This window comes from Sander lucioperca, chromosome 14 (genome assembly GCF_008315115.2).
Source record: "Sander lucioperca isolate FBNREF2018 chromosome 14, SLUC_FBN_1.2, whole genome shotgun sequence".
NCBI classification, from domain to species: Eukaryota; Metazoa; Chordata; class Actinopteri; order Perciformes; family Percidae; genus Sander; species Sander lucioperca.
This window is the reverse complement of record NC_050186.1, coordinates 32,356,456-32,494,252: the sequence shown is the minus strand read 5'-3', so window position 1 is coordinate 32,494,252 and position 137,797 is coordinate 32,356,456. Positions and strand designations below refer to the sequence as shown.

Sequence of the window (137,797 nt, the reverse complement as noted above, 5' to 3'; positions counted from 1 at the left end):
CGGCTCGTTTAAAGGCACAGTTTCGAATACGGGCTGTCGGCATCTCTCTGTGGGTGGATTGAGCGTTTTGATACTTTCGCCATATTAATGTAGCACCTCAACCTGCTTTATAATAAAAACATACTTTTTACAATAAGGGACCTCTAAGTTGTAAAGAGAAACAGTGGTTGATGATGAACATTCATGCAGCATGGGTTATTGTCTCCAGGCGGTCCCTGGGGCTCTCTGTGCGGCTGATGGAGCTCCAGGCAGGTGGGCGGGTGTCAGATCTGTGTAGAGCAGCAGAACAAAAACACCCACACGTCGCAGACAGTATGACAATAACATCCAAAACACAAGATTTACTCTCAGTGCTTTCTGTGACATGCGAAATACTAATGTTTTAAAATACAAAAATGGCAAAAATACACAGAGCTACCTATAGCTCAGACGTTGTGGACAAAGCCAGTGAATGAGTCTGCTTACAGTGGAGTAGGCAGTCCTTAATGTGGCCCAGGACACATTCCCGTACACACTGCTGCAATAATGTGGTCATATGCCCCCCAGGCCGCCTCCGAATGTAGTCTGAGAGATCATATCTCAATGGCTACGTTCTAGTCTCGCATTGCCAGACCTTCCTCCCCAGCGCTGCAGAGGAGGGTCTGGCTAGTCCACACAACATTCCTGGCTAGGAGAAAAACGTCTCTTGGGCGGTGTTAAGCGCCAGACGGAGCAACAGTGCCTCTGGAACTTGTTTTGGTGGAACATGTGTATGTTAAAAGTAGTTTTAGTCGTGTGAGAGAAAACTCAGATAGGACAGATAGTCTAGCTAGCTGTCTGGATTTACCCTGCAGAGATCTGAGGAGCAGTTAACCATAGTCCTCACAAATCCACCAGAGGTTAGAACGCCAACACAGAGACAGAGGAAGGAGACGAACATCCGCCCTGAAAAGAGGGACATCCAGCGGAATTTCCGGCGGCATCTGAAGAATCCCGGAAGTGGAACGTCGTGGATATAGAATAGTTACGTTCAGACTGCAGGCTTTAATGCTCAATTCCTTTTTATTGCCAGATCCTGTTTTTTTGACTGACTAATATTTTTTTCATGAGGAAAAGTGACCCAGAGACAGAGACGTTAATAACGTTACATCCACGTTACAGGCTTTACAGCATACAGCCCTCGGATGGATTATAAGATAATACAAATGATGAATTACAGCCGTTATATTGATTATTACAGCTACAGAAACTCAGGCATTATGGCTAGTTAAATAACTCTGGATTAGGCTATTAGTGCATGCCACAACTTTTAAAACATAATGATTTAAGTAAGGACTATTTAAGTGTTCAGAATGGTAAGTTAATGTACCTTAAAAACATTTATTCGCTGATATATAGAGTATAGGGTATTTTTCACCATGTAAGGTCTATGGAAAAAGTGTTTCTGGGCCAGAGGGCATCCCGTAACGTTGCTATTCCACCGTTGGCTGCTAAGCCTGTTCCTGGGGTCTTGCTGTTCTCGGCGCAGTATTGTGAATGACGATGGTCACTCTAGAGCAGGGTTTCTCAAAGTCCGGACCAAAGTCCGCTTCCGGACCAAATGGCGAGTCAATCTGGTGTCAGGATGGTAGAGAAGTTTAGGACCCAAATGCAGTTCAAACTGATTTATTAAGACCTGGAATTACACCACAGGCTGCACACAACACGGAAAACACGAACAGAAGCCACACTAACAGAAAGTAAGAATCCAACAAACGACAAGGGAAACAGAGAGACTAAATACACAGGGTAACGAGGAAACAAGAGGCAGGTGACACAAGGGCTGGGAAACAGGTGGAAAACATCAGGTAATCACAAGAGCGGGAAAACAGATAGTAAAACAAGACAAGACAAGACAGAGAACAGATTATCAAAGTAAAACAGGAAACAAGCAAAATACAGAACAGAAACAGACTACCAAAATAAGACACACCAAAAACCCTGACATCTGGACCGAGTCGATAAACCTTGTGTGATGAGTACAATACCTTATGAAGTGTAACGTTTGCTATTTCGAAATAGTTTTTCTATTTTTTTCAAATTTTTCTATCTAAATTGTTAGTGATGTTGAATTTTGCACAAAGAAATCGGAAAAAACATTGAAAAAAAACACAAAAATGCCGAAAAACATGTTAAAAAAAACCTAATTTTACTGCATGAAGCTAGAAAAAAGCTACCGTTGGGTACCGGTAGCGAATTCCATGTAACGGTACCCAAATCGGTCCAAAAGTTGAGCAGGAAAACTGAGTATTCAACTTGAATATACTGTATGTTGCTTAAAATTAAAAAGTGAGTTGATTAAATGTTGTTTTGTTATGGCCAATGGTTCCGGACCTCTGAGCTGGATTAAAAATCTGATGCGGACCTTTGAGTAACAGGTTTGGGAACCGCTGCTAGAGTGACGTCAGAGTCACATGAATTCCAACTGTCCAGACTGAGGTCGCATTTTAAAAAGAAGTGAAAGTGGCCCGAATCAGAACTTGAAAAGATCAGATGCCATGTGACTTGGGCTGTTCACACTGTCACATATGAAAAAAAAAAAAAAAAAAAGATTTGGGTTACTTTGGCCTACAGTCTGGATGTAGCCAATGTGTTCTCAATGCAGCCTTGGTGCATTCACACTTGTACTTAGAGCTGTCCCCTTTAGTTTCCACTGTCCACTGATTGGATCACCCAAGACACATGTTAATACCACGTCTGGGCCACAGACAGAGCCATCGAAGTGTAACTCCGGATTTCCACTGAATGCAGAACGTCTGCGGACCGGCTCCACTGCAGAACGGCTGCGTAATCCGCCGTCCGTCAATACCCACCAGGTCCGGATTTGTTGCGGCACGGCTGCGGCCATGACTGACAGCTGTAGTCACGAGGAGCACGGTGCATTTTATTTTGAAAATGAACCGGATGTTTATTTTGTTTCTGTGCAAATCATATGTTTCGTGATTTTTTTTATACACCCTCCTTTGACACATCTATCACTGGTGTATATATACTGTAATAATAGTAATATAATTATAGTCACACATAAGGATATATTTCAGTTCCTTCCCTAAAGCTTTGAATAAATGCTAATGCATATTTCCAACCTCACATCTACCTGCAGGTGCCACTCACACAGCCAGAGTTTTCCTTAGTCTCGCAATAGTCCACACAGCATTCCTGGATGGGAGTAAAACATGCTCCGTTGTATTGGCATTTCTTTAAACCAATCACAATCGTCTTGGGCGGTGCTAAGCGCTGGACGGAGCCCTGGTGCCTCTGTAAAATAGCCTCAGGAAGGAACTTGCTTTGGTGGAACATGTGCTCGTTCAAATGGACTATCTGTCCAATCTGAGTTTTCTGTTGCATGACTAAAACAACTTTTGAACGTACACATGTTCCACCAAAACAAAGTTCCTTCCCGAGGCTATTTAGCAGAGGCACCGTGGCTTTTCCCGTGTTAGCACCGCCCAAGACGATTGTGATTGGTTTAAAGAAATGCCAATAAACCAGAGCACGTTGTTCTCCCATCCCGGAATGCTGTGTGGACTAGCCAGACCCTCCTCCGCAGCGCTGTGGAGGAGGGTCTGGCAATGCCAGACTATATGTATATGAACTAAAAAAAGACACTTCCTCAATGTAGCGGCGCCTGAACACAGCCGAGAAAACCGACGAAAGGCAAAAAACTAAAAAAGCAGCGACCGGAAAATCAAAATATCGATTATGGTCTGTCACTGCATCGATGCAGAATCGTCCACATCCGCATTATAATGCATCAGTGCAATGATTAATTTCAACACCCCTAGTCCTCACATTGTCCAATATGACACTGTAACAAAGTGAGACAACTGTTGTCCGTTCAAAGATCGTCTCACACCCCTACATCACAGCTGCTTTTCCTTCTCTATTTGCTGAGTCAACAGAAGACTCTCAGGTCTGCCTGCATTTGTATTAGATGATCTGTAAACCATGTTTCTTTATGTGATAGCCGTGGGAACAGATCAACGCATCGCTACATTTGCAGTGTCAGGTACATACTGTGAGTAACAAACATACTGAGAAACCTTTATATTAATACATGATGTGTTTGATGGCTAGTATTCGGTTGGATTTGCTATAGTCTCTATACAACTATACATAAGTCTCAGTGTAAAACAAACTACTGAACATGGACACACTGTCATGACACTATGCATAGGCTTGGCTTGACTTGCTTCAATCAGTGACAAAGGCTGATTGCTTTGTGACAGTGATGCTTTAATTCATTTCATTTTCAAACAAGTTTTGTAGTTTTTAAGTTGGTTTTGCAGGTGGAAACGGTTTTGTGTTGCACAGTACAAATAGATGTGGTGGCTTCAGTTCCTTTATTTAGAATTACTGGAAAAACAGTCTTTTAGAAAATGAGCTAAAACAACTGAGAAATACAGGTAACACTTTATTTTATAGTTGATAATATACTCATAAGTTCCTGGAATAAACTATGTATTTAATCTGGTACTAATTAAAGGCAATTATAATGCCCAGTGTAACTGCCTGAATTGAAGTGCGTAGCACAAAATTCTGGTCCCTGTAGAAAGGCATTTTCTATGGGCCCCTCCCCACATCCACAGCTATTCATTCTAGCATCTTTTTGGGCCCTCCTCACATGAGGGCCCTGGGTACTCAGTCCCTTTTTTCCCCCCAGTCCGACGCCCCTGGACGGTGGCTCTGCTAAATAGTCTCAGGATGTATGTATGAACTTACATACATACAATACATACACATATTAAATGAAGTTGAACACAAGTTTGACACAATCCAGTAACGTGAGCTATTTAAATTAGCTGATACATGGTTAAACCTCATTAGCTCTTACCAGTGTCTCTCTGTGTGTATTTTGTCCACAGCAATCCCACCAATCAGTCCCAAAACCTCCCAGGTAGAGAGGAAATTACCTAAACATATTCTTTATAAATCTTTGGCAGACCTGCCTTATTGCCAATCCAAAGTTTCTTAAAAACTTGCCATTTTCAGCACATGGCTTGCTTGTTGAAAGTTGTTGTTTCCTGTTGCAAAGGGATTTTAAGAACGGCAACACACAGAGAGCGGAAGGTGAGGGGCAAAGGACATCAGGATGTCGGGCTTTAACCTGGAAAATGTGCTTCCGTTGATCCAGACTAGTCCCAGTATGATCAGTACCAAAAGACATTGGGTTTTTTTTCCAGGAAACTTCAGAGTAAATTATTAGAAAATTATAGTTTTGTAAAATAAAGTGTCATTGAAAAATGTAGTGTAATGTTAAAGCAGGTTTGCGATGTTCTCCAGCAGCATTTCATTCTTCTCTTTTAAACCTCTGAAACTGGCGGATTGAGCTTCTCGTCTGTCTTTTTAGCACACCCTTTTATGGTAAGACAGAGTAAAGGAGCGCTTCTTTTTGGTGGTGGTTGAAAAAAGTCTCACAAGGTGCTCTTTGGTGCGGTGGTAACCCAATAGTATCAGAACAGCATGACAACCAAGGCACTCTTGTTGAAAAAAATATTAAAAAGCCTTTATTGATCAGGGTTCAACGTTAATGTTTTTTTCTCACTTGTCCGGTCGGGCAAGTAAAAACAAATTCTACTTGCCCAAAGTCTATTTTTACTGACATTTTTCCCCGGAAAAAAAACGTCAAAAATAGCATTAAAAAAAACAGGTGAAATGTGTAAAAAAAAAAACAATGCAGAAAATAGCATCAAAAACGTCAAAAAAGCATTAAACAATTGGGGGGGAAAACCGTCCAAAGTGGCAACTGCAAACTCATTCTTGATTGGCCAACGGCACATTCAAATCAAATCATTAACAAGCGTTCAACGACGTGGGGTGCAAGAAAACAATGACATAATTTATGATACGATGAAGCCCAAACGGGCAAGTGGGTTGTTTGATTTACTTGCCCGACCTTGCGTTTTACTTGCCCCGGGCCATCGGGCAACCCTTATTGTTGAACCCTGATTGATGCAGCTAGTGCATAGCAAAAGGTACAAAATGCGTATTTTTTTTCTCTTTTGCTGTGCATTAGCTGCATCAATAAAGGACTTTTTAAATATTTTCTTCAACAAGAGTGCCTTGGTTTTAATGCTGCCCTTTTATGGTAAGACTGTGTAGAATTTGAGGGCCTCTGGATTTTCTTCATCTCCAGTTCCAGACAGGAAATGTATTTAAATACTCACCCTTGTGACTTTGTTTCCTCCCCCAGAGAAACTGGCCCAAGCCAAAGAGGAGAACCTGGACATGCACCAGGTGTTGGACCAAACCCTTTTGGAGCTCAACAACCTATAGAGACCACCTCAGAGCTTTAATCAACGCTTTAATCCCCCAACCCAACCCAAGCTCCCAGCGCAGACCTGTACAGATGGAGTCTGAATGTAACATCAACAGGTGTTTACACACGCGTCATGTGAGGACGGTTCAGACGTCAGTCTGGAGCCCCTTGCAAGAATGTGTCTATGGCTAACTCAAAGATATTTAGTGTGCACTACAAACTGTTGCAAGTCTCTTTAATCAGAAAATGATCTTATCTTCAATACAAGGTTCCTTGGGCCTCATTTATCAACAGTGCGTAGAAAATGTTCTAAATTCTGTCTTGCGAATGAAATTTAGTATGTGCTTAAGAATAAAAAAATCTGTATTTATCAAACGTGCGCCAGCCAATCGTACGCACATCAGTAAGTAATCAATCTTGATAAATCCCACCTGTTCTTAACCACCATGCTCGTTCAAGCTTAGGCCAATGCATTCAGAAACGCCTCTAATGAACCATAAATGGTAACAACAGATCCCTTTATCAACCATGTGAATGTGTTAGTCCCTTACCGCAATAATGACAAAGAAGAGGCACTTCTCAAACACTGAAATGGAGCTACTGGTAGATGAGTTTGAATCCAACCAACAAATATTGTTTGGTTCACTCAGTGCAGGAGGAATTACAAACAAAAGACGCAACGTTTGCCAAGTCTTCCAATAACGCAGGATACGCCACAGCACTACATTTCAAACATTTGTCACAGCGGTCTTTTATAGGGTTTGACACCAATTGGACAACTTGTCCGTTTAAAACTAGAAAAATGGGGGCGGCCTCTAGCTCACCGATTAAGAGCGTTCGCCCCATGTTGGCTGAGTCCTGCAGCGGCGCAGGGTTCGAGTCCGACCTGCTGCCCTTTGCTGCGTGTCATCCCCCATCTCTCTCCCACCTTTCCTGTCTATCCACTGTCACTATCTAATAAAGGGAAAAATGCCCCAAAAAATTATGGGAAAAAAATGGATGTTGATTGCGTGATGCATACTGTGACACTCCTAAATGCTTTTTATTTGTAGTATCGCTCTTCTACCACTAGATTCTGTTCGTAAGCATGGCCAGAGCTGTGCTTATATTCACACACATTCCTAAGTGTAAGTGCACGTTGGTAAATTCAACACTTTGCGTGGCAATGTTCTTTACGTACGCACACACCTGTGCGTACGTTGATAAATGAGGCCCCTTGCGTTCACATGTGACTATCTTGTTTGCACGTAAAAAGTCACTATGGGCACAACTGTCTCAAGAGCCAATGTTTCCGCTGGAACAGTTTCTCTTGTTTGACCAAACATGACAAAGCATTTCTCATTGGACATAGTCAGGAATGTAGCAAAGCTCACTTATGTATTGTCATCTTTTCAGAGCAATGATCAGAAACTGAAACTCATACAAGACAGTTGCTGCTGCACACAAGGAAACCTTTCTCCTTCACACAACATGGTTTCTAGTACAGGAAATAGCAAAGGTGTAAAAAAAAAAAAAGGAAGCACTGCTTTAGTACATTTGCAAATTTGATAACATGACAAATGACAAAAAGTGAATAAATCCTAATATAACATATGAAACTAGAAAAAGTAGTCAAAAAAGTAGGGCCTAAACTCAAGGGAAGTCAACTAAGCAGTAAAGAAACTACAGTAATGCCAAAACCAAAGGGGACGCCCCCCCCCCCCCAGAGATAGAGTGTAACTATACATTTTAAGACAGGATGTGAACAACTTGTGTGCACCTACATTAGAAACCAAACTGTCATAAATTGAATAAAGTGTGTCACATGTGAACACAAAAGACTATGTGTGGCGTCATTTTTGATAATATCTGGGTGTTAAAATGGGAGCAAATGTAACTTTTTGTTAGTCTTACTGACATGGACCATGTAAATTAAGCCTTATTAATACCAAGTTTTTTTGCATAACTGTAGTGGGGACAAATCAGAAATTGGGGTATCAGATCAGAACACACTCATTTTGGAAGGCAATGACAAACAGTATATATTCATTTTAAGTTTTCAAAAGCACACCCAGTGTATGTTGTAGTGTGTACTTCCTAGTAAAATGAACCACTTCTAGATTGGCTACTTTTTATTTATTTTTTTTAGGTACTCTCGCATTTGTTGAAGAAGTCCCGCACACTGTCCATTACGCATGCAAATATTTAATTTCACACCGTTTCGGTCACACAGACCTTCCTCGGGTGAATTTACACTTCACATTGAATTGTGCGCTCAAATAGTTTGGTCCAATCAGAATCTGTTCACAGGTGACGTCATTTGTTTTTTTGTTTTCATCACCATCTGTGAGTAACAAACATAGAGGTAATGTCAGCTCTCTTTTAACAGTCAGAACATTAACATTCTACATTGCCAGATATTAAAAATCTGACAGGAAATATACAATCTGATCAGTTCAAATACATAATTACATGATGAAGAAGACAAAATAAGAAAATACATGAAACTAAAAGGAAAAGTAAAAGAAATATTACAACATGATATATTTAGGTTGAACTCATCATTCAGGCCTTTGGGAGATAGTGATTCTAATGTGAAAATCCATTATGCTTCACGTCTTTTTAATAATAAATCATGGTTACCACCTCTCTGTGGCAACTTCACATGTTCAATACCACAAAAGCGTAGTGGTTTTACCTACATAGACTAGACCACATGGGCACGTCAAGGTGTACACTGTGTAGAGGAACAACTTGTGACACTTTTTATTGGGAATGACTTGTTATTGTGTGGGTGGCAGAATGTGCGGGTCTTGCGAGTGTGGCAATGGACTCAGAATCCTTTGTGAGGCTCTTCTCGACTTGTATCTGGAGAAGTCTGCATGTACCAGCAGATGGCGTTTTTTTCGCGCTTATGGACGAATAGCGGCATGTCTTTCATTATCTCGGAAAGATCAGGATCTGATTTTAAGATGTGCCAATACTTTTTAAAGATCAGACGTAGTATATGTGAGTGTGGAGAATATGATGTAATGCATGTGACAGAGAATTTCTTTTCTGTTACTTTTTTAAGTAAATCTGATCGAGGCTTTTTTAGGGCTGTGTATAGGCTTTTTCCAGCCATTCTGCTGGATAGCCTCGCTGCATGAATCTCTCCTTCATGTCCTGTGCTTTCTCCAAGTAGTCGTCGCAAATTCTCCTTAATCTGAAAAATTGACTTTTGGGAAGGCCTCTCTTAAGCATGGTGGGATGAAAACTACTGGCAAGGAGGAGGGTGTTTTTGTCTGTCTCTTTGCGATACAGTGTAGTAGTTAAAATACCCTTTTCTTTATAACCCACATATCCAAGAAATGGACCTTGTCTTGGCTGTACTCCAATTCCAGTAGGTCTTCCTCTGAGCCATGAAAAAGGCAAAACACCTCATCTATGTATCTATACCATTTTAATATTCTAGGCAGATGTATGTTTTTATCAGCATTCATAACATAACTTCTTTAAAAAACTCCAACAAATAAATTGGCTTGGTTATGTGCACATATCGACTCCATACTACCTGTAGATAATAGTCACCACTGAACGTAAAATAATTATTTTTCATGACCAGAGCTGCCAACTCAATCAGTAGTTCATTAGGTGGAATGGCGGTATTGTCCCGATCTCTTAAATAGAAATCCAAACCGCGATGTCCAAAGTTACTAAAAAGACTTTGTGGGGAAGATCCGTAAGAGACGAGATCTTACTTATGAAATCCATGGGGTCTTTTTATATATGCTGGTAAAGTTTGTACATGGGTTTTTATGAGGAAGTCCACAAACTCAGACAAAGGCGCCAGTAAAGAGTCGTTTTGAGCCACTATTGGACGGCCGGGTGGATCAGTCAAAGACTTATGTACTTTTGGTAATGTATAAAAAAAACAGGGCGGACTGGATACTGGCAATATAGAAAATCAAACTGAGATTTTGAAATCCCAATTGTTTTCTTTGGCCCTCTTCAAATAGATTCACACTTCTGTCTGGTAAGTGCTAGTCGGGTCAGATTTTAATCGTTTGTAGAACTTTTTATTGGAGAGTTGGGATATAATTTCTGCTTTGTATTTAGTTGTGTCTTGGATACATATTCCCCCAACTTTATCAGAAAGCTTAATTACCACTTCTTTGTCATTGATTCATTCTGTAAGTGCCTTCTTTTCGTTTTCAGTCAGATTATTTCTAACGTGGTATGGTAGTTCAATGCTTTTAAAAATGTCTTGTTCGACAAGTCTACAAAAAGTATTGATGGAGGCGTTAGTTGTGTTTGGACAGAACATGCTCTTAGGTTTAAAGGCGGCAGTGGTGGTAGAGGGTGTATTGGCAGTGTCCTTATTTCTGGAAAAGAAATGTCTCAGCCGAATTTGTCTAAAACATTTAAATAGATCAACTTTTAGTCCAAAAACATTAACACCGCTAGTCGGTACAAAAGACTCCTCTCTGGAACTTTTTCCGCTCCCCTAAAAAAGGCCCGGATTGAGCTGGGCCACTGGAATCACTGTCGAACGTGAAGTCACTCTCTCGGGATGAGTATCCTCCGCCAGGCTGTTGTTTGCGTTGGTGTAGTGGCCCTGTTGTGGATCGACCTTCTCTCGACCTGGGTGGCCTCGTGTGCAATGGCGCACTCGCTGACTGTGGTGGTGGTTGCTGTTCTTTCTTCTCCCAATTGTTCAGTTCAGTTCAATTTTATTTATATAGCATGTTTATATAGCATGTTTATATAGCATGTTTAAAAACAACCATAGTTGGCTTAACAAGCTCCAAAAATCAAAGAGATAATATACACAAACAATACACAATATACAATACAAAATAACCAACAGTAGAAAAAGGTCAAGATATCAAAGCTCAAGTTGAATTGAAAGCCAATGCATAGTAATGCATGTCATTCATGCTTTTATTTCGTCACGGTTAGATTACTGTAATTCTCTTTTTACTTGTTTTAATAAATCTTCGTTGAGCCGCCTTCAATTGGTGCAAAATGCAGCAGCCAGGCTTTTAACAGGAACAAACAGAAGGGCACACATCACCCCGATTTTGTTTACTCTCCACTGGCTTCCAGTAAAATACAAAATTGACTATAAAATTCTAGTGTTAACTTTTAGAGCACTACATGGACAGACGCCGAAATACATCGCTGATTTGTTGACCCCTTACTCCTCTTTCCGCACGCTTCGTTCCTCAGGTCAAAATCTCCTGATGGTCCCAAAAACCCGCCTTAAAACTCGGGGAGACCGCTCCTTTCGGGCAGTTGCTCCCAAACTGTGGAATGCCCTGCCCCTTTCGCTGCGTGTGACCGATTCTATCGTTTATTTTACAAAACAGCTAAAGACACTCCTATTCCGACAAGCTTTCACTTGAATGAGATATCATTGTTTTTATGTTTGTATGTTTATTTTATATTATTTTTTTTTTAAATTGTTAATCTTGCTGCATGTAAAGCACTTTGTGACTCTGTCTGTGATAGGTGCTATATAAATAAAGTTTACTTACTTACTTACTTAATGGGTCTTAAGCAAGGACTTGAATGTTTCAGTGGTCCGAGCTGTTCTTATATGAATCCGTAAACTATTCCAGAGGTTTAGAGCAGCCACTGAAAAGGCTCGGTCACCTTTGTTTTTTAACCTAGATGTGGGCACATCAAGGAGCATCTGATTGGAAGACCTCAGTGCTTTGACAGGTGTGTGGACATGTAAGAGCTCCGATAAATAAGAAGGCGACAACCCATTTAAGATCTTGAAAACAATTAAAACAATTTTAAATTCAATCCTGAAACAAACAGGAAGCCAGTGGAGCGTGGCCAAAACCGGTGTAATGTGGTCGCACTTTTTGGTCCCGGTTAAAAGACGAGCTGCTGCGTTCTGGACCAACTGTAACCGACGAAGGGATGACTGATCCAATCCAACATACAAAGAGTTACAGTAATCTAAACGGGACGTAATCAATGCATGTATGACTCTTTCGAAGTCTTTGTGTAGCAGGTAGGGCTTAACCTTAGCCAATAGTCTCAGCTGAAAGAAACTGGTTTTAACAACAGAGCTAATCTGTTTGTCAAATTTAAAAGCACTGTCAAAAATCACACCCAGATTCTTGGTAAAAAGACGAATATGAGAACCTAAAGTACCAAGAGCATCTACACAGGAGCTAAAATGTACAGCACCAAACACAACAATGTGGAACCAGCTTCTGGTCTGGGTTTGGGAGGCAGACACCGTCACCACATTTAAAGGCATACGATGTAACTTTTCCCTCTTAACTCCACAGGAGAGGAGCCTGGTATCTGAAGGCTCTGCCTCCCATTCTACTTTTAGAGACTCTAGGAATCACAGGTAACTCTGCATTCTGGGAGCGCAGTGCTCTAGTGGGACAATAAGGTACTAAGAGCTCTTCAAGATATGATGGTGCCTGACCATTTAGAGCTTTGTAGGTCAGAAGAAGGATTTTAAATTCAATCCTGGATTTTACAGGAAGCCAATGTAGAGAAGCTAATACAGGAGAAATATGATCTCTTTTCTTAGTTATTGTCAGATAACGCGCTGCAGCACAATACCCGCACATTGTGCCACGCACCCACACAATAACAAGTAATTCCCAATAAGTGTCACAACTTGTTCCTCTACACACAGTGTAAACCTTGACGTGCCCATGTGGTCTAGTCTATGTAGGTAAAACCACTAGACAGTTAAAACAGTGTATAAGTGAACACAAAAGCCCAATCTGCAGAAATGACCGGGATTACCCAGTAGAGGTACACTTCAACGATTTTAAACATGATATCTCATCTCTACGCTTTTGTGGTATTGAACATGTGAAGTTGCCACAGAGAGGTGGTAACCATGATTTATTATTAAAAAGACGTGAAGCATAATGGATTTTCACATTAGAATCACTATCTCCCAAAGGCCTGAATGATGAGTTCAACCTAAATATATCATGTTGTAATATTTCTTTTCCTTTTCCTTTTAGTTTCATGTATTTTCTTATTTTGTCTTCTTCATCATGTAATTATGTATTTGAACTGATCAGATTGTATATTTCCTGTCAGATTTTTAATATCTGGTAATGTAGAATGTTGTCAATGTTCTGACTGTTAAAAGAGAGCTGACATTACCTCTATGTTTGTTACTCACAGATGGTGATAAAAACAAAAAAACAAATGACGTCACCTGTGAACAGATTCTGATTGGACCAAACTATTTGAGCGCACAATTCAGTGTGAAGTGTAAATTCACCTGAGGAAGGTCTGTGTGACTGAAACGGTGTGAAATTAAATATTTGCATGCGTAATGGACAGTGTGCGGGACTTCTTCAACAAATGTTACTGGTAACCTTTACCTTCTCCGACGCACCTGCCCCAAAAAAGAAGTGTGCAAAAGCGCTTTGCCAGCTCTATCTCCACAGCGCTGTGGAGTAAGGTCTGGCTACACCACAGATGTATTCTGGGATAGGAGAAAAAAACTCTTGCATTTCTTGCAGGGTTGTTTGTATTTCTTTAAACCAATCACAATGGTCTTGGGCGGCGCTAAGCTCCGGACGCAGCGAAACTGGTGGAACATTTGCACCCCGCAAAAGAAAACTCCTCATACAATATTAAATGAAGTTAACTGTTGACACAATCCAGTAACATGAGCTATTTAAATGAGCTGATACATGGTTAAACCTCATTAGCTCTTACCAGTGTATCTCTGTGTGTACTTGGTCCACACCAATCAGTCCCAAAATGTCCCAGTTAGAGAGGAAATGCCATGAACATATTCTTAGTAAATCTTTACATTACATTACATGTCATGTAGCTGACGCTTTTATCCAAGGCGACTTCATTACATACATTACAAGGTAATGGAGCCTTTTATACATTGTCGTGTTTCTTTAGAAATAAACAATGGACAAATAGAGTCTTTAAACGCTTCAGATGTAGGCTCCATTACCTTGTACCTCACGTTATGGCTCCGTAGCAGAGGTTTTTGTAAAAATAGGCTAACGATTGGGTCATAACCACGAGACTTACTGTCTCATAGTAGAGGAATTACCGTATAGTACAGGAGAAGCTCTCAGGCAGTTTGGACTTCCATTAGCTGTTTAAGTTTAATTACTAATGTTAACTATCATTTTAGTGATCAATAATTAGCCTGTGTCTATGTTATCTCCTTACATATACCTACGCTCTCCGTCTCTGCTAGATTGGGAATGATTGAGATTTCTCTTGGCACAGCTACCAGAAGACTTCCAACTTTCAGACAGGTTGCTCACGTCACATCTACGTCTTCAAGCTCAGTTGGAGGCTGCTCAGTAACGCTCAGCCATCACTGGAAAGTGACTTCACTGGTCTCCGTCCAGAGACACGGGACCTGTTGGTACATTCTTATATATGTCTATGGTCTCATGCTCAGTTAGTTTCCTTCCATTCTTGCTAAAAAGGGAGCCACATTTGAAACTTCCTTTTAGGTTGTTTTTGAGGTAAAAAAAATTACTTTTCTTTCTCAACGGGACGGTTGTTGTTAGGAAAAGAAGAACTGGGAAAGGAACCGTCACACGCAGGACATGCCGACAATAACAGGACGGTTGTGGTTAGGAAGAGAATAATGCGGAAAGGAACTGCAACATGCCGGATGCGATCCCCGGTCTCCGGGGTGAAAGTCCTGTGCTGTTTGGATTTTCGCCTTATCAATATTGCTACTGTAATCATTCTGTGATCACGAAATATGCTTCCCATTGAAATACATTACTTTAAAATCCATGCTCACCACACAAAAATAACAACATTAACGTGTTCACTACACAAATCGATAGATTCAATAACGTGACCATTTCACCAACTGCCGTGAGACTGGGCTGGATGAAAACATGGTTGGTGATACTGGGACTGGGTAATAAATGTTTCATTTATATTTTTAAAACTAGCTAAGGTTAGGGATAGAGTTACAGATATTGGTATTAAAGGGTTTTGGCAATTTCTTTGCTGTTTTCTCGCTGGGACGGCCACCATTCACCCCAGAAAAAGTCATATAACCATTCCAATGACTACGAAGCTGTTAAAGGGGAAATCCATCAATCTTGTGGTTGAGGGTCATACTTAACATATCTAAAACCCATTTAACACCGGATTTCCCCTTGAAGTTAAGGTAAGTTAAGCTAAAAAAACTGCCAAGTTTTAGCCTGACAAGCCAGACCCACATCCAGATGTTGGGTCTGGAAACTCACCATTGGCAGGGCTCAATCCGAGGGGCGGGATAAACGGTTGTCTTTCAAATTCCCTCTGCACTCATAGCCAACCAGAGCAACGCTAGTTAATAGATTAAACTTTAAACTCTGAACACATCTTCCTTTTTTAAGAATGACTTCAGTGCCATTCTTTGTTCTTTTCTCAAAGAAAAGCTGAACTCCAAGTCTTCCAGAGTCGCGGCCAAAGCCGACTCCAAAGACCGCTGTTCTCCAGCAGCAGCAGCCATCTTCTTTGTTTTCAAGTAGCAGGGAATTCACGCGGAACCGTCGCAACTCTGGCCTCATTATGTTAAGCCCCGCCCACCGACTCTATACACAATGTGATTGGCCTGACCAGAATTTGGTTTTTCCAGCTCGCAAGCCAACGGAGAGTTGCTAGACGACCCTGGCTGCAAATTACATTTGCTGCCGCTAGGGGGGTCTAGATTTCTAGGCTAGCATAATTTCCCTTTAATGTGCAAATTGAATATTTAATTTAATATAATTAATGTGACTCGGACTAGGCCTACCGAGCCCCCACCCCCTCTCTCTCTGGTGTTGAGAGTGTTTGAGTTCATGTTTAAACTTTTTTTGAGGTGTTCTACCCATTAAATCATTTTCTTGCATTATAATTTGACGGCTTCACCTCTTTTTTGTCATGTAGTATGAAAAAAAAGGTAATCATTACTTCAAAACATGAAATGAATAGTCACAATAACATGACTGATACATCATATTTTCCATTTTGAGTATATGATTGATTTGTTGATGATGATGAGCCTAATAATGATGTATATTTTAGACATGTTACAACCGTCCCTGACATGTGTTACAACCGTCCCTGTACACTGAGACGGTTGTAACAGTGGAGACACTGTATTAAAATCAATTTTGCAACCTGTACATATTTCATAAAACCACTTAAATACATTGTTTCAGCAGTTGACAGATTGAAGTTTAGAATATAACAAATTGGTTATTCCAGTGTAAATGGTTTTTGATGTATTGCTAAAAATTGCAAAAAGTGGTACAACTGTCCCTGGTCTCCCCTTCTGACTTTAAACTCAGAACTCAATACATGTTTTCCACATGTGGCCCCAATCCTCTTCCGTACAACATTCTATATTTTGTTGAATGTTTTTAGTACCTACCGTTTGAGAATAAATACTAAAAAGCACTGCTTGCTTAGTTGGCAGTGGCACATATAATGGCCTGTTACTGGCAATAATCTAATTTTGGACATTAAACTCTTTTCGAAACATCGACTGTCTGGTTTTTAAAGGTAAAACAACCACAGTCCAAAGTTCTCCGTCCCAGTTATGTGTGTGGTCTCGTTTTGAGAAGTCAAGGAGTTCGTGAACCTTTATGGGCACGTGCACGTGCTTTGTGAACGCGAGGGGGCGGAGACATACTGGAAAACAACAGTGAGGGACGTGCACGTCCGAGACAGCCACCGGAAACCCCCGATTCGTCAGGAATGTTTGACAGACAACTTATCTGACAAATCACCAAAGAACAAAATGTTGCGACATAGGTTTTCTCTAAATACATGACGGGAAGTGGGCGGTCCTAGCCCAGAACCAGCGCAGTGGCACGGACGTGACACAAATGCCAGATGAAATTCTTGTTTTAGCGATTGTTAGCTAGGTTTTAGCAATACATAGCTAAATATGGTATTAATCTAACAGAGATTACACAGGGACCAGCACTGAAGCCAGTTAGGTAAGTAAAGACCTCTTGCTTTTGAGGCGGAAATAATATGGCGTTATCAGGGATGGCAATGTGTGCTCTCAATGCTATTAGCTACCTAAATGTTGAATACGCAACACTTAACGGGCGTTGTTAGCCACACGCTACCATCGTCTGCTTTATTTAACAACGCAACGCTACGTTATCCACTGTTAGCTAACACCGTGATAGATTCTTATCTAGCGTTAACCTTAGTATCTTAGCGCAAGTGTTAACGTACGGACCGGGGACACACGAGATGGTAAGGTGGTCAGATAAGATAAACAACTAGCTAACCTCGGCGTCACGCCACGACTTGTAACTAAGACTAACGTTACATTTTAAAGTTTGTAAGCAGGGTTCAAAATGTACCTTTTCGTCAAAATGCTAATTTTGAACCCTGTTTGTTAAGTTTGCAACGTGAATGTATCAGATAGAACTACCCTTTCCAGTTTTACAAGTGAACTGGAAATGAAAAAAAACTTTCATTTACAGAGCAAGGTCTTTGTGGAATAATATCCCAAGTAACATTCGTTTTATCACAGGAAAGGTACATTTGAAAAAGAAAGTCAAGTCTTACCTTCACTTAAATTATTTATCATGAGGCTTCTTATTGTGTGGTTAAAATATTTGAATTTCTTCTCTGTCTATGTGAGATACCTTAATGTAAGCCATGTAATACACTGTAATATATAACCTTGTTTTCAAGATATTTATCTATTTGCTTGATTTGTTAGTTTTTATTTAATTTAAATTTTTAATTTAAATTTTTTTAAGTCTTTTTTGGTATTTAGTTCTGTAAACAGATATTGTTGTATTCATTTTCTTTTCTTTTCTGTATATGTCATGAAATGTTTTAATATTGTCTGATTTAAATGTTGCTTTGGACCCCAGGAAGACTAACTGGTCGTCTAGGCGTCAGCTAATGGGGATCCTTATAATAAATATAAAATAAATACAAAATACATCATGTTCTTTTTTTTTTTTTTTTTTTAATGTTCCTAGTTAGTCGTCGTCATGGTGTCTGCCAGAGTGCTTCAGCTGTTGGCGTTAGCTTTCCTTGGCTCTGCTCTACCAGCCAGAGTTGGTCAGTACCCTTTTTACACATTTAACATGCAGTAGATCTTTCAGTAGCAGTTAGATTTTTAAGTGGCATGTGGCAGCCGGAAGTGGCATGTCCGGGCATGTGCCACTTTCCTAAAGCCAAGTGGTGTGTTATCGCGATGCTACGTGTTATCGCGAGGCTATGTCACGCGCGGGTTGGGTTCAGGAAAAGAAGAAACGGTTGGGATTACGAAAAGAAGAACGGGGTTGGGTTTAGGAAAAAACAAACGTGGAAAGGAAACATCACTCGCGGGACACAAAGTCACAGGCGGGACTCGAACCCCGCTCTCCTGGGTGAAAGTCCTGTGTTTTACCCATCCTCTACCCCTGACCGACACGGTCGGATTTTTGCCCTTTCATACTACTCGCTACGGCGTCAATTCACACGCAATCGCAAGGTCATGTAAGTCAATGGAGGCTAAACGGCGTTGATAAACACACTAAAAAGCGAGTACGCGTTTTGATAACACGGCAATAATGGCATAGGAATTGGCATACATACGCCACTTCATGACATCAGTCTGATATGGCATATGGCACATAATATTGGAATATGGAAGTACATGCCACTGGCACGTATCACATGCCACTTAAAAATCGAACTCCCTCTCAGATCTTTCCCACGGTCATTTTTACTAGTCACAGCAGGAAAACACAGGTGGTACTAATAACATGAGCAACGGCTGCATTCCATTTAGATGCGCCAATTCAAGGGGCTCTTGTATTGTACATATGTAGGCTCACTGACACAGAACAGAAGCTGCTCCCTGGGCGCGTTATAGCAGCCCACTGCTCCTATTGCTTAGAACGGGTTTAAAGAAGAGGTTAGTGCTGGACGATAAGAATAAAATCAAATATCACGATATTTTTTGACCAAATACCTCGATGTCGATATTGCGACGATATTGTAGTGTTGACTATTGGTGCTCTCCCAAAATATTTACACAATGAGATTTGTGATAAATAATGATAGGTAATGTGGATATAATGACTAAGTGGGTAAAGGCAAATAATAGAACAGCTAGAACGGTCTGGTAAGTTCAGAAAATTACATCGCTTTACTGTAATGCAGCCTTTAAAACCAGGAAAAGACACCACTTATGTCACGATATTACGATATTCAAAATCCATTGTTTTCCATGGCTTTGTGGAAGACTTAGGTGCGCATATTTGGCGGGTGATTTAGGGGTCCTCCCTCAAGAAAATGTGATGTTTTTTTTAATTAAAAAAAAAAAAAAAAAAAAAAAAGCAATTTCCCCCAAACATTTTGTGTCTCTTTGTCGCTCTGTGGGTTTTTGCGTGCGTCTCTTTGTAGTCATGTTGTGTCTCTTTTTGGTCGTTTTTTTGTCTTATTTTCACATCATTTTGGACCGTTATCACCATATCTGTGTCTAAAACTTTGGAAAAGCTAGAGCAAATCATAAATAAATAACACTCAAAAAGCTTAAAGACAAAACTTGCTTCCAAATCCATTAGGGACAAACTGCAATTATTAGATCTTAAAAAAGTCATTTAGTCACATTCATTTGGCTAAGGTGCTGCCCAAAACGGCTCGGGTGCTGCACCCAAACCTTATAATGGCCGGGAAAACCCTGAAATCTAAGAGGATATCTAGTCCCATATTACAGTATTGATATACTGTAATATTGATATGTTGCCCAGCCCTAGCAGAGGTCAAATTGTACTATGTTGTGCTGTAATTGGTCACATATAACAACAAACAATAAAGTTTACAGTTGTGCCACTAGGTTGAGCTTGATTCTGAAAATTGACGTTTCTTGTTTTGTTGGTCTTCAGAAGATGACTACTATTTGATGGTAGTCCCGCAGTCTCCAGTGCTAGAGATGGGGACTAACTTCACGGCTACATGCGTGATCATCAACACGTCGGAAGTTACAGCAGATGACCTTTACTGGACTCTCTCCGGGACAACTATACCCAAAGAACAGTACACCAAGATCAACGGATCAGCTCTCAACGTCACTGTCCCCATCACCAGTGAAAAGACTGAATGGTTATTTTGCAGATGCCAAAAGAAAAACACCCTCTTTTATATCCGAAACGAAGGCAAATTAATTCACGGGATCGACCTTAAAAAAGGCTGTAAGTGTTTTTTGTTGTTTGCTTTGAACCACGTGTATTTAAAGGGGACTTATAATGAACAACTCACTTTTTCAGTGCTTTTGCACATAGCCTCTGGGTATCCTGGGAAGTAAGACAACCCAGTCAGTTTTTTTGTGGGCTCACTAGTAGGGTTGCCACGATGAAGAAAAATGTTCCATCCTCTATCCTCACTCATAGCTCTTCAGAGATCCATCCTCTATCCTCACTCATAGCTCCTCAGAGATCCATCCTCTATCCTCACTCATAGCTCCTCAGAGATCCATCCTCTATCCTCACTCATAGCTCCTCAGAGATCCATCCTCTATCCTCACTCATAGCTCCTCAGAGATCCATCCTCCATCCTCACTCATAGCTCTCATTGAGTTCTGCCTCCACAGACCTTCTCCAGAATGGTCATATCAAGAGTGTCAAAAATACGTTGTAAGGCTTAAACTAATTGGGGGTCGCAATAGAGCCAACGTGCCACACTCAAGCCTAATTGCAATTTCAGTCGAAAAATGTACTAGTTGGAACATGGGTGCAAAATTGTTGTGCATCCTAAAGTCCTTAAACATGTTTTTGTAAAATGCAAATGAATGCATGGTATATAAGATGCCTCACATCCTGTCAGGTGAAACAAAAAATAAACGAATAAAGATGAGAACAATTTCGTGAACATCAAAGGAACTTTATCCCAACCTGGCGTGCGTTTTGTGGCGCTATGTAGCCCGCAGGCAACACCAAAGCCCGTTCACTCAAGCAGAGCTTTGAAATTTTCGCCAGGTCTGACATTTTTTTTTGACAGTTTTTAGTGAGTTGCCGAGCATTCCAAGCATCTCAAATGTCTGATTGCCCAGCAGAAAAATTATATTCACGAAAACAATAGGTTCTTCACACTTTCAGTGCTCTTTGTGCTTGGGCCCTAATAAGATCTGTGTGTGTTGTTTGTCTCAATGTCAGATGTTCCGGGGAAGCCTGAGAATCTGTCCTGTATGGCAGTTCAGCAGGGACTGTACATCTCTCCAACTTTCAACTGTTCGTGGCAACCAGTAGGACAACAGACTGATACAGTCCCTACATTATACACTCTGTATACTGCAGTCCTCCCATCGAGGTGAGTATACACCTCCATGTTTTTGCATCACAGCATCGTCTGTTTGAAAGTTTTATCATCAGAAAATTCTGGAAACATTTTTGTTTTAGTACATTCCAGCATGTTGGAATCAAGTCAAGCTGCTAAAGTACTTGAAATAATGTTTTGTTAATGTCAGGTTGTTTTGCTGCTGGTGTCGAGGACTTGATGAGTTCATTTGTCATGGCTTATCATTTGTAGTTTCTGACTCTGAATGAATACGTTTCTGTGCAGCCCCTTTCAGACACACCCTTCACTCTGTAAACTGCCGGGCAATTCTATATGTAAGAATCCCCTGAGGCACACCTAAAGCCACACTAGTCTCGCATTGCCAGACCTTCCTCCACAGCGCCGTAAATCTTTACAATCATTCCCCTAGAGAACCAAGCAGGCCTGCCTTGTTGCACCATCCACATTTTCCTTAAAACTTGCCGTTGTCAGCCTGTAATGTTGCTCAGAGGTTCCAGTTGATGTTGCTCCATCTGACCGGAGTTTAAAGGGAACACAAAGAAAGCAGAATGTGGGGAAAAATGAGACATCTGGCGGAACCTCCGGCGGCATCGGAACTATCCCGTCATCCATTTAGAATAACGCCACACCAGCAATCGGACTACAAAAGGCATTGTCACTAGGGTTGCACGGTATTAACAAAATGTGATGTTGTGATATCGATATTAATTTCAATATTTTTAAACATATGTAAAATTACAAAAGTTACGGAAAAAAGCATCAAAATATATTCATAACAAATTAAACAAGTTTTCTTACAACACAAGGTTTATTTCAAATGACTGTCATATTGGACTAGTCCAACATGAATATATAAATAAGGACCATGTCTACAGAACAGGACATGTTTTACTGGTTGGACAGTATAAAATATATAAATAAATAAATATATAAATAAAGAGAACAGGACATGTATAAAATATATAAATAAATAAATATATAAATAAAGAGAACAGGACATGTTTTACTGGTTGGACAGTATAAAATATATAAATAAAGAGAACAGAACACAACTTTTCTTTCGCTTCTCTGATTTGTTCCGTTTTGTTGTCTCTATCTATTTCTTCACTCACACTGTCACTCTGTTAAAATATGCACACACGTGGTCCGCTCCATAGGGTTTGTCACGTAGTGGCCCTGTGCACTGACGTGCACTAACATGCAAGTGGCACGGTAACTGGCCAATGAAACATGATCATTATAGCATTTCAAGAGGGCTCGAAATCAAACACAACTAAGACACACAGCCAACGGACGGGACACAGCGCTCCACAAAATAAACTAAATGTTGCATACTTATTGCGACACTTTCGATATATTGCGATAACGATATTGAGTCGATATATCTTGCACCTCTAATTGTTGCATTTCCGTAACACTTTCTTAGTGGATTCAAATTGTAGTTAGTATATGTATATATCAGTGATATATAAGTAGTGCTTATTCAATTAGTTGTTTGGTCTATAAAATGTCAGAAAAGCCCAAGATGGCGTCCTCAAATGGCTTGTTTTGTCCACAACTCAAAGATATTCAGGTTACTGTCACAGAGGAGAGAAGAAACTAGAACATATTCACATTTAACAAGCTGACAGCAGATCATTTTTTCTAAAAGAATTACTCAAACTTTTTCAACAGACTAATCAATTATCAAAATAGTTAGCGATTAATTTAATAATTGACAACTAATCGATTAATCTTTGCAGCTCAGGAAAAACACATGTGCAGGTGCAATGCAGGTGTAAAAACATTCTGATTGGATCAGCCAGACCAGCATCTGCCAATCAGAGCACATCTGGAGGTGGTTTACAAGAAAAACTTCATTCAGCAGTTTTAAAAAGTAACATAACCCAGTATGTTATTCCTGCTTGCCCTGCCAGCTAGTGGTGACAACCAGTGGCTGAATTGGACCAGAAAAGCTGCCAGTACCCTAATTCAGCAGTTGCATGACGTGATCAACGCATGTGTCTTGGATATATTTATATTCATTCACACCTACATCTTGTAAGGGTGACCCTGACCAGTCGAAGATTCAATCTAAGGAGCCTGATTCAACTGTTGAATCGTCGCAGTGTCTGAAAATGTGGTTGTCCAACAAAGGATCATTCCGTTCAGGCTATATAGGGGTGCTGAATGTGTTTTTGCCAATAAATCATGATATATACAGTACCAGTCAAAAGTTTCTCATTCACTTGAATGCGAAACCGTGTCCAAACTTTTGACTGGTACTGTAGCCTATTTTGGTATAAATATCAGCTGATTAATAATACCTGTAATAACAATTAGAAGTAAGGGTACTCACGTGGACAAAAATCTGAAGTGCCGGTACTCGGTACTGGTGAGTACTGGCCCATTTCAGGCACCGGTGACTAGAGCTGTAACAATTCCAAGTTCTGCTGTATAATTAATCTCAGAAATAATTGCGATTAACAATATAATTGTCTCTTTGTCAAATTTTAAAAATATTTATTTTTTTTTATTTATTTTTTTTAACAAATTCCAGGATACATCATTTGGTTACATTACTGTCATGTGACCCAGATAATGACACAAATACACAGCCTATGAAGTAGAGATGTTCTGATACCAATACCAGTATTGGTATCGGCTCCGATACTGCCTAAAACGCTGGTATCGGTATCGGGAAGTACTGGAGTTCATGCACCGATCCGATACCACGTAATAAAACCCTAAAGAAAATCTACGTTAAAGTAGTTTATGTTCTTTTTCCGTTATAGTTGACTGTCAAACTGCAGAATAAAAGAAAGTTCTGTGGCATTCATTGTTTGTGTTTGTTCATGTTTCACAAAGAGTTTATCCTGAGCCAGGCCGACAACAAAGATAGAAATCATATCACATCCATACAGGGATAGTAGTATACAGTTGTTAAAACATAATAAAATATATGACACACAGGTATCAGAATCGGTATCGGGAAGCAAAAAATGGTATCGGACCATCTCTACTATGAAGTAAACATGTTTTCTAACTATCCCTGTAACCCTTGTCATATTGGTTCATTGTTGCTATGCACATGTATAGGGTGAAGTGCCAAAAATTAACAATTGAAATAATAATAAAAATATATAGTCTGACCAATAATCACTTATATAATTACAATTTGGCATATTTAAACAAAATCAACAATTACCAGTAATACTCCTTAAGACCTTAGCTCATGTTAGCAGTTAATTACGGTTTAACAAAGAAACGGCGATTATGAAAAGAAATTGACAATTCTGTAATAATTGTTACAGGCCTACCGGTGACAACATACACCCTGTGCAGCAGTGATGTACCGAATCACTATTGTACCATACTACATTGTAGCTCAACCCATAGAGGCCAGTGTAGCTGTCAATGACAACGCCCCGCACCCAGCTACGAGAATGGACGTGACGCGTCATAAATCATCAAACTGTGATGATAATTGTCAGTACAGCCACAGAGATATAACGTGTCATTCAACTATAATCGCTGCTGCAGCCAGTGAGAGAAGTGACACGCCTCTCTTCTTTGGTATTAGTTTAAGTCACTGTTGCTCTTCATCAATGGACAGATGAAGATTCCATGTCTGAGAGGGGCTCATGTTTTTGTGATATTCATGCCTTTCCCTAGGTCAAAGCATTGGTTTAAAGGTCATTCTTATAGCATATAGTGGAAGGGTTGTAAAGTTGGACTATATCAAAAAAGGTGAATTTTGTTTTCAAATGGAAAGAGTTTCCGTTTGTATCGTTGTGTAGGCCTTGTTGTTAATGTTCCCCTAAAGAGTATTATGATCTTTTGTCAACAGCGGGCAGCCCTCTCATGAGACAAAAGACAACAGTATCCAAGTGAAGTTAGGGGACATTTTCCCCCATCATATGACACTGGAGGTCTGGGTGGAGGCACACAATAAACTGGGAAAAATAGAATCTGAGCATCTGAAAGAAGATTCCGGATGGTTTGGTAAGTTAAATGTTGTAATGTTAATATGATAAAGGTTTGCACACATGCAGTTTAAAAAAACGATTATATTCAGGTTAAGGTAATACCCCGATTTTTCAAACGCCATGTTAACACCTTACCCCGGTTAAAATCAGAGTTCTCATAACCCGGTTAACAGACCTAGAGAACTCCTTCAGTAACTGGGGGATTCCTGCATGTTTACACCTTAAATGGAGCATGGTCTGGTTAAGTGTATGCACGTTTCAACTGCCCCTCCCTTCTCGTAGTTGTAGTAGTCGTAGTCATTGCTATGATACTATAAAACAAAAGTATCAGCGGGCCGTCTGTTTTACTCCCCGCCGAGGCAGCAGCGGAAACCGGGAGATGGCTAAACAGATTGTCCATCTCTGGGGCTGTCTACACCATGTCTTCACAAAAAAAGTGGAGGGTTACAGATATAATGAGCCAAACAAGTTGTCAGTCGTCCTGCGAGAGCACTGTGCTTTCCTATGCTGTGACAAGAGTGTGTGTGAATGAAACATTAAGTTGTTACATTTTACTAATTGAGATGCCGTTCGGTGTAATTTTGACATAAGTCAACCGGCAGAAAAAGCCAGTTGTGCGTTGGCAGAACGCCACCTACTGTACCGGAGGTAGAGTTACTCCTGTTGTTCTTCCCATTCTTCCCCGCTCATGTATACGGGGAGAACTGTCAGAACCCTGTCATTCAAATACCCCGGTTACTGCTGTGCATGTAAACGCACTCAGTGCTGCCATCTTTTTGTCTGCTAGTCTGATATAGTCTGGTCTAAAACATGTACTCACCTTAGTCACAATGCTGGCTCGGCTGAAATGTGACCGTGTACAGTGTAGCTGTTTTCCCTTCTCTAAAATCTAGTGTGCACCGGTCGTGTGAAGGTATGGTCACATTACGTTTCCGTTCAATGACATGACCACGTGACATGTTCAATAAACACTATCTCGCATAGTCTTGACCGCTTGTTGTGTCTGTTGTTGCAGTGAAAACAGACCCTCCATCGGACGTCAAAGTCTTTTCAGAGAGGAGTTTTCCCACTTCCCTTCTGATAAACTGGACTCATCGTATTATCAAAGAACGTGTGAAATTAACCTATCAAATAAGATACCGCCAGAATGGGACTCAAAATTGGACTTATGTAAGTATGTTTTTCTCATTCTACCACTCAGTCATTTATCATATTGTGTTTTGTTTGATTTATTTGAAGAAGAAAAAAACATAACACTGCACAGCAGTGATTACCTAGGCAGACATTGTAAACCACACAGGATAAAAACACAAAGTCTGAAGGCTTTTTAACATTGCAGTGTTTCCTCTATGTTGATTTTGTAGTGGCGGCCCACCACGACAAAATTTCTGCCACCATGGTATCAGAGATAGGGCTGTACAAAAAATGTAGTCGCGGTTGCCTTTTAAATGATCCTGCCAACATAATGCACCCCCGTTGGCTGCCGCTCACATTGCAATTTAACAACAAGTAGAACTACTCAGAGGTTATTGGACCCGTCCAGTTTAACAACAAGTAGAACTATTCAGAGGTTATTGGGCCCGTCCAGTTTAACTCCACATACTGTTGTGTTGATGTACTTTATTGTCAAAACGTTCACTTTCTTCCGAGTCGACTATTAAATGAACAGCTCCACCAAAAACGTCACCGCGGTGGGTCCGTTCTAAGTGTAGACCTGTTGTAGATGTTAAGTTATAGTTCCTCAGAAAATACAGTTCAATCACAACTGAAAATATGCCTCATTGTGTGTGAATAGAGGTGAATAAATATATTAGTTTGTGTTGCAGCGAAGTGTCAGCTCCGTTTCATACGTAGAACATTTGGCGGCGGGGCGCGCGGGAGTTGGGGGTGAGGGGGTTCGGACAGACCTGTCCCCACTGCTAAAAAAATCCTAAAGGAAACACTGCATTGTGGTCCTCTAGTAAAACACTTACTACACCACAACATCATACAGCACAACAAGACAACAAGTGCAGACAATACAGTTAACATGTAATACAGCGGGGTAGCTATGTCAACATGCTCTTTGCCTTCTTGGTCATAAATAGTAAAAAAAAAAAATAGAATTGAAAATGCTACATGGTACTTAGTAACTGTTTCTTTAAAGCCACTTTAAACATGCTCAGTTAAATACAGATTATTCAACTGCTGCACTGTAGACAAATGTGTTTTTGCCCATTAGGCTATTGATTCGAAAAGGAAAGGGAATCAAAAGGAAACCAAATCTGTCAAGCTACCTCTTATAAATAGGGTTGGGTACCAGTTATTTTTTCCCAATAACGGTGCCTGAACCGATACTTACTTAAAAGAAAAAGAAGTGCACAAAACCACAGTCGGTGACATCTTGTTTATTGCTAGGGCCATATGGTTGAATTGAATTGATTTATTTAAAATGTAATAACAACTTATACCAATACGTTATTTCACCAGTCAATTGCTGTTAAACGACAAAAAGAAGAACGACTAGCTAATGTTACCATGCTAACAAGCGAAAGTAAGACACTTTGAGAATTTAGCTTAAAGTACAGGCTCGACGAGCCCCGGCATCGCTGTAGAACCCGTTCCTCCTCTGCACTGGGTTGCACCAGCTATGTGTAAGTTCAAACGTAGACTAGTTTGAACGTTAGTTCTGATTTAGGTCGTAGTTTACGCGCTACTAACATTTTAACAGTTGCACCAGCTGAAGTAGTTCTAACGTAGGCATAAGTTACAAATTCAGTCTTACACCTAGCCCTTAGTAGGTGTAAAGTTCCCATCCTGTTTTGACAGGTGGCATAATTTAGGATGACACCCCTTCAGATATCTAATATGATTTATATTGATACTTATGCTTTTGTTTTCCACGAGCGGAGATACAGAGGATTACTGACCATTATTGAGCTGCAGGCAGCAGATTTAGGTTAACGTTAAGGCTGTTTTATGCTTCTGCGTCGAATCGACGGCATACCCCCGCAGACCCCTCTGCATCGCCGCGATCCCCCCTCTGAGCCCTCCGCCGTAGCTTGACGTGCACCTCCAGAAATGTGTAACTTTGCATCGAGGCGACGCAGACTGCAAGGACTGTGATTGGTCAACTGGTCCTGTGTGTTGATAGTGGGTATTGGCTAGTTCACTAACATAAGCTTTGCAAATAAACTCAGACATATTTTGGTAACAATGACGGGGTTATCAGTTTGTAAAGTGTCTATATGTCAGTAACGTTTTGAAATTAGCACTTCGCCAACAAGCAGTACTTTGTGGGCAGTTTGCTTGCTAACATAACATAAACTGGCTGGCAGACACCTCGCAAATAACCTCAGACTTATTTTCTGGTTACAATAACTAGGTCAGTGGATTTTACTGTGTCTATTTCTCGATACTTTTCACAAAATCTAAGCAAGAAAAGGCCAAACAAATAAGATTAATATTTTAGCAGACAGTCTATGGGGTTTGCCATTCTTTACCGTTTTCGGTGGTGAGCGACACAGACACAGGCGACACCCCCTAGCGGTATGGCGGTGAAATGCACCGCAATGCAAAGCAACCCCAACGCGGAACTCCGAAAGGGTCACGACGCCGTAGGAGCGACGCCGTAGCTATGGCGTGGAGTTGACACAGAAGCATGAAACAGCCTTTAGGTTCTACTCATTTATAACAGTTTGCCAGTGTAGGCGATTATTATGTTTGTACTAACGTTTAATAATAGATCTTTAACCTTATAATTAATAATAATAGGGTACCGTTACCCTTATATTACCCCATGTTGTAGTCAACGTTTTACCACTCGATGTTAGCTGTAGGTTAAGGTTGTATATTATCAATCCTAATGCTTTGTCCTAGTTTAGGTACATGTCTGTCATTGTTTTGGTGATTAACATTACCAACGTTAGCTATTTTTAGCCTCTTCGCTATTGCGGAACAAACTGTTCAAAGACAATTGGGCACGAGAGACAACATGGTAATAATGATATCATAATGATAATAAACACTGCGCCAAGAATAGGGCTTTTCACTGATTGGCCACGGGAAGTGAAATGTCTTCTGGTCAGTGTGGACTTTACGCCAGTGTAACTAAGATTAACCTTGCGTCGCCGTGGTGCAACCCAACATCGACACAACAGTATCAAACTACGTAGTTTCAACGTATCGTTTTGTGTGGACTTTAAACCCTAACTTAAGAGAGAACTTACACAGCTGAGGCAACAGGCTGCTGTTCTATTTCTGAAGGAGTAGCTGCTCAGGGTGCATTCAGGGACCTGTATTATTAGCACCAGTAACCACAGGTGTCCCCACATCAACCAAGAACTTTAACTTTAATGTCTTTATCTTCATTTGTGTGTCTGGTACATATTGTGGTGTAGTGTGGCTGCCTGTTCAACCGACAAGTCTGCTGCTTTTCTTTTCGAATTGTTAGTTGACAAAATCAATAAGAGATGTGTTTAATGTCCTTTAGGTACCTCTCGGGGACACTGCATCGGACATAAAGTCATTCAGACTCCAGGACCTTCAGCCATACCAAGTGTATGAAACCCAGGTGTCCTGCAAAAATGCCAAGGAGGGCCATGGTTACTGGAGCAACTGGAGTAACATCGTTACCAAGAAAACACCAGAGGACCGTGAGTTTCAAGGCTGCCAGTTCAGACTTTCACTAAATAAAAGTCTTTGACCACCAAATACACTTGTTCAAGTTGTTCAAAGACAATTAAAGAAAGAAATCTCTGTTCTACCTGATGGACACAATATGATCCATTGAGATCTTCCTCACACTCAGTCAGTACATACAGGTGGAGTCTGTATTTTTGGAGAAAGAGTGTTGATATTGCAGCAGCTTTTGTAAAAAATTGCGATGCAAGTTGCAATTCAAATCTGTGTTTGTGTTGCGATGAAGTTGCCTTTTTTGGGAGGGGGGAGTATAATTCTTTAAAAATAAAAGCAAAAAGTTTTCCAAGGAAATTTACTGTGTGTGTGTGTGTGTGTGTGTGTGTGTGTGTTTTGACAGGATTGAAACAGCAGCGACTTTTGAGTGACAAATCAAAATTCGCTGTACGTTTTGTTGGTAAATGTGAGATGTGACACGCCTTATCTTCATACTAGAAACAAGCAGGGTTTCCCGCAGCACTTTGCAGCTCGGGCGGCCGCCTAAGCTGGGGAACCCTACCGCCTTAACTAGGTCGTCAAAAAAAAACAATAGCGCGGATGTGCTTCACACCGCGAGCGTGCACACGCGCCACACGGCCGAAATGAGAGAAAGAAAAAGAGACGTGGTCCGTCGCTGTCTGGAGGATAACTAGCCAGTTGATATCGCCGTGTCCGTGAGAACAATCGCCATTTCACCGTCGCGTGTGCGTCGGAGTTTGTCAACCAATGTGCGGCCAGCTGGGGCATGCCCGGGCAGAGACGGGGTGATGGACTTACCAGAGTGTTGGCATACGGTGGGCAGAGAACATTTCTATATGTTTCTCTGTCCTGTTCTTCACATCAGTGAGGCTTTCTTCTCTTGTTTCAACGAAGTGAATACATGACGAAGTGACTGGAACTATCATCACCTCTTGAGCGTGGATTCTCAATGTCCCGGCTGTTGTCTGGTCTTTGAGACACTGTTGTCCATTTTCTTTTTATCACTACACGCGGTTCACAATACACGGTTACACAGAGTGAAATTGCGTTTCCTGTTTTTATTTCACGCATACTATCTGCTGGAGTGTGTGAAGCTATGGGCTGAGCTCTGTTATCTCAGAGCTGTTTGTTTTGGAGAAGAGTTGTCAGGCAAAGTGGAAGAGAGCGTGCCACGGAGGATGATGGGAGCAATGCCAGTAAAATTGTTATAGCACTTTTTTTGAAAATAGTTTAATGAGCTTAAAGTTGTACATTGCAACTGTTATTTTGAAAAGCTGGTTATTTATTAATTATTTATTATTATTTAAATATAATATTTAGTGTAGTGTAGTGTGTAGTACAGAGTCTGCACTGCAGAGATATTGTAGATAAAACCCCCCCCTCGGTCAGATGGCAAACTACCACCTTAACTAACACATCTTCTGCGGGAAACCCTGACAAGGAAATTAATTTGGGGATGTACTTGTTATGTTGGCACGGTGGACTGCGGTGGAAGTTGCGGGGAGCTCCGGTGATTGGTCAAATTTGCGGTGAAGTTGCGGTGATTGGACAAAATTCCGAGGTCTCACTGAATTCACAGAGATTGGTTTGATTTGCGTGAATGGTTGCAATCGCGACATCGACAATTCCTGAAGGGGCTGCTCTACTCCCACTGCCTTTGTCTTTACCATCTGTGGCCTTTCCCCTGTCCTGTGCACAAACGGAGTAGTGTTGTGTGGTTCCTTTTGTCCTTTTGGTAAACTAAAATATTTAGTTTCCTTTTTTCTCTCTCTTGTCTTAGGACCAACAAGTAAACCAGATCTATGGAGAATCATTGCAGAGGGTGACGGCATACAACAAGTGCAGTTTATTTGTAAGGTAGGTTATTGCATCACATTCAGTTTAACACAACAAACTGTTAGACCTAGTGATACTAATACTAGAAACTGAATTTAAATCATTTTATATTTAAATTTGCAGTGTTTAATTTGAATATACTGTAAATTGAAAAACTCAATGTGAGCAGCATATTTCGAAATCAAATTTTTTAGTTTGGAATTGAATTCTTTTTTTAAACACTTGAAACTGAATGTTATATTATGAAATTGAAACTGTATTTGAATCTTACTGAAAATCCAACCCTCTCTATAATTCCACGGTCAGTTCTCACAATTCAGGTTCAGTTCTTGCAATTCAAATTCACGGAGACACACATCCCGAGTTCAGCAGAAGCTCCGTCCACTGTGTTGATGGAATGTGTTTTTAATTCGGAGGACAATAAATTCCTGTCGAACAAAGGAAGGAGCAATTTCTGACTGTGGGCCAGCCTTATCCTATGAATACGTTTTTATCATCATTCCAAGGGCTGAATACACACGCGCACAACAGCATACAATTGATTGCATCCCAGTTTCTTAAGTAAAGGATGTTTTTGCACTCTAGCAGGGTTTTTTCTGCCATTATAAGATTTGGGTGCAGCTCCCGAGCAGTTTTGGGCAGGCACCTAAGCCGAATGAATGTAGAAGACTTTTCTTAGATCCAATGACTATATGGACTTCTTTAGCAATTTTTAGCTTTAAGCTTTTTGAATGTTATTTATTTACTATCTGCTTTAGCTTTTCCAACGTTTTAGACACAGATATGGTGATAACGATCCAAAATGATGTGGAAAAAAAGACTCAAAACTACCACAAAGGGACACAAACCGACTACAAAGAGACGCCAAATGACCACAGAGACCCAAAACAACTCCATAAATCCCCCCAAAATGAGAAACACAAACCGGTTCCAAAGAGATGCAAAAACCCACCAAGAGACATAAAATGTATGGGGATATTGCATTTTTTTAAATTGAAAAACGTAACATTTTCTTGAGGAAGCACGCCTAAACCCCCCCGCCAAATACACACACCTAAGTCTTCACAAAGCCAGGGAAAACACTGCACTCTAGTCGTTTGTTTTTCTGACTTGATGCTGAAGTGTAACTTGCAGTGTGTGACTTTGTCCTGCTAGGATCCTGTGCTTGCCAACGGGAGGATAATAAGGTTCAACATAAAGATTCAAGACCCAAAGGATAAAGTCAAGAACGGAAGTTTGGAGTGGAAGAATATTACCAGATCCAGCCAGGGGAAGATCACTGATCTCAAACAGATTGACCTGGCTGACCAGAAATATGTCGGAGTGTACGTCACCGCTACTAATTCTGTGGGAAATTCTCCTGTGGCATCGTTATTCATCACAGCGAAAGCCCATGGTAAGTGTCCACAGTCACATTCTAAAGCACACATGTCAAACTCAAGACCCGCGGGCCAAATCCGGCCCCTCGCAGACTTTGATCCAGCCCGCATATCAATTTAGGTTCTCATCAGATTTTGGCCCACCTAGTTTTTGTTGCCTTTTCTGAAGTTTTTTGTAATTTTTTTCCGACTTTTTTTGGTGCTTTTGGCCACTTTTTCTTACGTTTTTGTTGCTTTTTCTGACGTTTTTTTCGATGTTTTTGTCACTTTGTTAGACCTTTTTTGGCGCTTTTTTCTGTGAAGGCTAAGGAACTTTTTTGCTGACTTTTTTATGACTTAATGTGATTCTTATTTTCCAATGTGGCCCTTAGAGAACTTGAATATGCTCTAAAGGCACACCTGCAGTGTATAATCTAAACCGCTGCATGTGATGTTTTGTATAACGTATGTATTCTAGCAGGGAAGGCGTGCTGCTACACTATGCACAACTGTCAGATATCGTATCCAGCACTAATGCCAGTCATTGCTGGCTCATCCCAGCTTCCCTATGGACTTCTTCTAGTGATAGCAGCTCTTTTTTTCTGTGAAGTTGTCAGCGGAAGAAGAGAATGTTAATTGTTGAGATTTAATGTCAATATCTGGACTTTAAGAAGACCCAGTCCCAGCAGTATAAACATAATATGAACATACCCTGATGAGGAGGAGATTTGCAGTAGTGTAGCATGAACATTGATATTAATGAACAAGACAAAAATACTCCAGTACTCCAAATTAATGTAGCCTTTCAACTGGACTATATAGTCTTTATTTTTAAGAACTTTTCACTTTTATGCCCTTTGTTTTCAAGTGGACAGCACAGCGATAACAGGAAATGAGTGTGTATGACTGTACTGAACAGAAATACAAACGCAACACTTTAGTTTTTCACTCCCCTTTTTCACCAGTTAAGGTTAAAGATCTAAGACTTCAGTGCACTCTAAGACTTTGTATGCACACAAATCATATAATATATAATATAATATCTCTCTCACATTTTGGCTCCAAATTTGTTAGTCTGTGTCTTAGATGTTCTATTTCAACTTGCGGGAAAAAAAAAATGCTGCATTTGTATTTTTGTGTTCAGTTTATGCTCATCCAAACGTCAGGCATGATACAGTACGATATGCTGCTGCACCATATGGCCGCTCTGTTTCCTCACACTTCCGCTGACTCACAAAGCCAACCACAACATACCAGAGCAGACGCTCCAGCTGTTTGTCTAACTGCAGCTGGCTGGGCCGTAGTGTGCTGCTGTGTCTGTTCTAATCACATACATATACAGTAGACTTATCATATGGACACACGCTGGCACGCAACACCGCTAATTATTGTGTTTTTCTGAGTGTTGGGAAAGCTCTCTTTGCATTGCACTGTGGTGCTAGTCACTGCTGACACTGGTGGGGGGGTGTGTGTGTGTGTGTGTGTGTGTCTCTCAGAGTCAGAGCACGCCCCGGTTGAAGAGCTGAAGGTGTTGCCCCACAGGGGCCAACTGTGGCTGGAATGGAAACCCCCCAACAGTTCAAAGTTGGTGTCAGAGTATGTGGTGGAGTGGGTGGGCAGTGCTCAGACAGACTGGCAGAAGGAGATGAGAAATACCACACGCACTGCCATTAAAGGTAAGCTCTTTCCTCTAAATAAAGCAATTTGACAGAGTGGAGTTTGCCAGTAAAGGGATATTTCACCCAAAATATGTCCTCATTGAGAAAGAACCACTCACTGGCTGTGAGAAGCTGTGTAGTTTGATCCATCGTGGAGAGCGGATGTACACAGTTGACCCCCAAAAGGGTCCCAAGATTTATATTATTATATATTTGTTGCTATGAACGTGTATGGGTCAAGTGCCCACAGCTAATAATTGAAATAATAATAAAAAGATATAGTCCGAACAATAATCACTTATAATTACAATTTGGCATATCTAAACAAAATCAACAATTACCAGTCATACGTCTTAAGACCTTAGCTCATGTTAAACAAAGAAACTGGAATTATGTAAAAAAAATTATATAAATACAGGCCTACCCATGAGTTTGTTTTAAATGTATAGCCTCCTACCAGGCTGTTGGACCAGTGTTGTGTTACATGTCTTCTAATCAAACAGATTAAAATGAATATACCATAACAAAAGGTAAGAAATGAGCAATCAACAGCACAGATGAAGGAGAAAAAAAAAAAAAAAAAATCTGACTAAGCTATGTCCCTGTGAGATGAGGTAATCCGACATAAATCGACATAGTGAAGAGGACTTGTCGCTGCATAAACTCATGAAACTACAGCAAATACAGCAGTGATACAGGCTACTACACACATTTCACACCTGTATTATATTGTGCAATGGGCCTTCTATTGTAGTAGCTACAGTTTGAGGATGAGAGTTAAAGGCCAGCATGAAACCTATTGAAGGCTCACAGTAGGCTTGTTGGAGATGAGCGTCGCCTCGCCTGTAAGGTGGACGAGAGCAGGCGGCAGCAGCTGGGGGCGGTGACAAAAACCCGCTGTCAAGTCTGACAGTTTCCAGCTGTTTCCAGCAGCCTTCAGGCTGAACAGGAAGTCACAGAAACACTCACATCCTGTTAGGTCCTATTCCGATTTAATAAAATGTTATCAGACCCATATATCAGCCTGTACACAGTCTCCAGTTGTTTTTTTTATGACAGAGTAGCTCTCAAAATGCTCTACATGTGATCTGTTGCTGATTTTAATTAACACACTGTAGATGATCCTTAATCTGAACGGATTTAGTCTCCATCCATCCATCTTCGTCCACTTATCCGGTATCGGGTCGCGGGGGCAGCAGCTCCAGCAGGGGACCCCAAACTTCCCTTTCCCGAGCCACATTAACCAGCTCCGACTGGGGGTTCCCGAGGCGTTCCCAGGCCAGGTTGGAGATATAATCCCTCCACCTAGTCCTGGGTCTTCCACGAGGCCTCCTCCCAGCTGGATTTAGTCTCTCTGACTTCTAAACGTCGCTATCAGCCACACAACGTTGTTTGTACAGAATAAGCCTTTAAATCAGACAAATAGCTATTAAAATCCTTCCAATTCAAAATCGATAAAAAGTTTATATAAAACGTCATCATGTTGAGTCGATTCGGCTGTTAGATCAGCCGAGAGGCAGGTGTTTCCCAGCATGCCCTGGGTCCGCCTGGGTCTTGCAGTCAGTGAAAAGCAACTGCGCTGCCTGTCTCAAACCTCCGGCCGCCTTGATCTTGCGAGGTTGTCGTTGCCCACGTGTGCATCAGACGTCAGAGCAAGTCGGGATCAAGTCGGACACAGATCTACCCGGCATGAATTGGGCGGCGATCGCCGGTGATTGATTCTGCGCAGACCTGGCTCATCTCTAACGAGCCTAGTGTGTGTGGTAGAGCTGACTGTGGATGTACTGCAGTGATGTAAAGGCGCACTCTAGTGGTAATGCGGTTACCTGCAACTTGGAGTTCCACACCAGTGTGTATGCAAGTTTTGTCTCTTTAAGGCCGCGTTCAGATTGCCTGCATCGGCAGTCCGGCAAAAACACCGGTCTTTCCATTCATTTTGAATGGGGGGGTAATGCGTTTAGGCTGCGGTGGGGTTTGCCACAGCGGGCCTGCGGGGAAAACTGCCCTGGAGTTTGTGCAACAGCTGAATGTTTCCTGCAGCCACAAAACACTCATTATGTCTCACTCGTCTCTTTTCTCTCTCTCTCTCTCTCTCTCTCTCTCTCTCTCTCTCTCTCTCTCTCTCTCTCTCTCTCTCTCTCTCTCTCTCTCTCTTTCCTGTGAAATGAAGCTGCCTTCAAGTGCAGTCGGAAACATTGAAATCTATAAACGATCTGACGGAAAACAGTAATTGTGAAATATAAAGTCTACTTGTGCTTTGTTGGGGGGTTAAAGAACACAACAGGACAACCCCCCCCCCATACTTAATGCTTTGCAGTGCATTTAAAATGTTGGCTATAGACTTTTGGATTTATTTATTTTTCCAACCATTTCACTTAGTCTTTGGTTTCTACTCATTTCCATACAGTATGAAAATCAATGAACAGACTCAGAAACCTGCTCATGTTGTGTGATCCATCAGTCACCAAATCTGCATTCATTTTTATTGTGGTAATGTAGTTTGAGTGCAGATTGATTAGAAAAGTCTGCACTGCATTTCCTCTTCTTTTTGTCCAAAAATTCAAGCTCAGAGCAAACTTACTGCAAACTTGTTACAGCCACCTTTCAAGCCTGCAGGGTCTGTCATACCTAAAAGCTAGATTTGGGTGGAATATTACTTTACTGATACTCTGCTTTACTCAAAATACATCATTTTTAAGAGTCCATGGGCTTTACTCTGTACTAACATTTCATTTAACTCTTGATCTTAATATCAAACCTAGGCCACCTTGAGAAGTTTGTTTGCTACAACGTATCGGTGTATCCAATATACCATGGATGTATTGGGAAGCCAGCAAGCAAAAAAGCCTATCTGGAGCAAGGAGGTAAGATATCAGTGACTCATGGTAGGTAGGTGTTGTGAATATTGAAAGCAGACCAAAATTGGATTATAAAAAAAACTATTTCCAGACACACACAGACATTCTTTTATGTCTGAGAGACAGCACAATCAGCAGCTCTGTCCGCTCTCCATTGACTTGTATTGCGCGAAGGTTTCCTCCACATCAATTTTGTCTGCTAGCAAACAATTAGACCAAGTCTGGGCTGACGGCTTTGATAAATACACTGGATAAGCGGTACAACATGCCCTCCGCACGTATTTTAGCCAGGTCGCCATACCGAAGCTAACGTTACACAAAAAAATTAAACAGTCGCAGCAGAGCTGAAAAAACGAGTATTTTCCGCTGCTACAACTGACGTGGTCAAGCCATAGGATCACTGCGGCTGGCACTGCCATACTCGTTGTGCACATATACATATTTAAAGACTGTCCAGTAAAGTTCACAGACAGTGTTTAAAAAGTGCTTTTCTGCAATCTGTGCTTTAGTAAGTGTGATTTCTTACTGACTTTAATGTTAATGTTTACACCAGGATTATTTGTCAGTGCTTTATGTTGTCATGGTAATTATTACATGTCATTGTATTACAAGGCTGGACGTTCAACAAATCAGTCACTGTGATTAAAGTAGTTTATAAATAAATGTCATTCATATAAATTCATGCATCTCTAATTTAATCAATATAATAACCGTAAAGGACAGTTTGTTTAATCCATCTAATATTGTGTTAGCCATACAATCATTTTTTTGTCTTTGTTAAATAATACAGCAGATAATGAGCTTAAAAAATAATCACATTTAAAATCGCAATATTGGTGAAAAAAATCTCAATTAGATTATTTTCCAAAATCGTTCAGCCCTACTTAGAGCCAAATAGTTTCAGTGGTAACCCAATAATGGACTGACTCGCGAAATTAAGAATTTAGGCCCGGTGGACCACCAGGCTTGCAATACACGGGGGAAACAAGGGTCTTCGTTAATTTCAAACGGTTCCACAAATCAGTATTAAGTTGGTCTATATTGAATTCAGATAACCCACAGTTGAATGATGAGCATACATGATGTTGCTGTTGTGGTTGCAGCTCCAGCGTTAGCCCCCGTTGTCAATTTAAATGACAAACCAGGACGTAACCAGGCCACGCTGGTGTGGACGGAGATTCCCCAAGGCAGGCGTCGAGGCTTCATCACAAACTACACCATCTTCTACACAAGTGGATCTGAAGTACACAGTAAGTAGCTGTCACACAGTATCCTCAATAGGCTTGAGTTTTTTACACTTACAGCTGCCTTTTTAGTTTCCTGACAGTACCCCTGCCGTTATTAGTGGCTGATTTCGGTTTTGCTCATTTTGCAGATCTAACCGTGCCAGCTAACACCAACTCGTACACTCTGAAGTCGTTGTCAGGCAACACCAAGTATGACACTTGGATCAAGGCTTCAACCATCGGAGGCTCCATCTCCAGCTTTAATCACTCATTCACCACTCTGAAATATGGTGAGTGGAAACTTTCCAACATGTTGAACTGTTCCAGCTGTTTTTAACAAATGTCCCAAAGGCAATTTCTGCTTTTCCTAAATTAGACAGATTAGAGATTAGATAAAAAGCATATACACAAAAGCCACAGTTAAGTTTGGACCCTGACATCTAGCATACTAATACTGCTTATCGAAAGCTACAACATCGCTTTGTTGACCAAAAAAAATAAAAAACATTTCAGAATAAATCATGTATTTAGAAGAAGCATCATAAAATGTGTAGGGTTGGGTATGGTTTGGGTTTTTTCTGATACCGGTGCTAAAGCGGTGCCTAAACAGTGCCTGAACCGATACTTTTTAAAAAGTTTTAAAAAATAAATAAAAGAAGAGCACAAAATGACAGTCTGCGACATTAAAGAACGGCTTGTTTATTGCTAAGGCCATATGGTCAAAATGAAATTATTTATTAATAATGTAATAATGATAACTTATAACAATAACTTATTTCACCAGTAAATTGCTGTTAAACTACAAAACAACCACCAGATGGAAAAAGGGTATTTTACAATAATTTTGAATGCACGTCGAGGCTGGCGAGTTTCAAGTGAACGCACAGTCTGTGTTGTTTTTCCGACAACAGCTGCAGACTGTAGGACGTCCCGGTGTTGGAATCCTCTCCAGTGAAATACAGTCACACTTTACACCGTTTAGCTGTCAGCACTTTCACCGTGTTTACTCCAGCTGCTAGCTAACGGTAGGCTAACATTACCTGCTGTCAAGTGTAGCGTTAACTAGCGTGACACGCAGCGATGCTTCTGTTGCCTGTCAGTTGTTGTGGAGCATCAGAGAGCAGCGCAGGCGTTTTAGTGGCACCGAAATGAGGCACCGAAATCCGTGTTGCTGTTCGGTCCGGTAGATAGCGGTCATTAAGGCACTGGTGCAGTATTTGCCCCGGGTCTCGGTCCCCAACCCTAAATATGAGAAACAAACTGATGTTAATACTAAACAATTTTAAACAATTTATGTGTGGATTGTGTTGGAATTGTTGGCCTTCACTAGAGTTGCACGATATTGACAAAATGTGATATTGCGATATCAATATTAATTTCGATATTTTTAAATATATGTAAAATTACAAAAGGGAAAACGCATCAAAATAGATTCATAACAAATAAAACACAACACAAGGTTTATTACAACGGATGGTCATATTGGACCATGTCTCGACAGTATAAAATATATAAATAAGGACCATGTCTACAGAACAGGACATGTTTACTGGTTGGATAGTATAAAATATATCAATAAGGACCATGTCTACAGAACAGGACATGTTTACTGGTTGGACAGTATAAAATATATCAATAAGGACCATGTCTACAGAACAGGACATGTTCTACTGGTTGGATAGTATAAAATATATCAATAAGGACCATGACTACAGAACAGGACATGTTTTACTGGTTGGACAGTATAAAATATATCAATAAGGACCATGTCTACAGAACAGGACATGTTTTACTGGTTGGACAGTATAATATATATAAATAAAGAGAACAGGACAACTTTTCTTTCTCTTCTCTGATTCGTTCCGTTTTTTTGAGCTATCTATTTCTTCACTTACATGGTCACTCTGTTAGAGGCACACACGTGGTCCGCTCCATAGGGTTTGTCACGTAGTGGCCCCGTGCACTAACATGTGCAAGTGGCACGGTAACTGGCCAATGAAACATGATCATTATTGCGTTTCAAGCTCTAAATCAAACACAACTAAGACACACAGCCAACAGACGGGACGCAGCGCTCCACAAAATAAACAAAATATTGCATACTTATTGTGACACTTTCGATATATTGCGATAACGACATTGAGTCGATACTTGCACCCCTAGCATTCGCGTGAACAGGATGTGTCGGAATGACTCGACCGCCCGTGGTTTTTTAGTTCAGCAGCAGAGGACATTTTTGTTTTTGTTTTGTTATCTATTCTGTTCCTGACATGCACAAAAAATGGCATCAGATCTCATTTGGTAGCACATGTACTGTCCCTGATCACTTGCTCAGTGAATTTCCTTCTGTATGTTTAACCAATTTAAGGGCCATTGTTTGCCATTCCTCAAAAACATGATCAAGTTTTGAATTGTTCTCAGACTACTGAGTCCTTACATTCATGTGTTACCTACTGCTAGGGCTGGGCAATATATGGATATTATATCCACATCGATATATGAGACTAGATATCCTCTGAAATGATGGATACCCTAATATCGTGATATGACACAAGTGTTGTCTTTTCCTGGCTTTAAATGCTGCATTACAGTAAAGTGATGTAATTTTCTGAACTGACCAGACTGTTCTAGCTGTTCTATTATTTGCCTTTACCCACTTAAGGCCCAAACGCACTGAAAGCGTCCAACGCATTGTTTTGCACCAAAAGCGTTTTTGACGCATGTCAAACTGCTTTGATGCATCTACTCTGACCTTGTTTAGATTTTGGAGCGTCAAAATGAGGACCCAGCGCGGTAATTTACATTCAGGCGCCTTACGGTCCAAAACTGTTTGTACACTCTCGCTGCTTGTCAGTCTCTCTGTCTCACCTCACTGTCAGACTGACTGACAGGTCGATGTTCGTTGTAAATCAGTGAAACTGTCCACACCAGAGAGCAGTGCGATAGTGGTGCACACCACGGAGATCCCCTCTACAAACGGTCTTCTATTTATATAGTTTTTACAGCGAGCAGATGTTGTTTATGAATCAACCTCATAATTCATAGTCAGGTCGGTGCCTCTGGTCATCTGTACATAATCTAGCCTGTACACTTATTTGTAGCCTGTAATAATTACTTAAAAGTTCAAATGAATCAATGCAACTTAAATTTGTTTGAAAGGGTAACTACCATTTTTTTCAACCTGGACCCTATTTTCCTTTTGTTTTTGTGTGTGTAAGTGACTGATGGGAACAACAAGCCTGAACGCTGTAACCGGCAGCCACAGACCGGGCTGCAATGTAACCCAATGGGGCAAATGTTCAGTGTCAGTTTGGTCCACTTAAAGTTCTGTTTTTGCCACTGACAGACTCAGATTATTATTCTAAGTGTCTGACAACATTATGGAAATGATCCCTACAGAGATAGACCTTTAAAACCTCTTTAAGACCTTTCTGTTTAACCAGAAACAGCTCTGAGGTCGCTAGCTCTAAACCCACCAGACTCCATTAAAAAAAAAACAGTACTTTTAGCGTGTATAGAGCTGTCATATTTTCACATGTAAATCAGTAAACTATGTGTTTATTTCAACCAAAAGTTTTTATGGTTGGAAAAGTGGAAAGACGACCCAAAACGGCTTTTCATAGTTTTGTTTTGTTTCTTTCAACTTTGAATGAAGTGTGTTTTACGATGCTAAAATGACTGTTTATTTACATGGAGTCTGGTGGCTTTAGCGAATGCAATTTCTTTGATGTTTTTATGTTTAAAAAAAGGATCTTACTCTTCAACAGAAAGGTCGACCTCCTTAAAAATCCTTTCCATAATGTTGTCAGAATATTAATCTGAGTCTGTCAGTGGCAAAACGAACACTTTTGTGAAGGTAAATACAAGCTGGACAATTGCCCTATTAACTTAAATTGTAGCTTGTTTCGCCCGCTTCCGACTGCAGCGATCTCGCTTAATACTGGACCAATGTCAAAGATTGTTGTTCCATCAGTCACTTAGACACAAAAAGATAGAAAAATAGGGTTGAAAAGAAACGGTAGTTACCCTTTAATATCATTAAAAATTGAAATGATGGGTAATAATGGGCTGGTATGACGGATGTTTTACGACCCTGTCCATCAAGGGAGAAAATCTAATGGCAGCACTAATAGGGGGGATCTGTAACATACAAAACCTTTGCCTAAATAGCGACCTTTTCTAAAATACTGCTTGTCTGTGGTGTTGGCGGTTCATATCTGATGCCTGCAGTGCGCCATAGAAGCATCAAATGAGGCGAGTAAATTATCACTTTTTTAATTCCATGGTGTTGTAGTTCTTTCTTTGGCTAGTCCAAATATAATTTGCTGTATTAGGACTACAAATGAGACCAACATGTAACTTATATGGCAGCCAATTAGCTTTTGTGTTCTTGGCGCGGGTCTCTTTCAGATTGTACCACAGACATAAAACAGATTTTATTCTTCAGCTATGGGGAAGTGCAAGTTGAATTTAGGGCACAGTTGATGTTGTGATAAAGGTCTTAAATTTCATTCATAACGGTCTGAAAAAGGTCTTCAAAAGTCTTAAATTTGACTTGGGGAGACCTGCAGAAACTCTGGAATGGCTGCTTTCATATAGACTTTGTATAAGTCACACATGTAGATTGACTTCATTTATTGACATGCATTATAGCAACTAACCAGCAGCTACTATGATTGAAGTATATTGACATGACGTTTTCACTCTGTACCTAGCTTGGCTTGGTCAATAGTTGGTGGAATGTCTCTGAATGTCCTCTGTGTTTGCCTTCAGCCCCAGGAGAGATGGAGTTCATTGTGGTCGGAGTGAGCCTGGGCTTTCTGTTTATCATGGTCATGACCATGCTGCTCTGTGTCTACAAAAAAGATGTGTAAGTTACACTTAAACACCCACACTGTTGCTGTCAGAGCAGTAGAGCTGGAACAATTCCAGATTTTGCTGTACAATTAATTGTCTCCGGAAAAAATTGCGACCAACAATATAATTGCCTCTTTCAGTCAAATTTTTAAAATATTTATTTATCAATTGCTTTTTGAAAACAAATGTTTTGAGTGAATCCCATGATAAATATTTTGGTTCTATCACTGTCATGTGACCCAGATAATGTAATAATTTTATTTACAAACCAAATTATTATTTGATAACAACATTGATGATAGCTAGCCACTAGGGTAGCCATCCACAGACACAGTTAAGCTTAAGGATTCACTGTGCCACGTATGTTTAATGTTAAAACATGATGTATAAGTATAGCTTGGTATCGTATGCACCATAAAAGCTATGTGTAAAGGCTTTAGGCTGCCCTACACGTTATTGTAGGCCCAGTTTAATATGCAACTCAATTTGATACAATATTTGTAGGGGGTCGTTGCTCCGTTTCTCTTTTAGCTAAGGACTCCGTAGCCTAAAAAAGCCCCCTGATTTAGAGCCTACCCCGACCTTAAGCCAGAGGACTGTTCACAGTGGGACTTTGGACAGTGGTGAATAGTTCAACCTGAAAAACTGCTCAGATACATGTGTGTAAATTAAGTTATTATAGTGGTGTTATTAGCTTTTGATCCACAGTTTCTAAGTGGATACATAACCCCCGGTGTTTCCCCTCTCACAGGATCAAGGAGAACTTTTGGCCTCAGATTCCAGACCCTGGAGAGAGCACCATCGGAAACTGGTTGCCTGATTATCCTTTGAAAGTGAGCACTTCTTTTCAACTGACACAGATGAGGGTGACATTTCAGGCGCACATCCTTTGTGTTGGCTGACATTTGAGTGTGTTGACTACAAACTTTTTTGCCAGGATATTTCCTGGCCTGGCAAATAAAACAAACAGAAATCACAGTTGCACACAGAAGCCGTCACAATGTACTGTAGTTATTATGCACAAAACATGATTAATCGACTAAATAATTCTTGGTGGTGGTGGTGCTCCCGTCGTCCCATTCAGTCCTTCTCCCGTCTGGACGTTCAAACAAAACGTGTTTGATGTGATCGTAAGTCTTGGTAGTGAAGTTAAATCATGTGAGCATTGTCACCAACCAATGGGTGTGCTCCCTCCAGCACCAAACAGGAAGCAGCAAACGGCTAGAGCCAGTGTTTATCGTTGCTATGGCGCCACGCTAAACGCTAAAGAGGAAAAGTTGATGTCCAACCCTTCTCAAGCGCGTCATCCAACGGGAGTTTTACCGGCGGATAAACACAGACCTCCGGGTTGTGGAGACATTCTTCTGCATGTACAGCAGAACAGGAAATCAGCTAACTTTCCCTCAAGTTTACATTTTTTCAAAATGAATCTAGTTGTAATCTTGCAGTGTGTGACCCTGCAAGATCCCCAATCTTTACATATGACTTTACATATGTCTTTAACATTAGATGTGAGACGGTGTCAGACTTTAGTCTTTTCAAGGTCTGTTCAAAGTCTTCTAGTGTCTGGTAAGGCCCTGACACACCAACCAGACGGCCGACTGTCGGCAGAAAAGGCAGTCGGACTGACTGCCTCCCCGAGGTCCAAAAAGTGCGGCAGCTGATTGGACAAATGCGTCACGTGGGTCTGGCTGCTCCCAGATTTATGCATAATGGCGGCTTGTTCGGAATACCATCTCATATTTTACGAAGATAGTTCACCGAAACGTGTTTCTGAAAACGTTTTAAGAGAGAAATAGGCCGTGCAGTTGCTGAATCTGTCTTCATTTCAGATCAACAAAGGTCCGTTTAAAAGATTTTCATTTCAAGATTCTTTATTAAGACTGCGTAGTGGTCCCGTTGAATTATTCTCACCACACCATCACTTTCTGTTAGCACGTACAGGCCTCGGATTCCATCGACAGTTTCAGTCCTATTTGTTTTTAGTCCGATTTTAATTAGGGCTGCACAATATATCATTTTTGTTATCGTCATCGCGATATTAACTGGCGCAATAAACATAACGCGAAAGGCTGCAACATAGCGCGTGAAAGACTCTTTTTTTAATTTACTTCTATTCTTTTTTAGTGGTGCCTTTTTTATATTCAATTCGGTGTTCAATTTGTTCAATAATAGAATGATGGAAATGATTTCCTTTCATTTGTTTTAAAATCAACAAGCCATTTGTTGTATGTCAGCAGAATACTGAAAGCAGCAGAAGGGCACAACTGAGTCCACTTTAAAATCTCTTTATTTATCGTATAAATCGTTATCGCGATATTCAACAACGTTATTGCATTTGGCATATTTTCCCCATACGGCGTAGCCCTAATTCTCACTTTGTTTTGAACTTGTCCTCCTCTACAGGCAGAGACACAGGAGAGCGGTCTGTCGGGTATCAGTGTGCTCGACGTGGACGTGTGCGATGGGAAGTGTGTGTTCGAGGAGGACAAGGCCAGTCTGCCCCTGAAGAAGGACAAGTATCTGTCGGAGGAGCACAGCAGCGGCATAGGCGGCTCCTCCTGCATGTCCTCGCCACGCCAGAGCGTGTCCGACAGCGACGAGGGCGGCGACATGGCCGACACCACGGCCAGCACCGTCCAGTACTCCTCGGTGGTGCCGGCCTCCAGCGGCTACAAGGGTCAGACCCCCAACTCCCAGCCCCAGCAGGCGCTTTTCTCCCGGTCCGAGTCCACGCAGCCCCTGCTGGACTCCGAGGAGAACCCAGACATGTTGCTGCAGGAGGCCAGCAGACAGTCCCCCCCCCGACGGCCCCGCTTCACGGACGGAGGCGACCCCGCCGGCATTGCAGAGCAGCAGGAGCTGCTGGAGCCTCTGGACTTCTGTCCGCTGGGAGAGGACTCTGAGCAGGACACGCCTGTAGACGGCCAGGCCGCTGACTGGCTGCCGGCAGCGGTGCCGCCGCTCTCCAGCTACATGCCTCAGCTGGGTGGCTACAGGCCACAGTAACAACACACGTCATCCACGTCAATGCTTCTGTGCCTCTTTTGGTTAACGCCTCTGAACAGCCACACAGGTGTTTTCAGTTCTTCTGGCTGATGTTGAATGTGGGCCACAGCTTAGATGGGAACTTATTAGGTCTAGGGATGTCCCGATCCCGATCACAGGATCGGGTGGGAGCCGATTTAGGCATTTTTTTAACTAATCGGGGAGCGGCATTTACCGTGATTACCATACTCCGATCATGTACATCATCATTGTAGTGATCGCTGCCTTTAACCACACACGCCCTGCGCCACAAACGCACCGCCAGACGGCCAATCACCAGTGTCTGTCCAGAGAGAGTCTCGTAGCTCGCCATCCCTCGGCAACAAGTAAAATAGTCCGTCTTTCTTAGTCACCTGTTCCTTACAGAAGCAGATTACTCTAACTCTCCACCCTTCTTCACGCTCTCAGGCTGTTATTCCCTGGAGCCGACGTCGCTAAACAGGAGAAGAAAATCAAAGATTTACTATTAAGCGCAAGAGGCGTCACTGAGGTTAGTTTTGGTTGTCCAGCGGGGAACTTGAAACGGTTTACTCTTTGGGTGGGGGTTTGCTGGGACCCTAAAGAGTGTTGAGAGAGAAGACTCACCTCCTGCACTAAGTTAAATCAATTCAGTTTAGGACATATTTTAGTAACTTCTACTTACTACGTCTACTTAGTTATTTTTGTAAACAAAAACGCTGTGCAGCTCCATTATCTGAGCATCTACAAGTACTGGATCGGGACTCGGTATCTGCAGATATTCAATATTTTAAAAATGGGATCGGGGGTCAAAAAAGCTGATCAGGACATCCCTAGTTAGGTCACAAATTCTTTCTACCGATAGGAATGATAAAGGTGTCATTTGTCCCGCCCTAACAGATACAACAACACTAACAGGAGGCTCAGGAAGATGTCAATGACACACACACACACACAGACACACACACACAGACACACACACAGTCCTGGGAAGAGAATCCAATCAGCCACATTAACTGAAAACACCTGGATGGGTATTCAGGGCCTTTAATGTCAAATGTTAATTTCAAGTCTTTGAAGCAGTAAAGAATAGGGCTGTGCAATTAATCCAAATGTTACTCGCGATTACAGTTCCGGCTCCTAATGATCACAAATAAACCGATTAATTGCAAATTAATTGAATTGTACATTACCGTTTGCACCAAACTCTTACTCTGTCTTTTGTTTTGAATGAAAAAGACAAGAAGGATGAAGGGACATTTCACAGTCGAAGGTGTTTTCACTGTTGATTTTTTTTTTTTAAAAGTCTAATAATTGCAACATCTTTCCAAAAGACAACGAGCAATCGTGTTAAACGCTCGTGATTTCAATATTTACCAAAATACTTGTAATTATGATTTTTTTCCCACAATGGAGCAGCCCTACTCTGATTTATAACCAAGTAGAAATAGTTGAGGAGGCTTCGGGAGACTAGTCTGCCATGGGAATTAGAGCTTGTAGCTGTAGTTTTGCTAGCTTTGCACTCACATGGAAAATAATTACACAGCCATATCTTTGTGGTCAAATAATGCCCCAGAACATACTCGACACATGTCACATTTTTGTGTGTGTGGACCATAGTTTCAAGAGTGATGGGTGCTACAGCAGGCAGAGATAGGTCTGACACAGGGAGTCTGTTGCTACGTCTACACCACTACCTTTTCATTTTCAAACGGCATTTTAAGACCATATCGTTCGCCGTCCACACAATTCCGGAGTTTGCAAACCAAAACGGGGGCAGCGGTGTTTCCAAATTTCTCCGTTTTAGGGGCTTGGATACGCTGCGGTAGTGTGGACGCGAGGCGTGAACGTAGCTAAATATATTTGTTTTTAGGCCAAAAGGTAGCCCTTGATTGGTGCTTGTGTTTCTGTTGGAGCAGTGTCTTGCTGTAGCGCCCTCTTGTGGAGGGATTGTACCTCAGCAGGAATGTTACTGTTTGTTACCCGGGCATTGTCGTTTAATGGCATAGACTTATGTTTTTTATTTTAAGTATATACACTGCACATGAATGTTATCTAGTTAAAGAAGTTCACACTGACATGTACATGGTGAAGGGTATCTTTAACTGCCTTTTGAAAGTAAAAATCCAATGCATATCTGAGTAATATACCGTTTCTAGCTCACGCAGCATCATTTAGTTTAAGCATCATCTTGCTGTATTTGTCTATCATTTTATGTTCATTTCCAGAAGCGAAGGGCTTCCTGATGCTGATGAGATTTACTCCTCAGGTCAGAGATCTTCAACAGGGGGGGGCCGGGACCCCTAGGCTGCCAAATTATTGTTTGATAGTAAAAAAATATAAAATAAAATATGAATACAACACATTCTTAGTAATGTATACAACATTGATGATAGGCATACCAGCCTATAGCTGAGCTAGCCATAAGGTAGCCAAACCGTTTTAAGGATTCACTGTGTCACATTTTAACTTTAAGACGTGAAGTATAAATATGCCAACAATTTTTATTTTAAAAGCTTAGTATTGTACAATGAAAAGGTATGTGTGAAGGCTTTAGGTCGCCCTGCAACTCTTATTTTATACAATATATATGTTGTAGGGGGTCCCTGCTCCGTCTCTTTTTCAGCTGAGGGGTCCTTGGCTTTTTAAATGTTGCCTTAGGTATTGAAATTGGGTATTGAATGACGAGGTATTTTTTCGATACTTTTAGAGGCAGTTCGGTCGGTGCCTGAGAAGGATTGAATTGGGTCCCCAGCCCTACTGTCGACCAACGGCAGCTTGATGCGCACGGCTTTGAGTAGTTGTTGGGAAATAGTCTGATAATGTGATCAATCACTGTGATTTTTGGGAGTCAGACCTATGGCCGAATTGCTCTGACCTGTCTGAAGGACTGCAGAGCTCTGGGCAGAATCAACAGAAATTACACCTTAATGGGAAAAAAATCTGCTTGCCTGCAAAATTTTGTCTTCTTTGACCGTTTTATACTATAAGATCTTCAACATTTCATAGTACAAAACATCCATGGGATAAAGTAAGTGTCGTGCTATATGAAAGAGAAGGACTATTGCGGACTGGATGTTGTGTGACTTTTTTTTTTTCAAAGCACGGTTTCTATGAGAACTATTGGAAAGGTCAAGCGTTTCCTTACCTGCCGGCAAAGGTTAAAGGTTTCTCGGTGTTGGAACGCTGTATATGCTGATCATTATCAAATATGAAATAAATGTTTTAACTAATGTGTTGATGTCAGCTGGCATTATTGTGTTTAAGACTTGTGTAATTGTCTGACAAAAGGAGATGGAAGGAAAAGGAAAAGAAAAGAATAGGTGACATTTATTTTTTATTTTTCAACATTTTTGACTTTCTAAGCAGATACTAAGTCAAGATTTTTAGATTTCATTATTTAAAAGGGACTACGCACGTGAATCAACATGAGCACAGAGTCCAACATACAGGCTAATCTTCATCTGCAGTCCCTTGGCAGGTTGATGGCTTATAACATTAGATAAGATATACAACAAGACAACACACAAGCCAAACAAGAACACATAAGCATAGACAAGTCACATGACACAACCACTATTCCAGATGATGACAGCTGGCAGGTTGATGGCATGAGAGAAACATAACACAAGTAGCATATACAGCAGACAGGTAAAAGTGCACAGACACACAATAAGACACAGCAACAACACAGAAGCACCAAGCACAGAAGCACACACAGAGACACTACTGTAGCGACAAAGACAAACACATTACAGTCTAAATTTAGACTTCTGGAATATCTAGTGATCACTATCTCATGAGTGCAGTTTGTGCCAGTAAAGGGGATTTGATTTGAAACTGTAAATTCTGAATATGCTAAATGCATTTTTATTTGCAATGAAAATGTTTAATTTGTGAAATTTAAAGGTCCGTGGCTGAGTCCATTTTTGTATGCAGTGCAGTCTTCCAGATGGCTCCACGCTCAGGTGTTCTGTCGTCATTAACTCATGTTAACCGCAGTAAAGTACTTCAGACTTGTATACATGTCAGACAAGTAGTATAAGAATTCTGTGATAGTATCTCACAGTTATGATCCGCTAAGTCTTAATTAATGCGTAACTATTAGGCATTTATTATTACATTTTAAATGGGCTGCAAAGATGAATCAATTAGTTGTCAACTATTATATAAATCGCCAACTATTTTGTTAATTCATCAGTTTGAGTCATTTCTTATGGAAAAAAAATCAAACTTCTCTGATTCCAGCTTGTTAAATGTGAATATGTTCTAGTTTCTTCTGAATATCTTTGAGTTTTGGACAAAACGAGACATTTGAGGATGTCATCTTGGGCTTTTTGGGAAACTCTGATCCACAATTTTCAACTTTTTCTGAGATTAGATTTAGATTAGATTTAGAGACCAAACAACTAATCCATTCATCCAGAAAATAATCTGGATGAAAAGAACCATTAGTTGCAACCCTGTGAATTGTTTTCTAAATTCTAATTATGAGACTAAGCACAACAAACTATTTTATTTGAGACCATTCCTAGATACTTGGTCTTCAAGAATCTCATTATTCAGTATAGCTGAAGGAGTAGATGTGTGATTTGGTACATAATCAGTGGTGGAGGAAGTATTCAGATCCTTTACTTTAGTAAAAATACTAATACCACACTGTAAAAAAAAAAAAAAAATCTGTTACAAGTAAAAGTCCTGCATTGAAAATGTTACTGAAGTAAAAGTATGTAAGTATCATCAGGGAAATGTAGAGGTGAAAAGTAACAAATTACAATTACTCACGTTACTTTAATTGAGTAGTTTTTTTTTTGTGCTTTTACATTTTATAGTAGTTTTAAAAATCTGTAGTTGTACTTTTACTTGAAGAATGTTTGGTTTGAAGTATTGCACTTCGCTACATTTTAAATCACATCAGTTACTGAGTAAAAAAAAGTCTATAACGTTGTTTTGTATCTGTCGACAAACTCAAATCGATGCGGGGGGGTTTTCCACTTTTAGAGTATTTTTTCCTTTTTAAAAGGTTTTTGTCACTTTTTCGACATTGTGCCCTTATCAAGTTGCAAATGACTGCGAGTTAATTTAATAAGTATATAAAGTATAAAGCTATTGAATAAGAATAAATATTAAAAAGTATATCCCCCCATGCTCTTTAAAAGTAAGTAACTTTTACTCCTAATACATTTTAAATGAGCTACTTTTTACTTTTACTTTAGATTTCTAAAGGCTACCGGTAATTCAACATGAACTTAAAGGGTAACTTCTTTTTTTTTCAACCTGGACCCTATGTTCCTATGTTTTAGTGTCTAAGTGACTGATGGGAACAACAATCTTTGACATTGGTCCAGTATTAAGCTTGAACGCTGCAGTCGGCAGCAGAGAAACAAACTACAATGTAAGTTAATAGGACAATTGTGCAGCTTGTATTTACCTTCACAAAAGTGCTCGTTTTGCCGCTGACAGACTCAGATTAATATTCTAAGTGTCTGACAACAGAATTTTAATTCACCCTGCACCTTCTCCTCATGAATCGGTATTCCTGTTGTAGAATCTGTGCGGATGATGATGTTGATGCAGCTGGAGTGAGTGAGTGTGTGAGCAGTGAGAACTGGTCCTGGCTTGACAAGCTCCAGCGGCAGAGCCGAGGAGGCTAACGCGGTGCCAGAGCAGACGGTCAAAATCCCCAGTGGTGGTGAGTCTCCAAAATTCCCATTAGTTTGTCATACTGCACTATTGACTATATCACACAAACCTAGGAATCCCGTAATGAAAAAACACTGAGCTACAAAGTTATTTCAAACGCTCAATCAAGCTAAAACTGTATGGGACCCTGGATGTAAAGCAAAAGGGCTGTTTGGCGGACACCTAAACATCTGGAGTATGACGTCCAAAAGCGAACAACTGGAACATTTACTCGGAAATTCCAATATTGATTTCCTTGGTCTGACTGAGACTTGGATAACTGGTTCCTCTCCTGAGGCTTTAATTACTATGACAGGATACAATACTTTTAGGAAAGACGGAGACAAAGGGAGAGGAGGGGGAGTTTTATTATATGTGAAAAGCACTATTGAATGCAAACAAATTGAATGGCCCAGGGGAACTGATATTGAATGTGTTGGTGTTAATATTTCACTGTCTGCTGAAATGTCATTTACCCAGATTTGTATGTATAGAAAACCCTCAGCAAAGTTAGATTTCTATGATCAGCTAGAAGCTCTCCTCAATAACTGTGACTTCAACAATTATTGAGTTGGTTATCATAATGGGTGATTTTAACATCAACTGGAATGATAAGAGTGGAAGACGAAATCTCAAGAACATTACAGACTACTATAATCTCACACAGTTAATTGAACAACCCACTAGAATAACTCATCGATCAGAAACCAGAATAGACTTATTGTTCACAAACAGACCTGAAAGAGTCACAAAGACACAATCTTATGACTGGCTTGTCGGATCACAATATAATCTTATTTACCAGAAAGTTAGCAGAACAACGCTTTCATCCTTCAGCAAAACCCACATGTGATTATGAAGCAGTCCCAACTGGTCAACAGCAGAACCTTGGGGTAGCTTTAGGAGAGGTGGAATGGGATAAAGTCCTCTCTACAGGTGACACAGAGAGTGACAGTAACCAATTCACTTCAAAAATCAAGGAATCTATGAGGCCCTTTCTCAAAAGGCGGAGCCAACCGAAATTAAGGGAGGACACACTGTCCTGGCTAAATGAAGAATGTAGAAGAGAAGGATAGAGACCAGCTACTGAAACGATCTATAAAATCAGGCCTCACGACAGACCGACAAAAATTTACTTCAATGAGAAACAAAGTAATAAAGACAATAAGGCAAGCTAAAGCCAACTTCTTCATCAAGATTATTGAGGAGGCTAAAGGGAACGGGAAAAAAATCTGGCAAAACATTAACAAACTGACTGGTAGAAAACAGAATCACAATAATAAAGAATTAGAACTGAGAATTAAAACTGAACTGGTAACTGATCCTAACACCATAGCTACAGAATTAAACGCCTTCTTTATAAATTCTGTCAATGAAATTACCCAACTTTTCATACACAACCGTTTTTTTTCATAGACCAGATAACGGAAACAGAAGTGGCAAACATCATAAGGACACTGAAAGACTCAGGACATCTATGGGCTTGACACCAACTTCATGAAAAGGCACAAGGAGTCTCTCTTATACTCGATATAATCTGATCAACCTGTCCTTCAGACATTCAATTGTGCCGTCAGCTTAGAAGGTGGCCATGGTCAGTCCCGTTTTTAAATCAGGGGAAAGATCAGAAATGGCCAATTAACGGCCAATCAGCCTCCTACCTGTTGTATCTAAGGTAGTAGAAAAATGGGTTGCTAAGCTAATGATTAAACATCTAAATATAGGCAGAAATCCATTACACCCCATGCTATTTGGGTTTAGAGCCCATCACTCCACAGAAACGGCAAATTGCCTTATTTTAGAGAAAATCAAATGCTCCTTGGATAAAAGCTCTTATGTCGGTGCTGTGTTCTTGGACCTGAAGAAGGCCTTTGACACTGTAAGCCGTCATGTTCTTCTATCAAAACTAAATTATTAAAATTTTTCTGAACAAGCTTTCCGCTGGATGAATTCATACTTTTCCAGTAGAAAGCAATGTGTCTGTGTTAATAACACAATAACTTGGCTGTCCAGTAGGGGTCCCCCAAGGCTCCAGACTTGGTCCAATTCTATTCTCACTAATTACTTAATTATTATTATTTGACTTACCTGATGTATGTCAAAATGTTAACATCCAGATGTATGCAGATGATGCTGTAATTTATACACATGGAAAAAATGATCAGGAGGTCTCATCTACTCTTAATCTGCAATGGTCCACATTGATGACTTACTAGGTCATGTCTCCATCTGAACACCAGCAAGACCGTCTGCATGGTTTTTTCCAAACAAAACACAAAGGTGACACAGTCTAATGTGTTCCTTAATCAGTCCCTCCAGAAAAACGTGATTATGCGATCGCATAATTCAATGCATAATCAGCCAAAGTCTGCATATTTATGCGGGGGCGGCATTTTTCAAACACGCCGCACTTTCGCCGCATAAATTGCCGATTTCCGTGCAAAATATGCGGGGCTTGCATGATTTCATAATCCCCGCATTTTCGTTGCAAAAAAGTCACACATATATCTTAGCAGAAAGTTGAAAAATGTTGCGTTTACTTCCCACAAGAGCAGCCATTCTCCCCTGTTGCCATGGGAACGTTATGAAGTGACGTAAGTACGCGACGTGAAAATCATCGAAAAGCTGCAAACCCCGCGATGAAGCCACGATGAAACCACAGTTTTTGCAAGTTCCCGCAATTTCATCGCATAAAATTGCATAAATATCCCGCATATTCCATCTTTTCCATTTTTTAAGAAAACGTGCCGCATAATCAAGGATTTTAGCCTGCAACAATCACAAAAAAACTCCGGATTTTTCTGGAAGGACTGCTTAGAGGAGAGGAGCTAAAAATTGTAAAGGAATTTAAATATCTGGGGGTAACATTGGACTCTAACTTAACCTTCAAAAGTCATGTAAAAAGGGTGGCAAACAAGGTTAAATTCAATCTACAGAATTTCAAATAAATCAGGCCATTTCTTAGTCTAAGTGCTGCCAGAATGTATATACACACATGATATTCTCACACACTGAGTACTGTTTCACAAATTGGTCATTAACTAGCATGACAACGCTTAAGCCTATTGAAGTACTCTTCAAGAGAGCCATTAAAATCTTGGATAAAAAAAGCATTATCATTTCATCACTGTAGCATACTGGAAAAACACAAACTATTGAGTTTTGAGAATTTTTAAATGTTTAGGTATGCCTGTTTTGTATATAAGGCTATACATCATCCAGCCCCTCCCCCACTGAATGACTTCTTTCAAAGAACTGAGAGTGGTGGTAGTACAAGGACTTCCACCAAAGGAGACTGTGTAATACCTGTTTAGGCGCACCACATTTGGACAAGCTGTTTTGTCAGTAAAGGGAAATAAATATTGGAATAGCCTGGCTGCCCCCCCAATAAGGGACCGTCCCACATACATCAATTTTAAAACTCATTTAAAAATCTGGCTTTTAGAAAACCAAAGCTGCACTCACTTAACTGCCTCCCCCATTTCATTATGTGTGACATTTACATGTTCTGTTGTTGTTAGTGTTTGTCTTGCCTCTCAAACTATGAGGCTGTTGCATGCTTGTTATTGTTTTTATGTTTTACTTTTTATGTATCTGCCTAGGGACAATAGATGAAAATTAGCTATGGTGCTAACTCTAGCATTTTTACATTGTGTACTTGTACTGATGTCCATTAATATGCACTGTCCCTCCCTATCTAAATCTAAATAAACAATTAAAGAAAAAACTACAGCTCCCACCGCCGCTCGTGTCTCTTTAACGGAGGTATTCTCAGGACGGGGAGGGGGGGTGGATGGGTTCATCGGGTTCATGTAGTATTGGACGCCGTCCTTCTCCCATTTCAGGTTGTCTGCTTCTTCCCCTGGCTGCCTCCCTCGGTAAAAGGGCTAGCTTTAAGGCAAGTGGGGTGATGGAAGTTTGCAGTGGAAAGGGCTAAATAGTCGAGCTTGACCTTTTATTCGGGACACAGAAACTCGATCAGCTGGTGACTCCAAACTAGCTGCCATTTTTAGGTCATTCGAGGCACCTCGCTAACTTGTTTGTAGCGCCAGCCCAGCTGTATGAATAAGCCTGCTTTATTCGTCCATTAGTCGCACCAGTGGCATGGGGGGGATCGCTTTGTCCTGTGCTGTCTAGTGGTGGAATATAAATCATGATGGCTGATGGATGTTGCAGAGGGATGGAAAGAGGCAGGGGTAAGATTGCATCAGATTCTTTACCGAGACCCACATATCCTCAGCAATATGTCCAGACCGGATCGCAGCAGCAGCAGCAGCAGGGCAATGACATCCAGGAGTTGGCCTCCAAACGCGTCGACATCCAGAAGAAACGCTTCTATCTGGATGTCAAGCAGAGTATCCGCGGACGCTTCCTGAAAATAGCCGAGGTGTGGATAGGAAGAGGCCGGCACGACAACATCAGGAAGAGCAAGCTGACGCTGTCTATGTCGATGGCTCCCGCGCTACGCTACTGCCTGGGAGACTTCATCGATTACTACGCCCGTATCGGACTGCGGGGGGGCCTCGCGCCTCCGCAGCTCGAGGAGCACAGCAGCAGCAACGGACAGGGCCGCGCGCGCGACTCCCGCCGGAGAGCACAGGAGCCGCACGCGGGGCTGTCCCCAGACGGCTCCGCGGTGTCCGACGACCATGCCCACCGCGTCCTCAAGAGCGAGTTCATCGAGAGAGACAACAGGAAGTACTTCCTGGACCTGAAGGAGAACCAACGGGGTCGGTTCCTCCGCATACGACAGACTGTCAGCAAAGGACACGGCACCATGGGCTACTACGGCCAGGGCATCGAGCAGACCATAGTGCTGCCCGCGCAGGGGCTCATCGAGTTCCGGGACGCGCTGTCGCAGCTCATCGAAGACTACGGCGACGAAGAGAGCGACGACCGCGGCCGAACCGGGTCCAGGAACCAGGACGACAACCCCGAGCTTCCCGAGGCTGCGTCCTTTCGGGTGGACAATAAGAGGTTTTACTTCGACGTCGGTTCCAACCGCTACGGTATCTTTTTAAAAATTAGCGAGGTTCGGCAGCCGTATAGAAACACCATCACCGTGCCCCTGAAAGCCTGGGCTCGGTTCGGGGAGAATTTCATCAGGTACGAAGAGGAGATGCGGCGGATTTTCTCCTGTCACAAAGAGAAGAGGACAGACGCACGGCAGGACAGTGAGGACCAGGAGGACTGACCTTGGCAGTAGGCAGTGTCCGTGTCCGTTTTGCATGTGTGACAGTATGACAGTACCCCCCCCCCCCTAAATACTCTCCATGATACCTATGTGTCCCTACAATAGCCTATATTACACTAGATGCAGTGTCCCGCGTTAACTTTTTGGCTCAAAGGGCTGGTAAACTACAAATTTTAACCTGCCAAGAAGTCATGTATTCAGAGCCCAAATGCCTACATCTGTGTCAGTGAAAAATATCGACTGTTCCATGTTCTAATTTCTTCATCTCTCAGTGCTATTTAATGCACTCTAGACACTTAGCCAGTGGCAACCCCAAACCTATTTGGGGGCCCTGAGCAGAATTTTAACCCCCCTCGCCTTTTAACTTGAAGAGGGTGCTGTAAATTACAGCATTGTTAAGTTATAATAAGTGACATGGAAAGGTGACGCTAGTGTTATTCCGAATGTGGTGCCTGCTAAACCACTGTTAATATTTAGTCCCATAAGCATATCGGTAATCAGTTTTATGATGTGCAGAAAAATGGTCAACCACAACTCAATCACTGAAAATACAAAAAAAGAACTTGTATACAATACTTTAACTTAATATGTGTTCAGTGTAGATTGTGCAAAAAGGAAAAATAAAAACATTTGTAGTGATTACTTAATGTAAGTGCAACACACACCGGCTGCATCACTAACGGTGCGGGCTCAAATAGAAAATAATACAGGTGTGGAGACGCGTCATACAGCTGGTGTGTGTTGCCCCACACACACACACACACACACACACACACACACACACACACACACACACACACACACACACACATTATGTAGAGGTTAGGCTTTCATATCAACAATAAATGGCAGAAATGAATGCAGGCTTCTGCATTCATTACAGTGACACAGTGTTTCCTGCAGTGCAATTGGCAAATCCAGTATGTGCAAGTGACCAGCCCAGGTAGAATAGCCTGCAGTGTGTAAGATGTAGCGGCATGCGGATTTGCTGCTTACCTCGGCAGCATCGAGATGGAGGGGGTGAAATGAAAGTGCAGTATAGTATAGAGTCCAGCCTCAGAAGACAACCAGGACAGAAAGTGCTACGTGCGTGGTGGGCCGGTTTTTGATAAGCCTTCAGACTGGATTTGCTGTGTGTGTGTTTTTTGTTGTAATCTTTCGTCCCCCTTGACAACACAGGCCCCTTGCTCTGTGCTGCTGTAGCGCTTATTGTCAGTGGGAATGCACCAAACCGTTAACAATGGTTAACAAAGTTTGCAAAGGAGACAAAAAATGAATCCAAACATCTATTAGCTAGTGCAATACATCTCCTTTATGATTCTACCCAACACAGGCACATAGTCCACACACACGGGAACTGTTTTTTTTGTTGTCATTTTAAGCTTTGTGTTACATTGAGCTGAGTCACATTCAGATATTTGATTTGTTTCTTGCATTGAACCTCAAACACTTGAACAATAATTGAAAAGTTGTGGCATTAATAGATCCCTGTGTGTCTCTTCTCACCATCCAAAACCCCAGTTAAGGCAGAGAAGAGAAAACGTGTGGATCTCATATTCTTAAGGATACAGTAAAGCGTGATTTATGGTTCTGCGGAGGCTCCACGCAGAGCTTTCTCCATAGTCTACTTAAGTGTGCTGAAGTTTATGCTTGTGTGTTGGTGTGTGCGTCGATCTCCTGGAATCCAGCATCTCATTCCTCTCCTGGGAATAAGATGCTACCAAGCCACGGCCGAGTGACGTGTGGTCACATTTTTCAAGAGATGCACGTCAGGCTACGGCTAGGGTCGGTATCTCCACGTACCTACATATGTAACAACGGCGTCGATTTAACGCAGAAGCATAAATCACGCTCTAGTGTGTCGCTATTGTTACATTCCTGATAATGCTTCATGGCGAATGTAGGCTCACGGCTGATATTGACACGCTGCGTTTGCTGAAGGAAAGGTATTTTACACGTGTTCTGCTGAGCACACAAGAGGATCATAATGCAGCGTGTCTTCGGTGGCCACACAGCGGCTCAGCAGAGCTCACAGTGCTTTACACAAGCATGAAAGAAAAACCGACCTGAAGCATGAAAAGATGCCCCATGGTCCAGGGTTCAAAATGAACTTTTTCATCCACCAGCCAAACGCTAGAGAATGCTCACATTTTTACCAGCCACTCAATAGATTAACCGGTGTTTTTTTTGGCTGGTGAGTGAAGCAAATCTACCAGCCACTTGCGTATTTTACCAGCATTTGGCTGGTGAATGGTGCTAATTAGGAAGCCTGCCCAGGTCGCAGTAGTGCCAGTGTACAGACAGCTATAGACTGTTAAATGGGAGTGAAGCTGTTCTCTCATTGAGTTTCAGACAGAACGTTGCAGCTGAAACACAGCCATCATAGAGAAGGCATGGAGCTGGAAGCAGACCTACAGTAAACTGGCTCTGCACTGAAACCTGGAGGAACCTGGTTCTATTATTCCATTTGTGCACCATTTGAACAATAATCATTTCTCCCTCCCACACGAGTTGGGGATGAGCAATTTCCTTCTCAGGTTAATTAATTTAAAGTTGTTTTTTTTTGTTGCGGCATGAGGAGGTCAAATCTTCAGTAAAAAGAAAAAGTTAGAGCAAAGAGTATGGGGAGCGGGGGAAATGTGTTACAGAAATCTCTTTTTTTCTGCTCTTCTATCCTGTTAATCATCTCATGAGCCCTGAGATGTCTCTTGCAACCCCCAGGTTGTGAACCACTGATGTAGTCAGTGTAGCGATGCCTTTCAAACTCTTTTGGATACTTGAAACATTGAGAAATATTTGATTTGATTTTAATATATGCCCCCTTAGACCATTACTCACTAATAATATTTGAAATGAGACACCAAAATGAGCTCTTTCCTTATGACATTCGACCAGTAGCTAGATTTTAGATTTTGGAATATGTGGTGCTAGGGAAATGTGTTTACACATTTTCTGTTTGTCATAAAGAGTTGTTGATGCCCATGTAGGACAGCGCAGATCTACAGGTCTCTGTTTTCAACATGGCGTAAACCGATAGGCGAAGGTAGAAACCCTGGTGTTGAGTGGTAGAATAGAACGGGCTCAACTTGGTGCTCAAACAGGCCCGTTAACCGCACCGACTACGTTTACATGCACATAATATATCGGTTTTTGCCCTCATTCCGAAAAAGACAGTATTCTGACTAAGCTGTTTACATGGCTTATGAAAGTGAATATTCCACTAATATTCCCATTTTTTTTCCCCCATCCTGATTTTTTTCAAACTTTTCCACCAGTGGTGAACACAGCCTCCCTCTTTCATTCCTTCATCCATCTTCTTAAAAAGATTGGAGTTGCGATGTTTGCGCATATCTAAAAACCGGTTCATATTCAAGTCTTTGATAATGTTTAAAAGTAGCGGTGTTTCTCCTTATTTTCTTTTGGCCGTGCATCTCTACCGCCCTGCAAACTGTCGGCTGGTTGGTTTGTGTACAGTAACCATAGCAACGCACAGAGCTGACCGTAAGCCGTAAACAGGCAAGAGGCCGTAAACTATCACAAACTGCAATAAAAGCCCAGATTGAGACGCAGCGTCCAAATTCCCTATTTACATGTCCAAAGAATGCTTCTAAAACCCAAATAATACCGGCATATCCTCTTAATTGGAAAATGCTATACTCGGAGAAAGGCCTTATTCTGAATATCCAAACAGAATATGCATGTTTACATGACCCGTATGAAATTCGGAATAATAGTGGAATATTAGTGTGCAATGTAAACATACTCAAGTGTTGTCGTTTCTGCATAACTGTGTATTTTACCTTTCCCTACTACCTACCGATAAGGAAGTGATGAAGTTGTCTTAAAGTGTCCATGTCTTACTCGTGTGTTCTTTTTGGCTGTGACTGAGTCCCTAACAATCCATCAAGTGCTGCTTCTCCATTAGAGCTTGGATGGCAGTTTACTGTACATTCACTAATGACAAAGAGCCGGATTCAGACTGGGACTTAAGCGTACAACTACAGCTGCTACTCTACTCATTCCCAACCTTGGAGTCAATACTTGGCGATTTAACCCTTGTGTTGTCCTCAGGTCAAAATTTTCCCTAACCCTAACACGTTTAAAGTTTTTTTTATATCACAAATATGAGGACGCAAAAATCACCCTTCAACGTCTGTATGGGACGCACCGGGCAGAGCAGCAGCTCCTCCGCGGCGCTGTGAGATGATGTAAGAGACAACGGTAGCGAGTAGTACGAAAGACAACCAGTATCCGTATTCGTTTTCTCAAGTGACACCAAAATTCATTAAAATCATGTCATATTGGACCATTCGACAGAATGCCATGCTGTTTTTGTCTTTAAAAAATAAGAATGCAATTCGCTAAAAATACAAAACAGTAGTACGGAAGACCAAAAATCTGCGTAAGGAGGCAGTTGGGGGGGGTGGGTCAAACAACACAGGACCTTCCCCCAGGAGACCGGGGTTCGTTTCCTGTTCTTGTCCCGCGTGTCACTGAAACATACATTTTGTAACCCCACCCACCATCTTTTCCTAAACTTAACTGTCCCGTTCTTGTGCTGCATGTCAGTTAAACGTACATCCCGACCCAGAGCACCAAAAAGTGACGCCAACAGTCCCAACCAAGCGCATCTAAATAGGACTCTAACAGAGACTTTGCGTCGATAACAAACGCCAAAGTCACCTGACCAAGCGTCGCTTTTTGATGCGATGGGAGTGAGAATATGTTGTCAGCTAATGTTGTCAGTCAAGCAACACAACCATGGTTTAAACCGACTACAAATAAACTAAAAGATTGGAAGACAGCGTTTATGTGGCTGATGCATCCCAACTCGCTCTAAGGAGTCCTGATAGAGTACATGAAGTCTTTTTGTACTTATTCATACAGTAGAAGAAATGAAATTAAAGCAACTAATTATTGACAGGCAGTGTAAAATGTGAAAAAAGAAGCTTCATCTAGCCCATCATAATAATAATGTTCGTCCATTTAACTGTACTGACTGGTCCATGTGTGGACAGAAGAAACTCAAACGTGCACATTTTAAACACAAGTGTCTGAATCTGGCCCTTTGTCTTAGTGTAACTCTGACTGCTGTCAACTCTAAGTTTAATGGAGTTGAGATGTAATGAAACGACTGGTATTGGTGTAGGAAGGAGAAAAAAAAATGCAAAAACCGTTAAGAAAAATCTGTGTTAAAATATTTGTACTGGTGGCAGCCGATTCTTGTGATGCCTTTAGGTGCATGAAAAGCACAGGACTAGTTGGCTTTGGTGTGTTTGCTGTACTGTCTGGTGTAGGGCATGAACCTTAATGATTCTGTGAGTTGTTTTATTTTCATATGAATGGCAAAAGATATATAGCAGTGTAGGAAGTATAATTCAAAGCACAATTTATTTAAAAGAATATGATGTGGAATTAGAATATATATATTCAATTCTTTACATTGATTTGATTCTGCATTGATATCCAGTGAATTTGGCTCGAGAGGCACATTTTCTCAAAGATTAAATCTTGCCTCAGCCATGATATTAAGATAAAGACATGATATTTATTCTCCTGAAAGTGGAATGTGAATTCCTTGAAAGGAATAATGTCATCTGTCTTTCGTATTCCAAATAGCATTCCTAAAAGCACTTTAAATAAAAGCTGCACTTTTGTTCCGCTGCTTTCGAATCAGTTGACGTAAAGGGACCATTTCTATCCATGCCTTGGGTGTAAAGTGACAATCATGGATCCCTGCTTCTAGAATCTGACGGGCTGCAGTTAAACACAACTCCCATCATGATCTGTATCCATTTCTGACAGCTTTCTCCGCAGTCTGGAGTTGAACACCTTGTGCATATTAATGCAAACACCACATTTTAAATAATCATTGTTATTGATTTTTTGTGAAATGAGCACAACATTTGAAAGGCAAATTTCGTTCTATGGACATGAACAATGGTAAGATTACTCATGCATGACCAGAAGTGTTCCGACTGTTACTGTTTATTTGAAATTCACTCAAAACATTTAAATACTGTATGTTCAATGTGTAATTATCTACCTGAAATTGAAATTCACAGTTCATAAGCTCAACAGGCCATGCCTTTTACGGCAACATTTGGTAAATGCACTGTCCATCTGATCCGCGTCCTGCTGTCAGTAAACCAGGCATTTTGAGTAAGGAATCTTTTTGAATTTTACACCAAAGATGGCACCGCAACTGAATGGATCAATGTTTATGCTTCAGTGTAGATTAACAATAGATCAAGCGGGCAGTGTTGTAGTTCTCCAGACCAGTCTTGGTCTCAAGACCACTTTTTGAAGGTCTCGGAATCGACTGCAATTTTACTCGGTATCGAAAAAAGAGGACACAGGATTTTATTTCAAGACCGGCCAAGACCACAACTGCAGAGATGTCACTAAATTGCCTGTGTATTATTGTAATTGGATGTAAAACTTCCTGCCTAACATGCAACCAGTAACTTGACTAATTTATAATTTGAAATTTGTTAAAGTTAACCCCTTCTCCCCGCCCCCTTTACACAAACTCCCAAGAAAGGGAATGCGAGAAACAGGAGAAAAAGCTCTGGCCATCTGGCACTGGTCTAGTCTTGGTCTTATCTCGGCCTCAACCCCTCAAAGTATCAGTCTCAAACCCCTCAATGTCTCGGCCTCAACCCCTCAAAGTCTCGACCTCAAAGTCTCTGTCTCAACCCCTCAAAGTCTCGGTCTCAACCCCTCAAAGTATCGGTCTCAACCCCTCAAAGTATCCGTCTCAACCCCTCAAAGTCTCGGTCTCGACCTCAAAGTCTCTGTCTCAACCCCTCAAAGTATCAGTCTCAAAGTATCGGCCTCAACCCCTCAAAGTCTTGGTCTTGACTCTGTCTCGATGCACTCTGGTCTTGGTTTAGGTGGTCTTAACTACAACACTGCACACAGGTTACATTGTATACATTTGAATGAGTTAGGTGTTCGATTTGGTTCGTTTGAACTTTATTTAAAAATTTTAAACTGGCAGCCTGGCACAAACAGGACATTGGACCGTACATAAAAAGGTTAAATGTTTTTTTCATGGATTATTTCTTTTTGCTACCAAAAAAGTATCACACATTATCAAAAGTATCTTCATCTTGATGAATGCAATGCTCTGTAAAACTCACCCTCTTTGAAACTACTTTCTGGTGTTAGCAGATTTTGATAGTTTCATGTAATGACTTTGTGCTCATTTCACAACATTTCATGAGACCAAGAGGAATGAATTCAGGATAGGAAGGAAATCGACACTTTTTTCTGACTTAGTTACTGTGTGCTCCTGTCTTTTTCTGTAGAACCAGAATGGTGTGCTGGATGTCAGTGGTGGAACCCTCGTGAAAGAGATATTGTTGGGAAGTTTTGTCGGACTGCAGTGCTAAAAACATTCTTGAGAAAGCTGAGTGAGACTTTTATTATTTGTGTAAAATGAATGACCCTGACTTAAAAGAAGAACAAATTAACCCTCAGTTTTCTTCGTCCAAAATCTGAATATATAAATAAATAATTAGATAGCTAGATAGAAAGATAAAATCTATTTATAATAATTTCAGTCTCTTATTTGCATAATAAAAAGTGGGTATTTAATATATTCATATTTCTTATGTGTTTCCCTTAAAGAGGCATACTGGTGCTTTGCTTTTTATCCCCTTACTAATTTTCTAAAGCATGCCACCAGATTGGATTGATTTCAACCCTCTGACCCAGAAGACAAACACTAAGATAACAGACGATTAAAAAAGTGAAATTGGAAACTTCTTGGCATTAAAAAGATTGCCTTTTAGCTACAGCAGCCAGACAACTCTGCAATGTGTGACGTCTGAGCATCGTTTAGCGTTCTTCCAGCGCGCGGCGCATAGAAAAGACAACATGGGAAACGCTGCTAAAGTAGCAAAAAGCTGTTTGCAATCAACCGCACAGACTGAAAGAGAAAGATTTCCCGTGCGATTGTTAGCAACATTTCAGGTGCACTCACTTTCAGGTTTTTCTCCAAATAAAGTGGTTTCGGTCATCTGGGTCATCACACTTTCTCAATTTCCCTATAGTGTGACATCATATGGTTCTTTCCATGAAACTTCCTAGTCAAATTGTTCAGAAATGTTGGACCTGTAAAAGCAAGGCGTTTGCATGACATACTGACATCCATCTAAAAGGCAGAACGTGCAATTTTGAAATTTAAATTTGAGTATGGAACACCCTAACCCTCTGTATCTTCCTCAGTGACAGAGAACAGCAGCTGTGGTCAGCTTGACTTGACAGTGACGTTGGATTCCAATCAGGGTTCAATTGAACTTTTTTCGTCCACCAGCCAAAACGGCTAGAGAATGCTGAAATTTGACCAGCCACTCAATAGATGACCGTTGGCTGGTGAGTGATGCAAATTTACCAGCCACTTGCATTATTTTACCAGCATTTGGGTGCTAATTTTGAACCCCGATTCCAATGGTGGCAAGATCAGTGGAATCAGTGGAGAACCAGGGTCAACAACGTGTTTAAGCTTAACTGAATATAACATACATTTTAAGATTGTTTTGTCAAAACAGCCATATGTGCTCCTATTTCTCTTCTTTGACACGTACAAAAAAAATCGTATGTCACTGTCCACTGGCTAACTTTTTCTGGAACTTTTAGCCACATGACACGGCCTTGATATGACCAGTTATAGATCCGCTGAGGGAGAGACGTGAAATTCAGATGACGCCGTCATAAGTATAAAAGCACAACAAGCAAGCAGTGCGTTCAGCCAGAGATTGACCACAGCTGCTCTTCGCCGCACTCAGGAAAGTACAAACAGTAGCTGAGCGTTTGACTCATAGAGAACAGATTTTGGGGTTGTTACTTTTGAAGTGATGAATAGCATACATACACGCTGCTGGTGTGCTCCTTTCTGTCTTGTGAGTCATGTTTTTTGAGTGGACAGTCAGCAGAGAGCTACAGCAGAAGGGCTACAGGATGTTGGACTTTGATGGAAGGACTGGACTGTTAACACAGATCTAACGTCTCCGACCCTGACGCCTTAAAGCACCTTTACGATTTGACTGTATCTTTGCTTATTTGAATCCATATGCTTTGTTATAGCAAATACGGAAATTATACGAAAGTCCACTTCACACTTACTATAACTTTTGGATGGCGTAGTCACATCCAGGATAAAAACGGATCAAAGTACCGAGGTGGGATTCACCTGGACAAAGTGTGTATGTGTACATGTGTGGCTGTGCAGGTGGAGTGATGTGAATGTATGCGCACTGAAGAAGACGTTCTGGTTTGCTGTTTAGTTTTGCCTTCTGTTCACCATCCGTGTTGGAAGTGGGAAATGTAGAGATTTAGCTGTTTGGTAATCATTTAAAAAAAAAAAAAAAAAACTGAAGTGAATAATGGAAATGTGAAAAGGTGTATATTTAAATACATGTAATGTAATACATTGTTGTGTCCTATTATTCCTGTAGAGTAAGACTTAAAAAAACAAGGAGGTTTTGTACTCTAGCACTTTCTTTAATGTGTACTGTATTAGTTTACTACATGTAAAAGTACTGTATGAATATTCATTACTTGCCTTGTAATGTTCGAAACGAAATGGTAACCAAGAAAAACTATGTTTTTAGAGTGTATGCATGCCAATGGTTGGGTCCCAGTATAACAGGAAAACTATATGAAAAAAATGGTGCTATGTTACATTATATAAAGGTGCTTCTATGGACCCCAGCTGAATGCATGCAAAGAGGAACTATCAAAAGAAGACGAAAAAAAGAGAAAATGGATGTCTTACTGCTGTTCTCGAATGAGTGCTGCCTTCAAAAGATGTCGGAGAATTTGGAAGAATCCAACTTTCTATTGGTTAAAATGCATCCCTTCAATTATCCAAGGTATCCAAACTAGGCATGGGCCGGTATAAGATGCTGACGGTATGGTAACCTTCAGCAAAAATATCCCGGTTTCGCGGTATTGTGGTATTATGGTATTGCAAATACATATATATAATAAATATATTTTGAAATGTCTGGGTAACAAAAAACAACTTTTTTCCCCACTGAACACAGTGTATTTTATTTTAAACACACTGGCAGGGTGAGGGATTTCTAAACTGCACTTTCTGTCCGTGACCACTCATAAAAAACAGCTCATACATTATACATTAGTATGACGGAAAATTTGAGTGGTTTTGAAACTGTGACTTTTTCAATCCGCGGTATACCTTGAAACCGGTAACCGGCCCATGCCTACTCCAAACATACATGTAGAGTTTGTTGAGAAGGAGCATTTTAACTCGGAGAAAGAAAGTTTTAGTGGAGCATGAACTCGGACATGGAGTGTGTTATTACACTCTGTCAGCTGGGACTTTCCAACTGAAGACCAGAAATGGAATGCATAGTAGGTGGCAGATATCCTACCTGATCACAAACGGTGAAGTCTAACTGTAAATGTCGTCTTTTCCAGACTCCACAGCTCTAAGTTTGATAAGGTCCTGAGTCTATTAGTAGCCCCGGAGCCACAGTGACTAAACATGGAAATTGACCAGTTTCATAAAGTGACTCAAACTTAAAGAAGCAGTCCGTCACGAGGTGGTTTCTGTTTTTAAGAAAAGAAAAATGTCATGTCTATTTACAGTTACACTGCCTTTGTGACAAAGGTCTAAAAGATCTATAGACAATCTCAATGACATCATTTTGTACTCTTTATTCTTCAGATGTTTATGTGTTTAACAAAGTTTTTTTTTTTTTCATGTGGCAGAGTTATAGGAAGTCAAACATAAATATAGTGTTCGAAAGTTCAGAGTTGTTTGAATTTGGAAGACTTTGTGCTGATTGTTGCTGGAAAAGAATTTGGAAAAAAAAAGATAATGTGTATGTTTATTGGTTGTACTGATCATCTTTGTTTTTATGTTGCTCATTAAATGTTTTACAGGATTATCAATGCTTTCATTTGTTTTGTTATATTTCAAGACTAAACTATACACCATATGCATCTGTGGGCTGGTAACAGGGTTCTTTTGCTGATGTGGAGTGTTTCAGGAAGCTTCTACTTGATCATCAGATCATAACATCATGTAATGACATCAAGTAGAAGCGTAAGCACTTATTCAAGCAAGGGTGTATCTTTGGGTTCAACATTGTGGGGGGGTTGAGATCTCCTACTATCTAGGGAGGTCCTGGGACATGTCTGCATGGATTGAGAAAATAGCGACAAAAACATCGAAAACATTTTAGAAAAAGAACTCGAAAGAAGAGACAAAAACGTGACTAGAGTTTAGATTCTCTGCCCGAGCCCGAGCCCAAACCGGACCTGACCCGACCCACGGGCCGGGCCCCTGATCAAGCATTTGTGTTTTTTTAATCATTACTTTATTAGCCTTATTGGGTGGGGAGCAAGCTATGCCTCTCCAGCTTCTCCCGTAGCACTGACTTGAGTGGGAGGTAAACTGGGCTACATCGTGTCTCCCCCCTCTGCAGCACTGTTGTCGGCCAGTGCGTCGGCATGCAGAGCGTGGTGAAGGACAGTATTAATTAGGTGATGGAGACAACAAAGTCTCCCATGTGGTTCCAGGTCTTTGATTATGTTGCTGCCTTGATCTGTTCCCCTCACTATTCGGCTGAGGGAGCAGCTAGGGTCGAGTTTTTTTTTTTTACGTTTCTTCATTCGGATCCATTTGCGATCCATTCCATTCTGAATAAACAAACAGCACAGTTTACATGCTTCGTCCTTGTTGCATTATTCATTAAGATAATTCTAAACAGATTTCTGTAGTTCAAACAACTCAGAATTGTAGTTAAGAACGTCAGTTATAACGGCCCACGTATTAAAAAATTGTCGGGTTTAAATCGGGCTCAGGCTCATAATTCCAGTTAATGTGTCGGGCCGGACTCGGACACAACGTGCATGGGCTCGGGTAGGGTCGGGCTTGATTTTTTGGGCCCGATCTAAGCTCTAATTGTAACCCATCCCCCCTGTAAATTACGCCTATGTATTCAAGATCAGTCATCATTTTAAAGCAATACTAGCGAGCTGTAGTTCCTATGAGACAACCTGTAGGGTGACCGAAGCGGGAAAAGTTATAGTATTGCTTTAAACTGTGTTGATCCGAGCTTTACATCATTTAGTCAAATTATTCCAAATTGAGTAAGGAAGGAGGAAGAGAAACCACTGAGAGAAAACGTGTTTTATGTCAGAGTGTGAGGATGAGTCACTGAATATGGTTCATATAAGGAAGGAATTTCATAATGCTCGTAGAATTCAAGGCAATCTCCAGGAAAGAAAAGATCTTAGTTGGGTTGTACTCTCGCATTGCCAGCTCTGTCTACAGCGCTGTGGAGTAAGGTCTGGCTACACCACAGATGCATTCTGGGAGAGGAGGGAAAAAAAACGCTCTGAGTCGTTTGCTCAGCGATGGTGGCTCTACTAAATAGTCTCGGGGAGGAACTTATATTACATGAAGTTAACTGTTGACACAGTCCAGTAACATGAGCTATTTAAATGAGCTGATACATGGTTAAACCTCATTATCTCTTACCAGTGTATCTCTGTGTGTACTTGGTCCACAGCAATCCCACCAATCAGTCCCAAAATGTCCCAGTTAGAGAGGAAATGACCTAAACATATTCTTTGTAAATCTTTACAATCAAAAATGACAAAATTACTTCTACTACGTCCCTGAAACAAAGCATGCACTCAGGAGGAGAATAAAAGTGTGTTTTGGGCGTAACATGCAATAAACCAATCAGAGATCATCTCCCATTCCCTTTAAAAGCCAGGCGCGTTTGGACCTCGGCGCATTGCTATTGCGGATTTGCACTGTAATATTTTAATTTATAATATTTTGAATGTGTGTGTGCTGCTGTGCAGCCCTGTGTGTGTAACAAGCATAGTGTGCGCGCGCTGTGCACGAGCCTTTACTAATGCTCTGTTAAAATAACAATGAAATGCTGCGTTATTGACTTTAGACCAGGTTTTTGTTGGTCAATGGTGCGATCACTTTCCGCTGCCTCAAGATAGCAATACTCCCAGAATGCACCTGAACACTCCTCCCTGTAAGACCAGCACGCTCATGGGCCACAGATGGGAGCAGGTGCATTTGCTATTTAAACAATGTGGGCGCTGGACGGGAAACTGACAACTGGGTCGGTCTTAAACTAGCAAAGACACTTGCGTCAGGCTTTGCACTGCGCTGTGCCGGGTGCAAGATAGGACCCGTAGAGTACATCGTATGTACACTCAAATTATCAGTGCATTGTGGGTATTATATAGTGGATTATATAGTGAATGAAAATAACTGCGGAGAATTCATACACCACTATAGAATGGCGAACACACATTATACTGTATAGTGCACTATTTCTGTGATAGGGAACGGCTTCCAACACAGCTTTCGACTTAATCCCACTAGAGCACCAAATGTGGATTAAACCGCCGCTCAAAATAGTCCCAACAAATGCATTTATTCCCCATTTGAGTATCACCATAAAACCTAGTGAGCAGCTGTTGAGGAAATGATGAGGAGAGCCACAGAGGGAAGCATTTAGAGACGCACTCACATGCTGGTTCTGGTCTTTTCATGAGATTTGTTGACAATAAGAAAAATAGGGAATAACAACATCATTTTATCCAGATGTCATATGGGTTAGAGGACAGACACAGCACTGAATGTACATATATATATATATATATATATATATATATATATATATATCCTGTATGTCCAACTCGTCTAAATGGGATACAGCATATATTTACACATAAATGCATACAGTGTAGTGGTGGAAAGTAAGTAAGTATTTACTCAAGAACTGCACTTTACTGCAATTCTGAGGTAGGTCTACTTGTACTTCACTTGAGTATTTCCACTTTATGCTTCTAACCCACTACATTTATGTACAGCTATAGTTAGTGATTACCCTGTGGATTCAGATGTTGCATAATTTTATATGATATGATTATGATACATGGCTATGATACAGCCACATTCTCTTAAAGTTATCTTGTATTTTCTGAGGAACCAGACCATGTCTGTACTACATAAACTAATGTAGTATGTGGCTGGACTGTGCATGCCAAATTGTGGTCAATAAATGTATGTAGAGATGCAGGAAATGGTATTAAAATCGGAAAATGTATTTGGCCGAGGACCCCCAGACCCCCCTGTTTTGTCCACTTCAAAAGTGCATGTTTATATAAGCCTCCAGGGTTTGAACCCAAATAATTATTATGATATGGTAATATTCAACAGTGTGTGTGTGCACTAAATGAAATGCCATTTCAGAGATTTTTCTCACGCACAGTCGCATACACATTTTGGGTTCAGGAAGTGCAGTTTGCGGCAGTTTAACGGTCTTCGCCAAGCCCCAGAAGAAGAGGAAATACAAAATGAAGAGTAAGGAAAAGAAGAAAACCATTAAAAAAAGTACTTTTTTTTTATTGAAAAAGACAGAATCAGATAATTGCAAAGTATGATGATGTAGGGTAAACAGTAGAACATGTGTTGATTGGGTGTAGAAAGGGAAAGATTAAAAGACAGAATGGTGGAAATGGGGAGGGAATGGAGTATCAAGGGAATATTAGAAATAGGAGAAAATCAGGACATTATTTAATAAAAAAAAAAAATCAAGATTAACAAATAGAACATGAGTTGGTAGGTTTTTATTTATGTATTTATTTATATATATATGTATGATAGAGAGACAAATAAATACCTATATGTATATATACAGTATATATCTGTATTTATTTGTGTATTTGTGTGTCTCTCTCCATATATATATATATATATATATATATATATATATATATATATATAGATAGAGAGACAAATAAATACATATGTATATATATATATATATATATATATATATATATATATTTGTGTTTTCTCTCTCTCTCTCTCTCTCTCTATATATATATATATATATATATTTATTTGTGTGTGTCTCTCTCTCTCTCTCTCTCTCTCTCTCTCTCTCTCTCTCTCTCTCTCTCTCTCTCTATATATATATATATATATATATATATATATATATATATATATATATATATATATATATATATATTTATTTGTGTCTCTCTCTCCGTTAGAATGTGAACTTAACAGGATCATGTTGTTACATACTCCGATACAGTAGGTGGCGGCATACACCTAAAAGTTGGTTTGTAGCCCGCCATTAAATGAAGAAGACGAAGACCATTCATCAATAACAACAGACACAGCTCATCAGGGCGAAATATACTTTCAACTTAGCATTTCGTCTTCATTCGGACTGGGTTGCCAGTAACCGTTAGCTGTTATTTAGATAGCGTCTTCTGCCTATATTTATTTTTTGGAGTAACGTTATAGAGAAGAACAGTATTGCAGCATCCGCCGCCGTGTGTTGACGTCTGTTTTTTTTTTTTAAGTCACGTTCGTCTGACTTGCTGGTGGGAACATTTGCTGACAGCGCAAACCTGAGATGAGCTGAGCACAGGAAGGAGCATTTCACTGCACACTCTGGTAAGGATTGGAGCTAATGCTATCATGTTGAGCATACTAAAATGAGAGCAGGGGAAGACATTGTCCAAAGTTAATTAAGGCGTGCCATTCAACCTAGTAACGTTAGTCTGTGTGTGGTTTTTCACCTGAACTCAGTCAGGTAACGTAACGTTAATCTACTTCAGGTAAAATTGGGAACAAAGGGGAAAAGAAAGTCGCCATACGGTAAGAATAACGTTAACGTTACACCCTTTGCTTAAGTTAGCTGAATCATTACAGCCTCGGCACTTTATATTTTAACAGAATTGCCTCTTCACGACGCAGCCTCCATTTCACGTGAGCGTTATCTCTGTACGTTTGTTACAGTATCACAGGAGTAGGCTTTTTTTAAAGGGATGCTATCTTTAAGTCAACACCTCAGACAGTCCAAATGATTGAATCCTGTCCGTTTAAACACAGGGTTTGTAACGTTACTTGGTGCAGGGGTTTATTTGTGGTGTCACGTACCTTGTCTGAGGTTATCTGATGTCACTGCTAAAGTAGTAGCTGTATGTAGACTCCATTACTGGGGTGAGGAAGATGTGAGGAAGAGGACAAGCTTCATTGTCATATCTGTGTATGAGTCAGCTTAGAGTATCACCACCCTACATCATGTTAATACAGGTAGCAAAATAATATTGTTTCTAAGATAAAACATGTCAGTGAAATATCTCAGTATATGGTGGAATGTACATGTAGCCTACTGAAGTACTGTACTTGAGTCTCTTCTTTTCATGCCACTTTCTACTTCTACTCCGCTACATTTCAGAGAGAAATATTGTACTAAACGTACAATATTTCTCTCTGAAATGTATCTGACAGCTTTAGTTACTTTACACATTAAGATTTCTGCACAGAAAAAAAGTCTATACAATAAAACGGCCTACATGTCCAGCTGAAAGGATTAGCTTATTAAACACTCAAATGTGAGGATTTTTCTGCATTGAGTACTTTTTTTAATACTTTTGAATGTACATTTTCCTGATGATACTTAGACTTTTACTTAAAGGTGCAATATGTAATACTCACAGCTAGCGTTTTAAAATAGTTACCAGAGTCCAAATTTAAAATACTGGAGGGAGTCGTCTCCCCCTCCCCCTCCTCCCCAGAATCAAAGTTCACTGGAGGTTGCCAGGCTGAGAAAGCAGCATCCAATAAAGTTGCTAGACTGTAGTCTCACATAGCCAGACATTACGCCACAGCGCAGCGGAGTAGCTAACGCTGGTTATGTTGACAGTCATACAAGTCTGTGCTCACGCGGAGCTCTGTACCCGACTGACAGACACACTTTAAAAATTACTGCTTAAAATTACTGCAACAGCTGAACACCACTACCTCGTCGTCCTCTCTACATGACTGACAGACACACTTTCTTGGCTTAAAATTACGGCAAGAACCGCTCAAAATACAACTACCTCGCTGTCCTCTCTACCCCACTAAACCCCTACTAAAAATGAAAGCAACAATCGCAAACTCACGGCAAACCCACAACCCACTTTCTTGGCTTAAAATGACTCACCGTTGGTCGGCCACTGCAGCTGAACAGGCTACACTGTGGTGTAAATTGCATGTTTCCATTAGGAGGAAGTAAAACTTGCGGTTTCTGTCACAGGTCTGTCAAAGTGGTTGGAAACAGCTGTGGCCCGCTTGCCTGGTGCTCCGGTAACGTTAGCAGTTATGGCGTGTTAGCATGGCGGTGTTAGCCAGCACCAGTTGGGACCACTTCACTGGCTGTGTCTCAATTGTTTTTGTGAGTCACTAACTCAAGTACTCTATACATACAATACATCTCCAATATTTACCCAGGGTTTGTTACGTCTCTGGTCACGCAACTGTTAGAAAACATACCGTTTTTTTTAGGTCGGGTAGAATCTATCTCCATTGATCCTGTTCGTTTGTTTGCTGCTTTCATGGCTGTACTAACATTACAGCTGTAGCGCGCTGGGTTTACGTTTTTACAGGTATATCTGGCAACCCGGGCTGGCTGTCAAACTGGGCAGTTGATACCAACACACAGGCCAAAACACAAACACACATTTCAAAAGGAGAAAATCCTAGCATTAGCATTGTTGTCAGAAAAGATAGTATTTCAACTTAGCATGTTTCCTTAAAGGGGTGATTAAGTGATTATATAGGGTATTTTACACAGTTCCTTAAGGTCTCCTAATAGGGTATGTAACATTGGTTGAGCTGAAAATTGCCCGAATGCTATTTTATTAGGTCCTTAACTACCCTGTGAATATGGCTCTATTTGGAACAAGAGCTTTTCTTCCAAATATGGTCTGCTCATGAATATTTAGATGAGCTGCGCGCTGATTGGTTTGAGCGAACCCCATAGAAACACATTGGAGACGAGACAGCAGGTCTCATATTTCAGACACTGCAAAGTTGTACATGGTTTCTCGGGCTATTTCGTTATTAAATTCACTTCTGAGACTTTTTTAAGAGAAATCAACTATATAAAGCTCAAATATGGGTCGTTTTACGAAAATTGATGGCTAATTGCAAATTTGGTAAGACGTGTTGGACTTTAGGAGCTCCACATAGTCTGACGAGAAAGCGGCAACCTCCATACCCAGTTAAAGTCACCGTTTCTGGGTTACTGGACTATCGGGGCTCTGTGGAGCTCCGCGGAGCTGGCTGGCTGCCAGCTGCCGGCATAACTAGAGTATATTTACAGTTTGAATTTCGTCACGCCACTTATATAACATATACCCCAAGGTCTTATAAAGCTAACAATGGTGTCCGATTTCAATTTAATGCATTTTTGTGAACATTAGGGATTTCGATAGCTGCTACTGTCTCTTCAATCCTATGTGTACAGATCACGGCTAGTTAGCTTCACTTTCGGCGTAATTAGAGTATATTTACAGTTTGAATTTAGTCACGCCACTTATATAACATCTACCCCAAGGTCTTATAAAGCTAACAGTGGTGTCTGATTTCAATTTAATGCACTTTTGTGAACATTAGGGATTTCGTTAGCTGCTACTGTCCCTTCAATCCTATGGGTAAAGATCACGGCTAGCTGCAGGCCCTGGAGCTCCATCAGGGCCTCGGCATTTTGTAGTCCAGTAACCCAGAAACGGTGACTTTGCGCGGGTATGGAGCGCCGCGGGCTTCCCTTCGTGACGGAGATCCAGCTAGCTCACAGTGAGCCGGAGTCTATGAAATAAGACACGTCGGGCGGCAAGGCAGCATCGGCCGCTGTCACGTAGCCTGCTGAGCTCCTGCTGAACTGTGACACACAGTCGGACACAATTTGCAATTAGCCATCAATTTCCGTAAAACGGTTTCTCGCATAAAAAAGTCTCAGAAGTGAATTTAGTGGTAAAATAGCAGATTAATAATGTATATAATTTCTGAGATCTACGCGACCTATTCAGAAGACTAAGCTGACCTCAGATCAGTGGTGTAGCCTATGTGTAAATGTTTGGGCGTGACAAAGAAAGAGACTAGAGCCAAATGAGGAGGAGCCGCCGAGTTGACGTCAACTAGGCGGCTTGTTGAGATTCGCCCGTTTTCAGAGGCAGTTTCAAATTGTGAGATTTGCAGAGGAAAGAGGTGTCAATGGGATTTTGAGCTTCTATGTATGTCCTAGTTAACCACTAAACTGTCATTGTTCAACTATGACAAGGTAAAATCGGTTTTGCATTCTATCACCCCTTTAATATCTGATGACACATTGGGGTAATTTTTTGATTTAATACAGTAAATATACTGTATATCATATTGCACCTTAAGTTACATTTTCAATGCAGGACTTTTACTGTAACAGTATTTTTTACAGTGTGGTATTAGTACTTTTACTTAAAGTGTCTATACGTAACTTTCAGTCTGTTGATTGTAGAGTCCCCTTCGGACTAAAGTGGTAGTGTTTTACCACACCTGCTGTCCTAAAGCTCTTCTCTTTATGGTGCTGTATTACCCACTGGAGATTACTGAGTTAGTGATGAATGTTTTGCTCAGAACGAAAATCATTCATTTTAGAGCCCGACCAATAAAGGATTTTTAAGGCCGATATCGATACAAATATTTGGTGATTTAAAAATCCGATATTCCGATTTATCGGCCGATATATATTTAAAAAACAAAAAATCCAGAAACGCGTAACAAAACATAAACGGATTTCCCGAACGTTAGTTATTTGTAGTTATCACTAAAATAATATGATAATGCAGTTTAAAAATAAACTTGTTTGTTTTATTGTCACAACAGAACAGAGGAACATCAAAATATATTAAAGTTCTGATAAATAAAATGTATAAAAATACAAACTTAAGATATGAAACTTAAAGTCCTTTGAACAAAAACACAATATCAACAAAAATCAGAGTGTTGCCAACAGGGAGGTTGTAGAGCGCCCTTTGGTGGACAAACTGCAACGCCAATTCACAACATGGTTGAAGGGGGTTTTGTCCGTTTTTATTTTATTTTAAATATTCATTTATCGGCCATTATAAATGCCGATACCGATAGTTTGGAAACGCCTAATATCTAGTGCCTAGTATAGCATCAAATACTTATTTTCGTAACAAGTACCAAAAACTGAGGAGGACACGCTGTTGGATGCTGTCCTCCTCTCCTACTTCAATGCCTATCTCCTTTTCTCCCTGTCTTTCACTGGTTGAAGCCTGAAAATATTGTAAACAAATTAATAACATAACTAATTCCACTGGTCGGACTGTTGAGCTCTGTTTTAGACCGATACCTCTGGTTCAGGCTGCTCCTCATACTAATGAAAATACTTTTCAATACTCATCTGGATTGAAGCAGCAAACATTCAGTGTAAGAGTAAAAAATGACATTACATTATTTATAATAAGTTTATTTGATTCACAGCTGCTACATATAGTGTTTTGACCTCGACAACCCAACTGCATTTTACCGCAAACCTGCGACTAGTTAACGTTCTAAAGCAGGAGCAATCGCTTGTTTGCTAAGAGTCGGGTCGGGACTCAACATTGTATTCAGAATCTAAAATATTTTTATAGCACTTTTTAATGTGTGATTGTGTAAAGGTGTTCACGAGATAGATACCAACTTTTCGTGAACTTGTGAATTTCGCCAGCCGTCTTCTCTCCTTATGGAGACAGACGCTGTGTGCACGGTGGGCTCGATGGTGTTTTAACCCTCCAACGTCGCCTTCCAGGCAGCTAACCCTCACCTTAACCCTTGAAACATAACCATTGCTGCGCTGCCTGGAAGGCGACGTTGGGGGCTAAAAACACCAAACACCGCAGTGTGTGTGTGTGTGTGTGTGTGTGTGTGTGTGTGTCACAAGTGACAGAGAGACGGAGGAGGGCAGGGAAAGGAAATGCAGCTGAACGTGTTTTTAAATAGCGTTTTTTTAAATTAATAACGAAACGCAATGTGCTGCGGCCGGTGTTGATAGTGCGGCGCACCGCCACACATTAGTCTATGTGTGGGAAACACTGGGTCAATAGCCTCTTGCCGACCAAGTAGTTAGAGGAACGTAGTTATAGGAACAGTCCGCTTCTAAACAGATCGACTAACTACTCTTCCCCCAAAACCGGTTTTAACATTTGCATTTGCACTGGCCAAGTGGCCATAGGAAGTGGTAGGACGGGTAAGGGTGTTCAGACAAAGTTGTCTGAATGCCAGTGCAGAGCTTTTGTGATGACAACACAAAAAAATCACAAGAATGTCAACAGGTGTGATTAGAAGGCTGTGTGAACACAAAAGACCTTTTGTTATTATAACACAGCCATCTAACCACCGCAATATTTTGTTATGATACCACAGCCATTTAACCTGCTGCTGCTCTTTTTAATCAAGCAGGTAGGCCTACCTTCATGTGTGCATGTACAAATAACTGTAGTAACCCACTTTTCTATTAAATATTTTATTTATATCAAAGTAAAACACAGCACAGCAAACTTTATTGTGCAAAGATAAACTTAAGACCTGTTTACAAAAGTAGAAGGCATGCTAAACAGTGATGTTAATACAATATTAAAAAGATGTGGAAAAGGGAAAGACCCTGCCCTGAGGTAGGAGCTGAAAGAGTTACAGGAACTGTGGCCAGAGGAACTTAATAATCCCCAAATTGGTCCAGTCGGAACACAAGAAAAAAAGGGTTCTAGGAACTGCAAAAATCCCTCCGGTCGGAAAGGGCCTAATTTAAAGGTAAACATTGATCATTTTAATAATGCAGCAGGTGAGAGGGAACCTCGTACAATTGTAGAATCTCTTTCGTATCCAAGCAAAATTGGTTTGGCAACTGAAATATCCCAAATCGGCATTGAATCGGAAATGTAATCAACCTTGTGAATTGATTTGGGAAATCAGTGGTGATACCCAGCCCTAGTTAGCTGTAATGTTACTATATACAGCATATTGCACTTCACAAATAATGTTTTATGGTTGCCGTGTGACAGTCACTGATTAGATTTTACAACCTACTGTATTTTCCTCCCAGTCAGGTGATGAGAGTTGAGAGGCTGTAGCTGAATGTCAGCGGCCATGGAGGACGACGACAGCCGGCCTCTGCTGAGCTCCGAGCAGACTGGAGAGAGCTACTCCACAGACTCACCGGATTTTAAGGCTAAAAGGTAGATTACACTGAAACACTACACCAATCGATACACAGTTCTTCCTAGCACTGCAGTATGCTTGCGTGCACGTGACAGAGAATAATCAGTCTCTCCTGTGCAGTTGCACACAGGTTCATGTTGTTCTACAGTAGAGCTGTCAGTCTTCCTCTATAATACCATTCGAATTTCATTTATTTTTTTAAATATTCAAATAATATTTGAATATTTAATGCTCAAATGCAGCCTGTTATTAATATGTACATCACTACTCAGGCTTATGCATTGTCAATGCCTCTATAAGCATGTGGTTGTTGTTACACGTTCTGTCAACTAGAAGGACTTTTAACATCAGCCTGGCCTTGAAGGGGACCTACGTCATGGTGCATTCCATTTCTGGCATGCCGCTCTCTGTTTACATTATATTCCACCACGAGCACACAGCGACAAACACAAATCAACAGAGAACTCTGGAATGAAATATTATCTAACGTGTAGTGAAGCGGCTCTGTTGTAAAGGCTAACAGTACTCGGTTAGCACAATGACATCATGTTAGAAAGCACAGCCGAAATGATTTGTCATAAAGTAAAGTAACAATAGTGTTAGCCACGATGCTATCAGCATTGATAACTAAGCCAAACGGTGCTGCCACTACTATTTTAGTGATTTATAAGCAACCTGTTTCTTGCAGATTGTCATGTTACTGAGAATACAGCTGTTAGAAGCTAATATATGAAGTTGAAGCTAACTCTGACAGTTGTAGGACAGCTAACATTAACTTTAGCTGTCTCCATGAAGCTCCCAGCTAAGCTAACTCTGACAGCTGTAGGACAGCTAACATTAACTTTAGCTGTCTCCATGAAGCTCCCGGCTAAGCTCCTATAGACCCTTTGCACGGGACGTCACGCTCAACTCGTGCGAATTATGAACGCCATGACGGACGGCGGAAGAGCTATGCTGTAGACGGACAAGGGGGTAAGCTTCGCTTCAGAGCTCGAACCTCCTATGGCGCCATTTTGATGCTACAAAGCGATCACCCGACGTTAGCATTCCATTGACTGTCATTCATTTTGACGTCACTTTGACAGTGAATAACTTTACATCTGAAGTGTTTAAAGACTTTATTTGTCTATTGTTTTTTTCTAAGCTAACACGACAATGTATAAAAGGCTCCATTACCTTGTACCTCACGTTATGGCTCCGTAGCAGACGTTTTTATAAAAATAGGCTAACGATTGGGTCATAACCACGAGACTTACTGTCTCATAGTAGAGGAATTACTGTATAGTACAGGAGAAGCTCTCAGGCAGTTTGGACTTACATTAGCTAATTACTAATGTTAACTATAATTTTAGTTAGCAATAATTATCCTGTGTCTATGTTATCTCCTTACATATACCTACAGTCTCCGTCTCTGCTAGATTGGGAATGATTGAGATTTCTCTTGGCACAGCTACCAGAAGACTTCCAACTTTCAGACAGGTTGCTCACGTCACATTTACGTTGTCTCTCTCAGTTGGAGGCTGCTCAGTAACGCTCAGCCATCACCGGAAGAGTGCTTCTAATATCCTTCATTGGTCTCCGTCCAGAGACACGGGATCTGTTGGTCCATTCTTATATACAGTCTATGTAGATGGACGGCAAGCTAAACTCGTACGTTTTCGTTCGTGTTTGTGTTCTCACATTCACAATCTGCAGAGTAATCCTGACCAACACAAGCATGTGTATGTTATGTATTGCCTTTCTGTTGTAAATGAGTGATAAATAAAATTATCCTCAACCAGCTAGCTGCCGTGCTAACCAGCTGTCCTGCTAACAGGACCAACCCGATGATGACCCACATAACTAGCGAACATCGGTTATTCACTGACCCAGCTACATATCTGAAAAAGAAAGCTGTTCCCTTGATCATTTAACTTAACACACATACAAAAAATATCGGTTAAATTAAAGATGACATGGCACGGAAACTAGCTTCAAAAAGGCCAAAAAAACGAGTTAATTGTGGGTCTGCGGAGCTCCTACCCCGGCTAGCTGATGAGCTAGCTGCAGCTAGCTTTGGACTGCTCGCTAGCTGCTGCCCATCGCGTCGTAATATCCTCCGGTCAAATCTTAACATAGGCTACAGCGAATATAATCACAGATAAGAAGATGGCTAGATGTTACAATTATGTGTGGTTACTACTGATCATAGACACTCCGTGATTTACTGCATGGATTAACGTGTGATAGATAATTAATGACTGCACTTCCCAGAGCTGGGATGTGTTCAGGCATCCATTAGGAAGTTGCATTAGCACACCCAGTGACCAACGGTATGTGGGCAGCCACGACCGACCATGTCCTCTAAAAACATATAATTATGTTATATGCTATATAAATCTTTACTTAAGTAAAGAATAGATGTTATTACAAAATCAACCCTAGATTGATGTATTATCTTTGCCATTATGAGGTACCTCCCCCCGCCGTTAGCGTAGCATTGCGTACCTGTAACCCAGCCAGCTACAAAGAACTGGTTAGCATCCAGACTTTTATAAGCTTTGAGATCAGCACCAGTGTATGGGGATACCCCGTTTACCACATAGTGGTACAGATCGTGTGGACTGAAGTCGGGCAGACTCTGTGATTTAATGAGGTCCGTGAAAACGGAGGGAGAAAGAATGAAGGGTCGGTATCCAATCCTGCTATCTCCAACTCCAAATACTGCTCTTTGTAAGCACGTACCAGATGCCCTACCTTGACCGATAACGGCACGACAAAATGTTGTTCAATAGAATTTTTCTGAAGTTTTTGTGACTTTTGACTACACTTTTTGAAGTTTTTGCCAGTTTCTCTGCCTTTTTTTGGTACTTGTTTTTGCCACTTTTTTCGATGCTTTTTCAAATGTTTTTTCCCAATGTTTTTGTTGCTATTTCCGATGTTTGTTGTTGGGATGTTTTTTTTGGTGATTTTTCCAAAAGAAATTTCTCCAATGTTCGTGTTTTTCGACCTTTTTTGGCGCTTTTTTCTACGATGTATTATCATTGTTAGTTGCTCATGCACGCCCACTCATATTTATTGTATTAAAATAATTGTTGACTGGATGCAAGATAAGCACAACGTGTGAGGCCTACGAATATACTGTACATATTATATAAGGGTTAGATGGTTGTGGCTTGGTGAAAGAAATCTACCTGATCTCACAGAATTCCGTGAAATGAACACAGCCCCTTAACTCAAAATCTGTGGCAGTGTCACGGAATCGCTGAAAATTCAGTGATGGGCCCACGGAAGTATTCCTTGAAATTAACACGGCCCCTTAAAAGTCTGTGATGGTCCCTCGGAATAATTCCGTGAAATGAACACGGCCCCTTAAGTTAAGGAAAAGAAGAACGGGACGGCTGTAGACAGAGGATGGGTTGAGTTTAGGAAAAGAACAACGGGTTGGGTGTAGGAAAAGAACAACGGGACGGTTGGACACGCGGGACACGATCCCCGGTCTCCTGGGTGAAAGTCCTGTGTTGTTTGACCCAACCACCCCCCCAACCAACCTCCTTACGCAGATTTTCGGGCTTTCATACTACTTGCTACCATTGTCGCTCTTAATGCTACGGCATCTTCTCATTAACTTTACTTTGGCATTGTTTTCCATGGTGGCCACACGGAATTTTCACACATTTCGTGCCACCACCACGTAATGCACTGTTAACAGTTTGTGATCATTTCACGGAATTCTGTGAGACCAGGCTGAAGAAATACATTATTAATGAGTACAATATTGTCTTAACTGTAAACACAGCAGCAGTCAGCCGCAAGGACTTGTGGGAGGGCATCTCCTTTCCTTTCATAAAGGATGGTCCGGTGTATTCTATGCTAAAGGAGAAGGGGGGACATGAAGTCAGACTCAGTGGTGAGTGAAACCGAAGCAGAGGGACAGACACAGAGCTGTAGAGGAGCCAAAGTAGACCACTTTTTAATTCATTAACTTTATCGGTTATCAGGCAAATAAAATGCTGATACAGATCATCTGCAAACTGCCAAAAAACGGCCCAATAAATCGGCCGAGGCTGATGATCAGGAAAGAATTAGATATTACTGCACCACACCTCTGATCATTGGATAGGGCTCAACTCACCAATTTCCCAGCTCACCGTAGCAACGACAACAATAGGAGTGCGTCTTGGTGAAGGAACAAACATTGGGGAGGACAAGCTGCTGTTCTGAAGAATTCTAATTGAAGTTGTATAAATACATATAATCAAAATAATCAAGAATATCTAAAAAAAGAAACACTAAAGACATAAAATAGTGCATGTTAAAATATAGGGATAAATATGTACATAATAAAATGAAAATAAAAAACTCTACTCCAGTCCGCTGTGTGTTATTTGAGGCAGTGTGGCAAAACTATGGCATGAAAGCAGAATAAAAAGTGAATAAGGTTTTGGGGTTCTATTTACTGATTGTTGTTGTCTTGTTTTGTCCCCAACTCAAAGATCTTCAGTTTCCTGTCACAGAGGAGAGGAGAAACATATTCACAATTTAACGAGCTGACATCAGAAGTTTTACTTTTTCTTTTCATAAATATGACTCAAACCGATTGAGTATCAAATAGCTGACGATTAATTTAATAGTTGACAACTAATAGATTCATCTTTGCAGCTCTACTCAGTCCCTCCAGGATTTCGCGGCCTTTTTTTTGAGATTGTTGTGGACCAAAATGCCTGATTTTGCGGGAGCTTTTGTAAAAAAATGCGATTTAAAGTTGCGATGTCTTTTGTATTTTTGTTGCAATGAAGTTGCGAGACAGTGAAAATTGCATTAAAAAAAAGTGGTTTGGTATACTTGTTTCGGGGAGAATAAAACTACTCTGGGCTGAGTTTTCCTAGTAACCTTACCAAAAAGGTTCAGGATGCTGCAAATGTTGGTATAATATGAAAATTTAACTTATCATTGCACTTACAATAATGAGCGTAGCTGTCCTCAATTTAGGTCATCGTGTACGTCTCATGTCCGGTTTTTCCTGCATCCACCGTGTGTGATTGTGCGTGCGTGCGTCAGTCGCGGGGGGGAACTGAGCAGCAGCCCCGCCCACTGCAGAGAGCCAACAGGATTGAAACAGCAGCAGCTTTCAGCGACTTTAGAGTGAAAAAACGTTAGTTTGGTTTTGTTGGTAAATGTGAGACGTTCAAGTCACACACGTCTCGTCTTCATATCAGAAACAAGGAAATGAATTTGGCGACGTACATGTGTTACGTCAACCCGTTCTCACTCCCCCTTGGGCAGTGGCTCTCAGAGTCACATAACTGACGCAAAGTCTGGCACGTGGGACTGCTGTGGGAAGTCACGGGAAACTCCAGTTATTGGTCAAATTTGCGGAAAAGTTGCGGTGATTGGTCAAAATTGCGAGTCGCACCGACTTCACAGTGATTGGTTGAATTCGCGGGAATTGTTGCGATCGCGACATCGTGAAATCCTGGAGGGACTGTCTCCTACGAGCTTTATGGCGACGCTGGCCAATGATATCATCCCTGTGGTAGTCATTTCTGAACCATTAATCATGGGTTGATGGTTCCTTCTGCACTGCTTTGAGCAGGCGTGCTGCTGCCTTGCTGTTTACAGGCCGTGTCCTGCGTCAAAGCTGCTAAGCAAAGTCTTTTCTAATTGTTATTATTATTATTATTATTATTGCACACTCACCTGTCAGCTCTCAACTAGAGTATGTCTCACCTGTATTTCACTGCACATAATGAGAAATGTGTCATACGTAAAGTATCTGACAAATAAACTCTTGAATCTAGTTTTTTTTCCCATTGAAGAGCATAACAGTATTTCAGTTCAGTACAGTTTGGCGTAGAGGATACACAGGCTCACTGATTTGCCTTAACATTTTGATAGTTTCATATCATCAGGAAAGATACAGATACAAAAGCATGGGCAGAGAGTTAATACTAAATCAACAATATAAGATAAGATCTGGATTATTTTTACTCAGAAATGTCGTATCTCCTACCACGTCCACATACAATATACTGAAGTAAATTTTATATGGAAGTATCTGGATTATTATCATGAAAAGACCAGAATAAGAGAAGAACCATACACAATTAAGCTTTAACTTTGTTGCAGACCCTTATTGTTTTACACATTCTTGTGTGTGTGTGTGGCCAATACAGTATCTTTTACACAAGTTTGGATCCAGCATGGTTGTCTGAGCTAGCCTAGACCATGCATGTTTCTCTTTTCTGACAGTGTTTTTTATATAAGGTGCTTTCCACACGTATGGCCTGGAATGTGTTTGACAAGCAAATACTAAGACGTTGTGTGTGTGTGTGTGTCTTTGGCACCACCCTAGTATTAACAGTTTGTGAATTTTAATCCAGTTAGGTATTTCACAGTGACCAACTAGCTTTCTAGCACATAAAGCATCACAAACGTGAATGCGATTTCCAGCAAGTCACACATGTATGTTTGTTTTAGTGTATGCTAATTCCTTCAGTCAAGACATGTTTAGGGTTCAATACTAATCAAAAAGTTTTTTTTTTCCCAGAACCTTAAGACAGAGATGGGAAGTCTGAGACTCGGACTCGAGTCACACTTAAGTCGCACAAACAGCTGACTTCAGACTTGACTTGTGACTCGATCCAAAAGACTTCAGACTTGACTCAAGCTTCGAGACTCGTCAACAACCTGTTTTCATGCAATTATTGCTTTTTAAATCTAAATGTATTCATGTATTTCTATTTTCTTTTATTGGTGCACATACGTTGGGGAAACGTATGACGAGCCTCATGTCCCCTGCCCTTTGTCATAATGTGCAACGTAACGCATGCGTTATGCCTTATGTGCGCACACTCACATATAAAGAAATGCATTGACAATGGCGACACCAAGTCCTCCCTGAGTTGTACCTTTTTTCATTAGTTTTGCTTTCAATAACTTGGTAAACAGTGGCAGTAAGAGAACAGCTACATACAAGGTGTGTGGCACCAAGATAAATTATGCCAGATCAACAACGTTGAACTTCATCAGGCATCTCAAAACGCACCCAGATGGGTCAGTCACTCACACACTAATGTGAAAGAGACGTTACATTTAGCATATATCGTCACAGGTAACAAGCTAACCATCACTAAGTGTTGTGCTAATGCTGGGAACAGGCACATTGTATATTTATAGTTGATCCATATGATGTGACAGACTTAGGTTAATATTTCACCAGGTCCGAGGGCTACCCCATAAAGTTCTCCTACAACTGATTTTGATACTGGACTGTATGGATGGTAGCTACAGGACATGCTTTGAATTCATAAGATTTAACAATACAGTGTTAGGGACAGATCAGATGGACAGAGACTTGAGACTTGACTTGGACTCGTGGCAAAAGACTTGAGACTTGACTTGAACTTGAACTTGCCCTTCAAAGACTTGAGACTCGACTTGGACTCGAGCTCAAAGACTTGTGACTCGACTTGGACTTCCAAAAAATGACTTGTGAACATCTCTACCTTAAGATTTTCAGTTTAGAATGATATGAAGCGGAGAAGAGCAGCAAATCCTCACATTGTAGATGCTGGAACAAAGAATGTTTTGCATTTTTGTGTGACTTAAACATTTAATTGATTATGGAAATGATTTGACAGATGGAAGATTGCTAGTAATGTCATGATTTTTGTCTGCTTCTTCTAGGCCCTTCCACGTAGAGCCCAGGAATATCGTAGGTGATGACCCGCAAGAGAGAGTCTCTGCAGAGGCCGCCATCCTCAACAGCAGAGTCCATTACTACAGCAGACTGACAGCCTCTTCTGACAGACTGCTAGTAGGTTGCATCACTCACTAGTTAGGTGTTATAGCCAGGGACAAGTTATCATGACTTTGGCACAATGCACTAAGTACCTACACATAGGGGTGCACAATTTGACCTAAAATCAAAAACACGATTAATTGCACATTTTACCTCGATAAGGACACTGCGTTTTTTTGTTTCACAGCTTCAGAATTTCGATGTCGATAAATTTTTGATAAATCGTCCAGCCCTACCTACACATTTACACAACACACAGCAGAAAGGGGCCAAATAAGCAAGACACACACCATGTATGGGCCTATGTTGATTATTTTGGTATGTTGCATTGCGTTGTTTTCTTCTGTGGGCCTCCTATTGGCTGGCAGGTACCACAGACCAGTTAACTTCTTGCAGTCGGCGCGGCCACAAACTGCAAAGTTAAAAAATTTGAGCAGCCTTACGGAATTGCGGATGTTTTGGCTTGAAGTTTTTTAAATGTGCTTTTATTTATCTGCTCTAGCTTTTCCAATGTTTTAGACACAAATATGGTAATAATAATAGGCCAAAATGATGTGAAATTGCATAATTTCTTTTTGAAAAACGTAACAATTTCTTGAGGGAGGACCCCTAAACCCCCCGCCAACTACGTGCACCTAAGTCTTCCACAAACCTAGGGAAAACACTGTGTAGTGAACAGTTAACTGAGATACGCAAATGTACACGGGATGATAACGTACATTTTCATAACACTGTGAAACCCTATTTGCATGGCTGTCATTTTTGCATCTGTAATTGTGACACACTGCACTGTGGGAGGTTTATATGTGTATAGTAGATACATTTCGCACTCAGAATTCTACATTGTAATGGTCAGTGGTCACAATGGACAGTAAATACAGTGCACTACATAACTAACTAGAGCAGGGTTTCTCAAAGTCTGGACCAAGGTCCACTTCCGGACCAAATGGCGAGTCAATCCGGACCGAGCCAATAAACCTTGTGTGATGAGTACAATACCTTATGAAGTGTAACGTTTTCTATTTTGAAATAATTTTTCTATTGATCGATAAATTGTTAGTGATGTTGAATTTACACAAAACAAATCGAAAACCCCACAAAAATGCCCAAAAATGTCAAAAACACAGAAAAAAATTGCACAATAGCAGGACACTGAAACCGAAGCAGCTAAAACTATTTCATCATCATTCATTTTATTATTGATGCCTTTCCTACTGTGACATGTCAAAATGCCTTCAGTGAAAAATGCCCATTGTCTGATAAGATCATGTTCAGTACACCCAGTATTATTTCCTCTCAAAATGGTGGACAGCAGAATCTTTAAAGAAAAAAACTATTGCTGGGGCCACACAGTTTTACCACATTAAGGACATTTTCAATGTGTTGGTTTTATTAGCAGAGCGACTGATAGGAAATCTAACCAGTGGGGATGTATATACATTTGAAAACACAGTCTGATATCAGACATGAATCCATCTTCACCAGTGTTTACGGATTATTTACCATCTACATCTAGAACATGGTAGAAATGTCATCATCCTCTTCTTCCTCCTCTTTCATTTAACAAACAAACATTGTGCACCAGCGCCTTGCAAGGTATGTGGTCAGATGGACAGGTGGTCGTGACAGACCTATTATAACAGGTATTTTAGTTCGTCACAGCAGGGTAAAGCTCTGTTCAGATAAACAAAACAACTCAAGGTCCACTTACTAGATTATATTATTTTCCAGAACTCTTAACCATTGTATTTACAACATTAAAAAAAACAATTCATCGTATTCCAGTTCAGCTGAGGACATGTTATACAAGTCAACATATTTGCCTGTTTTTGTTGACCAGCGACTGCATGAATTAACCCTTAATCTAATCACTATTTCATCTGATGGCAGAAAATAGTTTATCAGCTGAGAGGTTTTCTGCAGGGTAGAGAGCGGAGAGTTGGCTTCAATATTTGACAAATATTAGCAAAATAATTGATGACAAAACACGTTAAGAATAGCAATGGGGGGTGTAGTTGTTTATTTGTCTGAGCCCTCTCCAGACAGAAACTGAGTCATTAGCTGAAAACTGCTGTTGGAGTTTCTCAGATTTCAGTTTTCTCAGTTTTTTAGCATCTCTCACTGCCTTTCTAAACCTTTCTAACCCTAACTCTTCTATCAGGTGGTAAATATCAGAATAGCCTACCTCCTATATAAATGTAGGGTAGCTCATTCTATCAGGTAGTAAATGTCTATCAAAATTGACTACCTCCTTTTATAAATGTAGTTTAAACTAGGGTAGCTCATTCTGTCAGGTGGGAAACATCTATCAGAATGGACTACCCCCTCTATAAATGTAGTTTACAGTATGGTAGTCCATTCTGTCAGATAGAAGATATCAATCATAATGGCCTACCTCCTTTTATAAATGTAGTTTTTAATGTAGGGTTGCTTATTCTATCAGGTAGGACATATAAGTAATAATGGCCTACCTCCTCAGTACATTTTAAGTAAGGGTTAATGCCCGACTTCGGCAGAAGCTGCGTGTCGGATGGTTCAAGTATCTCAAATGAATGAAAAAGTATCTCAAAATATTGACATCATATCTCAAAATAATGAGAAACTTTCTCAAAATATTGACTTAGTATCTCAAAATACGAAAGTGGATCTACAATTCCAGGAGGCAGACCCCTGAAGCATGTGGAAAGGTCTAACAACTATGACAGCTTACAAGCCCACCCCCTCCTCTGAGCTAAACAATTTTGTTCGCTTTGAAGCCATCGGCAGCCAACAAGCAGAAACAACTGAAGCTGGGGTTAATGGATGGGTGGGTGCACCTCTCACACCTATCTCCATTTCTGGTAATAATGTCAAGCATGTGAATACCAAGAAAGCAGCTGGACCTCAAACTGTGTGCTGACCAGCAATAATACCAGGTATTCACAGTGATATTCAACCTGTCACTGACTCAGTCTGTCATACCCACGTGCCCAAGTCCACCCTCATTCCTGTGCCCGGAGTGGCGAACCTAGCACATTTAACGCCCTAGGTAATCCCCTGGCCTCCCTCCCATTCATTCAGATTTTCAGCCAAAGAGAACCTGGACAAACCAATCACAACAGTTTATCACATGGGGCGGGTTTAAGACGATGACTGACAGAGGAGCGTCATGCTGGAATGATGTAACTGGCATTCTCTGTCCAGCAAAACGCACCAGGCTCCCGAAACTCAGATCAAACTGTCAAACTAGGCGGTGCTGATGAAATGTGAATCAAGATTCTGTTACTCTTTTGCCTATTTCTCGCCTCAAATGTTTTCAGAACCACATTTAAGTTCACTGTTTAGCTGTAATTTCAAAAAGTTAGTTGTTGGCCCCTTTTTTTCTGCTCTAAAACGGACCAAGCACAGGCTATGTCGTTTTATTGCTCTGATTGGTTGAAGGTCTATTCAGTTGTGTCCAAAGGCATTTTGATCTGCATTATTGGAATTTGAAAATGAACTGAAAAAGTTACAGACTAATATGCATTTGGTGCTGAGTTCAGCACAACAAGCTAGCATGCGAGTCAGTCAGTCACACCATAGTCTGGCCAGACTGATCTCACTAAGTGGCGTATGTATGACATGCCAATTCGTATGCCATTTTGGCGCGTTATCAAGATGCCTAATCGTTTTTTAGCGTGTTTATCAACGCCGTTTGGCCTCCATTGACCTACATTACATGTGAATTATCGCCGTAGCGAGTAGGGTGGTGGATGGGTAAAACACAGGACTTTCATCCAGGAGAGCTGGGATGGCGTCCTGCATGTGGCGTTTATCAACGTTTATTTTTTTTTTTAAATAAAGCCTTCCCCAATGTTTCTTATACTAAACCCAACCGTTTATTGTTTTCCTAAGCGTGTGACGTTGGTCACCGTCGTGTTTTAGTCGTTTTTTTTTTAGTGTTACTAAAGCCTTTCCCAATGTTCTTTCCCTAAACAAACCTTTTTTTTTTTTCTTTTTTTTTTACACGCATATGATGTTGTTCTCGCGATAGCACGGCACGTTCTTGCGTCTAAACACATGTGTATGTTTACATCCGCTGTATACAGCGTAGACATACATGCAGATAGCTTTACGAAAGTGGCGTGTATGTTTACGCAAAGTCACGATGCCACGTTGGTCTGGCGCAACAGAAGAAGGTTAAAGCCTGACATCCGGCGCGTGGCTCCGGCTTTGCCCCTCCCCTTCTGCTATGTGTGTGTTACCGTTTTCCAAATCCTTTTACTACGGGAACAACAACCTCCAAGCTACGCAAAAGCAGAACGGGATGAAAACAATCACTAAAGCAATTATTTACATTTTATTTATCTACATGACATTAAATAGGATTTAATTTTTTCTTCTATTTTGTATATTTAGTTCATAGGATAAGAGCTGTTAATGCACAAATATTGTATTCATTTTATGTTCTTACAGTACACACCCCTCACAAAGCTGCGAAGTTGGCATTACATTTCATCCTGTTTCAAGAAAGGTTTTAAAAAGTCTTATATTTAAACTGAAGAACCCTGGGGGTACCCTTTTAATAAGTAATCAACACAAATAAACAACTTAGCTATTAATAAACCATAATGCTAAATAATCTGGTTTACTTATTCTATTGACGCACACAAGTAAATCAAGCTTCAATTCTGCAAAGAAAGTGTCAATTAGAGTTTAGATTCTCTGCCCGAGGCCGAACTTGACGGGCAGATATTTAATGAACTGTTACTGGTAGAGTGCGCTATTGTGGTAGAATATATTCCGTAAGCATTGTTTTCTTGTCTCTGTATATTATACAACCATAATGTGAACATAATGCCTTTATTTTTCATACATGCTCATGTTACTGTACCTGTGAGGATTTATCTTTAGCATCTGGCTTTTTTCTTCAGAGTCCTCCAAACCATGTGATCCCCCGACAAGAGGAGATCTACATCTACAGCCCACTGGGGACAGCTTTTAAGGTGACAGGCAGCGACCCCTCCTCTAAAAACCCCAGTATCATCACCATGTAAGCCCTGCCAGCTAAACTGTCTAATCAGTCAGCAAATCAACCTGAGCTAAATGTTCTTTTTGACTGCTTTGATTATTACCTTGCTTTTCTCTCCTCACAGATTTGCTATATGGAACACAATGATGGGCACATCGATACTCAGCATACCTTGGGGTATAAAGCAGGTGATTCGCTTTATTCCACATACTTCAAGTCCTTGGCTCGTTCAAAGCCACATCTGAAATGACTAGCTTTGCATCATTGCTCATTACATTTGACTACAGGACAAAACTAAAATCTGAAAAGTCATAGTTGTCTTTGTCCCTTTAGGCTGGTTTCACTCTGGGGATCCTTATCCTCATCTTCACAGGCCTGCTGATGCTCTACTGTTGTTACATCGTTCTCAAATCACCAAAGGCAATAAGTAAGTCCAACTACACTTAGAATAAATGATTATGCTAATGGTGGATTAAAAGTTATAATACAGCAATTATCCTTTTTAAAGTTTTGAAAATTGATTAGATTATTTTTCTGATACAAACCAACGTTTTTCAATAATTTCATAGAATTGAGTGTCATTTTTTGGATACTAGCACAGCAATTTCCCTTATACTTTCTTTTTGAGATAGTCATTCATTTCTAGAAAATGCTTAAAACAAGAGTAACCGTACTGGGAATATGCAACTGTACCTAGTACAATGATGTTTGTGAAAGTAACCGCTAACTGATATTAAAAGCCCTTGTGAAGTCCTGAGCGCGTTATTATTTTTGAGGTCCAAGCACTAACTCTATTTGCTGTGTTATTTATTCTTTGTTCTCTGTGTGTGTGGAAGAAACATAGCTATCATAGCTATGTTTTTTTTAATCAAAGAGTAGCTTTTGTAGATTTCTCGTATGTCTCATGCCAAAAGCGTTAGCGCATTTAGTTGTCAAAAACTTACTTTTAAATAATCTGCTTCGATCACTGAGCTTCTGCACAAAATGCCATGTATTCTAGTTTATCTATAGTATATATACTCATACATCATACTCTGGTTGGTTCAGGAGTTTCTTTCTACAGTAATATCAAAACTGTGAACAAAAAAAAAAACTCAACATATACAGTACATTTATATTTTTACATTTTAGGATTGAAGTATATTGCAGAGAACAGTACCTGAAATGGTAAACACTTGTGGATGAGGTGCAAAATAATTTCTTGAGATTAGGGGTGTCACGATTTTAATTTTAAATCGAAAATCGATGAAATGAGCTTTCGATTTGGAAAATATTTTCTTATCTATCAAACCTCGCCTACTTGCACACATCTGAAGAAAAAACAAACAGACGCATGGTAGCCTGCAGCTGTACTTTCCAATCACCATCGCCACTGCCAGAGTCAGAAATACATAGGAAATACAGAACTGGAAAATCCTTCTACTTTCCTGAAGTCACCGTGTGGCAACATGTTGCCTTCCCCGTGAGTGAGTTACGGACACAAAAATAACGAAGGTAAAGCATGTGGGCTCCGACGGGACCCCATTGTGCGTTCATGTACATCTCGGTAAACTAATGGTGCATTCCATTGCACTGTGTTAATTTTGAGAAACTCAGACAGTTGTTGTAAAGTACCCTTCTGCCATCTATTGGCTCTTGTGGCATTGCCATCAGTGCTGAAAAGAAAATGTTTAAATCCAAATTTGAATCGAGTTGTGACCTTAAAATCGAATGTCAAATCGAATCGTGAATTTGGAGAATCATGACACCCCTAGTTGAGATTAATTTTTGCTTGGACTTGCACTTCCCAGCCCTTGTCCAAGGCTGCAAAAGAAATAGGCAGTGTGCACTGCAGGTAGGCGTTGCAGCACAAAACGGCCTTGTCCTTCTGAGTGCCCGGACACACTGCACCTTTGCTTCTGAGTTGCGTCCTGTGTTTGGACCCCCGGTATACCTGTTATACTAGTTTTTTTTTTTTTGTGATTACAGATTTTCCTACTGCACTTTACTAATGGTTATTATTCTTTCATTAAAAAAGACGTTTCATTACCTCTAGTAGGTGTTTGCGATGAGTGTCTTTTGTCTACATGTTCCTACAGAGGAGCTTGCTGGTTAGATGTTTCTCAGTAACACACCTTGGAAATTGTACTTGACTCCATTAGGTTTTTATGTTGTGCTGTGGTTTATCTTGGACCTATAGTACCTACCTATGATCTGCATATACTCCCATCCACACAGAGCAGGGTACGGACTGGGAATTCTGAAAGCAAAAGGCTGCAGGCAAAGCGAATTACTAGTCTCAACTCTGATTGTGGATGATTCGCTGTAAAATGTTAAAGGCATGAACATTGAGAAAACCAAAATGTACCCAAAGATATGGTCAGTGACATGACAGACAGTATTCCACATATATTTATTCTCTGTGTTCTGTCCAGCAGATATGGACACATCCGACTGGGAATTCCCTGATGTTTGTAGTTTCTACTTTGGCAAGTTTGGCAAGTGGTCCAGCTTGTTCTTCTCAATGGTGTCACTTATTGGAGCCATGGTGGTTTACTGGGTCCTCATGTCCAATTTCCTCTACAACACCGGACAGTTCATCTACAGTAAGTCCCAATGCTCTTGTCATTACCAGAAAAGAGGTATCACCTAATTATGTAGTTCTGTTTGGCTGATTACAAAGACAACTCAGCATCAGTGGTGTCTGACATGCATCTAAACACTTGGCACTCTCTGGGTACTGTACCATGGCCACTTCTGTCTGTACAATGTGTCTGGTTTTTGCTTCAAATGATCTAAAACTGCATTGTAGAGGTGGGTACCAAAACCCGGACCGAATGACAAGACGGATTTTGGTGCCCCATTTCGGTGCCACTTAAACACCTGTGCTGCTGTCTGGTGTTACGACACGGACGTAGTAAAAGTATTGTTTTAGCATCGGTATCGGAAACAAATCCCGAAAAAGTCCAACTCTACTGTGCAACATGGCTGATGTGTGTTGCAGTATAGCCTGCTAAGCATACTGTATAATTCCAATTGTCTGCCTCGCCATGTGCTCATTACTGAGTCCATTGTCATGTTATGTAGTGCATTATGACTTTCATTTTTTATTTGTTTATTTGACAGGGACAGTGTTGATAAATCAACAGCAAAGTAACTTAATGAGCCAGAGTTAGCTCAACAGGCTAATTTTCATCTGTTGTCGCTGGCCAGTTTTAAAATGGCAACCTAAAAATAAAAAAACATAATTGACTTATTACAGTTAACTTTAAAGGTTAAGTTAGTAAAATATGGCTCTTTAGTAACATTTTGCCATGATTATACTGGCAAATATAATAATTTTGTTTGTATGTATAATGTATGTTCCACAACACTCGGGTTTTAAGCAAATATCAAACTTCTCACTCATTAGGTCACAGTCCTTCGAGTGAGATGAGGCTTGATGTGATAATAATGTTCTGTATATTTTGTCCCTATTTAAACTGACAGATACAGCAAGGCAAAATACAATGACAACAAAGGATATTTGCACAATCTTAGACAATGTGATTTTGTATTGAGCTGACATTTGCTAGATTGCATTAAGAATTACAGTAGCTTGCAAGCTGACATGGTCAACTTCACTACAGCATAGGTTATTTATCTGTTCTGCAAATATAATGGAATTACAAATCAGTATTGACCTTTTTTAGAGTCCAAACCTCTTTTGACCTTTCAAATTCTGCAGACGTTCACTCTAAAGATGATTCACCAAATGCAGAGCAAGATGGTGGTCGGGAGTATAGATGGTTGGCTCTGTGTCTGTTGAGAAAGTGAAATCATAGCAATGTTGAGATGACACATCAGCTTATAGATAACAGTTATTTAGTGCAGAGAGATGGTGTATTATTAGTGGTTGTACCACCAAACTATGCAAGGAGAGCTTTGAACTGATGGTTTCCTTTCCTGTCTACAGACTATGCTCACAATGTCAACGGGTCAGATTCAGAGTTTGGAACCAACGGCTCAGGTGAGTCCCTATCCAACTTTTTTGAGAATTTGGTCTTCAGTTCCCGACAATCTCAGAATTTTGACAAAGGCTGTCGGTCTTTAAAGCTCTAAATTGATCATGGATATATCTTTTGCTGCAACTAAAGACTATTTTCACTGTTGATTAATCTGTCGATTATTTTCTCAATCAATGGATAAGTTGTTTGGTCTCTAAAATGTCAGAAAATGGTGAAAAATGTGGATCAGTGTTTCCCAAAGCCCAAGATGGCGTCCTCAAATGTCTTGTTTTGTCCACAACTCAAAGATATTCAGTTTACTGTCACAGAGGAGAGAAGAAACTAGAATATATTCACATTTAAGAAGCTGACAGAGTAGTTTTACTTTTTTTTTTCAATTTTGGTCCGACATTGTTGAAGACCTGTCATGTTCTCCCAGAACTGTTATCAAGCCTTGCCCAAATACTTGTATATTGGGCAAAATTGTACAAAATGTACATTGATGTTTTTATCTGCCAAGTGGATTATTCTGTTAAACTGGAAAGAACGCAAACCCAGCTGTTTCAACCAGGAGAACTGACGCAAGGACTTCATGGACTTGTGGGATAGGCCGATGTCACTTAAAGTCCCTGGATCTTTATTTGATCATGTCTTGACAAACAATGTATCAGCTCTATGTAACTTCTGTCTCTTGTAAAACCAACTAAATAGAGGTTACAAAGAGCTACATTAGAAAACAATGTTAATAGTAATAATAAGAATAATGGTATTGTGGGTGTGCACGACAAACAAAATGGAGAAGTGAAATCAAGTTTACTCCCACTTATTAGCAACAGCTTACAGCTTCAGGTAACACAGGTACAACTCACAGTACTGCCAATAAGCTCAAATAGTTTCCCAGAAACCCCCTCTCTTCCTAGTGAGCTGCCTACTTAAAGGAGCTGCAGTCTCTAGTGAATATGTCTATATTGTGGGTCACCACAGTACCACAGATTCTGTGAAATATTCTGCAACCTCATGTCTAGACTGCACACTTCTTAAAAATGACTAGGTGTTTCCTAATAATAATCTCAAGTAGGAAAATAAACCTTTTCAGTTAGCAAGCTGACTGTCTGGATGCTAATGCTTTGTTGATGTGTTCACCAGTCATCTGTCCATATCCAACCACTGAACCCGGAGGGAACTCCACCATCAGCACACTATACATCAGTGGAAATGACACTTCTGATGGCAGCTCTTTTGAACACTGGTGGAGCAAAACCAACACCATCCCCCTCTACCTCATCGTCCTGCTGCTGCCGCTGCTCTGCTTCCGCTCAGCTGCCTTCTTCGCACGGTTTACTTTCTTGGGTAAGATGGGGCAAGAGCAATGACGTGCAGAGTGAGTAGCAGTGTTTGTGATAAGTCAGAAGGCGTGGGCATTACCTTAAATAAAAGCACCCACTGCCACCAGAGTTTTTTTTTAACTCGCAGTTGAGTTTTGAAACATCAGCAGTGAATCACAGTGGGCTTCTTTAGGTCTTTGGTTGCCTTTGAATCCTAGCTAAAGATTAGAACTGCATTAATTGATGTTTGGCAGCCAGCTAGTTGCCAGTGTGTTTAAACTTCAGTTTAAAATAACCTAATATCTGACTGCAGGTGTATGAGGTAACCAAGTAGCAAATTAGAGCTTGGCAATATGGGAAAAAATCAAATATCACAATATTTTTGACCAAATACATCAATGTCGATATTGTAGGGTTGGCTATTGGTGCTTCCACAAAATATTAACACAATAAGAGTTTTGATAAATAATCCAATAATGTGGAAACGGTGACTAAGTGGGTAAAGGCAAATAATAGAACAGCTAGTAAGTCTGGTAAGTTCAGAAAATGACATCACTTTACTGTAACGCAGCCTTTCAAACCAGGAAAAGACAACTCGTGTCATATCATTATATTACGGTATCCAAAATTGAAGACGATATTTAGCCTCGTATATCGATGTCGATATAATATCGATACACTGCCCAGCCCTAAGCTAAGTCAGCCAGCATGTCAAGGGTAAATAGTATAAGTTGTATGTGCTGAGGTCAGTTCTAGACAGCATGTTTAGTGTAAACTCTTGAGTTTGTTAACCCTGAGTTGAGGGAAACTGAGTTTCAGTTCCAGAAACAGATCCCAGTTCACGTGCAGACCATGCACTGCCCCTCCCCCACTAGCACCATGGCAGTCTTAAATTACAAATCAAGCTAATGTGTTGACAAAGGACATTTTGTGATGACCTGAGTATATCTGTCTCATAATATGTCAGCAAGCAATGCATCATCAAGGCTGTGTTGTAGATGTTGATGAAAGCCTTTTACCCTTGCACAGTTAACCATATGCAGTGCACCCATCCATATGATGCACATTGCACACATAATTTGGGTGATAGGAATGTAAGATGATTGCAGAAGTACCACTGAAATGTGTATTTGTTTATTTATTTTATTTTATTCAATGAGTGTATGTAAAATATGAGATTACAATCATTTGTCTGTAAGTAAAATACAGTATGTCTTATCTGATTGATCTATATTTTTGTGCTTTATGTTTTTAATACATTTTGTCCTCATCAGGTTACAGCTAAATGTATATACAGTATTTCAAGTTTTGTAATATACAGTAAGATTCCACGACTTTTTCATTCATTAAGGAAATTTCACTTTGGTGAATAATGAATAAGAGGACTTAACTTATTGACTCAATAAGTCAAGTCCAACTTTCCCTCCTGCTGCTACGGTCTCGCTGAACTCATAGTGAACATGCTGATACATACTCTGATCAGCTGTTCTTATCTCGGGACTATTCATCTTAGAGTTCAGGCTTAGGTTCAGAGTTTGTTAACCCTGGTTTCTGGACCAGGCCCCTGGTTTTTCTTGTAAATAAGCTGTGTGCTGTTTCATTCATCCGTCCATTGTTGCGTCCTTCTGTCTTGTCCAGGCACCATATCCGTGGTCTACCTGATTGTGCTGGTGACGATTAAAGCTGTCCACCTCGGCTTCCACCTAGAGTTCCACTGGTTTGACACAGCCCGGTTATATGTTCCAGGTAAGCCTCCTGCAGATTTGAATGCTTATTTATTTATCTTTCCACAGCAAGTCACATGGACCTATTAGACATAACTCTAGCTAACTGTAGTCCCATTATATATGAGGATATTGATTCCTGCTTGAAGTCCAGATTAAAAAAGGTTCTTCCTGTGACACAGTCTCCCCACACACACACACACACACACACACACACACACACACACACACACACACACACTTTATATCTTTGAGTGTATAAAGTCATTGTATACAATGTTGCTGATCAATAAGCAGAATTGCTTTATGGATTTTATATGATTATTGCATCAATGTGGTTGGAGAATTGATAATTATCAATTCTGGAGGATTAGCCAAAAGCAGACATATGTATTTACTATATTACCTTTTATACATTTCTCAATAGGTCTTTTGAAAATGGTACTATATTGTTATATTTATCAAGATCGTGGTATAAATTGAGATATTGTATTCCGCTGATCAGAGTATACATTGGTGAGTTTATTACTGTGTCCTTTGATGTAATTGGTGGATGAAGTGTTTTTGCCCTGCTGGCATAGGGATGGTGATTTTGGTCTGTCCTTTGGTTGATGACCAGCTCTGCCATGCAGTTTGATATTATTAGTTATATTAATAACCTTGTTTACCCTTCCCCTAGCTCCACCATCTTGCCAAAATTCTCTCAGGGCCAGATGTATGTACATTTGCGAAAGTAGCGTTATCAGCGCCATGGCCAACCCGCAGAAAGCGCACGCTGTGATACTTTCTAGCAGGCCCCGCTAGTCGACCACAACCTGACATTTAGAGGAAGCAACATGCATGCATTATTAATATCATTGACTTTAGCTTGGATTGATAGTATTATATGAATACAATGGTGTCAGTCAACCATCTAATTTTCCTCTCTAAAATCACTTCAGAAGAGTAGTCGCAGCACTTACTTGCTTTGATTTTTGTAAAGCATTAAAGTTCATCAAAGACTGGTTCACATAAGAAAATTTCCTTTTTCATTTTATTTTACTTTCTATGCACTCCCCTACAAAATCACCCCAGTAGTTGAGAATGATTTAGTATTTCTAAATAGGGCTATTTATGTCTTTTTTTCATATTGCAATATATATTGCAGGAAAATAAATATCGCAATGTCAGTTTTTTCCAGTATTGTGCAGGCCTACTAAGAAGGACCTTAAACTGGTTATATTTTTAATTCTATTCCTTCCTACCTGTCTCCAATGCTTCCTTATCTTGAGTGAACTTGTTAATTGTCTGTTAGCTTCTTATGTACATGCTAGTCAAATAGATGGTGTATTTTGAATTATTACACATCATTTCAGCTATTTCTGGGAGATTATGGGTGCTCACCATTTCCTGGTTTCCAATCAAAAGATTATATTTATAACTGATTATTGTATTACTTATTAATTATATTAGCATTAGCATGGCCTAATTAGTGAAGTGGAAGCCACTATACATGTTGAAATATCTTTATCATTTCTGTGTCACTGATCATATTACCTTGGAACATAGCAATGCACAAGTGAGTTTTTACAGTTTTTAATTGATCATAATTTGTCAGCTTTGTCTCAAAGAGAAACTCCTCCGCTCAGTGACAGGATACACCTTGCTAGGCTAACTTCCCTACGTGAGCTCACTCGCATCTCCCTAACTTTATCATTGTCTAAAGATAGCCTTTAACCTTCACTTTCTGTCTCTCTGACACAGAGGAGAAAGTCTCGTCTCTGAGACTGCTGTGCCTAAATTGTGCTTAACATGAACCCAATTTGTATTGAATAAACACCCATATTGATACATGATTGAGAGTGAATCCTGCTAAACTTATGTTACTTTAGAAAGAAAAGGTAATACATGTGGGCCTGAATCTGATCTGGATCCCAAAGTATAATTGCATAAAGCATAAAGTGAGGTAACATTTATCTGATTTCTTGATTATAATTAATTATGACATATATGACAGACATTACAAGACTTAAACTTCACAAAACAATATCTAATAAAATATATTTACAAGAAGAGTGTACTTTTTCTACCACACTTTGCAACCACTAGGGGAGCACTCATGTCGATTTGGATTATTTTTTTTGATTCTGTAAAGTAGCAAATGTATAATTTCTGTCTTGTTCTGGGTTCTTTCAGAGTTCAGACTGCTCTTCCCTCAGTTCACTGGTGTCCTCACTCTGGCCTTCTTCATTCACAACTGCATCGTCACGTTAATGAAGAACAACAAACACCAAGAGAACAATGTGAGCCTCATTCACCCATGCTCCTGCCCAGCTTCACACACTACAAACACATGCATTATGCTGTACTAATCTGGTGTCTGGTGACGTTCTTCAGATAGCACAGTTCAGTCTCACCAGTTGTTTCTTGTTATTATTCTGAGTGAATTATGTGAGTCTAAGTCAGCGTCTTTAATGTCCAATTCAGAAACAGGAAAAAAAGAGTCTTCAAATAAAATATCATATATCATATATTGGGGGTGGCAGTAGCTCAGTCCGTGGGGAGTTGGGTTGGGATTTGGAGGGTTGCGGGTTCAAGTCCCTGTATGGACCAATGTACAGAGTGTGGACTGGTAGCTGGAGATGTGCCAGTTCACTTCCTGGGCACTGCCAATGTGCCCTTGAGCAAGACCCCAACTACTCGGGGTGCTCATCCATGTGTTGCCCCCCCCACTCTGATATCTCTCTATAGGGCCTGTGCATGTGTGTATTTCAGGCCTGTGTGTAACTGTACCAACAGAGTGAAATATGTCTTCTATCAGCTATATCTAGTCACAACATGGTTTATTGACCTCTGAAAACTCAGTAAGTAAAGTGATGTTGAGCCTGAGGGGAATGTGTTTTGGTGTTTTCAGGTGCGGGACCTGTCTGTGGCTTATCTTCTAGTAGGGCTGACCTATCTGTATGTGGGAGTGTTGATCTTTGCTGCCTTTCCCTCACCTCCTCTCTCCAAGGACTGCATTGAGCCGGTGAGATTTACGCTTTGGTTTTCTTAATTGTTTTGCTTGTTTTCTTTTAGTTCAGTATTTTGTTGTTCTTTTTATTATGTTTTTTTTGCCATATAAACTATACTATACATACTATATTAACTATAACTTGATTATGGCCAAGAACAAGTGTTTCATTTTTGGTTCAGACCATAGACTGTAACAAATGATGGACGTAGCATCAGTGACGTCACCTATTGGTTTGTGGACTGCCATTTTGAAGCCAGCAGTTTGCGTTTTGGCCGTCGCCAGAATGCCCAGAGGTGTTAGGACGAGAGGGTGCAGCTGGGAAGGATGACGTGGCCAAGCCAGTGCTGTTTATGGTTTCATGACGCTGCGCTAAGCTAAACGCTAAAGAGGGAAAGTTGCCAATTTTCAACCTTTCTGAAGCGAGTCATCCAGAGGAGTTTTACTGGCGGGTAAACGCGGACCTCCGTGTACTGGAGACAGTCATCTGCATGTACGACAGTACAGAAAATCGGCAAACCTTCCCTTAAGTTACCAGCTAACACTAGCATTAGCTAGCTGCCTTGGTTGGCAGAATGCTGAACGAGACAATTTTTAGGCGACCAAAATGTTCCGATCTCACATTGATGAAGTGAAAACAAAGTGAGAGGGTCAAAGTTTAAGATGAAAACATGGACAACAGCCAAAACAAGTTGAGGTCTATTTTAATGTCCCCAGTGTTAGCATGATTAGCATAGCTAAGCCTCTGTCCTGATTGACAGGTCCTAAAACATCCCCTGCTTTATCCTCTATTTTAAAATAAATGGGAGCATCATTTAAATGAATTAAATGAAATCAATCAATTAAATGAACATCATGCTGTGTTGAAGAAGACTTGAAACTAGCGATTGAGACCATAAACTCATTATGACATTATTACTGAGGTAATAAATCAAGTGAAAAGTAGGGTAATTTCCCCATATACTTCTATAGAAACAGACTTATTTTTGCAACCAGTGGAGTCTCCCCCTGCTGGCAATTAGATAGAACGCATCTTTAAGGCACTTCCACATTGGCCTTACTTTTCAGACCCAGAAGTTTGTGCTTGTTTCAATCTGGATCCGATAGTGCCACTACTCCACCATTCAACTTTCTTTTTTTTTGTGATCAACAATTTTTTATTAGAAAAGATTGAAATGTTACATTTACAGTCACATTTACTCTGAACATGCATAGCACAAACTACAGTACAACATTCAATACATAGCTCATGAGAGATAAAAGCTAGATGATGAAGTAGATGAAAGATAGCAGTTACAATGTCAAAATTAGCTACTAAGTATAAAACATTCCCCAGAAAATAATTAAAAAATAAATAAAACGTATGTATAAAATAGGTAAAAATAAATAAAAAAAAGAAACACCCACAAATCTACATTCAGGTCAGAATTTTCTGTTTCACAAGATGGTCTTGGATGGACAGTGTAATCTGCGACCATGTCTGGATGGTTGTTAGTTTGGTCTTGTTGAGGTGTGCAGTTGTACACTCAAGAGAAGTAATATACTGGTAGGCAGTTAGCCAGTATTGTGTTAAGGGTAGGTTAGGGTGGAACCAAAGCCTTACGATGGTCTTTTTTTGCTGCCGTAAGCCCTGCCAGGAGTAGTCTACGTTGGTTGAGAGTGAGGGATAGCTGTGAATCATCATTAAGAAGGCAGAGGGAGGGACTAGGTTGTATGACAACATCCAGTAGTGATGACACTATAGAAAATACTTCCGTCCAGAAGTGTCTGATTGGGGTGCCACCATTCAACTTTTGTTGAGGCAGAGAAAGTTTTCCTGCAAGATTTTGCACAGTACATCCTTGTGCAAAGACAGTTCTAATATTACCAGGCAGACAGGATAAAGGTATACTCTAAAAATTATAATCTTGATAAGTCTATCAGCATCATTTTCTACCTGTGTCTTTGATATACATCTGGATCCAGATACTCTCTTAAAACCTCTAAAGTTTGATTATTGACAAAGTAGTAGTTTAAACGTTTGCCATAATTTTACATTTAATTACCTTTTGGATGGAATTTACTTTTCAGCAATTTAATTTAGCAAGTATGATAATGTAGCATATGACCGTAACATTTTTAGGGTAAGGAGCATGAGAGCAGAAAGTTTAGCATTCTGAAGATTTCAAATCCACATGGTTCAAAGAATGGTCTCTAATTTTCAGGAAATGTGAAAAAATGCTTCTTTTGTTCATATGAATGGAAAGCCAAATGTTGATCTCTGCATAGTTCTTAGGGCCATCATAAGAAAACATTTGGTTATATGGATTGGAGAACCACTACAAACTGCTAAAAAAACCCAGTTACAGACATTGCTTTAAATTCATATTCTGATCGACCGTGACTAGCTTCCCTACAGATTTGTCAAATAAGACCCCACCCAACCAAACTCTCCACTGCTTTCTTCTCTCCTACAGAACTTCTTAGATAACTTCCCCACCAGTGATGTTTTGGTGTTTGTGGCTCGGGCCTTCCTGTTGTTCCAGATGATCACAGTCTACCCCCTGCTGGGATACTTGGTGCGGGTCCAGATGATGGGCCAGATCTTTGGCAATCATTACCCCAGGTAGCACTGAAGGATATTATCGTTGAAGTTGTTGTTTCTGTGGAAGCAGACCTGCACAGCAGCCTAATGACAATAATAACTTCTTTTTTTACGACAATGTGTTTACATTTTAACAAACATCTTAAAGTATCGTGAAATATTACTAGCCTAAAATTTAGACTGAATGGCAATTTTGTTGCCTCTCCATTTAAGTAGTACATTATTCATTCTGACACTAGCTGTGTCCTAATGCATACAGTAACTGATCCTCCAAATATTTACAGCAGATTTACATGAAAGCACAGGCAATTTTCCACACAAATCTGCATCTTGACATTTGTTTGAAGCTTAGTGGAATCTGCAATCATTCTGACTTATGTCTCCTCCCTCACATACGTACAGCTTTTGGTGCCTTTTTTTATAAATATACTGCATGTTTCTGGCCAGAGTGCACCTTACAAGCATTTGTCACAGATGTGTCTGAATGTTCCTTTGTCTTCATTATGTTACCAAACAGCTGCTGGACTATTTCACATTCAGGTGTATTAAATATAGCCCAACTAATAATATTTCTTTTTGGGGCTGGTACAGAAACTGTTCCTAGTCATTTTTCAACCCAGCATTTATTAAAGAATACTGACCAAGACATTTTAAAGTGTAAACATAAACTTGCCAATTCTCTCTGGGGAACAAACTCTGTAATAGAGAGACTCTGTTTCTAAATGACCTTTGACAAATATTTGACATTTTTCTACTGTCGATTCTTGTTGCTTATCAGCCGACATACATACTTTTACCTTTTACTGATATATTAGCTCATATATTGGTCCAGGCAATTTATTGGTATTGGTAGTATTAAGCCTCCTCCAATCCTTTGTCAGCCCCTCCTCCCTCCTTATTTGACCTCTAAAAGCAACTATATAACTACTAATATATTGCAATATATTTCGATACTGTGCGTAAGGCGATATATTGGGATTTTTTAAAAGTATCATTTTAGAAAAACTAATTTAAAAAAAGACATGATGTGCATAAAAGTCAAGTAAGTTTACTTTAGGTAAACAATTCAGTACAGAGAAAATCAAACTGCCAGTTTGGGATTGTGGTTCCCAGGTTCTTAGTGAGCTAATGTTTATATGCTAAAGTAGGCCAAAGTTCAGCCATAGCTACGTTGTTAGCTTCTAGCAAAAAGTCAGGCACTGCTAGCCACTGTTAGGCACTGCTAGGCGAGGACACTAGTGGTGTGTCTAGCATAGCCATGTAGCGGTATGGGGTTTAAACACAACATAAACGTGAACCACTGTCTTACATGAATATTTGTTGCACATAAAAATAAAAAAAATCGATATTGTGTTTTTGAAAATCGATACAGTTCGCAAAATAACATATCGCGATACTCAAGTCTATCGATTTTTTCTTACACCCCTACTTTACCATACACAATACATCCAGCTATTGTGTGTTTTTACATTTGTAATTAATTTAGGAGCTCTTTGGCCTCTTTTAATCTTTGATTTCCAGCAGTAGCAGGCGGATGTCTTCAGTGGGAAAAGCTCTACAAACTACCTGTACACTCACTGCCTGCTGACAGACTGGCTGAGTATGTTTACATGCACACCAATATTCCACTATTATTCCGAATGTGACAATATTCCGAATTTGGTACAGGTCATGTAAACAGCATATTCCGTTTGGATATTCCGAATAAGGCCTTTTTCTGAATTTAGCATCTTTTGATTAAGACGGGTGATATGCCGGTATTATTCTAGTTTTAGAGGCATTCTTTGGACTGCAGCGCATTCGGAATATGCGTCTCAATCGGGGTTTTTTACTACAGTTTGCAACAGTTTACAGCCTGCTTACGGTCAGCTCTGTGTGTTACTATGGTTACAGTACACAAACCAATCAGCCAGCAGTTTGCAGGGCTGCGGTAGAGATGCACGGCCAAAAGAAAAGGAGAAACACAGCTGCTTTTAAACATTATCAAAAACTTGGATATCAACAGGTTTTAGGATATGAGCCGACCTTTTTAAGAAGCTGGTTGAAGGAATGAAAGAGGGACGCTGTGTTCACACAGTCCAACAAGTCCACCGCTGGTGGAAAACTTTGAAAAATCCTGTTTGGCGCGGCTGCATGTAAACAGGAATATTAGTGGAATATTCACTTTCAGTAGCCATGGAAACAGCTTAGTCGGAATATTGTCTTTTACGGAATAAGGGCAAAAACCAGAATATTATGTGCATGTAAACATAGTCATTTAGACGAGCTGGGGAACACAGTGCAGCATTTAGCAGAGTCAGATATTTACTAAGGAGCTGGTGCAGTCAGAGCTTAAAGAGAGAGAACACTCCAATTGAATAATAATGTTACTACATGTCTGCTGCATGTGTAAATAGGCAACTGTTTGCTAACAACCTTTTACGGTGCTAACATGTCACAGGTGTGTGCAATTTAGCTTTTGTGGAGTAAGTACTTTTTTTTACCTTGTCCCTTACAGAAAGTCAAGTTGAATTATTTAGATCTAATTGCACTGTCAAAAATGTTACAGATTTAGGGCGATGTATATTGTTATAGTTAGAAATATTCACCAGTAAAATCACTAGATTTGTCATTACATGTTTTGCTATTCTGACATTCATGTGCGATATTTGTTATTTTAATATTTGTGATAATTGTATGATGAACATTTTTTATTGTGACAATATTTTTCATGATTGAGGTTGAATGCAATCAATTATTGCATTTTTGAAGTTGCAAAAAGCACTGAAAATAATTATCCAAGTGATTAAATATTAATTTATATAGCACTTTTCAAAATGTGCAAAGTGCTTCACATTTTAAGTCTTAGATATTAAACAAGCAGGATAGCCAAAAAAAAAAAAAAAAGAATTAGAACTGTAACAGTTTGCTGTAGTCTCCTGTGCAGGAAGTTTTCAGTCTTTCAGCATGTCTTGTGTTTTCACGTTGTCTGTCTTTAGTTTCCTCCACGTTCTGGTACTGAACATCCTAATTGTTGGAGCTGGTGTCCTGATGGCCAAGTTTTATCCCAATATTGGATCCATCATAAGGTATGTTTTAACTTCCTTATTCACATATACTGTATGAAAGCCAATGATTATTTAATTGTAATTGTTAATTCTACCTTAGTGTGCATTCACACCAAAATAAGTGATCCGGCGATTTGCCGCAGCGTTGTGCGGTGGGGGGGGTCAATGAAACGGCCCATATGTGTGACGTCCTGTTGTGTTCCTAAACCCCCCAACAAAGCACAAGTAGACTTTATATTTCACAATTACTGTTTTCCGTCAGATCGTTTATAGATTTCGACAGAGAGAGAGAGAGAGAGAGAGAGAGAGAGAGAGAGAGAGAGAGAGAGAGAGAGAGAGAGAGAGAGAGAGAGAGAGAGAGAGAGAGAGAGAGAGAGGAGAGAGAGAGAGAGAGAGAGGAGTAGAGAGAGAGAGAGAGAGAGAGAGAGAGAGGAGAGAGAGAGAGAGAGGAGAGGAGAGAGAGAGAGAGAGAGAGAGAGAGAGAGAGAGAGAGAGAGAGAGATGCAAATTAAGTCATAAGTTAAATGCACTAGTTTACCTGTTGTGAAACTGTACTATGTAAATAAATCATACATAAACTGTACTGATGTTAACTCCGTCTCCGTGCAGGTTTTCTGGAGCAACATGTGGCTTGGCTCTAGTGTTTGTCTTCCCTGCCTTAATCCACATGATCTCCCTGAGAAGGCAGGGGCTGCTCCGCTGGCCGTCAGCCATCTTCCACAGTTTCCTGATCCTGTTGGGCATGGCCAACCTGCTGGCTCAGTTCTTCATGTAGAAAAGCAGTCAGACACAGACTCCTAACCAATCAGAAGCAAGAAAAAAAACAAAGATGGTATGGAGATTTCACATGGGAATCTCTGAAATTCAATGTAGAATAATGGAATGCTTAAGCGCACAGTGTGTATTATCCCACGTATGTCATGGCCACTAAAATAATGCCCAGATGAACGTCAGCAGCCTCCAGCTAATCAGATTTGTCGGTTCCTACGGTATAAAAAAGAAGGTATTAAATATCACACACTTCCTGTAGTAAGAGTTACTGTGATTTGTAAAGGTTTATGTTTCAGGGGAATAACAGGAATCCAATGTCTTGGTTTGATTACATTATCTATTTTTTAATTCTCTACATGCAATCCAGCCAATAGTATTCCTATGATAAAGTCTTTCATTTAGATAATTTCCTACGTGATACTGTTGATTACTCCTGCTTAGACTGATCTCAGACCTGTCCAGCCCAGTGGTACAGACACACTGTAAACTGTGTAGAAACTTATTAAGTTCAGCAGCTAGCTGGTACAAACTTTTGGAACATGGGGGTCACTTTTGAGAGCTGTAACACCACCAGGGGAGCATCTTCTTACGCTATTGTATTAGAGGTCTGTTTTTATGTAGATTCAAACAGCATCTCAATCAAACATTAACTCTATAGACATATAACCCATTCTATAATAATAATAATGGATGGATGACAACGTGAGAGGTGTCACTGCTAGTGATGAACCGACCGCTGAATCTGCAGCTGCCCTCAGCTTTACAGAGCTTCATGGCGGGTTTTAGCTCATTGTTAAGCTGTCCGACCTGCAGCTGTTTGTTTTTTTTTTACTCTCGTGGCTCTCACAGTGTCTGTTTAGGCCCCAACAGGCAGCTGATTTCAGAGTGCTCAGCAAAACGCAGATGGACAGTTAGAAACTAGCTGGTGGACAAAGTGGAGGATTTGGCCGCCAGACCTTTTTCCTCAGGAGCTGGTGGAGACCAATAACAACTAAAAAGAGAGTGACTATTGGAATATCATTCATCAGGTGGACAGAGACGCTGCTCCAAATGAATGATCATGTTCTGTGTCTGCTGGATGTGGAAATAAGGAAGTTTGCTAAGAGGTTCATCATATCAACTTAAAAGGTGATGATGTGTCAATGTTGCATTCACAACTTGTTATTGCAGGTTTAAGTTTGTTACATGTGAAGCTTTACGGCGGGATGTTATGATCATATGGAGTTGTGTCGTTCTGACACCAGGGAATCCTATTACTAACTGTGATTATGTTGTATGTTATTTGAGAACAGCCATGTTGTGTGCATATTTTTTGGAAGAAACATTTGATACAATGTTTTAATTTTTATGAGCAGCGTGCAGATTTACATGTTTGACATGATGCCTCTTTTCTAAAAACTGCGTATAATTTGTTGTATTTTACTAATGATAGGATAGACAAAGGGAATAAGTGCGTGCAAATAAACCATATCAGTCTATAAGAACTGTTGTTTCCTCTTCAATCAAATTATAAGATAAGACAGAACTTTGTATCATGTGGACGCAACGAGAATTCCTCATGGAGGCGACTATAAACTACGCACTATATCTTTAAGTCTTCCAAAAATGAATAATGCTTAGAATTGTCTAAATCTGAGAAAATTAGGAAAACTGTGTGACTCATTAAAAGCTCCAAAACCTCCTTGGTGGAGATCCGTGGCACCGAATATGAGAATGTTCTGGCGACCCCCCCCCAAAGAGGTTTTAGACTTTAATCTCTTCATTCTGACTTTAATCTCCGAACTGTGACTTTATTAATAATAATAAGGCTAAAAAGATTTTTCTTTATTTTACTCTATTTTACTTTATTTTATTTTTTTTATTAATATTTTTTTTCACATGTGGCCCTAATCCTCTTCCATACAATTGCATATATGGGAAGCAGTGTCATAAGTAGGGTTAGGTATGTTTGGGTTATTTCTGATACGTGCTAAGACAATACTTTTAAAACCGTGCTGAAAAAAAAGAACGGCGCAAAATGTCAGTCTGCCACTTGTTGAGGTTGTGCTGTAGGCCTACAAGTAGGACTTGAAGTAGGCTAGATGATGAAAGCAAGCTAGCTATTTAGTGCCAAAATGATTAGTTAATCAACAACAATCAACTTCCGGTTTTCAAAATAAGGTGTAAATACAAAGTACAAGTCCATTTTACCATTTTATTCACCAAAAGTAAAATATATGTAACCTGTGTCTGTCCCTTATACAATACAAATAAAATTTATAACGTCACATTTGCACGCGCCAGCTGGGCTGTGTCTAGACGCAGACGTGCAAATGTGACGTCATGGGATCGCCGTGACTATTGGCGCGTTCATGCCACCTCGGAATAACAGGGACCACCCCCGTGATTACGTTGTTTTTCCGACTACCAGTGTTCACATGGGCCGTTTCTCAATCTGTGTTCTTCTATTGACTTGTGTTCTTTTGTCCCTGTGAAACGTCATCTCGTGTTGCCTAAGTACTGTCCCAATACACAAGTTCGCATTTCACCAAGAACAGTTAAGATTCCCGGAAATGTTCTTGACACGCCCATTTTACCGAGGATGCATTGGTTGGTAACTTGTATGAACTTCGCTGCACCCGTATCCCAACATTCATTTCGGCATTCAATGATGGTCGGGTTTCCGGTACATAGACAGCCCAAAAACGGGACAATTTTAACAATTTTCGCCATCTTATTCATCACCAAATTAACTTCTGACCACATTTTAGGCGAGAAATGAACGGTTTAGATTTCGAATATAGGCAGTCTTGCTAAAATCTTTGCCGAATTGACAATTTGCTCCAAGGTTTTCGGAGTTTTCGGAGCTCCGTGAAGTGAGGCGGCCGCCAGCTTGCGCCTGCCCGGCCGCTAGCTCGTCGCTCGGATAGTCACGCTCAGAGACCCCGCTGGAAGCCGGAGGTCTTTTAGACCGGTCCCGTAAATAAGAGGCTTTTATTTCGCCGTTGACGGATCGTTTGTTTAAATATCACAACACATGGCCATCATAAGATTAATGGGAACCTGTGGTTAACTGTCTTTTCAGAGTTAAACTCCACAAGCACACACACACGCACGCACGCACGCACGCACACACACACACACACACACACACACACACGGGGGGAGAGAGATTACACGTTTCTTTTCGGGAGACTTGTTTAAATTATGCCATAGGCTATACATTTACGTATATATAGATTTAGTATTTTTTTGGTGTATTTGTTTTCTGATTTATTAGAAGTTGAGTTTCAGTCTGTATGATAAATTAAGAGTTGTACATAAAGTGGTAACATGCTGACATGTTATGTAGACTAAAGGGGAGACACCAACCTTTATAATTTGAATTGCTAATGTCCATCTCCCTGGGCATATACAGTGCACTACAATAATATAGAAATGATCACGATCATGAACACATAGGACACACCAGTGCATGCCTACTTATTTTTTAATTTAAACTGACTTAAACTTATACACTAATAATAGTAGGGATCACGTTCCACTCTTTTGAATAAGTAAGGAGTGTTTGAGCTAAACCATAAACAATAAAATTAAAGCTCAATAAGTTTTATTTTTCAATATTATTGCAATAGTTGTAACATTGTGAGGTTTTCTTGTCCGGAGATTGTTTTAATATAAAGTGGTTATATTGTTGTGGTTTTTATTTCTAGCTGTTATTTTGGAGCCCTGCTGGTAGCCTCTGTGCTGGGGGGGTTGAGCAATAACAGGAAGTATGCATCGTCTCAAACTCTTAACAGTGTTTTCTGTGCTTGTGAACTTGCAAGTTCATTCTTCCAGGTACAACTAGCAAGAACGTTCTCCCCAAGAACACAAGTCTGTTCTTTGCACTCTTGGTATTGGGAAACGGCCCTGGTTAGGATGCGTGTTCTTCTTCTTCTGTTATATTGGCGTTTGGCATAACAACTTGTTGCATGACTGCCACCAAATGTTGGGCGTAGCCTAGAGCATCAGGTGTGTGAAAACCTGGTGAAAACATGGAGGCTACAATAATTTGCTGCTGTTTTCTTATGCGAGCATACAAACAGCACATCGTCAGGTGTTTGTGTTATCTGCAGGACAACGAACGGGAAAGGACACGGATAATGTGTTGTTTTTTTATACATAGGCCTATTTATGAATAATTTGAAACATGTTATGTATGTGTATGTTTCTCAGCAGAGGCATTTGTCCACAATAACAATTTATTGTCATTGAAATATGTTCAGTGAACCAAAGTCGCCTCCATCAAGCGTCAGTTGTCAACAACGCGTCACCAACTCCTGACGATGTGCTGTTTGTATGCTCGCATAAGAAAACAGCAGCAAATTATTGTAGCCTCCATGTTTTCACACACCTGATGCTCTAGGCAACGGCCAACAGTTGTTGGTTGCTTATGCCAAACGCCAATATAACAGAAGAAGAAGAACACGCACCCTGACCATGTGAACGCTGGTAGTCGGAAAAACAACGTAATCACGGGGGCGGTCCCTGTTATTCCGAGGTGGCATGAACGCGCCATCAATACCCGCGCTGGTGGTCACGACACTAGTTGCAGTCTTCTCCTGAACAGAGGTAACGCTAATGAGCAAAGGCTACCGACGTTGCTCTTTCTACGGACTAGAAGAAGAAGAAAAAGGTAAACAACGGCAAAACTGGCAGCAGCATTGCCGTCAATGCTTAGATTTGATTCGATGAGCTACTTGGTGGGATCAGGCCTTTCATTCACCATAAAAGAACTCATCTTAACCCAGTAAGTTTACCAGAGAGACCTGCAGTCACTCTGAGAGTCCTGGCATCCGGTTGTCGCATGGATGTATTAAGAGAACTGGATACAGTGTTCGGCGGGAAGCCCCGTACGTTCCAATGAGAGTGCTCAAAACAGACAGTATATAAGAGAGCAGAAATCGTGACGGTGCCGCCTGCACGATCCGTTCTGCGCATGCGTGCGCAAACACGTTAGTTTAGCTAACAGCTAATTCGGCTAACTTAATGGGAAAAGCAGGCTACAGCACTATAAAAGGCATTAAAAATAAGAAGGCAATCAAGACTGAGTCTTAACTGGATTGGGATAATATTCCTTCAATAGAATATTTCTAATAACTTTGTTGATACATTTATAATCACAGAAATGAATTCCTTGGAGAAACCTTGGAGTACCTAACGTCTTCTCTCACCATGGACTTCAGAGACAAGTCAGGCATTACAACTGGCAGCTCTTTTTGTAAGCTAGGGATTGTTTTAAATGTAGTTTACGCCAGGCTATGAATTACGAGGTATTTACTTGGTGGCCAATCCAAAAAAATAAAGGAGTTGTTACATGTTACATTAATATACACCATTTTTGGTTACATGTGGAATGAAGTCCGGGTTTTTGCTAAATGTTATTCAACTTTAAGAGTTGCAGTTGAATACGAGAGTAAGGTGCAGTCTATGTGTAAGTCTTTTGTATTAGTATGTTCATACATAGCCTATATTGGCTATATATCTATGTAAATGTTCAATCTATGATTCTAATACAGTATAATTCCATGCTTCCATACCAACAATCACTTGTTTTGCTTGTTTCTATTTAATAGTTATTAAATTATTAAAAGAATGTTCGAGACGCAATGCAGCAAGAGCAATAGGCACGGTTATTCATTCATTCATTAAGATGATAAAGGAGCAGACACACAATTAAAGCTCTGCCTTTGTGTAAGTGTAAGTCTACAGCCTACCAGGTGGTGTTCTGTTATTTAAGTGCACGGTTTAATGCAGATTGGTATGTATTAAAACATACTAGTCGTATATGTATCAATTCATACTTCATTATTTGACATAAATTAATTTCAAGTCAACGTCAAGTGGTCATCTTAACTATGATATAAAAATAAATACAAATGCTTAAAATTACGTTAACGCTATTGTCATGTTGATGCTGAAACAACTATTTGATTTCATTTTTTTTCTCCAAGCAAAATCATTTGATGGTTCCAGCTTCTCAAATGTGAGTTTGAAGTTTATCCTTGTCTTACATTATAATGTACTGATTTTCTTTTTTACACTGTTGCTGACCACAATAGAGTCCTCTCCAAATAGAAACATAGAAGCAGAGTCTGTAGCACACAGGTTTAATTAACAATATGGTATATAAGTACAAAATGAGCCATTTTAACCAATTTGTACAGTGATTTCATTCTTATTTTCTTATTGCAAAACAAATGGGCACAGACCAGTAAAAAGAACATTCCAGCACCTGTGAACATTAACAAGCTTCAATGCATTTGTTTTTACACCTGCTTTCTGTGTTTGAGTGTATGCAATAGTTCCTAGATCTATACAAATACATTCATCTCCCACAGACTCTGGAAACAGGAAAGAAACTAAGGCTTTCCCCAAAGGCAGTCCTTTTGAAAAATGGCATATTAGAATAAATTAGCCAGGAACAGAGAAAATGAGCAAGAGGAGAAACCTGTCAAAAATTCCCAGACAAATTATTTTACAGTCTTCTCAACACAAACTATTAATTTGCAAAAAGGTATTGTTTCATCTGGTGTTTTTGATACGCACTCCTGCTGCTAACAAGAAAAACTTCCACTACAATTGTAATGGGAATTTTATTTTAATATTGTAGTTTGATATCTTACAAGATTCTCTTATATACGTTACAGGAGTTTTCCTAATAATCTTTAATTTTGTTATAGACTTAGAGACTCCAAGAGAAGAAGCAACTGGCATCATAAACTCTGGCCTATTTGAGAATATCCTTCACTTTTTGGAACTCAGCGTTCCTACTGTTTACCTTTAGCAGATAAGGAGGAAAAGGGCCATAACATTTTGAACTGTATCTCCTGTCTCTTGCTTTGCTAAGAGAAGGATATTCTCAACTAGGCCAGAATTTATGATGCCAGTTGCTTCTTCTCTTGGAGTCTCTAAGTCTATAACAAAATTAAAGATTATTAGGAAACTCCTGTAAAGTATATAAGATAATCTTGTAAGATATCAAACTATAATGTTAAAATAAAATTCCCATTACAGGTACAAAATAAAAAAACATAAAAATAAAATCTTTCGTTTCGATAAGTTTTGTTAAAAAAAGTCAATACCAGAGCATAACAAATGAAAACAGCACAAAGACTAGTGCAAATTCTTGCATGGCTGGTCTGAAGTCTGAACCAAAAATATATTCTGTCTTTGTTGTCTTCTTTAAAAATAGCAATTATTAAATCACTCTGTGTTGGAAGAAAAAGCAGTCCCTTGGTTTAAGGAAAGTTCACAGTCTATAGGCCTTATGACAATTTTTTTTGTATTTCTTTTAGCTTTTTACATTAGCAAGTACAAAAAGTTGAAACAGAACAAGGCCTTTCTCTGTCCCAAAATCCTACAATCCTTCAAAAATATTCTCCAGCGTGTCTCCAGTCGTGTCACCCACCATAACCATGTCATTACTCAACCCCCCTCTGTGTGGTGTGTTAAGTTGTGGGAGCATGGCACTCAGCTCCGGTGTTCCCATGTGTCCCTGCTCCATGGAGCCTGACATTGGGCCTCCAAGGCTGGGGTGGGGAGAGCTGGAGTGGAGGCCATCGTGTTGAGGTGAAGGCTGGGGCTGTATTCTTGGGAAGGGACTGGACTGTGGGGGCTGCTGCGAAGGTGGACGGGGCTGGGGAACGTATTTGGCACCTGGTTTGCCATAGCTACCATTGCCTGCATTCCTGCCTGGGACCCAAGCATGGCCTGAGTGTCCTGCTGCGCCTGCTGTTGTTGCTGCGGCTGGGTGTCCTGGTACTTGGCTGTCCTCTGTTTAATGAAAGAGGCCATGAGGTGGGGGTTAGACTTGAGGATGTTGAGGACCTGCTGTTGCTGCTGTGGGGAGCTGGGATATTTGAGGGTGCGCAGTAATTCCTGCAGGGCAATCAGAGCAATGTTACCATCCACCACGTGTTAATGAGCTGGCCCTGCTGGGGCAAAGGGCTCTCCTGAGCCTGCTGAGGAGCCATGGGGGCCTGTTGAGCAGTCAGTCAGAGTCAGTCACTCGGCCGACATGTGGGGGACTGTGCAGCCCACATCCAGCATTAACACGAAGGTCGAGCATGTCTCTACAAACCCCCATAAATGTGTCCATGTCCTGCATATGGTCAAAAGTGAATGTGAATGGGTCCTTGGCATCACACTCCATTGTGTCCATCAACACTCTCCAACAATTAAGTTGGTCATCATGATTCATCCACACGAATGACGGCTCGTGCACCCGTCCCTTAAACAGCCCAGGGTTGTTCCTGACGATGTACTCTGCCGTGTACATGTCTTTGACAGTTAATGGTAGCTCCTCCACTTCTACCTGCTCCTCCTTTGATAAAGTAAAATACCTTAAGTTAAGACTACTCTATAACATAAGATGTTTATGCCATTTCCATACATGAGAAACATCACCAACATGGTATTTATTATAAATTCAAGACATTTTCTCAGTGGTTCCTTGTTGAAATGAGTTGCCTAGTACTGTCCATTCCTGTGAGTTTTGGTTCTTTCAAAAGGGACCTTAAAGACATCTTTTCAGCATAAATTAATTAAGTAGTTCTTATGAGTTATGGTTTGTATATTATGGTATTTTCATTAGGCTATTGATCATTGATATTATATTGTTGTTCATTACTGCTGTTTTCCTTAATGTAGTCTAAGCAGCATTTTACTATTTTTAACTATTGTATTGTTTATAAGTCACTTTGGACAAACGCATCTGCTAACTATATTAATATATCAATATATTACCATAACTATTACATGCACAAAGAAAATATAGGATGCAAACGTGAAAATGGTTGTCTGGTTAGTTTGGCCATACCTCGACTTTGTGGGGTCGAGGAATCCTATAAATAGGTGGTAGGTTGCCTGCCATCATCTGTTTTGCCTCCTCTGTCCAGAAGGCAAAGCGCTGTCCGAAGTGCTGCCCATGCCTTTTCAAAAGTCAGAGTATGGTACTTTTAATATAGCATAATCGTAAAGCAGACCAATGTTTTACTGAATGAAATGTGTCCTACCTTGTGATTGAGAATTTCTCCAGAATCTGGAGACACCACCACTTGCGAATGGATGGTATGTCACTCTGTAATACAAATGTAATATTAGAGACTTGCGCTGTTTAGTTTTTAACATATACATACATTCTATGAATTACAACTTACATCCAAAAAGTGAAACTGGGCACCAGTACAGATGCAGAGGGCGTACTGTTAAAGAGAAAGATACTGATTACAGAGATGTAGGACAAACGGGAAAAATTGTGTGGAAATTGTATAAGCTTACCATAAGCATGAAGATCCCACAGCTCTGTCCATCTGATTGAACTGGAAATGGCTAGAAAGTAATACACAGTTACTCAGATGTAGTGTTGACAACCATTACAGTATACTGTGTCCACTGTGCAAAATTAAATGCCGAAATATTACATAGTAAGTAAAGTTACATCAAAATCTTTGCCCGTCTTCTCCACCCACGGCCCATTAGCCACTGCATCTGCAAGTTGTCTGGAAAACAAATTATGCAAGATTTTAAACCTGAAGCCATAGAACGAGGCTTTTGCTCAAACCTGAAGCCATAGAACGAGGCTTTTGCTCAAACCTGAAGCCATAGAACGAGGCTTTGCCTAAACAGGATATCAGTCCATTTCACTCGGTTTGATCTGTATTAGTTAAGGCTGTTACAGTGTCATCAGAATGACGATTTTCAGAGTGCTGTTCAGGCTTAACTGGATGAAAGAACTGTATAAAAAGGCACCCATCATGTGTTAACTTTAATTCCCATAGTAGCATGTAACTACATGCACTGTCTGTTCTCTGTGTGAGCCTTAGACGATCACAGGTCAAACCTTGCTAATGTCCTCTGCGTACGAGTTTCAAACCTGAATATGGTTCGGTACTCCTCATCTCCAAACCCATTTGGACGTAATGAGTCCAGAAAAATAACCTCCTTCTTAGCAACTAATAACACCTGTGAAGCACATATGCCATAAATGCCAGCTATAGGGTTTAAATAATAGAGGAAACACTAAAAAAAAATGTTACTGTACACAAAGCATGTAGTGGCTTGCTGTTTTTGACTCCCTACTCCATGCTGGCAAAAGGATAATGTCTTTTGATTCCACGTTTTCCTATAAAAAAAACACAATGTTCAGATCTCCATGGACATATCTTCACTTAAAGAGGTGTATCTGCTGGACTTATGTCAACACATTATGCAACTTACTGGCAAACTGGCTTCACTATGCTTCCATGTAGGGATTGTATATAGGTCAGCAATGTGGACATCCATTCCCTGAATAATATTGTATGTCAGTATTTCATACAACGCAAATTTATAAGTGTAAGTCACCGAGGAAAATACAAATACATACATGTCTCCTGGCTGCCTCCTCTACCAGCCTGAAGCACGCATTCCCAATCTGAAAGCACAGAATGTTTTGCATAATTGCAATAAAGGCATTAGAACCATCCGAACTCTTCACAGCAATATCCACTTACATTGCTCTCCACCTCCTCATCCAGCCCCAAGCTCCAAAAGTCCTCCCTTCGAAGACACATCGGACCATCCAGAACAACAATTTCTTTTGCTGGAAGTGCTCTGTCCAGCACATAGGTCAGCTAGAAATAACAAAAGTAATCCCTGTTATGAATGAGCAATCATGCATTTATTATTTGCACACCAACAAGCTATGCATGTCAATTATCCAGTTTAGTTTGGCACTCACCAGTTGATCTTGCTGTGGACCGAGACTCTTGGACCACAGTGGACCTTTATTGGCATACTGGTGGTCCACCAGTCTAATGTCCTCTGCCCTCTTGGACCACAGTGGACCTTTTTTGGCATACTGGTGGTCCACCAGTCTAATGTCCTCTGAATCCCCTTGGCTGCCCTCTGGTTCACAGCTATGGTCTACACAATGGGACAGTAAATACTAATAGTCATTGTCAATTGTCATGTTTATATTTCAAATGCTATGCCACGTAGTAGGATTATTACAATACCTTGTGGTCGAAAGTAGGGCCTCAGCCGCGAGACATTAACTGTTTGGACTTTCCCTGACATAGCCACACTTTCCACACCCTTCTCTGTCAGGGATGTGAGGGTGAATGGCCCTTGGTGGAGATCCTCTAAACAATTTCCCATCTTCACCTTCTTTTTGGGCTCCCCAATTAGGACTTCATCCCCTGCCTTGACTGAGCACTGGCGCACCCCTTTCCCTTTCTTGGCCTCAAAAGCCTTTTTTTGTTTTGCCTGTGCCTTTTCAATGTTGTTCAGTACCTTAAAGATAAGAATGTATAAATTATAATGCGAACATTCTTATTCACATTGAACATGCCATCCACACAACTTTGAACAAACCTTTTCATTGAGGGCCTTGACTCCACATAGTTTTTGCTCCAGCTCCTCCTCTGGGTCTGCCAATTCTAAGGCGGAGTCTGTCTCACAGGCATTTAATGCCTGTGGTAGACGGGGGTGCCTGTTATACATTAAAAAGTACTTGGTGGATCTCTAATTTGAAACAAAAGGTTTTGTTAGATTGCATTGAACCACAAAATAAAACTCTTAAAACATGTATGTGATATATGTTATCTAATCATTTTGAATAACAACCTGTTTTGCAGTGTTAATTCCATAAACTATGGCCTGCAGGTGGACGTCCCAGTCATCCTGGTGCTGATTGACGTATTTTGTGAGAGTCCTCTTCACGTTTTGATTAGTTCTCTCATCCTTCAACATACAAAGGAATCACTACATGCATTTAAGTGTACATTGGCTAAAGTTGACTTGTTTTGAGGGACGTCATGATGGCACACTTACTTGGCCATTTGACTGGGGGTGGTATGCACTTGTAATGGCATGTTTGATGTTCAGTTCCGTGAATATGTGTGAATTTAGCTGTACATAATTCAAACACATATGGTTATTTACAATATTTATTGGTCTTGGAAATGACTAATAACTGCTTAAAACAACGTGAATTGTGATGTCATACGACCTGTGTGAAGGAGGTGAAGGGAGAGGGTAATCAGGACACATACGTTTACGTTTTTTTCACACGTCTAATGTATAATTTAACACAATCTCATAAAGTACAATGATCATATATAAGCCGCGTGAAATGGGGAACCCCAAATAAGCTACTAAAAGCTTTTTGGAGGGGGCCCAATAACAATAAATAGCAACAGATAATATACAATCCAAAAACTCAATTTACCAAAAACACAAAATAGACAATAAAAAAATACAACAAAAATACAGACAGACATACTTAAACTAACATAGACAAATACTACAAACAAACAAACGAATGATCCCAGCACAAACTATAGCATTTAAAGAATAATCAGCAATCATATGTTATGAGCAATTTTTCCTTTAGGCTTTTCTTGAAATACCTCATTAACAAATGCACGGCCCCTGTCTGTGATGATTTTCCGGACCATACCAAATGTGTACAGCTTTGGCACAAGTGCCTTAGCCACCTCAGTGCTGGAGGCAAACTTTAAAGGCTCAGCGATGACCCACTTGGTGAACAGGTCTGTCACCGTGAGGATGTACTGATGGTCTTTTAAGGTTTTTTTCAGTGGACCAATGAGGTCCATGCCGACTACCTCCCATGGCTCTTTCACCTGGGGAGATATGTAATATTACCACATCACCTTATATATTTCTTGTTGCTTAAAATGGTACACCAAGGTACGCCCTACCTTAATAGGGTGAAGGGCAGGAGACACAGTCTTTATGGGGTCATTCTTCTGGCATCTGTGACAGCTTTTGACCTGATGGATACATTCATTATTTAGACCAAATAATTAACTTAAGTCAAACAAAGCCACTAATGTAAGTCATTGCCTGAGACATTCCTTGAGTTAAAAAAAATGTTTTTACCCAATCTGCCACATCTGCCTTTATGCTGTCCCAGTAGTACCCGGCAACAACCCTGTCCGTGGTGGCCCTCACGCCCCCGTGGTTCCCTGTGCCAGGGTTGTTGTGGCACTCCTCCAGGACAGCCCGCCTCTGCTCCTCAGACAGCACAACCAGCCTCATATTTTCCACACTGGGTCCAGTGTAGAATAATTGACTTTCTGTGATAGACATACAAATGTTTGTTAAGTAATGATTTTTGCTGCATTGTTTTGGTATTACAATACGGCACTTATGTGCACATGCGTCTTTGTTCAGGGATGCAAACACGTGATGAAAAAAGAGAGTGACATTTCTGTTACCGTGAAAGGAAACTAGCCTATTTGAAATGTTTTAAATGTGAATGCTCTAAACGTAATTCATCATTAACTAGATTAGGCAAAGCATGACACGTTCATCACTCAAATGTGGTGTGTAAGCCTACGTCTTGAGTGATCGTCTTCCCTTTAAATGTTTAAATGGGACTTTAACTCCATGCTGTTTTTGTTGTTGGACAGCGCCGTCTTTGATTCAGAATTTTCTTACCGTTTTTATAAATGACACATGGGGGGCGCCGAAAAGCACGCTATTTGCATCCCTGTTTGTTCCAGTTATAAGTTTGGCTGCAACAACACAGCTCACTCACTTCTTTTCAACTCTGACTAAACTTTACTGAACAGCTAATGACGAAGTAGCTAGTTATAAACGAAAATGTGCGAAAAGATCCCTTGTCCCACACACATTAGTAGGCCTACTAGTGCTAACTAAAACAGGTGTATCGGTTGACGTTAGCAGCATAACGTTAATGCTAATATTATTTCACATACCGAAACTAACTTACCTCTTACAACGAAATTTTCAGTCATTCGCATGACCTTTTTCATATAGGCAGGATCCACCAGCCCGTCAACCAAATATTGCCTAAGGGCAACATAAAGAAGAAACTTTTCAGTCATTTTTTGTTCAAAATACTACATCCATGCTCGAAACCAGAGCGCTGTGAAATGAATGAAATTCAAAAAACGCGCGCAAGCGTAAATCATCGTAAAACATCATCTGCGCATGCGCAGAACGGATCGTGCAGTGTCGTAAATCATCGTAAAACCTGATGATAAATGATTATCATCTGCGCATGCGCGAACATCTTGCGCATGCGCAGAACGGATCGTGCAGGCAGAACGGATCGTGTACCGACAGAGACCATGGATGTATTAAGAGAACGAGTTACCAGTGAAGGCCGTTAGAAGCACTTTTCCGGTGAGCGCTGAGCGTTACTGCGCAGCCTCCAACTGAGAGAGACGACGTAAATGTGACGTGAGCAACGTGTCTGAAAGTTGTAAGTCTTCTGGTAGCTGTGCCAAGAGAAATCTCAATCATTCCCAATCTAGCAGAGACGGAGAGCGTAGGTATATGTAAGGAGATAACATAGACACAGGCTAATTATTGATCACTAAAATGCTAGTTAACATTAGTAATTGCACTTAAACAGCTAATGTGAGACGAAACTGCCTGCAAGCTTCTCCTGTACTATACGGTAATTCCTCTACTATGAGACAGTAAGTCTCGTGGTTATGACACAATCGTTAGCCTATTTTTATAAAAACGTCTGCTACGGAGCCATAACGTGAGGTACAAGGTAATGGAGTCTTTTATACATTGTCTTGTTTCTTTAGAAATAAACAATGGACAAATAAAGTCTTTAAACGCTTCAGACGTAAAGTTATTTGCTGTCAAAGTGGCGCCAAAATGAATGGCAGTCAATGGAATGCTAACGGGGGGTGATCGTTTTGTAGCATTAAAATGGCGCCATAGGAGGTTCGCGGTCCGAGGAGAGACTTACCAAAGCCCGTCTACGGAAAGCCGTTCCACTCCCTATTCAGCCCCATTGTACCTACTTTGGTTGCAGTTCCACCAGAGTTCCACTGGGGGTGATCACGGTCCAGTGCAAAATGAATGGGAGTCTATGGAGCTAGATGGCTAAATTTGTCTCTTTCGTCTGATTGTCGATGAGAAATCTCAGATTTGATTGTAGTTTTTGCAAGTTCAACATGGATTATAGGTCGAAAGTTGAATGAACGAGTACTTATGCCCTTTCGATTTGTTACAGGTTGAGTCGTTGTTGCCCATAACACGCTAGCATTCTGCTAATGAATGCTGATTGGTCAGTGAAGGACAGATTACGATCGGAGATCCCGCTTGACGGCATCCGAAGCAGAACCAGAATGCCAGATTGAATATTTCGGCGTGGTCTTTAAAACATTAGCAAACCTCTTTCTAGCACGTGTATTGACAGGGAGAGCCTAACCTGTCAGCTGTGTTGTCGATGCCTCGAGAGAACAAAGGAAGCGACTCAAAGCTTGCCGTAAAGCAGAATCTCTGGCCGTACGATGTGTATGACGTCATTGATATTTTAAAAGGCTTTTTAGAACAAAAAAGCCACTTTAAAAAAATCTAACACCCAGTAGTGTGTATTTTCTTAGCCTCCCCTTTCAAATGCAACATTCAAATTACTAGACAAAAAATTATATCCTGAGAAAAGTGGATTTTGAGGGGTATAACTCCATAGAGTCCCATTCATTCTGCACTGGCCTGTGAGCGCCCCCTATTTGGAACTCTGGAGGAACTGCAACCAGTTCAGAAGCCGGAAGTAACGAGAGAGTGGAACTTCTTCCCTTATTAGAAATTCTTTGGGCTTACCCCCTTGGCTCAAAAGCGCATAAAGCAAACATGGAGCTCAGCTCTTCCGCATTGTTGGCCCATAACGCTGGTTGGCTCACGATGGGCATGCGCACTAGCAACAATTTGTTTGCGTTGTCGTAGCAACCGGTAGCTACATGCGCGTTCATGAGCTTCTCTGTCGTGTCTCTTACAAGTGGCGAACTCATGAACTCGCCGTTTTCATTGTCTAAAATATTCACTAACGTTAAACACTGTTTTCGTTGTTCCCTATCGTTTACATGCTTAGCTAAATAAACGATAGATGTATTTAGCTAGACAACCAAGGAGATTTAATAATTATGTTGTGCTACTAGCTAGCTACCTACTAACTAGCGCTAGCTAGCTGTTAGCCTGCAGTTTGGTGAACAAAGCTCATCCATGGCTTCAGCTCTGATCCACGTTACAAGCGTTACAATATACAGCCCTCGGATGTATCATAAGAGAGAACCAAGGCGATGTAATCACTATGTCTGTAGTAACGTTATGTAGGCATATAGCTAGCTATGTATAGATCTTAATACAGCCATGCTAGCTACCCCTGATGTTAGCAACTAGCTAGCTAGCCGATAGCCCGCCAGTTTGGGAAACGCTAATGACGTTACATCCACGTAGCTAACAGGCTTTACAGCAGCTACATACATCCCTCGGATGTATCATAACTTCATAAGATAATACCATGGACGTATTCATAGAACACATGGTGAATTACAACCATTAGCTATATCCATTATTACAGCTAGCTACGTGAGCTCGGGAGAACAGTCAGCGCTCGTGTCCACTATCCATCATGCCAAATTTAATAATTCTGGATTCGCTTCTAGTGAATGTTAAAAATGTTAAAAACGTAACGTTTTAAAGCAGCCATATTATGCTCATTTTCAGGTTCATAATTGTATTTTAAGGTTGTACCAGAATAGGTTTACATGGTTTCATTTTCAAAAAACACCATATTTGTGTTGTACTGCAGTGCTCTATCTCACTGCTGCAGATCCTCTTTTCAGCTGGTCTCTGTTTTAGCTACAGAGTGAGACCTCTTTTCTTCTTCTTCTTCTGTACTATCTTTGATTGCACTGCACATGCCCAGTAGCTCAGATGTAGATCATGTCAGCTAGCTAGCTCCATAGACAGTAAAAGAAAGGCTGTTTCTGTTAACATAACACCCCAAATCCCAGAAAAAAGTGATTTTTTCATAATATGGGCACTTTAAACAAGGACCCTTTCAGTGTTCGGGCTGGTAAGTTGATATACCCAGAAACAAATTATCCGCTGAAATATAGACGTTTCTTTCGCCATGCAAAGTCTATGTGAAAAGTCTTTCTGGGCCATGGGGTGCAGTACCACCGTTATCCGCTAAGCCCATGGTGGCTTTTAGACTCGGCGCTCTTCCTGGGGGGCTTGGGTTGTCGGCGAACCTGTTCAGGCCTCCCGTTTCCGCTTTGTCGCGCGCCGCTGAAAAAAAAAAAGAGTGCGAGGCTGCTGAAGTTTAAATCACAGGTTTCTTAAGGGGAGTCTGGCGGACATGACCGGGGGGACCGGCGCAGCAGCTGGGCGAAGCTGTGTTCCTGCCCGGGGGAGGACAGCTGCCCCCGGCCGGAAATCTCCGCCTCCCGCTGACATCTGGACTGGATCACTTTGAAAGTCAAGATCTCGAGTTTGAAACTCAAGATCTCGAGTTAGTGTTTTCCCCCAGTACATGTTTTTTTTTTTTCCTCCATGTCACCTCCGGGGCTCCGTACATTACATATTCTATAAATGATATTAGTTTGAACTACTTGTACATTAACAGGAAATGTTTTCCCCCAGCAATGAATGTTAAAAGCTCTAGTCACAGAACAAATAATTAATTCTGATTTATTGTAATTGTAATTTTGTGGAACATAAATGGAACATGACTCCATTTCCCAGAATGCTTTACTTTAACCAAGTATTTAAAGTGGTTGCCAAACCATTTGATGTGGACATTAGTTTGAAAGCTTCTTTTCTACACAATTTGATGGTCAACACTGGACTTTTTAAGTTTCAGAAGTCCCTTACAACTTCAGATTACAAACATTTATAGAGACACCTGTAATAAAAGCGACATGGAAAATAATAGCAGGCCTAAAAAGTCATCTGTACTAGTTCATTTGAAGAACCAATTCCAACCAGAACACCTGGAAACCACAGAGCCATATGCAATCACTGCAGTATTCCAGTCTGTGGCTCCATCAAATTTCAAAAGCCATCTACAAGTAAATTAACAGACAGACCGTCTTTTATTTTGAAAACCATCTCTTAGTGGTATTATGCTACTGATATTTGATATCATCAGTGTTGGGGTCACTACTCAAGAATGTGTAATACACATTATTCACTTTAAAAAAAACAAAAACATAATGCATTACCTTATTACGGAGCAGACTCAATGATAAAACATTTGAGGAGCTATTGAGAATGGTGTTGCTCACTGAGTTTTGCATTGGAATAAATGATAACTGCATTTACGACTGTGTTATTTGATTACTTTGGAATGAAAATAACATTGGAACAAAACTAATTAAACAACATTGAGGAGGTCATTTATTTCAAGAATTTGATCATTATCTATATTTTGGAACAAAATGTATGCAGGGTTGAGGAGGGAGTAGTTACGTGTAATGAAATTATGTTATTAAATTACAAAATTAATGTAATTGTATTTAGTTGTATTACTGAGGTAAAATGTGTAATTCAATTAGTTACTAATCAAATTAAAAGGAAATTGCTTTGCATTGATAAAGTAATCCAAACAACATTTATAATGGGTAACTTATAACAGTAAGCAATTACATTTCCAAAGTAACCTTCCTAACACTGAATGTATGTGAGATTCAACACATTCTTTCTGTTGTGTGACGGTGTGGAATTTCTTTGAATTGCCATGAATTTAATTCCACTTCCTGTCATTCCAATTCCAATTCAAATTCAACTTCCTGTGGGGCGGAGTCAATTCAATTCAAATTCATGAATTGAATGGAGGCCAATTCTGAAATTCTGAATTTTGCACAAGCCTGATAGGCGCCCCTTTTAATTAACCTGGGCTAGACAGGCTTGTATCCACCCGTACCAATCAGCTAACTCTCACTCAGTTTACCCCTGAGACCACGAGTCAATTATTGTTGCTGCAGCTTTAAAACCCACTAAAAGCTTGCATATATAAACAGTAAATATGCCTACAGATAGATAGACAGGACTATACAGAAAACATTTAACAGTCTCTATTCATGAGTGACCACTTAAAGCGTGTTTACACCAAGGGGGTAAGCTTCGCTTCAGAGCTCAAATCTCCTATGGCGCCATTTTGATGCTACAAAGCGATCACCCCCCGTTAGCATTCCATTGACTGCCATTCATTTTGACGTCACTTTGACAGCGAATAACTTTACATCTGAAGCGTTTAAAGACTTTATTTGTCCATTGTTTATTTCTAAAGAAACACAACAATGTCTAAAAGGCTCCACTACCTTGTACCTCACGTTATGGCTCCGTAGCAGACGTTTTTATAAAAATAGGCTAACGATTGGGTCATAACCACGAGACTTACTGTCGCATAGTAGAGGAATTACCGTATAGTACAGGAGAAGCTCGCAGGCAGTTTGGACTTACATTAGCTGTTTAAGTTTAATTACTTATGTTAACTAGCATTTTAGTTAGCAATAATTAGCCTGTGTCCATGTTATCTCCTTACATATACCTACGCTCTCCTTGTCTGCAAGATTGGGAATGATTGAGATTTCTCTTGGCACAGCTACCAGAAGACTTCCAACTTTCAGACACGTTGCTCACGTCACATTTACGTTGTTTCTCTCAGTTGGAGGCTGCGCAGTAACGCTCAGCGCTCACCAGAAAAGTGCTTCTAAAGGCCTTCACTGGTCTCCGTCCAGAGACACGGGATCTGTTGGTCCATTCTTATATACAGTCTATGGTTGGAGGTAGGCTAACGGAATAAAACAAAAAATGACACTGTCTACGTAGCTTCTCTGACTAAAAAAACCTAAACAATGCTGTGTGTACATCAGGGCAATGTCTATTTTTATTTCAGAACATGCACTGCATTGGTGCGAAATGTAAAAAAAAATTAAAAAATACACTTCAACAATCGTTTTCACAAGCAGCAATTATGCATCGGACTACTAAATTAACCAAAACACCCACCGTGGTCTCCACATTCTTGATCGGCAGAAACGGTTTTTGCTTGTTTGGGATCCGACTGGCCAGTGTCTTTGAAACAGTTAAGCAAACTTTGTTGTCTTTTAGACATTTTTCCCCTGAGTGAAACGAGGCTATAACAGCAATCTCAACCAGCACAAGCACTTGTGTCACTTGAAGTGCAGCGCCGCGCTGTTGAAGTGCCGATCCCCTCCGTCCCTCTCCCCACTCTGTCTCTCCTCCCTCCGTCCCTCTCCCCACTCTGTCTCTCCTCCCTCCGTCCCTCTCCCCCCTCTGTCTCTCCTCCTTCCGTCCCTCTCCCCCCTCTGTCTTCCCTCCCTCCGTCCCTCTCCCCCCTCTGTCTTACCCTGAAAAGTCACCTCAAAACGCATTGAAAATGCAAACACAAGATTTTTGTGGAACTTCAATGGGGAATAAAGACTAACTAGACAGATAACAATATTGAACAGTACACAAAAAATAGTTTATTTTTTGCATTTAGGCGATACATTTTTCATGGTGACACAGGAGGTGCCGGATCCAATAAAAAAGGTTCCGGATCCAACGTTGGAGGTGCCGGAACATGTTCCGGCTCAAATTAAGCCCTGAGTACAGTATCAACATCAGTTGTAGGATAACTTTATGGGGTCTACCGCAATGCAATCTAAAGAAACACAAATTAAGAACTCCCCAGTAAGCACACATACGTCGGCACGACGTATGTGTGCATACTGGGTCTGTTTCAATTAGTATTTTTCAACATTTTAGTATCTGCACCAAAGAATAGTGCTACTTAGGGGGCTGATTAGCTGGAGGACAGACTTGATATGCTGTAGTTTGACCAGTCTTTGTGCTGTCCGTGAAGAAACTGTTGTTGCCTTATGAGGTTAATCAAAGGTGGTGGCAGCATAGTGTTTCCACCCTCCAGTGGCTAAAATCTTACCTAACTTAAAGGTACAATATGTAACCTTTCTGCATTAAAATGTCTAAAAATGACCATACCTATGTTATATATTTTTGAGTTGTGTAGTTACACTATCCCAAATGTTTCCACCAAATGTCAAACCCAGAAAAATCTGTTATTTTATTTCTGACACGGGACGTTTCCTTAAGTCACCCGTCAGTTGCGTCATATAACCTTTCACCATCTAGTTAGTCGTAACTTCCGTCAACGCTGGCACCCAGATGATACGTTCGTGAGTAATTGTAAATCATACAATGTCACAGAAAAAAATACTTGTAACCGTAATACTGCGTTTTCTGCCACAAGGCATCATTTTGTGATTAATGACATGCCACTTTGCAACACAGTAATACAGCAGAGATCTTATTTATTGATACATTTCAATATCGATCCAGTTTAACGTTACTACAATTTGCTGGTTGACAAGTAGCTAACGTTAATGCTAATGCTTGGTGGATAAAATCTCCTCCCTGCCGAATTTCTCCCCCCTTCGCATTTAGCTGTCTTTACAGTTAGCTAAATTAACTTGCCAAAAAGTGGGTTAAACACCAAAACCAGAAAAGTGAAGGGGGAGATCATTCTGGGCAGCTTGGAGATGTACTGCTGCACAACGGCCATCGAACGTCCTCGCCATCCCGGAGTTTCCCCCGGCAATCCCCACCCACACCTGTCTCTCAGCCTCGTTGAGTAGCTAACTAGCATTACAACAAACCCTGTCCGCCCCGGTGTTGAAACCATCCAAAAGGTGACATTGATATGTGAAATATATTGTGATAGTGTGGTTTTAGCTGCTGGCTAATGTTAGCTTGCTGGCTCACTAGCTAACTAAGAAAAACGTAATTAGGTTGGGGAAAATGCAGCTATTTTATTAGAATTACATGAATAAACGTTACTAAACGTAACGTGAATAAACTTGAATGGGTACACTGGTCCGTGAACAGATGCATTCTAACCAGCGAAGGTTAATTCCCATAATTCCACGCAACTTCCCAACATCATCAAAAGTCTGTGTTTACAATCCATTGTTTTGGTTGACAGACCCCTAGTGGCAGAAAGTTACATATTGTATGTTTAAAGTGTATTACACTGGTGGCAGCGGTGGGATTTAGTTGTAGAACAAATTTGGTTTTCTTTTCAAAGGGAATGCAAAATGTTAGAACCTGAGAATAACCCACCAGCCCCTGATGGACTGGTCATGAGCCCCTATAGTAGCCAGCACCCCTGTAGCTTCCCTGGAGAATAGTCTCACCCCAACCCCCCACCCAGTCTTTATGCCTGAGACGTTTAATGGAACTGGGCGTGAATGGTCCAATTGGGCCGAACAGTTTGAGTTAGCTGCAGATGTAAATGGATGGGACGAGTCATTGAAGTTAAAAATGTATGTCGTTGTCGCCGGCGCCCCAGAAATTTACATTGGCCTTTCAGCAGATTTTAGAAAGGGTGACAGAAGTGCTATATCAAGTCGTGCTGGTTGAGGGAGGGCCAGAAATTGTTGTGCATTTCAATAGATTGAAACCGTTTCTCTGTTCCTCGCCAGAATCATCGGCCACTGAAAGGGGGATGGCGTACCCCAACAACAGCCATCCAACTCCCAAAGTCCAGCTGAGGTTCCCTACGGCTCGACCTGGGTCCACCATTGGCGGGCTCAGTCTACTCAGGCGCCCCTAGGGAAAAGAGGGTTGGAGTTGGAGGCCAATGAACGGTCGGAAAAGGGAATCCACTCTACAGCTGCACTGATGTTGGAGAGCGGAGAGACTACTGGAGATGCCTCATTGGGGAGCTATACAGAGCCCCAGCCCCCGCCAGGTCCAGGGTCTGGGACCAGTGCCTCAGCTCACCCTCAGAGTCAAGAGGGCTTGGTATTGAACCCTACCAGAGAATGGGCTGTTGGAGTGTCACCAGCGCAGGAAAGGTGTCTGGCTCACCATCGGAGACCACCCGTGTGGTCTTGGGATTATGATATGCTGTCAATGTGACTCGAGGGCGAGTCTACATCATCAAGGGGGGGGAAGAGTGTAGTAAACTTGGGTGGTGGTTGTCTGTGAGGACTGTGACAACTAATCAAAGACTAATAAGGTCCACCTGATCCACATTGTTGCTGTCAGAGACTCTGGTAAGTGATCATTCTCAGCTGGACTTAATGGCTGAGACGCTGAACTGATAAAGCAGAGCCGAGCGAGTGGCATCATGTTCTGGGGAGCGGAGCTTGTTACCGGTTGTCGGCGGCATTTGCCTGACCAAGCAAGCTGTATTACACTCACAGGGGGGTGGGGTCCGTTGGCAGCAGGTTAGGGCTGCCTATTCCCCAGCTCCGTTTGTGGAATTCTGACAATCCGCTCCGTTGCTCCAGCGCTGGACTAACGTAACCCAACTACAGGCCCGATTGCACATGAGCCGGGTCGAACCAGCGCCACAAGCTCAGACCCTGGGTGAGGGTCTTGAGAACTCGGAGAGTTAAGTGGTCACTCATAAATAGAGACTGTTAAATGTTTTCTGTGTTATCCTGTCTATTTGTAGGCATATTTACTGTTTATATATGCAAGATTTTAGTGGGTTTTAAAGCTGCAGTAACAATAATTGACTCCTGGTCTCAGGGGTAGCTGATTGGTATGGGTGGATACAAGCCTGTCTAGCCCAGGTTAATTAAAAGGGGCGTCTATAGTGTAAATTAAAGTCTGCTGATCTGTGGTGAAAACAAGTGTGTGGTTTACTGCATTCAGTTAAGTGTGCTTGAATGCCCTTTGCAAAGTTTTGTGCGTGTATTTGCATGTTGAATGACACTTCAGTTGTCTATTCAATTTTCTATTGCCTGTGGACAGTTGATGTATCCGGGGCAACTCGGTTTACTTGTTAACATGTAACTGTTGCAAATAAATCTGCATGGAGTAAACTTCAGCAATCTCTGGTGTCTTCTTGGAGTCCTCGTCTGACAATTTCTTCTGTACTGAGGCCACTGTGGGGCTCACGCAGTCAGCAAGTAAAGACCTTTACATCTAATTCAATAGATAAAATAAAGAGTGAAATGGCAACCATAAAACCACCACACACTTTTTTCACCATACTATACTATACTAGACTTTTTTATGAATTATTTTTAGTGTGCCGATGTGCTGAAATAGCAGCGTGCTTCAGCACAATGACTATTATTCGGCATACTTAATCATTTTCATCATAATTTTCTATCTCAGCTTTGCCTCAAAGAGAAACTCCTCCGCTCAGTGACAGGATACACCTTACTAGGCTAACTTCCCTACGTGAGCTCACTCACACACAACTTTATCATTGTTCAACTAAAGATAGCTTTTAACCTGCACTTTCTGTGTCTCTGACACAGAGGAGAAAGTCTCGTCTCTGAGACTGCTGGGCCTAAATTGTGCTTAAACATGCTTCACTAAATGAAAACATGAACACAATGTTTATTGAATAAACACCCATATTGATACATGGTTGAGAGTGAATCCTGCTAAACTTACGTTACTTAGAAAAGTGAATATACAGTTGTGTTCAGAATAATAGCAGTGTGTTTAAAGAAAGTGAATAATGCTCAAAATCCTTAGAATAGCTTTTAATTCCATAATATCATTGCATTGGGAACACTGCACATTCAATTCCAAATCAAAACATGACCAAAATTGATCAAGTTTGTGTTATACCTTTACAGAAAGTGAAGAAAAAGGAATGTTAGGCTGTTTGCATTTTTCTTTACAAACTCAAACATTTACTGTATGAACTGAAAAATGTCTCAAGGGTTAGCTTTACTTTGAATCACTGCACTAATATTTAGTTGCATAACCATTATTTCTGAGAACTGCTTCACATCTGTGTTGCATGGAGTCGACCAACTTCTGGCACCTGTGAACAGGTATTCCAGCCCAGGACGATTGAAATACATTCCACAATTCCTCTGCATTACTGGGTTTGGCCTCAGAAACAGCATTTTGATGTCAAGTTTTCTATGGGATTGAGGTCTGGGGATTGGGCTGGCCACTCCATAACATCAATCTTGTTCATCTGGAACCAAGACTTTGCTTGCTTACTGGTGTGTTTTTGGTCATTGTCTTGTTGAAAGACCCATTTCAAAGGCATTTTCTCTTCAGCATAAGGCAACATGACCTCTTCAAGTATTTTGATGTATTGAAACTGATCCATCCAGGTAAATAGGCCCAACACCACAGTATGAGAAACATCCCCCTAACATGATTTTTGCCCCACCATGCTTTACTGTCTTCACAGCGTACTGTGGCTTGAATTCAGTGCATGGGGGTCGTCGGACAAACTGTCTACGGCCCCTAGACCCAAAAAGAACAATTTTGCTCTCATCAGTCCACAGAATGTTGCCCCATTTCTCCTTTGGGCAGTCAATGTGTCCTTTGGCAAATTTCAACCTATTCAGTACTTTTTTTCAGCAATGGGACTTTGCGGGGGCTTCTAGCTGATAGCTTAGCTTCACATAGCCTTCTTCTGATCGTAACAGTACTCACAGGTAACTTTAAGTCTTCTTTGATTTTCCTGGAGCTGATCATTGGTTGAGCCTTTGCCATTTTGGCTATTCTTCGATCCATTCGAATGGTAGTTGACCGTTTTTTCCCACGTCGTTCAGGCTTTGGATGCCATTTCAAGGCATTTGAAATAATTTTGGCTGAGCAGCCTATAATTTTCTGCACTTCTTTATATGTTTTCCCCTCTCCAATCAACATTTTAATCAAAGTCCACTGTTCCTCAGAGCAATGTCTGAACGACCCATTTTGCTGCGTATTTCAGTGTGAAATGCACTATAACCAGCATGCACAACATTTGCTTCCTTCCTTAAATATGGGCCATAATTGACATCTGTTTCTTCACAGAATCAATCACCTCACTAATTGAACACAACACTGCTATTATTTTGAACATGCCCCTTTCAATTACAGATTCAATTACACAGAATGAGCAGCATGCATGTCATGACTGTTGGGTCTGTTGATTTTCTATGACTCTACAACACTTACTAGTAAATTATTTGCCATGTAGAAATATCACTTCTACCAAAAAAAATTATTTGTGAGGTTAGTGATGTTGGACTGCTATTATTTTGAACACAACTGTATGTGTGGGACCTGAAAAGGATCTGATAGTCTGAAAGTCATGGTATAGTATGTCGAAAAAGTCAAAGTATAGTATGTTGAAAAAGTGATAAAAAGGTCAGTATAGTATGTCGAAAGAAGTCATAGTATAGTATGTCGAAAAAAGAGTTGAAGTCATAGTATGGGCGACCTCTAGCTCACCCAGTAAGAGCGTGCGCCCCATGTAGGCTGAGGTCTTTGCAGCGGCCCGGGTTCTAATCAGACCTGTGGCCCTGTGCTACGTGTTATCCACCATCTCTCTCCCACCTTTCCTGTCTATCCACTGTCACTCTGAAATACAGAAAGGAAAATATTCTTTAAAAAAATTCATAGTATACTATGTCAAAAAAGTCACAGTATAGTAAGTGATAAGTGATAAAAAAAATCATAGAATAGTATGTTGAATGAAGTGATAAAAGTCATAGTATAGTATGTCGAAAAAGTGATAGTCAGTAGAGTATGTCGAAAAAAGTTATAGTATGTTGAAAAAGGTGATAAAAAAGTCAAAGTATAGTATGTCGAAAAAAGTCATAGTATAGTATGTCGAAAAAAGTCAGTATAGTGTGTCGAAAAAGTAATTGTATAGTATGTCGAAAAAAAATCATACATTTTTAAATAAAGTCATAGTATAGTTTGTCAAAAGAAGTGATAAAAAGTCATTGTATAGTAAGTCGAAAACAGTGATAAAAAAGTCATAGTATTGTATGTTGAAAAAAATAATAGTATAGTATGTCGAAAAAAGTAAAAGAAAAGTCATAGTATGTCGAAAAACGTGATAAAAAAATCATAGAATAGTATGTCGAAAAAAGTAATGAAAAAGTCATAGTATAGTATGTCGAAAAACGTGATAAAAAAGTCATAGTATAGTATGTCGAAAAAAGTGATAAAAAAGTAATAGTATAGAATGTCAAAAAAATTGATAAAAAAAAGTCATAGTATAGTATGTTGAAAAAAGTCATAAATAAGTCATAGTATAGTATGTCGAAAAAAGTGATAAAAAACTCATAGCATAGTATGCTCAAAAACGTAATAAAAAAGTCATAGTATAGTATGTCGAAATACTGATAAAAAGGTCATATTATAGTATGTCGAAAAAGCGATATAAAAGACATAGTATAGTATGTCGAAAAAGGTCATAGTATGTCGATAAAAGTAATAAAAAGTAATAGTATAGTATGTCGATAAAAGTCATAGTATCGTATGGCGAAAAAAGTGACAAAAAAGTCATAGTATAGTATGTCAAATAAATTTATAAAAAAGTCATATAATAGTATGTCGAAATAAAGTGATTAAAAAGTCATCATATAGTATATCGAAAAGGGTCATACTATAGTATGTCGAAAAAGTGATAAAAAAGTCATAGTATAGTTTGTCGAAACAAGTGATAAAAAAGTCATAGTATAGTATGTCGAAGAAAGTCATAGTATAGTATGTCGAAAAAAGTAATAAAAAAGTCTTACTATAGTATGTCGAAAAAAGTAATAAAAAAGTCATTGTATAGTATGTCGAAAAAAGTAATAAAAAAGTCATAGAATAGTATGTTGAAATAAAGTGATAAAAAAGTGATTGTATAGTATGGCGAAGAAAGTCACAGTATAGTATGTCAAAAAAATGGACAAAAAAGTCATAGTATAGTATGTCGAAGAAAGTCATAGTATAGTATGTCGAAAAAAGTAGTGAAAAAGTCATAGTATAGTATGTTGAAAAATGTGATAAAAAAGTCATAATATAGTATTTTGAAGAAAGTCATTGTATAGTATGTCGAAAAAAGTGACAAAAAAGTCATAGTATAGTATGTCAACATTTTTTATAAAATAGTTATATTATAGTATGTCGAAAGAAGTGATAAAAAAGTCATAATACAGTATTTCGAAAAAGGTCATACTATAGTATGTCTAGAAAGTGATAAAAAAGTAATAGTATACTATGTCGAAAAAGTGATAAAAAAGTTATAGTATAGTATGTCAAATATTTTTACAAAATAGTCATATTATAGTATGTCCAAAGAAGTGATAAAAAAGTCATAATATAGTATTTCGAAAAAGGTCATACTATAGTATATCTAAAAAGTGATAAAAACGTCATAGTATAGTATGTCTAAAAAAGTAATGAAAGTCATAGAATAGAATATCGACAAAATTAATAAAAAAGTCATAGTATAGTATGTTGAAAAAAGTGATAAAAAAGTCATACTATAGTATGTCGAAATACTGATAAAAAGGTCATATTATAGTATGTCGAAAAAAGTAATGAAAAAGTCATAGTATAGTATGTTGAAAAAAGTGACAAAAAGTCATAGTATAGTATGTCAAATATTTTAAAAAAAATAGTCATATTATAATATGTCGAAAGAAGTGATAAAAAAAGTCATAATATAGTATTTCGAAAAAGGTCATACTATAGTATGTCTGAAAAGTGATAAAAAAAGTTATAGTATAGTATGTCGAAAAAAGTAATAAAAAAGTCATAGTATAGTATGTTGAAAAATTTATTGAAAAGTCATATTATAGTATGTCGAAATAAAGTGATTAAAAAGTCATAATATAGTATATCGAAAAAGGTCATAGTATAGTATGTCTAAAAAAAGTGATAAAAAAAGTCATAGTATAGTATGTCGAAGAAAGTCATAGTATAGTATGTCGACAAAAGTAATAAAAAAGTCTAACTATAGTATGTCTAAAAAAAGTGATAAAAAAAGTCATAGTATAGTATGTCGAAGAAAGTCATAGTATAGTATGTCGACAAAAGTAATAAAAAAGTCTAACTATAGTATATCGAAAAAAGCAATAAAAAAGTCATAGTATAGTATGTCGAAAAAAGTAATAAAAAAGTAATAGTATAGTATGTCGAAAAACGTGTTAAAAAAGTCATAGTATA

At 40.3% G+C, this 137,797-nt stretch overlaps 5 protein-coding genes and 1 long non-coding RNA gene across 13 annotated transcripts in view; 5 read left to right on the top strand and 1 right to left on the bottom strand.

Annotated features, from left to right (window-relative positions):
- tpm2 (tropomyosin 2 (beta)) overlaps positions 1 to 6,953 on the top strand; it is a 44,987-nt gene extending 38,034 nt beyond the window's left edge. For both annotated transcript variants that reach the window (XM_031287370.2, XM_031287368.2), the window contains exon 9: positions 6,212 to 6,953. In XM_031287370.2, coding sequence (XP_031143230.1) covers positions 6,212 to 6,294 — 83 coding nt within the window. In that variant the 3' untranslated portion in view covers positions 6,295 to 6,953. The remainder of the gene's footprint in view (positions 1 to 6,211) is intronic.
- A 9,992-nt stretch (positions 6,954 to 16,945) lies between these two features.
- On the top strand, positions 16,946 to 50,155 carry il6st (interleukin 6 signal transducer). Of its 2 annotated transcripts, XM_031287360.2 has the most exons (16): positions 16,950 to 17,205; positions 18,217 to 18,298; positions 20,113 to 20,418; positions 21,379 to 21,532; positions 25,350 to 25,504; positions 26,504 to 26,658; positions 29,960 to 30,122; positions 31,904 to 31,980; positions 33,115 to 33,355; positions 34,814 to 34,993; positions 37,738 to 37,839; positions 38,937 to 39,083; positions 39,209 to 39,349; positions 43,833 to 43,929; positions 44,668 to 44,749; positions 46,323 to 50,155. In XM_031287360.2, exons 2-16 carry the CDS (start codon positions 18,229 to 18,231, stop codon positions 46,923 to 46,925), a joined length of 2,673 nt encoding a protein of 890 aa, XP_031143220.1. In that variant the 5' UTR covers positions 16,950 to 17,205; positions 18,217 to 18,228; the 3' UTR covers positions 46,926 to 50,155. The 2 variants fall into 2 exon arrangements, with proteins under 2 accessions (XP_031143221.1, XP_031143220.1); XM_031287361.2 differs by lacking the exon at positions 20,113 to 20,418 and having other exon boundaries at positions 16,946 to 17,205.
- Positions 50,156 to 52,597: 2,442 nt separating this feature from the next.
- Positions 52,598 to 61,934, top strand: LOC116041437. The gene is made up of 4 exons (XR_004102955.1): positions 52,598 to 52,608; positions 54,287 to 54,294; positions 58,758 to 58,760; positions 60,701 to 61,934. It is a non-coding gene; the product is annotated as an uncharacterized LOC116041437 (long non-coding RNA).
- purg (purine-rich element binding protein G) lies at positions 56,336 to 83,936 on the top strand. Of its 2 annotated transcripts, XR_004894963.1 has the most exons (5): positions 56,336 to 57,806; positions 65,112 to 65,973; positions 68,875 to 68,881; positions 72,276 to 72,285; positions 83,927 to 83,936. XR_004894963.1 is itself a non-coding variant. In XM_031287328.2 (2 exons), exon 1 carries the CDS (start codon positions 56,758 to 56,760, stop codon positions 57,796 to 57,798), a length of 1,041 nt encoding a protein of 346 aa, XP_031143188.2. In that variant the 5' UTR covers positions 56,336 to 56,757; the 3' UTR covers positions 57,799 to 57,806; positions 65,112 to 68,723. The 2 variants fall into 2 exon arrangements, 1 of the variants encoding a protein (XP_031143188.2); XM_031287328.2 differs by lacking the exons at positions 68,875 to 68,881; positions 72,276 to 72,285; positions 83,927 to 83,936 and having other exon boundaries at positions 65,112 to 68,723.
- slc38a9 (solute carrier family 38 member 9) lies at positions 72,907 to 110,529 on the top strand. Of its 5 annotated transcripts, none has more exons than XM_031287319.2 (16): positions 72,909 to 73,288; positions 79,749 to 79,881; positions 87,533 to 87,662; positions 92,540 to 92,658; positions 92,762 to 92,825; positions 92,971 to 93,064; positions 95,052 to 95,222; positions 96,572 to 96,625; positions 97,310 to 97,315; positions 97,749 to 97,952; positions 99,566 to 99,673; positions 101,827 to 101,933; positions 102,545 to 102,658; positions 105,100 to 105,248; positions 108,206 to 108,295; positions 108,884 to 110,529. In XM_031287319.2, the coding sequence occupies exons 2-16, from the start codon at positions 79,781 to 79,783 to the stop codon at positions 109,047 to 109,049; spliced, it is 1,677 nt and encodes a 558-aa protein (XP_031143179.1). In that variant the 5' UTR covers positions 72,909 to 73,288; positions 79,749 to 79,780; the 3' UTR covers positions 109,050 to 110,529. The 5 variants fall into 5 exon arrangements, with proteins under 5 accessions (XP_031143184.1, XP_031143181.1, XP_031143179.1 ...); XM_031287323.2 differs by having other exon boundaries at positions 72,911 to 73,288; positions 95,055 to 95,222; XM_031287320.2 differs by having other exon boundaries at positions 73,284 to 73,492.
- A 6,209-nt stretch (positions 110,530 to 116,738) lies between these two features.
- LOC118493041 lies at positions 116,739 to 119,154 on the bottom strand. The gene is made up of 7 exons (XM_035991152.1): positions 119,150 to 119,154; positions 118,509 to 118,569; positions 118,349 to 118,399; positions 118,228 to 118,272; positions 118,084 to 118,148; positions 117,894 to 117,999; positions 116,739 to 117,392 (listed from the first exon to the last, which is right to left on the bottom strand). Exons 1-7 carry the CDS (start codon positions 119,152 to 119,154, stop codon positions 117,060 to 117,062), a joined length of 666 nt encoding a protein of 221 aa, XP_035847045.1. The 3' UTR covers positions 116,739 to 117,059.
- Positions 119,155 to 137,797: the final 18,643 nt, after the last annotated feature.

Coding starts and splice junctions, on each gene's coding strand:
- slc38a9 (XM_031287321.2), top strand. CDS start 79,781: ATGTCAGCGGCCATGGAGGACGACGACAGCCGGCCTCTGCTGAGCTCC. Junction 92,826..92,970: donor TACCTTGGGGTATAAAGCAG/GTGATTCGCTTT, acceptor TTGTCCCTTTAG/GCTGGTTTCACTCTGGGGAT. Junction 95,223..96,571: donor CACCGGACAGTTCATCTACA/GTAAGTCCCAAT, acceptor TCCTGTCTACAG/ACTATGCTCACAATGTCAAC.
- il6st (XM_031287360.2), top strand. CDS start 18,229: ATGGTGTCTGCCAGAGTGCTTCAGCTGTTGGCGTTAGCTTTCCTTGGC. Junction 25,505..26,503: donor AGAAGATTCCGGATGGTTTG/GTAAGTTAAATG, acceptor CTGTTGTTGCAG/TGAAAACAGACCCTCCATCG. Junction 26,659..29,959: donor GGACTCAAAATTGGACTTAT/GTAAGTATGTTT, acceptor AATGTCCTTTAG/GTACCTCTCGGGGACACTGC.
- purg (XM_031287328.2), top strand. CDS start 56,758: ATGATGGCTGATGGATGTTGCAGAGGGATGGAAAGAGGCAGGGGTAAG.
- LOC118493041 (XM_035991152.1), bottom strand. Junction 118,400..118,508: donor AGACGGGCAAAGATTTTGAT/GTAACTTTACTT, acceptor ATTACTTTCTAG/CCATTTCCAGTTCAATCAGA. Junction 117,393..117,893: donor GGATTCCTCGACCCCACAAA/GTCGAGGTATGG, acceptor ACTTTATCAAAG/GAGGAGCAGGTAGAAGTGGA.